Below are 144,179 nucleotides of genomic sequence, written 5' to 3' on the forward strand. Positions count from 1 at the left end.
CCAACATCCTATCATTAACTGAGCAAGTCCTGCCCTGATTCAATCTACCAAAATGCATCAGCTTGCATTTGTCTAAGTTAAACTCCATCTGCCATTCGTCAGCCCACTGGCCCAACTGATCAAGATCCCATTGCAATCAAAGATAACTTTCTTCACTATCCACTATGCCACCAATCTTAGTATCATCTGCAAACTTACTAACCATGCCTCCAATATTCTCATCCAAATCATTAATATAAATAATAAATAACAGTGGACCCAGCACTGACCCCTGAGGCACACCGCTGGTCACAGGCCTCCAGTTTGAAAAACAACCCTCGACAACCGCCCTCTGGCTTCTGTCAAGAAGCCAATTTTGTATCCATTTAGATACCTCACTCTGGATCCTGTGAGATTTAATCTTATGCAACAACCTACCATGTGGTAGATTGTTGCATAAAATAGAAGAACCCATCACAGAAAGCATGAATGCCTGAACTTGAAAATAGAGCCATTAAGTACTAGAATAAAGGAAATTATGATGAAACTTTATTAGACACTGGTTCAGCCCCAAATGGATTACGTGTCCAATTCTGGCTAAAACCTGTAGGAAGGATGTGAAGGCTTTAAGAGAGAGTCCCAGAAAGGTTCGGCACCTTCTCTAAATGAAAATGGTTCATGGGATGAGCAACTTCAGTTATATGGGTAAATTGGAGAAGCTTGGGTTGTTCTTCTATGGGAAGAGAGGTTTGAGAGAAGATTTGATAGAGATATTCAAAATCATGAGGAATCCAGACAAATAGAGAGTAATTGTTCCCATTGGTGGAATCTTTGAGAACTAGTGGACACAAGTTTATCAACAGTGCACAGCTACTGAACAATTGTGTCTAAGAATATTTTGGAGTACGTGTGTTTTTATTAATGTGAACCAAGTTTCCTAAGCTCAAAATTTTAAAATTTGTCACTCTGGTACTATGTCTTATCAGAGCTGTCATTGATGTACTTTCTAGTTCAAAACTGCTGGGAAATCACTTAACTCCCATTGCTCTAAGAAAATAATGATCCAAATATCCAGGGCAGCCTCAAAACTGCATGAAGATATCTATTTTGGAGGCTAAGAGAAAGATTGTGTTTTGGCAGTCAATAAATATAAAAACAGCAGCTTTGGAATCTTGTTTTGCATCTCCTGATATGAAAAGTTGCAACCCTAAAACTTCCATTGTATCCAAACACTCAAATGAGGAAAAAAAATTGGGTGCAAATTTTCTTTTCCCTTTTAAAGGAGCTGAGCCTATTGGGTGAATATTCCATGAGGACTGATTGCTAATGTCAATGATGATGTACTACTGAGGCAGTCACATGTTAGGCTGTCGAGAGAGAGGTTGGAATCATTACCTGGGAACAACATGCCTACTCTGTTACCTGTAATATACACTGTTAGAAGATTATACTGTAAACTGTCTGTGCTGTTATATGCTCTGTCTGAGGCCAGAACTCTCCATTCACCTGATGAAGGGCAAACCCTGAAAGCTTGTGAGTTTACTATCAAATAAAGTGGTTGGACTTAAACCTGGTGTTGTCAGACCTCTTACCGTGTTTACCCCAGTCCAACGCCGGCATCTCCACACCATATACACTGTTAAGCAGACACCTAGACTGTGTCTATTATCTGTCTAAAACTGAGCCCACGCCTAGACTCCAAGGTAGAAGAACCCATCTCAGAAAGAAATGGAACCCGGTGCACAATGATATATGGTTGTTGGTGGTTTTATTAGTGATTCTCAAGCAGACATCATTAAAAAGAAGTGACCCTTCCACCCAGGCACATTTGCCCTGATAGGTTTATAAAATAATCTCTTTGTCAATCCACCTTCTTTCCAGATTTTCTCCTAGCCTCATAATGCCTAATTCTAAACTTAGATTGAAATCTCCCTGTTTCAAAGTAATTCCACATCATGTTGTATGTATATTTCAACATTTAATTCTATTTTACAATGTTTAATTTTCCTTTTTATGATGTTTAATTTTCCCACTAATCTTTTAATTATTTTCTCTTCTCCTTGGTATTCTCTTAATTTTCCTATCTTTATCTATTTTGCAGTATTTAATTTCCTTTTTCTTTCAGCATATTTCTGTCTCAACATTTTTTTCTCTTTTTTCATTTATCTGTGCTGCTGTGGTTTCTGTAACCCCTCATGGGACAGCTTTGAGGGTCAGTTCATTCCTTCTGAAGTACGTTGTTGCTACTGTCATTGTCAGCTAAGGCACATGCATTGATCAAGGATGTTAAGAGTTTTAGTGAAAGATTGAACTGAACGTTAGACTGACACACTGACAACTATCATCAATGCAAATTAAATGGCTGAAGTATGTCCACTACTCACACGCCCAGATCTTTCCTTCTGTGCAGGGTGTGCTTTTGATAACATTTCTCACCCCAGGCTTGCTGTCTGATTATTTAGGGTCCTAAAAGCAAGAGTTACATTGTGACAATTTGTTGGAACAGTAAGATTAGATTTTTATCTTTACTACAGAATGTGGAAAGGAAAATCAAATGGGGAAGGATTACATATACCCGATGGAACCTATTATTTTAATTAACCAAAAAAAAAATCTAGCAGTTCTACTCATGGCATGACCCTTCCGTGGGGATGTTTAATGCCCAAATAATGAAGAAATGTATCCTGTAATCTTTCTTGCTGCAGATGGGGCCTTACATATGTTCATTTGTTTGCTTTCATTCGAATCTTGAATGATACTTCCATATATGAGACACGGATGGTTGAGTTGCCGAGAAGAAGGAACTTATCCAGAGCCTGGGATATTTAGAAGTCTGGCTGGCTGCATTATGTCGCTTGTGTGGGAGGAAAACAAGTTATTGAAACAGCATTTATAAGTTTGCCTGTCTTTTTTTTACATGTAATGTGATTTTAATTCTAGAAATATATAATGAGTTAGGTATGAAACTATCAAGGAAATTTGATTTTTTTGCTGCATTTTATATGGCCAAGTGAGACTGTATAAACTGGATTGTTATTGTTCCATGTTGATAAGATCTGATGGCTATGTATGAGAATGACCCAGTTGATATAGTCTAAACCATCATTCAATTGGGAGGCTCTTCACAATATTATTATTTAAGTTTTCAATGTAGCTGCTTTTTCTCCTCATGATAAAAAAATTGTAAGGGGTTAAATGAATATTTAAGCAAATATTTTCCAGTGTATTATGAATTACTGTAAAATCTCTGGTCCCGAATCTTGGTAGCGTGTAACTACAAAATGGGGAAGAATAGAAATGGATGTTTGATTTCCCTTGGGGTTCCACTGATCTACCACTGGAATTATGGCAGGAGTGTAGTAGCAGTCCCACCGAATTTCAGGATATTTGTCGATATTGGTACACGTGAATCATTTAGTTGCTGTTATATTTGCTTAGATTAAGTAGGTCTCACTCTGATATTTTCACTTTGGTTTTAATTTTATTTATTAGTGTCACAAGTAGGCTTACATTAACGCTGCAATGAAGTTACTGTGAAAATCCCCTAGTCTCTACAGTCTGGTGCCTATTCGGGTACACTGAAAAAGAATTTAGCATGGCTAATGCACCTAACCAGCATGTCTTTTACATTGTTGGAGGAAACCAGAACATCCAGAGGAAATCCATGCAGAGACAAGGGGAATGTGCAGACTTTGCACAGACAGTGACCGAAGTTGGGAATTCAGCCCAGGTCTCTGGTGCTGTAAGGCAGCAGTGCTAACCACTGGGCCACAATTTCACCATTTTTGGACTAAAAAGAATCTGGACATCATTCAAAAATGTGTGTTCTCGTATTTTTACCAAATAAGATAAATGTTTGCTCTGAGTTACTCAACATAATATACATTCTCTGTTTTGAGAATGACGTTCACTCAAGGGATCTCTGGTTTGGCCATTGGCACAAAGGAATGGCAATTTTAATTTTAATTCCAAGATGTGCTGGGAGCACGGGAAGTGGTGGGGGGAGGGGGGAATGATGGGGTGCATGGGAAGGGGATGTGTCAATTAATTATCACATAGGAAATCAAAAAATGCAATTGTCTGTGGCTTTTTAACTCAGCCACCTTATTATACTCATGCTTTCAAGTTTCCCATTCAGTCAGTGATTGTGGGTGCTGTAGAGCAAGGAGCACACCTTCCTGCCACTGCAGCACTGTGTCTGGATGGGCTGGAGAGCTGTCAGCCAATCAGATTGACCGACAGCTCCCCCAAGGTGGGGTTTTCTTCCCAAGTGAGGACGAAAGTCCCGCTTGCTGCCAATCTTGCTGACTCTCTGGATGGTGAGGGTTGAGCCCACGCCATCCAAAAAATTATAGCCCGCAACAAAACAGGTGCAAGTAGTCTAGCGTGACACAATCTTAACTCCAGTATTTAAAGGAACTATCCAAAGTGGCAAAAGTTCATAGTTGCGAACCAAAGAAGGAAGTGACAGAAGCAAGTCCAAAAGGCTGCTCCTTTTTTAAAAAAATGCCTCCCTGGAGATGTTATCCGGGCAGTAAACAAGGAAACTCCTTCCTTCTAACGGGTGGAAGAATTTTACTGCTGACACCAGAAAGCACGGTTGGAGGCTGCAGAGAAGATCAGCAATAGAATTGTGGTGTCGCCCCACCCCCCGCTCTCCCCCGCCCCAAATTAAATGCAGAAAGTGTTTTAAAGACTTAAAAAGGTCAGAAAGAGATAAGGATGGCTGTACATGCACTTGCACCCTTCTGTGTGCATTGCCCTATTCCCTCATTCTGCCTTTGCAAACCCATTCTACCATATTACTCTTCATACTCACTTTCCATGCACTCATCCCCCACTGCCAATACATTTCCTCATATCACCATCGATCCATCCACAACAAGCAATTACTTCCATCCTTCTGCAATGTCATTGGATGAACACATGCCACTGCACAGACTCGCACATCTCTTTCTTCCCCTTGCAGGAGAAGAGAACACAGCACATGAGGAAGAAGAAGTCACCAAGGATGGATAAGGAATTACCTTTTACAGTAGACAGGTGACAAGGAGGAAGTGCTGGAGTTTAATGGAAATTTGACATCCCTGACTGTTGAACAAGGAAAAACGGAGAACGCCCAACTAGCTTGCGAAACAATTAAATAAAAACCACCCATATGTCACATGGCATTCTGTAACTTTGCTCACTTTCAACATCATCTGCTTCATAATGATAAGTTGCATAGAATCATATAATCTCTATAGCACAGAAGGAGGCCATTTGGCTCCGACAGAGCATCTTATCCAGCTCCCCACCCTATCCCTGTAACTATAATGATTATCTTCCAAGGACTTTCATTTCCCACAAGGTCTTCACATTTTCAGTAGCAGACAGTAAACATTGCTGGCAAAATTCCTCAGAGATATTGAGTCCTGAGGATGAAGACAATCCACCAGCTCAGATATTCCACTCAGAAAGGCAGCGAGTTCGGTTTGATGACTCACATTTCACAAGTAAGCAGCAGCAGATGGTAGTGAGTGGGAGAGCTGCGGAGTCCACAACGTTGCTCTATTCTGCTGGATTTTATTAAAGGGAAGAGCACTTTATTGATTTTAAAAAGCTTATTGACATTTTATTATCATGAAAAATGCCATATAAATGCAAGTTTTTTCTGTTAGTATTTGTGGCAAGGGTGGAGGGCAAGTGAAAAGAATGGTTGTTGCATTTCTGATGATGCACATGTGCTGGTGCAACCAAAATAAACGTTACAGTAATGTTGGCCCTGGCATCACAGACATCAGTGCTGGCAGCTGGGGGTGCAGTTTCCTTATCAGTCTCCTCATCTTCTTTCTCACATCCAAGGAGTATTGAAACTCTTCAGTTTGTTCATCCTGAAGGTGCAAACCTTTCTGTTGCTCAAAATTATATGGAAAAAAATCAAACCACAACCATTCTGGAAACCCTGGTTAGTTCACATTGAAGGACATCTCCAGATTTGTCCAGGAGCCTGGTGCTTTTTCAATGTGTTGATGGCCTGTCCAATCACCAATGTCCAATGGTGATATGGCTTTTAGCATGGTGCTGTTGAGGTTTCTGACGAATGTCATGAGCCAATCCCCTGTCCGTTAGCAGCTACTTCTTAAGACTGCTTGCAGATGAAAAGAGATCAGGGAACCTGGTCTTCCACTGATAAAAACATCATGTTGGCCAGAAATGTTGTGTGGACTTGCAGAAAGAGCATTTTTTGGCTGTGCAGTAGCTGCACATTGATGTGTGGAAGTCCTCGTGGTTAATGAGTATTCCTGTTTATTCTATGGGTGCCTGATTGTCACGTGCGTGTTTAATCCATGGAGCATTGCACCTTTCAGGAACAAGTCAGATTTGCAAAGCTGAGTGTCAGGTTGTTCTGGCGGGCATTATTAGTAGCATAGTTAGAACAACTGCTGGCCCTGGAACACAATCCATCCATCGCTTACCTTATGCACGTTTGTGTGACTGACTGGGAGGCCCTGCATGTGACAGCAATGACCAAATATTCCCTCCTCCTGTAAGGTCGCCAATAAAGTAGAAGGGCACATCACCCCGCTCTTTAGGTGAAACTCCCAGAGAATTAAAAAAAATACAGATTGTTGGTGAAGTCTTGACAAAATGTTTGAGAAAGTATGCATCACCTGATATATTTTAAATGTCCCCTTCTAAAACAGTGTAGTTGGTCAATATCTAGCTGCAAGTGAATTGTGAAAGCTGACCATTGCTTTAACTGGTGTTCACAATCTTCACCAATGACTTCTTTACTTCTGTTCAAATGGCTGCTCTTTGAGATCAGTTGTTCCAACACTAGCCAACAAAATGGTGTACTGCCTCTTAACTGAGGGTCAGAAGGCAATTTATCTGTCAAAATTAAGTAGGGAAGTGGTATTATCGCTAGATTATTGATCCAGAAACTCAACTCATGTTCTGGGGACCTGAGTTTCAATCCCAACATGGCAGATGGTGGAATTTGAATTCCATAAAAAATATCTGGAATTAAGAATATGTAGATGACCATAAAACCATTGTCGGAAAAACCCATCTGGTTCACTAATGTCCTTTAGGGAAGGAAATCAGTTGTCTTTACTTGGTTTGGCCTGCATGTGAATCCAGAGCCACATTAATGTGGTTGACTCTCAACAGCCCTCTGAATATGGGCAATAAATGTTGACCAGCCAGTTACATACAAGTCCCACAAATAAATAAAAAAGTTTTAACTTATCTCGGAACAGCTGAGGACTTCAAATCCTTTATCAAGATGACATCCTGTACTCAATATGGGTTAAAATGGCATTGCAACTCAAGACCCCATCCACCTCAGAGGCCTTTAGTGACTAAAGTATCTGTGGAAAACCGTCCACAAACATTTTTCTCAATATACACTATAGAGGCAAGACAGTTTAGTCTATTCAACTGAATATTCTCTCATATGCAGTAACGTCCTTGATACGATTGGCGGCGTGGGCTCGTTGGGCCGAAGGGCCTGTTTCCTATGCTGGGTTGTTCTCTTTGTTGATTGTGAGAGAGTTGCGTATAATCTGTCCTGATGAGGCTGATCAGTGTCTTAAATGCTATCATTAGTTTCTTGCTCTTTGCTATATAGATTCAGGAGTGCAAATGAAAGAAGGCAATGAACATGAACAGTGAAATTTGTGTTTGTACACAATATGATCTTAATTTGTTGTAGTAAATCATTTGTTGGTACCTTCTTTTGCTTTGTTCCTTGTCTCAGTATTTTTGTTGTTTTTGTTTTTCTTTGTTCTATATTTAGGCGTTCAGGCCATTCTTTTAGCTATTTGCATCAGATGGGAGGCAGGAGGTAGCCATTTTTCCCAGCAGCTAGACTTCATGTCCTCTTCAACATTTTCCTCCCACAGCCTCTTTACTTCTGTTTTTCTGTAGCAACCCCACTGTGGATACGGTATGTCAGTCAGAATGTTGTTTATGTGGGACAACTATTGGATCATATTCCTGTGAGTTGTGGGGTTGGGGGTGATAGTTTGTAGGGAAACTTTGAAGATTAGTTTAACAGATTCAATAGTAGACTCTCCTCCATTTTCCTAAGCACATGGACTGAAAATGAGCAAGTTCCCAGAAATAAATTTAGGTTGAAAGTCATAACTAATATATTAAACTGATTTTAAGCCAGCATTTCAACCCATATTCAGCTTCCTAGGATTCCACAAGAACAAACAGCTTTTTCTTCCAAAGAGGTTGGAGTTTCAACAAAAAAAACAACCAATAAATTCAAGTTTGAGATTGGAAACTGACATTTCTGTCACTGCTAATTGAGACAGAAAGATTACAAGTGTCCTGTGTAATGTTAAATAGATTACATTTGGTAAAATAGTGGACAAAGGAATGATGTTTGAATGTTGACTGCCCAACAGCAAGTGTAATTAAATGTTGAACTGCATATGAAAGAGGAAATGAGAAGTTAATGTTTTGATGTGACTCTATCATCATCATCAACATCTTTGTCGTGATGTTGTTGATTCACTCTATCCTCCTTGTTCTACCTAGAAATACAAACGTAATTAAATTGACATATTCCATTTTCAATGAATCCCCACTCTTTGTGCTGCTCTGGCAATAGGAATAGATGGTATAGTGAGCCATATTGTCTTGCGAATATAAGCTGAGTTGGGATTAGTGTATGTGCATGCTGTGGAAGATTTAAATTGACAAACTAACATGATACGATTGAGTTATGTTTCTAACAAAAGAAACCTGTCCCAGTAAAATTGTCTTAGAGTTTCTACAATTTGTTTTATTTTCACATATAAAGTATACGTGCCATTTGCAAGGTGAAGTATTTAATGATTTGAAGGATAAAATGATTCTAACATTTATTTAAAATGTAAGAAGTGTCAATATTTTAAAATTGTAAAGGATTTTCCTCATTTCCTCTTCATCCTCACCCCCTCCCCAGGGAAATAAATTGCCAATATTCAGCACTCAAATCATCCTTCAATAACTTAAAAAGTTGTCATTTCTGCAATGTGCATTTTGATGTACTGCTATCACTTAATTTATGAAAGGCTGGAGTCTCTTTTGAATTGAAATATCTGTTTTTTTTCCCCCTCAGATAGTTGATTACGTTTTTAAACTTTTATTTAGCTAGGTAAATCATTTGAGAACCAATTCTCATTTATAATAACAACCTGGCCAAGAGGTTAACAATACTATTCATTTAAACTCTAAAAACAATAAAATACAAATTAGCAGTAAAAAAGAACTGACAGTTTAGCAAGTACATATATCAGTCAACAGGGCCTTAACCCTTTGGCTAACGGCAGTCAAAATAAGTTAGCTTCAGCTTTAGTTGTATCTCATTCTGGTCATTGGCAGCCACAAAATGAAGTGAATTATGACCAAAGTCTGTCCCTTGAAGCAAACAATTTGATCAAATCACATGACATCAGATTATAAGAAGAGACAGTAAAATGTAATAAACTTTTCAAAATAACAAGGCCAGAATTTTACCACCGTTTATGCTAGCGGGATTTTCTCCATCCCACTGCAGTGAATGGAGATTTAGCTGGCTGCCAAATCATTTAACCTTGCTGCAGCAGGAGCATAGCATGAACAGCTGGTAAGATTTTCCCTAACAAAATTAAAATGAGAGAAAAGTTGGATCAATCATATGATAACACAGCAAAGTACTCCTGTGATTATCACCCCCCCACAACACCCATCCCCATACAACTAAGCAGGTCCAGAGTGTCCCTGACACCCAGCCTCCAGAAGAAAATAATCCTGACCGAGGAAATGAGTTTCAGAACCAGAGGCCAGGAACTAGTGGCAAGTACCCATTCCACTGAACATCCATTGCTAATGCAGCAAAATACAAAGTAAGAAGTCTCACAACACCAGGTTAAAGTCCAGCAGGTTTATTTGGTAGCACAAGTATTCAAAGCACTGCTCCTTCATTAGGTGAGTGAAAGTCATGTTCACAAACAGCATATAAAGACACAAATTCAGTTTACAAGATAATGACTGGCATGTGAGTCTTTACAGGTAATCAAGTCTTAAAGGTACAGGCAATGTGAGTGGAGAGAGGGTTAAGCACAGGTTAAAGAGATGTGCATTGTCTCCAGCTAGGACAGTTGGTGAGATTTTGCAAGCCCAGGCAAGTTTTGGAGGTTATATTAAATATAAATACAAAGCCAGCCCTCCTATTTTACATTTGATTAAGTTACTCTAGGGTGGTTTTGAACTGCCAGTATTTTGGACAAACTTTTTGTAGCTGTCAATCACTTTTTCTGGTTACTGGGTTTCCAGTGTGTACAATCTTTCGCTGGCTCGAAAGGTAAGTATTTGCCTGCTTCTGTGCAGGTGCAGCTGTGACTGTGGAACAAGTCTGTACTCTCAATGTTAAAAATACATGGTAAATGCAGCATCCTTCTGAGCTCTTGACTATTGATATATCAAATACTGGCTTTTAGTAATGGGTTTTGAAGCTTTAATTTCTGAGGCCTCACGCAGAAGGTGAGGCCTGTAGAATATGGGCATCTAGAATAGCAAGGGTTAATGTGGGCCTGAGAAGCAGCACTGCAGCATTGTGATGTAAAGAGACACATGACCTGAAACTAGAATTAGTTGTGGACTGGACAGAGACCTGTTAGAAGCAAACATGGAGTTAGCTCATAGCTTAGGCAATACTCTATATATGTACATAGTTATGTGTTTCAAATAAACATTTCAGGTTCAACCAAACAAGATGCAGAATCTCTTTGTGAGACTGACTGAACATACAGCAAGGCACTTTAAATAGCCTGGGTCTAATTTGGGTCAGAAACAGAATGAACTTTGTCTAGAAAAAAGCACACCCAGGCCTAGTTAAGGTCAGTAACTTTATGAGGCCTCTTTAAGAATATTTTAACTAATATTGTAAATGATTTCCTCTATGCAATCGTTCCTATTCAAAAATGTCACCTCATATACATGCTGTACTTGGCTAATCATCAAATGCACAGGTCAACATCTATATGAATGCTAATAACTCAGCTCCTACTCTCCACACCTCTTTTAACATTTTAATACACACTATACTCTTAAATTGCTTGCCCACATCTATTTTGAATGCAATTAGACTTATGCAAATGCCTCAAACAGGGGCTCATGCCATCAGTGAATCCGATGCATTTTAATCACGGCCTGATGAATATCAGGTTGGGCAGCACAATTTAGCTGAATACATATATCCATTCGGAAGATGATTATTTCACTGTACTCTGGAACAAATGCAGAATTCTATTAGGCAGACAAATGCAGACAAACCTCCCCAGTAATCACTTGTTGTTACTCCCTAGGATACAAGATGCATTACTTGAAAAAGAGGGGAAAATGGCAAATGCCCATGACCAGCATGAGGGTAAAAAACTCCCCAGCCTAAACATTGGATAAAAAATTCAAGCACATTATCCAAGGTGTGTGAAATTCAGCAAAATAGTCAACATATGCCAAAAATCACAATCATTTTAAGTAAAAACACCAAGTGGTATGGTAGTGAGACAAAACAGATGCCAAATCGGAACGATACCACAACCAGAAACACTAAATAATATTTCAAAGAAAATATGGTCTATATTGCAACATAAACAAAGCACCCCTCACCAGAATTCTGAAAATGTGCGTCAATCTCAAGATAAGATTGCCATAATTAAGTCTGGGCAGATAAGCAAACTACCGATATATTTCACTGGCTTGTAAATATATTCCTTTGTCTAATGATTCATTTGGACGCATTTTTTTTGCTTCCATGGAGATAATTTACTCTCTAAGGACCTACAGTTAGAAAAAAGGGAGGCCATTGTGAATTGGTATATATGTACCTTTACGGGTACATACCTTAAACCGTTGTTGATCACTACCATCTTGAGAGATGCAATCTAATTGTCCATGAATCTATTTGTCTACATCAACAGATGGTAGCCATCAGATATGTATACTTAACCTCCTAGTTAGCAACCTTATCTTTAAATAAAGAACTCAGTTTATTGTTTCTCTAATCCTCATTGTGTAATTGGTATGTTTACATTGAATAAAGAACATAACAGGCTCCAGCTGGAAAGCCGTCATGCCTTTCCACTGGTGAAAACAACTATCAGAAGGACAAAGAAACCCTCCAAGTTAAATAGAAAACTTTCTTTTGTAGGGCCAAGAGGAACATGAGTGCACCTCTGGGTCCCACAGAAAAAGTCCTGGCCTGTTCTATTCTTATCCTTGCTTCACTTCCCCAGAGATCCTCCTGAAACAACCTGATGACTAACCTATTTGGTGTTGTGCCTTTTTTAAAAAGTGGAACATGGGTTTTGCTGGCGGGGCCAACATTTATTGCCTGAAGGTATTTAAAAGTCAACCACAGTGCTGTGGATCTGGATCACTTGTAGGTCAGACCAGGTAAGGTGACAGATTTCCTTCCCTAAAGGACATTAGTGAATCAGATGGGTTTTTATGACAAACAACAATGGTTTCATGGTGACCATTACACTTTTAATTTCAGATATTTTATTGAATTCAGATTTTACCATCTGCCATGGTGGGATTCGAACCTGAGTTCCCAGAGCATTACCCTGGGTTATGGGATTACTAATCAAGTGACAAAACCACCATGTCATTGCCTCCCCAAGCTTGCCAGCCACCTCCAGCCCTAGCAGTTCTGCTCTGCTCATGGACCAGGTGCCATTGTTCTTCCATTTTTCGGCATGCAACTAACTGGTAGCATGCAGATGAGATCCCCACTCACCCAAACAATTACCTGGGTAAAGATCACTCCCCTGTAGGTTTGCCCACTCAGTCAGGTAGTTGGGAGTGTAAGAAGAATCTCCCAAACAGTGCCACTAGCAACCCAGTAAAAACAGAGAATTTGCATTTCCCAGTCCATGCTTTGACCCTTTCTTTGCCAACCTATGAGTAAAGTTTCAGATCCAAGTCATTTTTTTATATTAATGGGACAGTGTATTTGTATCTGCCCTGATGCTGGAACAAGTCTAGATTAAATGAAATAAAACCTCAATATTTCAATGTATTGTTAGTTATGTTTGCTCAGACTAGATCTGATTATTTACTCTGATAAGCTGTTGGTATCTACTACTTATACAGAATAGTAATCTTGTTCTGAACCCATTGCAACAACATTGATTTTTTTTCTATGTTCATTACCTTCCTCTCCTAAATCCTGTGTCTGGCCTGTATACATACTCACCAGCCCAAATGCCAAGTAATTAAATATCCCATGATTCTACATATGCTTAACAAGAGTTGACAAATCTAATGCACAGCCACCGCCGCTCCCCGCCCCCGCTCCTAATCCCCACCTCTCACTGAGATGAGTTTTTAAAAAATGCTTTTTTCTTCATTTTTTGGATATGGATATCATGGAAAAGCCCATTACTGTTCGCTCTTGAGAAGATGGATGATAAGCCACCTACACAAACCATGTGGTGAAGGTATTCCCACCATATTGTTTGGTTGGAAATTCCAGGATTCTGACCCAGTGGCCGTGAAGGACATTGATATTGAACATAAGAACATAAGAAATAGGAGCAGGAGTAGGCCATCTAGCCCTTCGAGCCTGCCCCGCCATTCAATAAGATCATGGCTGATCTGAAGTGGATCAGTTCCACTTTCCCGCTTTCTCCCCATAACCCTTAATCCCCTTGCGTAACAAAAACCTATCTACCCGTGTCTTAAATATATTTAGCGAGGTAGCCTCCACCACTTCAACGGGCAGAGAATTCCAGAGATTCACCACCCTTTCAGTGAAGAAGTTCCTCCTCAACTCCGTTCTAAACTGCTCCCCCCTTATCTTGAGGCTGTGCCCTCTAGTCCTGTTGTCCTTTCTGAGCGGGAAGAATCTCTCTACCTCTACCCTATCCATCCCCTTCATTATCTTATACGTCTCTATGAGATCCCCCCTCATCCTTCTAAACTCCAACGAGTACAGACCCAGTCTATTCAACCTCTCTTCATAGTTCAACCCCCTCATCTCCGGTATCAGCCTAGTGAACCTCCTCTGCACTCCCTCCAAGGCCAAAATATCCTTGCGCAAGTGCGGCAACCAAAACTGCACACAGTACTCCAGCTGCAGCCTCACCAGTGCCCTGTACAGTTGCAGCAAGACCTCCCTGCTTTTATATTCTATCCCTCTTGCTATAAAGGCCAGCATCCCATTCGCCTTCTTGATCACCTGCTGCACCGCAGACTGGGTTTTTGCGACTCATGCACAAGGACTCCCAGGTCCCTCTGCACCGTAGCAAGCTGCAGCTTTTCGCCCTTTAAATAGTAATCCCTCCTACTATTATTCCTGCCAAAGTGGATAACCTCACACTTGCTAACATTGTACTCCATCTGCCAGGTCCTCGCCCACTCGCTCAGCCTATCTAGATCCCTTTGCAGACTTTCCACACCCTCCGCACAATTTGCTTTTCCACTCATCTTTGTGTCATCAGCAAAGTTCGACACCTTACACTCAGCTCCCTCCTCCAGATCATCTATATAAATGGTAACTAGCTGAGGCCCCAGCACTGATCCCTGCGGCACTCCACTAGTCACCAACCACCAATCAGAATAGCACCCATTGATACCAACTCTCTGCCTCCTATTTGACAATCAATCCTCTATCCACACTAACACCTTACCCCCAACTCCATGCCCCCTAACCTTCTGCAGCAACCTTTTGTGCGGCACCTTATCAAACGCCTTTTGAAAGTCAAGAAACACCACATCCACCGGTTCCCCTCTGCCTACCGCACTAGTCACATCCTCATAGAATTCCAATAAATTTGTCAAACACGACTTCCCCTTAACAAATCCGTGCTGCGTCTGCTCTATCAAACAATTCTTCTCTAGGTGCCTCGCTATTTTTTCTTTGATGACGGATTCAAGCATTTTTCCAACAACCGATGTTAAACTAACTGGCCTATAATTCCCTGCCTTTTGCCTGCTACCTTTTTTAAACAACGGCGTAACATTAGCCGTTTTCCAATCTTCCGGCACTTCCCCGGAATCCAGCGAAGTTTGGTAAATAATCACTAAGGCATCTACTATCACCACTGCCATTTCCTTCAGAACCCTGGGATGCATTCCATCCGGTCCTGGGGACTTGTCCACCATCAGTCCCGCTAATCAATCAAGCACTACCCCTCTAGTGACAGTAATCGCATTCAGGCCCTCAACTCCAACCATCCTTCTATCTTTAATACCCAGCAAACTATTCGCGTCCTCCTCCATGAAGTCCGAGGCAAAAAACTTATTTAAGGCCTCAGCCATTTCCTCATCCCCCATCACTAAATCCCCACTCTCTTCCTCTAAGGGTCCAACATTCACTCTAGCCAGCCTCCTCCTCTTTATATTTTTATAAAAACTCTTACTGTCCTTTTTTATATTTAGTGCTTCAAGTTAGGATGGTGTGTGACTTGTTGGGAAATATGGAGGCATAGTTATGTATTTACATTGAGTCTTAGTAGCTACAGTAAGCTTTGACATTTGCATATCATCACCAGAAGTGATGTCACAAGTCATGAGTGCAGGAAACTGCTGAGCGAAGAAGCAGCTTGTAGGGTGTGTTTTTACAGCCTTGCTTGTCCTGGGCAAGGCGGTAAAATTTTGACGCAGTGAACCTTGTAAACAAAGCTGTGTTAGATTTTAATCCTCTGTGCTTCCTTGTGTCAATATCACAACACATAATACAAAAAATGGTGATGAAGACTTCAACCAGCACTTGCTTACCACCTGGAAGGAGAAAAAAATTACCAGAAAAGTTGGGTAAAGATGATTTAGAATAAAAGCTCTTGTTTGTGCTCCAGACATCACAGGTGAAGTGGATGTGAATACCAATCCTCTGCAGAGCAATTACAAAGCTGGGGATGTTTCAAAAAAGTGGTTGAACTTTGTTGCCTTGGTTAAACAAGAAAAGCAAGATAGCTGAAAGCATGTTGCAAAGTGTGCATACAGGGACCCTCTATTAGGAGGAAAATGGCAGGAGTTTTTAGCTCTATGGGACCCTTCGATGAAAATGTGGAGCGATGGGGCTCCTATGCTGAGTGTTTTGACTTTTTCATGCAGGCAAACAAAATATCAGATGATTAGGCATTCCCAAGTTCCTGATTGTGATGGGGAAAAAATGATCAAACTCCTTAGGCGTTTAGTGCAACCAGGGAAGTCAGGCACTAAAGCATATGAACAAAACAGAGATTCTGTAGGCATGCTATTCACCGAAGCCTTTGGTAATTACAGAGCACTTCAGATTCCACATACACATCAAGAAAAGAGAAAATTAATTGGGCAATTCATGGCTGTATTAAAAAAATTTGCAGAGTGCAATGAGTTTGGTGATGTGCTAAATGATACAATTCAGGACAGACTGGTCTGTGCTCTGAAAAGTGAGGCAATGGCTGCTAACCGAAGAAACCTTATTCTGAAAAAGGCCATAGGCGTTGCTGTTTTCATGGAGCTGTCTGCAAAAGCTCAGCAATGGAGTTTGAATATTCAAATAAACAAAATGTTGGCTGAATCAGCACCTAAATGTTTTGAACCTTGTACATGTCACCGGTATGAAGCCAGGGTATTCAGCTGAAGAATGCTGGTTCAAGAATATAATATGCAGAAGCTTTAAATGTAAGGTCACGTAGAGTGTACCAGCTAGAAGAAGAAGGAGGAAGCTATGAGCAAAAAAAAAGAAGAAAGACCATCTCAAAGCAGCATGCAAACAAACAGAACTAAAGAAGCAAGAGAAATGAGGCGACTCACAATCTGAGGAAGAATTGTCACCAAATGCATTAGCTATTACTAATGCTAAGAATGGATACTGGATTGCTGGATGGACAGCCAGTAAGGATGGAAGTTCACACTAGGGCAGCAGTGTCACTGGTATCAGAAACAGTAAATAAGTAAAAACTCAGATATATTCCCTTGAAAGCTCAAAAATAAGGTGAAGACATACGCAGATGAAGTGGTTCCGCTGAACGGCCACATTGAAGGAGCTTTGCAAATTAATTGGCAAATGGCAGATTTGTCTCTATATATAGCAATGGGAATTATCTAGCAATGAAGGGTTGCACATTGTTAGAAAAGATTCAATTGGACTGGGCTGAAGTCAACCCGATGACTAATGGAGAATCAGGCCTCACAAAAACTCTAAAGAAACACACAGTTCTGTTTGATGGAGAACTAGAGAGTATGAAAGACATCACAGTTAAATTGAAGATTAAACAAGAAAGCCAAGCAAAATTCTTAGAAGCCAGGATGGTACCCTATGCTATCAGGCTGAAAGTGGAGGCTGACTTGGAATGACTCATAAAGAAGGGGTCTTGGAACCTATCAGTATTAGTGAATGGGCTACACCAATAGTACCAGTTTTCAAAAAGGATGGATCAATATGGACCTGTATAGACTTCAAAAAGTCACCCTTAATCCAGTGCTGTGTGCAGAACAACATACATTGATGATCTGACAGGAGCCTGATATTTTAGCAAAATTGATCTGAACCAGGCATACTTACAGGTAAATATAGACACAGGAATTTCTGACAATTATGACACATGAAGGCTTGCTTTGTTACTGAAATTAACTGGATGGTATCACAACATCTCCAGTATTGTTTCAAAGAGCAATGGATCAGATCCTGAATGGAGTAAGTGGAGTCTAGAGTTATCTGGATGACATCCAAGTCACTGGAAGAGATGAAGAAGAACATCTTTGGAATTTAGATGCCATTCTTCATAAATTGGAAGACAATGGACTGAGAGTTCCAAGGACAAGTGTGAGTTCTTCCAATCTTCTGTTGACTATTTGGGATATGCGATTGTCAGACTTTTTACTATGCGATTGATGCCGTAGGCCTTTGCAAATCTCCTTTAAAAGTCATGGTTATCACAGAGTGGCTGCACCTCAGAGTATTAACAAATTGCAATTCTTCCTAAGATTGTTGAACTACAATGGAAGATTTGTTTAAATTTGGCAATCATATAAACACATGAATGATGTAGAGGAGATATGCAGACCAGCTGTTGGCTGGAAGAACTGATCCACCTGAAATGGAACCTGATGAAAATTTGGATTCAACTGTCAAAGTCCTAACCTGAACCTTTCTGAAACTCTGACGCCATCAAACACTGCCAAGGAAGACAATACCTCCATTGTAACTTTGCGAAAATAGCATCTTGTCATCTGGCACCAAGTTCAAATGCTTTGAATGGCAATAAGTTCCATGAAGTACAAAGTAAACTTGCCACAGAAAGTTTAATCAGGTCTAAAAATCACTCTAAAAGCATATTGAGTGTTAACTATTAGAAATGTGGAATATCGTTTTTTCTTGTTTTAATTGTTTTTTATAAACTAAAGTGTATAAAATTTAACCTTAACTTTTTCTCTCTGCCTCTTTATTTTCTCTTAATCCTATTTTGCTGTCTCTTTCTAATTCTGTGCCTGATTTTGCATTCAATTTAAATTTTAACTGAAATTTTGTTGTTCAGACCATTTTGTTTTGATTATCACATGCATTAGTGTATAGTGAAAAGTATTGTTTCTTGCATGCTATACATAGCATACTGTATTTAGCATGCTAATTTCATTATCAGATTGAAAAAGGAGATGTGTCATTGCTTGCCCTGTCTATTCAGCTCCAAGATTTTGCTGTGTCAGTTCCAATTTATATTTCAAGCAAGTTGCATGACAAAACATAATAGAAATTAAACAGGCAGAGGCAAGTCTAACCATCAGCAGACATCATTCATTGGACTCTAACAATTCTTGGACTATTATTGTAACAGATTTCCCAATTTGTTTTTGCAGGATATATCAACAGATTGATGATGCTACTTACACGGATGCTTGTCACATTACTGTCAAATTAACATACTCCTGTGTGTCTTATTAATAATGTGGAGCATTTTCTGTTGCTTTTCAGGGTCACGATTGTGTGAATGTAAGTTGAAAAGAAAATCAAACATTGCTTGAGGAAAGTAAACTAACTTTTTGCAGAGAAATTATGAAAAAAAGTGCAATGCACAGTCTTCTCAGAAGAGTGAAAAAAAGAGCTTATTCACCAGTTGGAAGTGTGCATATATTAAGTTCACAGAGTGGAAACATATTTAAGGTAAGTACATGAAATGTAGTATTTTTATCTACGTGAAATGAGATAATTCATTTTTGCTAAAGCATAAATATATTTAATATGATCAGATTTTTAACATCTCAGGCGGTGAGAAATGTTAACTATTCAAGTGGAAATACATTCTTTTGAAATTGAATTTTATCTCCTAGCTAGTTGATGATGGTGATATAACACAGATTGAAAAGTTAATAGAGGAAGACCTTGACTGCCTCAGCAGGATGGATGAACATAAATCAACCCCGCTGCACCATGCTGCTGGAGCAGGTCACCTTGTCATTTTGACATTGATCATCGAGTATGCCAACTTTGAAGGTAAATATTAATTAGATTTTGAAATGTAAGAATATGTCATTGTTTACATGTGATTACAATATTAAGCACACTAGTATGTAAGGGGATATCTTAGTGTTCCAACCTGTCACTTATTGTCTTAACTTCCTCAGAGTCAAGCACTGAAAGACTGCTGGACTCATTGACTTTTAATGTTTTCTGCCAGCAATCTGACTATAGACAGACTAGGGCCTAACTGAAATGAAAAAGTCACAGCCAATGATATTAATATGAAATCATGCAATTTTTATCTAATTTTAGCAGGAGTTAGGTGTCCAATTTTCAAATGAGACACAGCTTTAAATCAGCCTGGCTTCACTTCATTCTCTTCCTTAGGGTGCACTAACCATTAGAACACCCCACGTACTGATCTTACTCCATCTTAAAATCAATACCAACAGTCCAGTGAGTCAGCTAGATAGGAGAGCATTTGAGAGAAGAATAAGATAGCAGACTTGGTTGTAAGACACTACTGAGTGATCAGGAAGTTAGCTTATTCCTAACAGATGCAAGTATTACCAACAAAGTAGATGCTGTGGATGTCACCTTGCAGAAGTGTCACCATATATTTTCAGTTAATGATTTTACATTACTCTTATTGCTGAGAGAACATCCATTTGTCTCCATTCAATAAGATCATACAACTATTGTCATGTATTAGCTCCCTATATTCATATATAAAAAGTCCCACTTTTCTGCGATGGGAGTTCCTGAACTAAATTTATGCTGTGATTTCACTATGGTGCAGGATGTGGAGGCAGGGCCAAAGTTTACCTCAGCTGGAATGTGGGTCATTATGAACACAAACCAGTTGTCCAGCTAAATGGGCTAATCAACTGTCCTAAGTGGTTAGTGCATCCAAAGGGAGAGAATGGAGTGAGGCCAGGCTGATATAATATTGCATCTTATTTGAATATTGGACACAACTCCCACTGAAATTAGGTGAAAATTACATCATTGTAATTCATATGCATATTCAAATATATCATATCCAAATGATTTTGTATGTAATATCATTGGCTGTAATTTTTTCATTTCAGTTAGGCCCTAGTCTGTCTACAGATTGCTGGCAGACTAGAAAACCGGTGAAAAGTCTATGACATTGGGCAGGAAAGGCAGTAAATTCAGCCCAATAAGCAAACTTGCCTAGTAATGTCCATTTATCTAACAAATGAGCTTTAATTACCAATAAATGGTATTTGAATTTCACTGAACTGCAACACTTAAAAGGGCACAAATCTTGCATAACTTAATTTAAGTTTTAATTGTATTTTATAGGTTCTTTTGACTGTTAACAGTTTGGTATTGTTGTTCCATTAGTGAACCTCTCTCATGATGCCAAGTGCCATATTAATCATTTGCAATCATTTCCACAATCAAGTTTCCTATTTTCTTCTCACCAGCTATTTTCTCAGTGAGTACTTTTCACTTTGGGTGAAGGTGTAAAACAACAACAATGCTTCAGACATCCATAATAATTCCTGACTTTTATTTCCAAAATTATCTTCTGACAGTCCTCTGTTTTCCACTTGTAGGATATATGAAATAGTAAAATGTCAATAGAAAAAGGTCAACATTAAATGTGAATAACTGGCTTGTTGACTTTCTTGCCTCTAAAATAAAATACAATTACAATTAAAACTTAAATTAAGTTATCCAAAACTTGAGCCTTTTTGAGTGCTGCAGTTCAGTGAAATTCAAATACCATTTATTGGCAATTAAAGTTCATTTGTTAGATAAGTGGACGTTACTAGGCAAGTTTGCTTATTGGGCTGAATTTACTCCCTTTCCTCCTCAATATCATTGATTTTTCACCAGCATTCTAGTCTAGTTCTGGTCTGCATTCAAAATGCTGAAAAGGAGCAAATAGTTTAGGTAAAGTGAGAAGAAGTTTGTTTCTGTAAACATTGTTTTAAAATCAGTAATCCTAAAATTGTGCTGCATTTCACAGCTGGAGAAACAAATTAATAGATATAAGAACATAAGAACATAAGAAATAGGAGCAGGAGTAGGCCATCTAGCCCTTCGAGCCTGCCCCGCCATTCAATAAGATCATGGCTGATCTGTTGTGGCTCAGTTCCACTTTCCCGCCCTCTCCCCATAACCCTTAATCCCCTCTCTTATCAAGAACCCATCAACCCGCTTCTTAAAAATATTTAGCGAGGCAGCCTCCACCACTTCAACGGGCAGAGAATTCCAGAGATTCACCACCCTTTGAGTGAAGAAGTTCCTCCTCAACTCCGTTCTAAACCGCCTCCCCTTTATCTTGAGGCTGTGCCCCCTAGTCCTACTGTCTTTTTTGAGCGGGAAGAGTCTCTCCACCTCTATCCTATCCATCCCATTCATCATCTTATACGTCTCAATGAGATCTCCCCTCATTCTTCTAAACTCTAACGAGTACAAGCCTAGTTTATTCAGCCTCTCCTCATAGCTCAATCCCCTCAACTCCGGTATCAGCCTAGTAAACCTCCTCTGCACTCCCTCCAGGGCCAAAATATCCTTGCGCAGGTGCGGCGCCCAAAACTGCACACAGTACTCCAGCTGCGGCCTCACCAATGCCCTATACAGCTGCAGCAAGACCTCCCTACTTTTATATTCAATCCCCCTCGCTATGAAGGCCAGCATCCCATTCGCCTTCCTGACCACCTGCTGCACCTGCAAGCTGGGTTTTTGCGACTCATGCACAAGGACCCCGAGGTCCCTCTGCACCGTCGCCTGCTGCAGTTTTTCGCCACGTAAGTAATAGTCCTTCCTACCATTCTTCCTACCAAAGTGGACCACCTCACACTTGCCAACATTAAATTCCATTTGCCATTTCCTGGCCCATTCGCCCAGCCTATCTAGATCCTTCTGCAGACTCTCCACACCCTCCGCACAATTTGCCTCATGGGTGTTGTCTAAATACCTAATTAGTATTTTCAACACGATTTTAAGAAATGCATTTTCTTTGCTCTGCAATTAATGAACTACAACAAATAGTGTGAAATATGAAATTTACTGTGTGTCAGACTTGGGGTTAAATGAAGGGCAGAGTCCAAAGTATTTTTATAACTGTGAAAGAAAGTATTTTTTATCAGAGTGACTGCACGATGGATTGTCAAGCATTTTTAAAATGATTCCAGTTAGGTAAATTGAAAATTATTACTACTGGAGGTGCAAAGTAGCTGTATATGCTACACTGATGAAATTATATTCTCAGGAATTGCATGGTTCAAAACTGCTGTTCACACTATTTGTTGTAGTTCATTAATTGCAGAGCAAAGAAAATGCATTTCTTAAAATCGTGTTGAAAATACTAATTAGGTATTTAGACAACACCCATGAGTGACCCTCAGCATTTCTGTCTATTCAAGAGAAACACATGATTGGCTATATGGTTTGAGAGGCACCACTCCGCAACAAGCACGGAACAGTTGAAGAGATAGATCCCAAGTCTCTCTTAGCCAGAATGGGAATTGAACCCATACTGTTGTTGGCATTCTGAATCACACACTAGCCATCCAACCAGTCCCTACTGGAATACTAGTACTAATCTAATGGAAAATCTTGCCCTTTATATGCATGTATAGTTTGTGACCATTACCCCACTGTTATTTCATTCTGGTGCAATGGTTTTTATGTGAAGAGTGGATGCTGCAAATGCGTCTCAGTGAGTGACTTGGGAAAACCCAACGTGCATTAATGGCTTCATATCATCTGAGGGAGAATTTCATAATCTGTTGCTTAAAGAGTTGTATGTTTTTGCTTCCTTTTCTAGTTTTAAATGTGATTGATTGCAATGGTAACACACCTTTACACTGGGCTGCAGAGAAAAATCAAACATGTTGTGTCCAAACTCTACTTGATAAAGGGGCGAACCCCAATATTCTGAATAATGCACTGATGTCACCGCTTCACCTGGCTGTGTTTTTAAATCACAATACAGTGGTGAAGGTAAGAACGTTAATTTTTAATATTATACAACAATAATTGTTATGCAATATTGTCATTTAATCTATTCAGTCTCCTTAGTGTTGCAAGTGGCTACCCTTAACCTCTAACTCTCCTAGTCCATAACTTCTCGGCTGAGAAACAGGCAGGGATGATCAGTCCTCAGCCATCTTCCTGTGCCAGTGTTACTGTTCACCGTGGAGGAACATGAGCGGCACTTGTTGTGACTCATACACTATTTCCTTTTCTATCCATTTTGATAGCTGAAAGGTCAAGGTGAAAGTGTTGAGAACTTTCACCACTCCTAAGGCAGTGTTCAAACCCATCTTCCCTTTGCTCAGCTGTTTTGTTTCCTGTATTTCCAGTCTAGAACTGCATGCAGTACTCTTAACCATTGTCTGAGACAAACATATCAACGAATGGAAGTTTTATCAAGGTTTGAGATTCTTTCCCCCTGTGTGGATGAAAGTGAGGACTGTGGGGAGACTGAGAAAACTGACCATGCCACTATGATTCAGGGAGCCATTCAACTGTGGGGAGAAGATTCAAATGCAATCGTAGTTGGGGATAATATAGTCAGAGAATAGAAACTGTTCTCTGTTGCCAAGATCAAGAGTCTCAAGGCTGGGTTGTCTGCCTGATGCCAGGGTTTGGGAGAACTGTTCTGGACTGGAGAAGAATTTGCAGTGGGAGGGGGAGGATCCTGTGACCATGATCCAGTAGGTACCATTGGCACAGGTAGAATGAGGAAGGAGATTCTGTTGTAGGCAGTTTGAGGAGTTAGGTACTAAATTAAAGAGCAGAACTTCAAAGGCTATAATCTCTAGGTTACTACCTGAGCTGTATGTAAATTGGCAAAGGATACATAAAATTAGAGAGATGGTTCTCCTATGGCATGGGAGAAGTAGGTTTTGGTTTGTGGGGCACTGGCATCAATACTGAGGAAGGTAGTGGCTGTACTGTTGAGATGGCCTACGTCTGAACCATGCTGGGATCAGTATTATTGCAGATTGTATAACGAGGGAAGCAGAGATGCCATTGAACTAAATAGTCAGAGTGACGGTTCAGTTGCATGGAAAATTAGGAAGTCAAAGATAAAGAAGTCAGGAGGGCAGATTAGTGATGAGCGTAAGTGTCAACAGAAAGCAAAAGATAGTGACAAATCATGTGAAAGTCATATTGCACCAAGAATGCATACAAGTAGAGGGAGATTGGATGATAAAATGAACTTAAATGTTTTGTATCTGAACTCACGAAGCATGTGGAATAAAATTAATGAGTTAACAGTGCAAATTGAGACAAATAGGTATGCATTAGTGGAAATTACTGAGACATAGTTGCAGAGAAATCAGGCTTGGGAATTGAATATTCAAACATCCTTAGTATTTTGCAATGATAGGCAGGAAGTAAAAGGAGGTGGTGTAGCTTTGTTAGTTAAGGAAGAGATTGGTGCTGTAGTGAGAAATGATATAGCCACCGGAGTCCATGACAAAGAATGAGTCTGGGACAAGAAATAGCAAGGGAAGGATGTACTTAGTGGGAGTAATTTATAGGTCTCCAAACAATATTTTTGCAGTGGGTCACAGTATAAGCCAAGAAATACTGAGGCCATGTAAGAAAGGTATGGCAATAATCATGGGTGATTTTAACATGCATGTTGACTGGGGAGTAATCAATTTGGCAAGGGTAGCCTTGAGGGAGTGTTCATTGAATGTATTAGAGATTGTTTTTTTTTGGAGTCATATGTTATGGAATCAACCAGGGAGTAGGCTATTCTAGATTTGGTATTATGTGATGAAGTAGGGTTAATAAATGATATCATAGTTAAGGATTGTCTAGGGAAGGGTGATCATAGCATGCTAGAATTTCAAATTCAGTTTGAGAGTCAGAAACTGGAGTCTCACACTAGCATTCTGGATTTAAACAAAGGAAATTACATTGGTACAAGGAGAGGTTTGGCTCTAGTGGACTGGTCAGGAAGACTAAAAGGTAGGACAGTTGATTAATTAGAAATTTATTGAGATATTCAAGTCCTCCCAATTAATATATATTCCAGAGAGGAGGAAAGTTTACAAGGGCGGGTGTGGGGAAAGACCTCCATGGCTAAGAAAGGACGTTAAGGATAAGATGGAGACAAAAACTAAAGTATACAGTATTGCAAAGACCAGTGGCACACTGGAAGATTGGGAAGGTTTAAAGATCAACAAAGGGTTACTTAAAGTAATAAATTTGCAAGTGTAAATTATGAAAGAAAACTAGCACAAAATTTTAAAATGGACAGCAAAGCTTCTGTAAGTAAACAGGAAAAGAGTAGCTAAAGTGAATGTTGGTCCCTTGGAAGATGAGGCTGGGGAGTTAATAGTGAAGAATGCTGTACACTAAATCAATATTTTGCCTGAGTTTTCACAGTGAAGAACACAAGTTCCATCCCAAAAGTAACAAAAATTACACAGGTTATAGAGAGGGAGGAACTTGGAACTATCATCACTAGGGAAAAAGTACTGAGCAAACTATTAGTATTGAAAGCAGCAAGTCCCCATGACCTGATCGCCTACATCCTAGGGTCTTAAAGTGGTATTGGAGATCGTAGATCCATTAGTTACAATATTCCAAAATGTCCTGGATGCGGGAATGGTTCTGGTGGATTGGGGAAATCCTAATAGAAGGCCCTTATTCAAAAAAGAAGGGAGGCCAAAATGTAGGGAACTATAGGTCAATTAGTTGAACATCTGTTGTTGGGAAATTGTTTGAATCCATTATAAAAGAAGTAATGACAGGACATTTGGAAAGTCATAATGCAATCCATCAGAGTCAGCTGGTTTAATGAAGGGTAAGGGCTGTTGCCCCATAATGGGAGTGAATTTGAGGAGGATACTTTTTCGAACCATGTCAAAGGTTGCAGAATAAAAAGAGAACTGGACGGACAACGGTAAGAGTCGCAGACTTTGAAGTCTGTTTCATTGCTCTGGCGTAGGTGAAAACTTCATTGGAGAGGTTCAAACATGAAGTTGTGAGAAAGATGAAGGTATAGTGAAAGATGACAGTGCATTGAACAACTTTGAGAGGAAAGAGGCATATTGCAAACGTGAAGGGGGTTAGACTTACAACAATTCAAAAGAAATCAAATAAATGTAGTATGGAGTCGGGTGGTAGCTTGCAATGCTAGAGATCCTAAAGACGGATTTTTTTACTGGGGGGTGACGACGGCAGATTTGTTAGTAGTTTAATTGAAAGAAGGTCAAGAGGGCAGGAGGTGGGTATCATGGAGGAGATAGCTAAGCGAAGGCATGAATGGGGAGTGTTAGGAGTGGGGGCTGGGGCAGGAGAGAACGGGGGAAGTCTTGGCTTGGTGTGAAAGGGGAAAGATGGGGGTGACTTAAGGGAACAAGGTACAGAACAGCCAAAACAGTTAATTTGATGACCTCAATCTTAGAGACAACAGGTTCCTGCATCTGTTGTTGGAAATAATGGTGGAGGGGGCAGGTCAGAGGGATTTACGGGGACATTTGGAATTATCCAGGATGATCTGAAATGTCACATCTTAGACAGAGGAGAGTGCTTAATGTAATCCAGACAAATCAGATAATGCATGACTGAAGCAGCTGCATCTCATATGTTTATATACACACCCTTTGATCTTAAGGGAATAAAGTTGGGATCAAGTACTGAGGTACTTGAATGATGATGCAGATTGCAGAAGTATTCTGGTGAAAGGTACAGAATTGGGAGTTGGAAAATGCTGTTCTAAGTGACCGGAGCAAAAGTTTTTCTGTATTGGATGGAGAAATACGTGGGATTGGAAGGATGTGAATGGATACAAGGAAATGATCAGTGATGGTCTTGTCTTTGATTACAACTCCCCTAAGTGTGCGCACACAACCACACAAAAAACTTATTTCAGGATGTAATTTAGGCCAGAAATTAAGTCAACAATATAGCAAGTATGATCATTAGACTTTGATAGTATTGCAAATGAAAAGGGGGTTAGACTTACAACAATTCGAAAGAAATCAAATAAATGTAGTATGGAAAATGCATCTTATTTTTAAGTACATCATAATTTCAAACTTGAATGCCATCACGTTGTTGGCCAAACCGTGGGAGGCTGGGTTTGGTTTCATGTTTTTAGCCATGTAATGGGTCTAGTGCTATTAGAACATATTCAAAAATCAGACAAATTGCTACACATCCAGACACAGTCCATTATAATTCAGAGTTATCCCCTTAAACATTCAGATAGGACACTTAGAAATATCCTGTTGTTCTCACTATATTGCATCATTCTACTCCAGTGGGAAAGCTTGCATTTCCCAATGCAGACTAAAGTTACCTTATTTCACATTTCAATCAAGTGAAACTCCAGTCACGTAATCTCCATTTCTTAGAATACTTTGCAATATAATGATCTAGTGCCTTGATCTAAAGTGACTTATTTTTATCTTAGTGATATTTCTTCATAGAGTTCTATCCTTTGGGACAGGGTTATTCGGTTAGAATGCTTTATTTCCCCTTCTGTAAGCATAATTAGACATTTAATGGGATGCTTCAAGCTACAGAGAAACATTCTATTATGTGTGGCACAATTGTACATGAATTTCAGTTTAGATTCTGTCTGTTCATTTTTCTCTATTTGCTGTCCTGATGAATAGAAAGATGAAGGTATTCCTAACAACAAATGATTACTGCAGTTAGTATAGTTACAATTATTTTGGTCCATTCTAATGGAAACTTTTGCGTCATAGGACTGGAATTCTCCAACCTTGCCCTCTGTTGGGATTATCCATTCCTGTTGCAGCAAATAGAAATTTGGCTGAGTGCCAAATTCTCCGTTCCCATTGATAGCCATAGTAGGGCATTCAAGGCTGGAGAATTCTAGCCTAGACCTTGACATTCTGTGATAGTTTATAATGTGTGATAAGAAATTCATTTGATAACAGGTTGTCAATTCACTATCACCTGTTTGTACTATCATACAAAGATTTGAAGGCAGCACGATGGCACATTGGTTAGCATTGCTGCCTCACAGCGCCAGGGGCCCAGGTTCGATTCCCGGCTTGGGTCACTGTCTGTGTGGAGTTTGCACTTCCTCCTCGTGTCTGTGTGGGTTTCTTCCAGGTGTTCCGGTTTCCTCGCACAGTCCAAAGATGTACGTGTTAGGTGGATTAGCCATGCTAAATTGCCCCCTTAGTATTAAGGCGACTAGCTAGGGTAAATGCATGGGGTTATAGGGATAGGGCCTAGGTGGGATTGTGGTTGGTGCATACTTGATGGGCTGATTGGCCTCTTTCTGCACTGTTGGATTCTATGATTAGATCTCCCCCAAGTGTTTTGGTGTATAATATTTTAATTGCCTTTTGCAATATTATTAATTTGCCTAGGTACTAGCCTCACACAAGACTACGGAGCTGAATCTGGAAGGTGATCTTAAAAACACACCATTAATGTTGGCATGTTCCAGAGATAATGCTGAAGGATTGTCTATAATGGTATGCTTTTTATTTCTTATGAGCACTACATTTGTCGTATTCTTTTTATACATAAACATGAATTTATAAACAAAAGAAAATAATTTATTAGTTTGACATTCTGTGGTCATCTGGATCAAAAGAAAATTCAACTTTGGAAGTTTGAATCTAGCGCAGACCAATTGATTAAAAATGCCTTTAATTCGGCACAAAATTTGTAATCTCCATTACCTACCAGAACATAAGTAGTGAAAATTGATAAATGCTGATTTTATAAATAAATTTTATAAATGGACATAAATTCCTATGTCCATGTTCACAAAGGAAATGGCCTATTTAAATGTTCACACACTGATGACCACTTTCCATTAGTGGTGGTGTTGCAGCAGCTCAATTTTCCAGCTGTTCCTTCTTTTAGAGAAATTTCCCAGCTTTGCTCCCTTTGCTGATGGTCTAACTAACCCAACTTGCCATTTAACTATGAATAATAATATGAAATCAAAGCATAATTCAAAAATGAAGACATAATACATGACTTATAAATGGAGGCTGTGTTATCCTTGTGCACCCATTCCAATTGTCTCCCATCTCTAAAACTACTTCATTTGAAAACTACACTTGGTCTTGAATTCCTAAGTCAGTGATTTTCAAGGGCTTTTGCTCTTACAGTATTTCATTGCTCAATGATCAGAGACAGGAGATCACAATCAGACAATAGTCATAATTCTTTTGCAACTGTCCTGACCTGAGTTATTTGAAACATTAACCAGCCTTGAATGATAACTCCTCGGAGACAAAGGCTATGTTCTGCAGCCTTGGCTAATGATACCTCAATGCAGATGCAACATCCATCAAGGTGTACACGATTATTGATAACTTGGAGGAGTGCTTCAGAAACCATGACAGATAAGGTTATCTTATAATAGAGCCCCAGCAAAGTCTACAGAAGTGTTGTTGTCTACTACTGAAACAGCCAGGTACAGTATCACATCAGACACTATTTTTCTTTTCTTCCATGGGCAGTCTAATCTAATCCCTCCCTAGTGCTCAATACTAATATACTTTATGCTTCCTCCTTGTCAAAGAGACATTGGTCTAGTTAATTAAGCACTCAGTTCTCAGATGGACTACCAATATGTGTGCACATTGTCCGTGTCCTAGACTTCTGGGTTTCCTGGATCACTAGAAACCTCACCAGATAAAGCTGAAGTTTTCCTCTGGAACCTGCAAAGAAAGTCAGAACATTTGTAGCCCTGTGATATTCACCTTTGCAGCTATCTCCCCCCTCATACTTAATCTGCCAATCCTGAACTACTGCCACTTTCTGCCTGAAATGTGTGAGTCTGACGAATGGCATTTAAAAGACCCAACAGGCAAAATTTGCCTGACCACTTTTGAAGATTTCTTTTTGTTACCACCAGTTTCCTGTCAGGAGTTAAAATTGATCCCTTAATAGAACATTAGGAGTTGGGGAGTTAGCTAACTCAGATGGCTGGTTTGTGATAGAGTGACACCAACAGCATGGGTTCAATTCCTATACTAGCTGAGGACATTCATGATGGCCCCACCTTCTCAGCTGTGCCCCTCACCCCAAGGGGTAGTGATCCTCAGGTTAAATCACCACCAGTCAGTACCCCACTCCAAGGGGAGAGCAGTCTGTGGTAATCTGGGACTATGATGAATTTGTCTTTTACAGCACAGAATCAAGCGATGTGACCATGAAGCTGGGTCCTGTTGATTTTCTCTCCATGAACCATCTAGTGTCTATCCCTCTCATGTTGATATCCTATACACTTGCTCCATCTCAAGTGATTTCCATCTGCAGGAATAGCAGTACATGGTCAAAATCCAGAAAGCACGAATCGCACCAACAAGTTTCCGAGATCCGGGCCTCTCGCCGGCAGAATGGTATGAAACATGTCATGGGACCACAGAATGCTCACTTTAATACATTAGCATATCATCAGCGAGGACTTTTCCCTCACCGGATATTCAGCAGATGCCAGTGTGATGTTACACTGGTGCCATTTACATAATAATGGTCTACATAAACGTGAACCTGGTGCCTTCACCTCCAAAAAGGATTTTGAAAGTGAGCACTTAGCCAGCCAGCATCCTCTGCAATGTATGCTGCTGAGGAGCAATGGAGAGGACTCGGGGACATAGATAAGTTCGACTCAGGGACAGGAGTGAGGTTCCCAGAATGACCATTTCATGGAGATAGATCAGCCAGGATGGGGGGGAGGGATAAAATGATGTCACTTGCTGGCCTTATCTTCTCTTCATGTCATGGCACTCCTTGCTTTAAAAGAGGTTTTGAAAGTAGGTAGCTTCCTGTGTTCTCCGTCCTGGGTTCCTGTTCATACTGCAGATGAGGGTGTGCCCTTCCTTGGTCGGGATGGCAAGAGAGTGGGCAAGCTTAAAAACAACAGGCTCAGTACTGGGTACAACTGAGTTACCCGGGTGGATCCCATGACAGGCTGGGCTGTAAGGACAGAGTGGAGGTTTCAGAAATGGGCTGCATCCCTCTCATGCAGCCTGAAGGTCTCACACTCTGGGAAGGCTGAGCGCGGTGTGATTGTAACTGACACTCAAGCAACAGTGTGAAGACAAAGGGGAGAATCTGCCTGGAAGGCCAAAACCAATTGTCAGAAGTACTTACGTGCAATGGTACATCTCAATGGGTCACAGAAGGCTGCTCAACTCTGAACCTCTTGTGACCTGGGAGACACCGGGTGCCCTCTGGGAATGAGCTGGACATGCTAATTACTGGTTTCATGATTCAGCTGCACTCATCTGCCACAAGAGGCAGACACTTGGCTGAACAGCCACCCTAGCCTTCCCTTACTATGGTTATGCCAATAAGTGGTGTGCAAACAAACAGCACAGTCATTTCAAAGGTATGTCTCAAGCATTGAACTGACATTCCCAGAAAGACTGCTACATCACACAGATACACCAATGTGAACCCTTAAGCAAAACATAATGGTGATGTCTACCTGAATGCACCCCAATCGAAGTCATGACAGTGTTCATTGGTGAGGTGGTGGTGTTTCCATGCTGTCCTCGTCCTTTTGATGGTAGAGGTTGTGGGTTTGCTGCCAAAGGGTCTTGGTGAGTTGCTACAGTGCATCTAGTAGATGGTACAAGAGTGAACATTGCAAGAGCTGGATGGGGTAGCAGTCAAGTGGGCTGCTTTGCCCTGGATGGTGTTAAGCTTCTTGAGCATTGTTGGGGCTGGACGCATCCAGCAAGGTGGAGCGTATTCCTTCAGACTCACGACTTGTGCCTTGTAGATCGTGGATAGGCTTTGGGGAGTTACACGCTGCAGAATTCCTTGTCTCTGATCTGCTCTGTAGTCACAATATTTATATGGCTGGTCCAAATCAGTTACTGGTCAATAGTAGAGGCTTCAGCAATGGTAATGCAATTGAATGTGAAAGAGATGATTGGAACATTATGCAATCATCAGTGAACATCCCCATTCTGACCTCATTTATGTTCGAAGGAAAGTTATTGATGAAGCAGCTGAAGATGGATGGGACAATATGCTACCCCAAGAAACTCCTGCAGTGATGTCCTGGAACTGAGATGATTGACCTCCAATCACCACAACCATCTTTCTTTGTGCCCAGTATTGTTCTGGCCAGTGGAGAGCTTTCTCCCTGGTTTCCATTGACTTCAGTTTTACCCAGGCTCCTTGATGCCACACTCTGTCAAATCCGACCTTGATGTCAAGGACAGTCACTTTCACTTCACACCTTGAGTTCAGCTCTTTTGTCGAGGTTAAGGTAAGAATATCAAGGAACTAAGGTGGATAAATGGAGTTGAAATACAGTTCAGCCAGGGTAAAACTGAATAGTGGCTGTATGGCCTAGTCCTGTTCCTGTGCTCCTGTAAGTAAATTTATTTATTAGTGTCACAGTAGGCTTACATTAATACTGCAGTGAAGTTATTGTGAAAATCCCCTAGTTGCCACACTCCAGCGCCTGTTTGGGTATACTGAAGGAGAATTTAGCATGGCTGAAGCACCTAACTAGCACTGTTGGGACTGTGGGAGAAACTGGAGTACCAGGAGCAAACCCATGCAGAAGCAGGGAGAACGAGCAAACTCTGCACAGACAGTGACCCAAGCTGGGAATCGGACTCAGGTCCTTGGCGCTGTGAGGCAGCAGTGCTAATCACTGCCACTGTGCCATGTACCAATTAGGTTATTCTGCATGACACATAATGGATTTATCAAATATGAATACTTTAACAGAAAATGATAGTCAGAAGCTTTTTACCAGGTTGGAAGAGTCAATTGCTCAGGGATATAGGTTTAAAGTGCGAGGGGTAAGGTTTAAAGGAGGTGTATGAGGTAGTTTTTTTTACGCAGAGGGTGGTGGGTGCCTGGAACTTGCTGCCAGGGGAGGTAGTGGAAGAAGATACTATAGTGGCTTTTAAGTGGTGTCTTGACAAATACATGAATAGGATGGAAATGGAGGGATATGGTCCCTGGAAGGATCAGGGTTTTTGTTAAGTTGGGCCGCATGGTCAGCGCAGACTTGGAGGGCTGAAGGGCCTGTTCCTATGCTGTCATTTTCTTTGTTCTTTGATGACATTATTTTGCTGATGACCAGTTGTCAATAAATTGTGGATTTCATATTTAAAAACATAGATTATAATTAAATTGGTGGTAAATGGATTGTTCTGAGTAATTTAAAATTCAATGCCTTTTGACACTTTATGATGTTTGCCTAATAACTGTTTTTGTAGTTATAGCAATTAAGAGTTAACTTACAATGTCTGTTTTTCTTGACTTGTCTAAAGTTATTCTTTGATTATTTCTTTCCAGCTGGAGCATGGAGCATTATTGTGCAAACAAAATAGCCTGGGCCGTTTCCTTATTCATGAAGCTGCTTTTTCAGGTGCAGAGAAGACATTGGAACTTATACTCCGGAAAGGTTGGCATAAATTAAAATGTTGTTGACTGAAGAGAAGTCTGTCTTTATTCACTTTCTGTGAGCAGTGAATCACACTTTGTCTTTCAAGGTGAGGAACTGGGCCACTCTCGTGAAAACCATGTAAATTTTCTTGATGAAGGACTCCATACCCCTCTTCACCTGGCTTTACTTGGTGGGAAACATGAGACAATTAAAATTTGCATTGACAATGGAGCAAAAATTGATTTACCTGAGGTACGTGCTTAGAGTGGTAACAAGGTGAAAGAAAAAAAGAAAGAAAATGATTGTTAGAAAATCTGAAATTAAAACAGAAAATTCTGCAAATGAACAACCGATCAACTGAAATAAAAACTGATTTATTAAAAATCGGTCAGTTATAAAGTGAGCGTTTAAGAAGTAAGTGCTGCTTAGCTGTTATGTTTTATTATGCGTATGGCTTAAGCATGATGCAATGCTGAATTCTATTTTTAGAAAGTTTAAAGCGCAGGTATTAACATTCGAAAGGGTAAAGAAACACAAGACAAGTTTGGGATTAGTGGTTATGTTACCCCAAGCTAAGATAAGGGTAAGAAAAGACTCAGAGAGGTGTAAATATTCTAACAGAATTGACGTCCAGTGAGAGATTAGAAATTTCCTCATAGCCGCTGTCTCTTCTCTGCAGTAACGTTGTCAGAAATGTGTCTACAGTCCCATTTTCACAAGTATTTAGAATTTATGTTGTACTTCTGGCAATGTTATACTAGCTGAGTGAAAACAGCGCTGAGAAAATTCCAGGCCGACCTGATGCATGTTGATATAATAAAGATGCAGGAAAGACATATTTGTTTTCTATTTGGAGCTCAGAAAAACAATGGAGGAAATTTCGGAGAAAAGGCGACCTTCAACATAATAGAGAGAGAGCTCCTGGTTCATAGCTAAGTTTCCTTGTTTGAGTTTGGTCTTGCATCATTCCAACACTACAAGTGTGCCAAAGACACATTTATGGAGGAAATTCATCTTTTAAAGGAACATCCAGTATTAATTCCAAGAATAATTTCTCAGTTTAAAGTTTTTAAACTTTACAGCTTACTAGCATCAGAATCACTGTGAGTGAATGGTCAGAATTTTAATGGTTCACTCCACCCATCGATGGGCAGAGTGAGCACCAAGCAATTAGATGCGATTTCTCAGTTCTCGCTATCTTACTGGAACTGGATTTCTGGCACGGTCACCCTCTCACTCATTTCCGGTGAGAGGCTGAATAAATTATTTAAATTTATTTTAATGGCCAATTGTCCAATCTCACTTGCTTTTGCGGTCTCGCTGGAAGACGTCCTCTCTAGCGAGGAAAACACCTGCTCCCTGTGAACAAGAACAGTTGTGTTGGCCTCACTGGTAGAACTGAGGGCTGCTGGGAAGGCTGAAGGCAAGAGGGTTGCCCCTTGGGCAGTGCCAGACTGGCACCTTGGCAATGCCCACTGGGCAGTGTCTGAAGGGACAAGGTCAATGGGGGGGGGCGGTGTTGCTGCTGTTTTGCATTGCGATTGTGGGAATGGAAGGGGACAAATCAGTCTGGATGGTAAGGGAGGGGGAGGCACTGGGGCTACATTTTCAGGTAGCATGGGGCTCAAAGTTGGTTGTGGGCCCTTACGATTGCGCTGGGGTGGGAAATGGTTCAGGCTGGCTGCAACAGCAGAGGCCTGCCAGTTCTCTCTCTCTCTCTCTCTGTCAGGCCTGTGCTGTTGGAATTGTGCATGTGTAGATATAGAGTTCTTGTATGTGCAATAGCTCCCTCTGCTGCTCGGTGACAAGTTAAGCCCCGCTCACTGCCCATACTAGCTAGAAATGGTCTAGCCCAATTTTTTAACATCCAAGTCCATAAGATTGGGAGTAAAAATTTGCCTGAAAAATAGATCTAGGGCAGCATGGTGGCACAATAGTTAGCCCTGCGCCTCTCAGTGCTAGGGATCCAGGTTCGATTCCTGGCTTGGGTCACTGCCTGTGTGGAGTTTGCACATTCTCCCCATATCTGTGTGGGTTTCCCCCAGGTGCTCCAGTTTCCTCCTACAGTCCAAAGATGTGTGGGTTAGGTGGATTGACCATGCTAAATTGCTCCTTAATGTCAGGGGGACTAGCATGAGGTTTTGGAGATAAGGCCTGGGTGGGATTGTAGTCAGTGCAAAATTGATGGGCCAAATGGCCTCCTTCTGCAGTGTAGGGATCGCTCCCATTTTCATGTGAGCCACTTAGAATTCTTCTCATAAAATGCCCCCCAATATATTTGTTTGTTTACTTTTTTTTGTTTACTTTACAGAAGGATAAGTCCACTGCCCTTCACTTTGCCTGCATGCAAGGGGCAGTTGAGGCAGTCAAACTCATGCTGTCTAAATACGAGGGAGAAAATGATATACTTCACCTTCTGGATGGCATTAAACAAACACCATTACACAAGTAACGTTTATTTAAAAGTTTTCAGGGAAAATAATTTAAAGTCTATTGTTGGTTGTAATATTTAATATATTATGTGTGATTTTTAAATACAGGGCTGCAACATATGACTACTCAGAACTGGTGGAATATTTAATTGATCAGGTATTTGCACACAACTGTTATAAATCGTCGTAGATGTTAACTTTGACTTGCTCTATGCCAGATGGAGAATAAAATAAATGTGATATTAAAAATATTTGTTTAGGATAGAAAGCTCCCCCAGTGTCTGAACACAGATAGCCAATGAATCACTTTGCTATAATGACAGAGAAGGACCAATGATAAATCTCTGATTTTTATCACTGTTGTACAGATGTTTTTGACCTCTGTTTCCCTCAATATGAATGCAAATGAAAATAGAATTAGACTTAACTTCATACACTCCTTCAATCTTCTTACTATCTCATTGATTTAACAACAGAACTTAGCACATAAACAGTATTTTTGAAGTTTGATCCTGTCTTTTGGCTGAGATGTTAAACAAAGGATCTGTCTGTCCTCTTAGTGAGTCTTTAAAAGACCTCAAGCAATAGTTTCAAAGCAGGACAGAAATCATTAACCCTCAATCAACAAAATAAAAACAGATTATCTGGTTGTTATCACATTGCTGTTTGTGGGAGCTTGTTGTGTGAAAATTGATCCACTTTTCTTACATTATAAAAGTGACTGCACATGAAAAATATTTCCTCCTATGCTTCCTTCCTATCTCCCTTCCTACCTTCCCTTTCTTCCATTTCTTTCCTTCCCCTCAAGTCTTCTCCCATTTCCTTTTCAAGGCCTACGACCACTTTATACTGCATGGTTTGCAGTGAGAGAAAGCATTCCATAATATGACAGAAAACTAGAATGTATATGTAAATTGATTAATTTGCAAGGCATTAGACCATTAAACTTAATTTGTTTCTGAGTAATCTTCAGGTTTTTTGTAACAGGGAACAGACATGAATATGATTGATGGTGAATCCCACACTCCTCTTCTGTGGGCTTCTTCACATGGAGCATGGAAAACTGTGGAAATTCTGGTGACGAGAGGTTAGGAGGCACCTTTACTGTTCTTGTGTAGATATGAGAGGAAATTTGTACACTTGTGCTGATCCACTGTTGCTTTATGATAATGTTTCCATGCTGTGATTGAAGTCCCAATTATAACACAACATTGACTTTTATTGTGATATTTTCTCAATGTTTAATTCTTAGGGGGTGGGTGCCATTGACAAGGTTAGTATTTATTGTTCACCTCTAGCTGGCTTATTTTTGAATTGCTGCATTTTATTAATTGAAAGAGTTCTCACAATGCTGCTTAGCTGTCATTTGATACAATTAAGCAACTTGCTAAGTCACATCAGAGTGGTTAAGAATTAACCACATTAATGAGGTTAGAGCAGGAAAGAATGGCTGGTTTCCTTCACTAAAAAGCATTAGTGAAGGAATTGGGTTTTAAATGACAATCTAAAAATCTTTCATTGTCACTTTTCGATTTTTAATTTCCAGATTTTGGAGACATAATTCAAATTCACATACTTGAACTCATATTTTCTGTGATTATTACATTTCTTGATTACTAGTCCAGTAACATCAATACACTGGTGCAACAAAAGTTAAGGAAGAATAATTCGCTCTTCTATTATTGCAGTGGTTTGGAAGAAATAGACTTTTGGCCAATAATGTTATGGAGAATGATTTGCTCTGTCTAGCGTTTCTACATTCTTATCTGATTGATAGCTAAGGAAAGTGTAATAGGGCAAACCCAGGCAGTGTGGGCTGCAGAAGGAGAGGAATGAATGGAAAGGGTTAAACAGATAACCTGACTGTAGTATTCACATCCATGGTGGACAGACACAACAAACTACCACATCCCAGGCAGCACTAACACAGTTGCGCCCCAGGTGAGATCTTTCCGAGACTGCAGCAACAGTAAAAGAATCAACATCACTTAATGAGGCTCTACAATGTCTAGAAGGGCCATTGTGCCTCTGGACATTCAAGTATCAGGAAAATGGGGACAATTAACAGACCATTGAAATCGGCTTGACAAAAGACAACGCTTTGATATTATAAATAGATAGACAGGATATGTCCAGAAAATGATTAAAATTAACTGATCCACTTCAGATCAGCCATGATCTTATTGAATGGCGGGGCAGGCTCGAAGGGCTAGATGGCCTACACCTGCTCCTATTTCTTATGTTCTTATATTCTTATGTTAAAGCACACAGAACAATGGATCCACATAATGTGACCAAAATATAACTGTAATTCATTAAAAGTGACAATATGATGACCTAATGTAAATGTAATGCTAAAAATATGTAAGTACCTTTGGAGGACTACAGTTGCTCGGAAGCAGGCTGAAGTTATAGCTCCAAGTTCTGCTCTCCCTCATGCATGCTGAATAAAAACCATTTTTGTTGAAGTTCGATACTGTCTCAAAAGACTCAGTTCATTTATTCCCTCCAATACCACTGTGCTACAGACCTTCACTTGAAGCTTTGGTAACATTTTAATAACAGCAGGTACACTAATCTTGCACCCGCATATGTGGAGGTACATGCCAAAGGTGCACGCATGGATCAAAAGATTATTGCAAAATGGTAAGGCCTTGGCTTAAACTTTGCATTGTGTGACCAAACTAAACCTAAGCAGAGAATCCCAAGGATTGATTGAGATCAGTCCTCCAAACCCTTCATCACATATGGACATGAGTTGTTGGCAATAGTCATGTTTCCAATGGAGAATTTCTCTTCCCCCTGGCTCTACTGGATTTTTTTTTTAAACTTACTTGAAATTGATGACTACAAGGATGTCTAATGTGTCCTGAACAAGATAGCCCCACTATTTGAGCCTGTGCTACACCTAAGAAACAAGATCCAAGGCATGCGGATCTCCACTTTCCTATTTCCGATTCATACTGTTGTCCAGCATGCCTTCTCAAGAAATGAATGAATGTACCATATAATTCTATGTGCAGCAATGGCCCTCTGGTAGCTCACCCAAATGGATGTTCTTCATGCACATGTCTGAGGGCTTATCAATTGTGGGACCATCACAATTGAGCCTACTTCATCCTTAACTGGCATCAACTTACTTAGACTTACAGCACCTACCGCAGCATAAATGTCAAAGCTGTCTGTATGCCTTGGTTGTCACATTGGCTGGAATTTTACCATCCTGCCCACCACAGGAATCGGAGTGGGCAAGCAGTGACCACGAAAAGTTCTGTTAACCTCAGGTGGGATTTTATGGTTTCAGGATAAGTGAGGCTGTAAAATCCCACCCTTTATTTCTGTAGTTATCTTCATATGAAATCAAATTGCTGTTTACAAATTCAATAGAAGAAGCAGCTAAGCAGGAAGAAAAGAAAGCTTGAATATATGCTAACATTTATTATCAGCAGTCTGTATCAGATAATTTTCATAATAACATGGCAGCAGTCGTTGTTCACAGAAATAAGCTCATTTCACTTGACTCAGCTCTTTGCAACTCAAAGTAAATAATTCAACATCATTTCCAGTCCTAGCAAACAATGTTCTTTTTTTTATTTCTATGTTTATTAAGGCCTAATTTTAACATAATAGTGAAACGTAATTTTAATATCTTTTCATTATTATTATATTCTATTCAAAGCTATGATTAAACTGTTCAATCATTAAATATTAGGCTAGCATTTAATCAACCTGCCAGTGTTTTTTTTCCCCCCAGTCAATGTGGAGGACCACTTAAATTGCCATTTACTTCAATGGAACCGTGATATACTGCTGAGGGGGAGGGGCAGCAGGTTAAGGCTTCACAATTGTTTCATATTCACAGTATTTGAAAGATATCAGGTAGCATGAACCAGAGAGTAGATAGAATTTTATGTCCTGGACCTTATTAATATTCGGTCAAACTGTATTCCATGTGGAACAGAAGGAGAGCAGCTAGCAGCCTGTTGACCTTTAGCCACATCAGACAGCATACAGGCAGGTGCGGGAAAGCAGATTCCAGAATGGTCTTACAGGGTGGAAGAAGGTGCAGCCTGTGGCAGGGAAGTCCTCGGTTTTCTTTGTGGACACACTGGAATACTGCTGCTCCTCCTAATCCCACAAGAAAAATTAATGTACAATCTACCATAAAAGACTTATCCAGATATCCCTGGCAGGAAGGGCACAGTGATTTCCTCCTTCAGATCAGTGTTAAACTAGCACTACTGACCCAATGATGACCTGGATCTACATAGGTCAATAAGATCCCCGCTGTCTTTAGCTAGATGGAATTGCTGTGAATCCATTGCCTTGAGTCAAAATCATGGTAAGTGGTGTCATGCGGATGGCTCCAGAGCAGACAGATAATGTGGGGCTTTTTAATTGCTGACCCACCCAGCAGGCTAATTTAAAATTACCCTAATATCATATGAGCCTTGGAAATGCTAAGAAGGTAGAATCAATTGAGGGAACCACCAATAAATTTAAGTTAAGTTTAATTTTTTTTTGAACTTAGACCACAGTACAACTTTTAAAATAAATGACATTTCAAGATTCACTTCTTTTTCGAGGGTGTAAGAGTTGCAAAAATGAATCTTGTTCCAGTGTGGGCAGATAGATATTGGGGCATAAAGGAGATACATCAATAAGGTTACACTAGATTCCACCAGAAGAGGCAGTTGGCAGATGGGACTATCATCAACATGCAGTGGATGTATGAAAGTGATATGCCAATGATCGCAAAGTCTGTAAAATTCTGCATTTACATCATAATTGACCAGCCTTAAAGAAAGAAAGTATTAGATATCTGTGTGACTTAACAAAGAAGGAAGTGGCTGAATTCATAGGTTTGGAATCATAAACTTTGTCTGAAATTTAAGCTTTGACTGGTGTGACCTTCTCATTTCATGCAGAAAAACTTATTGGTAGCTGCCACCAAAATGGATGTAATTTTTATAAGTTTATCATTAAGTTGAGGTAGGAGGAGCAGGAGTCCTCTGCAGACCTCAAAAAAAAACACACACACCCATGAGTTGTTTGTGGCTTATGCCGTACCCTTCTGTTCTCCCTCGTATCGCCCCACTCCTGCCATTCCCATGCAAGGGGAGCATTTGTTGTCCATCCCTAATTGCCCAAGAGAAGCTGCTCCAATGGTCAGGTGTAGCTTCCACATGTGCCAGGTCGGTATCTGCAGTTTGCCTGTAACATGTTAATGATTGAGCTTCGAGCCTCCAGCTTTTGGTACACACTCCCAGCAGACCAAATGTATTTTCAAACAGAACATAGTCAAAGACTCTTTGCAAGTCTAGGTGTAGCACATCATAAGGCTTATTGCTGTCACTTTCTCTTAAGAGTGAAGACATATCAGCTTCCCTTAGCAAACTAATAAAATATTTCTTTTTATGATTGTCTTAGGAGCTGATATTAACATAAAGAATTCTGCGGAATGCAACTTCCTTCATCTAACTGTCCTGCAACCCAAAGGGTTAACAAACCTCAGTGAAAACATTCTTCAGGTACATCCTTATTTAGGTTTCTACTTGACAGTTTTTCAGACACCTTCTTAATTTTTCGTGATTAACAAGCAATCAATGCCAGACTTAGCATAAAGGTTGCTTAGTAGCCGATCTATTCAGATTTTTAAAAATAATATTTTTTTCAGTTTAGGCACTATTAATCACAACTGAATATCAAAACCTGAAAAGATGCTGTAATGCTATGAATTTGCAGAGTTAAAAGCTATAATAACAATTCTGCAGCATTTTTTAAAGGAATACTCAGTCTTAATCTGTTTATCCTTTTTTATGTGTTTATTATTTAACATTTATGTGTATATTTTTGCAGTCTGAAAAAATACAGGAGCTGCTCAATGACAGAGACATTAATGGATGTACTCCATTGCACTATGTGTGTAGGCAGGGACTAACAGATTCTGTGGAGAAAATGTTGACATTAAAAGCATCTCCATACTTGAAAACAGTGGACAAGAAATCATCACTGCATTTTGCAGCAGGGTAAGGAATTTTTCAACTCCAATTCATCTCAGGATTTAATTTACTCAAATGAAAGGTCAAAATAAATTAAAACCATTAGAAACAACTACTCTGTATGTGACTGTATGAAGGAAACTGGGTGTTTAGTTTACGAAAGTGGTATATCATTCAAAATAGTAAATTATTTGATAGCTATTAATTAGGTGAAACATTACAATATTATGTTGAACTGATTCAAAAAATGTACTGTTTAAATATAACACTAAGGTAAGCTGATGTTTTGTAATATGCCGTATTTTTTGAATGATACTTAAGCTGATCAGCATAGATTGTGGCATATATTTTGCATGTGCAATACTTTAGTTATGACTGACATATAAAAAACATTTGCCGTGATTTTGCATCTGTATATGTTGTGAGCGAAAACGGCAACATGGGTGCAAAATTTCATGAGATTCAGAAAATAGGAATGGAATCTTTTTCAGATTTCCCCCCCACCCCACCAATAACATAATGGAGTTCCCATTCAGGAAGATAAGGAACCTTATTTCAATCTATTTAAATACAATTAATGGGCTCCCCTATCTTACCATCCTCCCAGATTAGAAATTTCCTGATGCCAATATGATGTCACATCAGAGAGGTTTACAACTGTTTTTTTAAAGATGGAAACCAGTCAAAAGTAACTCACCAAGGATGCAGTGGTACGTACAGCCCTTTGCGGGGGGAGGGCAGGGTTTGAGTTGAGGGTCATGACTGAGTAGTACTGTGGCACTGCCTCTTGGCACTGTTACATGCATTGCCTCCTTAGAGCCAGGGTAGTGCTTTGTGGAGCCCAATGGGGAGCTCCAGGGAGGCGGAGGTTTGCTTACAGTTGGGAGAATTCCTTTTATGAGTTTGTGGGGGCCTGTCGTTGACTTTGGGGGATGGTCTCCATATGCATGTGGGGGGTTTCCTGTGTTGCTTTCAGAGATTGGAGTGCCTCAATCTCTGGATTCCCAGCTTTTTCTGACCCTGACCCAACAGCACGACAGTGTGGGTCACACCTCCAGATTTTTTTTGCACAAATTGCTGGGTTCTCTGCAAAGGAAACCTGGCTATGCAGCTTGCGAGCTGCAAGTCATTTTTCTCGCCTCAGCCAGCACTCTGTTTGCAGAAAATGGAAAATTCCACCAATTTTTTGCATCTGACACCATGGCTCATAGATAACAGGCACAGAATGCACCAGAACTGATAGAAAAAGCTGTCGACTGTAATGAACTTCACAGCAATAAACTCTAACCTAGAGATCCAGAGTCTTTGCTCTAGATTTTTTGAAATCCCGCTCCTGGGTGAGAACCAGAGGAAAACATTGTGGCCACTTCCCATGTTGCCTGTGTATTGACTGCAAAATTACATGGGCAACATAAAATTCATTTTATTCATTAATGATCTTCATTGGCCCTTTTTTATGTTGGTAGGCATGCTTCTGACTGTTAAGTGCCTGCTGATATGCGCAATTGTATTGGGACACACTCCCAACATCATTTCGCACGATTCCAAGTGAATTCAAGTAGGGTGCATGCCCACTTTAATCTCAAAATTCTGGCCCATGTTTCCTATGCTTTAGATACTAATTAATTTCATGTAAAACCCTTTGGAAAATTCTAAGGATACAAGAGGAGTTGTCTAAATGCAAGTCTTTTCTTCATCCATCTATTTTAATAATCTTACATATGCGTTCAATTTTAATCGACAAAACCTTACTTCTTGTTGTCAATCTTTTATCCAAGATCTTTGTCAAATCTTTTTCAAGTAATTCTTATGTCTGTATTTATAATCAAATAGGCTGATATAAAACCATCAATCTCTAATTGTACAATATGACCACTGGATGGCACTATTTTTAAACAAGTATCATTGAACAATACAGAAAGAGGTACTTTGGCCCATTGTGCTTGTGTTATCTCTTTGGTTAATTGTACTGCCCCTTCCTTTCCCATTGACTTTTAAATATTACTCTTACGAGGATGAGATTAAATTTTTAAATTTCAGGTCAGCTAGTCCTTTAAATTCATTCAGTCAGAAACTGAATTTGAAAGAAACCCGTTACTAAATCTGATCCCAGATTCTACGTTTCAATACGTGGCTTTCATATCCAGCAAAGAAAACAAGAAAAAATCCACTTTGCGTACCTCGTGACCATGCAAGTTTGGAAACGGCAAACCCCATGGTGCTTTTCTATGAGTAAGAAGTCTCACAACACCAGGTTAAAGTCCAACAGGTTTATTTGGTAGCAGACACCACTAGCTTTTGAGGCTTTTCCCCTTCGTCAGGTGAGTGGGGAGTTCTGACGAAGGGGAAAAGCCTCGAAAGCTAGTGGTGTCTGCTACCAAATAAACCTGTTGGACTTTAACCTGGTGTTGTGAGACTTCTCACTGTGTTTATCCCAGTCCAACGCTGGCATCTCTACATGATGGCTTTTCTAAGAGTCTTGGAAACATAGAAACTGGGAACAGGACTAGGCCATTTGGCCCTTTTTGAGCCTGCTCCACCATTCAGTGTGATCATGGCTGATCCTTTATCTTAACAGCACAGTCCTGCTCTCTCTCTCCATCCCTTCACACTCTAGAGTCTAAAAATTCATCGGGGCAATTCTCCCAAGTGTCGAATTTGTGTAAAATCTTGAGTAAATCCCATTGGTTTTTCTGCGGGACTTTCAAATGAATCTCCCACACTTTGTGCACTAGCAGAGTGCACTAGCATGACTCTTGATAGAAATCAGTGGGCAGAGTCTTTTCCTGCTGGAGAAGCTGACAACATAGCACTCCATTGTGCATTGATGTTGGTGCATGCACAATAGCCCCAAACTGCCAGCCTCCTGATTTGCTGACCAACAGAGCAACCACCCCCCTGCCTTGTTGCTCCTCCAAAACGCGCCCCCCTCCCCCCCCCCCCCCCCCACCCCGACGTGATCGCTGGCCTCCCGGGCATGTCCAGGACAGCCTCAACCACACATCCCCACCTCCTCACCAGCAGCCCCAAACCCCCCCAGTCCCAACCGTGATCCATCAGCCCCCCTCCCCACCTTGATGCCTAGTCCCAATCGCTGGCCTCCCTCCCTCTGTCACTGATCCCTTTGCAGAGTGGCAGCAGGATCCCAACCCCACCAATCGCACCCCCTGCCCCCAACACAGACTCCATCCTATTGAGCCCTGCTCCTTGGCAGTGCCCAATGCCTAGTAGGCAGTACCAAGGTGCCCCCTGGTCATTACCACTTTGCCACTTGGGCAGTGCCCAGGGGCCAGGCTGACAATGCCCGGGAGCACTACTCTTACACCTGACCCATTGGGGGAGGGGCTCGTTGGCCCCCATTCATTTCAAAGGGGTTAGGCCATCAGCGCTCTGTCAGTGAGGAGCTATTGTAAACCCTCCTGGCGGGGCAGCGAAGCTAGCAGGTCTGGATCTAGCCGTCTCTGGCCTGCTAATTATATGTAAATATTGAAATGGAAATTTGAATAAATTATACAGCTCTGTGCTGATTTCTGGCACAGCTGATGGCACCAGAAATCCAACGGTTGGGACTCGCAGAGGCCGTGGTACCCAGTGGGGAGCCCATTAAACAGCCTCTGCTTGAAAATCGCCTCTTTTTATATTCCTTTCTTAAAGACATTCAGTGACATGGGCCTCCATATTCTTTTGTGGCAGAAAATTCTACAGGTTCACTACCTTCCGAGTGAAGAAACTTTTGCTCATCTCAGTCCTAAACGGCCCACCCTGTATCCTGAGTCTGTGGCCTCTTATTCTAGAACCCATGGACAATGGAAACAACGTCTTTGCATCCAATCTATCCAACCCTGTCAGTATTGTACAAGTTTCAATGAGATCCCCTCTCGTTCTTCTAAATTCCACTGAATACAGGCCTAATTGGCCCAATATTTCCTCATGCAACAATCCTGCCATCCCAGGAATCAGTCCGATTAGTTCTGACATTGAATGAATTTTTACATCACCACTGTGCACCCTTCTTCTTCTTCTTCAGGCAGATGTGCACCACTGCCATTTTGAAAAGTCTGCCAAAATCCAGTTAAGTGCAGGAAGATCCTTTGCTCAGCAGTAATCAGCAGTGCCATCTTGAGAGCCTCTATCTCTTAAAGCTGTACCCACCGCTTTTTAAAATCATTGAATATAGGATGGCAGAAGGGTGTGAATATGGCAATTTAAAGTCTGAGCTCATCCAAGACAAAAAGACAATTCACTCTCTGACCTTCTTGTCAAGGATAAGATGACCTTATCCTTGACAAGGTTATCCAGCTAACTACACTGTCAGAGCTACATGAACAACATAGGACAATTCTGAGGAGAGAGAACACTTCATTATGGCAGAAATCAAATCTTAGTCCAACATATCATGTCACCAAAATACAGCAACCTCCCAACTCCAGGAAAGCAATCCCTGAACTGCCCAGCAGTTGCAACGCAATAAGAAACATCTTATCAGGAAAATCAGTGTCCTGCGAGCACTTCCACTGTGACTTAGAGGGACACTTTATTCATAGCCCCAGCATCTCTCAGATATTCGGGAGATAATCCACAAGTTGAGACCTGTTGTATATTGGCGAGTGGCATTAGGAAGCAGAGAAGAAACAACAAAGCTTTATTAATAGAGTGTGTTCTCTTACACGACTGCTTCTTCTTTGCCTGTTCCCTGTGCTCAGGTTTTATAACATCACTTCCGGTGAATATGTGAATACATTAATACAGCAGAGCTCAGTAAGCCAATAAGAATTAACACAAATATATAGGGGACAATCTTACCAAAAAAATTCTAGGTACTGAACAAGCGTGGAAAAGTTGTAAAGTTTAAAGTTTATTTATTAGTCACAAGTAATTGCGATGAAGTTACTGTGAAAATCCTCTCTTCACCATACTCTGGGTGCCTGTTTGGTTACACTGAAGAAGAATTTAGTATGGCCAATCCACCTAACCAGCATGTCTTTTGGACTTTGGGAGGAACCTGGAGGAAACCCACACAGACACAGGGAGGACGTGCAGGCTCCGCACAGGCAGTGACCCAAACCGGGAATCGAACACAGGTCCCTGGCACTGTGAGGCAGCAGTGCTAACCTCTGTGCCACTATGCTGCCCAAGAGAAAGTTTCAGACCCTTTTTTCAGTGAGAGAAAAAAAAGTCACATCTTCTGAAACTTTGAAAAGTGGCAAAGTGTGATTTCTTGCCATAAGGGTGAGTGGACAAAGTCTATTCAGAGTGGGAAGATGGCTGATGACTGCTGAAAGGCACTATTGCACATCTGTCCTGCTCTCTCAGTACACTGTGTCCCTACCCTACCATCCTGAGACCTCTTACACATGTCTTGTCCTCTGGCTCTGGCACTTAGGCTCAGGCACATTTGTGCATAGTTTCTCTTCTGTTCATTGTAGTGCTGTTGCTGCAGGGACTGGACAGATGCCAGTCAATATGACTGACTGGCAGCTCTCAGGTAGGACTTCCTCCCAAGTGAGTTGTAGAAGCCCTAACTGCAGCAGTTCAATAGTCATTAGAGCATAAGCTGGATACGGGACTGTAGGAGATGGCAGGGATGTGTTCCCAGCTGATTCTTTGGATGGCAGAAAACAAGTCCTTGGCATAATTACTTACTATATTTGCATGCCAACATTTTGAGATTCATATACAAGGATATCCAGATCTCTCTGTACAGAAGCATTCTGCAGTTCTTTTCTTCTTGAATAGTATTCTGCTTTTCCATTCTTCCCATTAATTTTTCATCTTATATTTTCCCACATTATGTTCCATTCTGCCATTTTTTAGTCCACACACTTAAACTATCTATACCCCTCTGCAGACTCTTTTTGTCCTCCTTGCAACTTGGTTTTCCACCTATCTTTGTATCATCAACAAATTTAGCTGCAAGACTCCCTCCCTTCAGCCAAGTCATTTATGTATATTCTAAATACTTGAAGCCCCAGCACTGACCCCTATAGCAATCCACTGGATACCTCAAGGAATTCGCCAAGGCTCCTTCAGCAGCACCTCCCAAATTCATGACTGCTACCATCAAGAAGGACGAGAGCAACAGAAACGTGGGAGAACCATTACCTGGAATTTCCTCTCTAAGTCACTCACCATCCTGACTTGGAAATATATCTCTATTCTTTCACTGTTGCTGGCTCAAAACCTGGAGCTTCTTCCCCAAAACCAATGTGTACCTAAACCACATGGACTGCAATGGTTCAAGAAGGCAACCACCACTACCTTTCCAAGCGAAATTAAGAATGGGCAATAAATGCTGGCATAGCCAGTGCAGACTGCATCACATAAATGAATAAAAGTACATAGGATTGGACAAGTTCATGAAGGTTTAAACACAACTATGAGAATTTTAAATTTAATGAGCTAGAAGTGGGAACTAATTTATTCTTTATCACAGATACGGCCGACTCAATACATGCAAGCTGCTGCTGCAGAACATAAATGAGACAAAATTGCTGAATGAAGGAGATGAAAAAGGAATGACACCACTACATCTAGCGGCACAGAACGGGCACACCAAGGTGGTTCAACTGCTTCTCAGAAAAGGAGCTCTCTTGTTGCGGTATGTGCACCAAGAATAATTTTTCATGAATTATTGTTCGCTGGTCGTTCACTGTTATTTATTTGTTTGTAGCTTAGGCACTGAACGGCCTACCATTTATTTACTTTTTCTTTACTGAACTCGGTAAGAAACATCTGCTGAGGAATAGTTTGCTTTCTATTGTCAGGAAGAAAGTAATGTAAAGTAATGGTCTTGTGTTCTAATAAAATGGTTTGATATCCCACATGATGGGCAGGAGACAGTTGGTGTGTGGGGCTTAAAAGGCAAATTTGTGGATCCCACCCTCTTGTGAACCCTTCACTATTTTTACAATGCAAGGTATTGGCCTGTCCAAGTGACCCACCATGGAGACAAAAGCCACTAGCTAAAATATTTGCCACAGCTCCGACAATTCAATTGGTCAAGGATTAATTTGAGTGTCTCTTTCAGCTTGGTGGGCCAAGAGGTGCAGGAGTATCTCCCCCAGTACCTAAGGAAGCCACTAGCCTCCCCAAATCCAAACTTTACCCTCCAGACCCCCTATCACAGGTCTTCTCAACTCCTGATCACGAATTGGAACTTCCTGATTAGGGTTGAGCTTCCTGCTTCCCAATTTCTGACTGGAACACCCCACATCCTCAGCCAATTGCCCAACTCTCCCCCAGTAATCCATTGACTATGGTCTCCTGCCATTGGCATTGCTTCCTATCCTTTGGCCTGGCTGTCTACTTCCTGCTCACCAGCTAGTAAAATAGAGCCACAAGATTTATTAATGGTGCCATGCCTTTTAAAAATTGCAGGAATTCAGCATCCTCAGCCTCACCTGCATCCTCCCTGTAAATATTAAGGGCAATGTGTTTTATAGATATAAATTCAGCCAATGGATTTTCCAAAACTAGTTTTTCATTTTAATCTTCGAAGGGATTACAAGTGTTGGACAAGTTTACATTATGCTGCCTTTGGAGGATATACTCAGACAATGGAAGTATTATTACAAACTGATGCAACACTGCTCAATCGCGTGGATGAGAATGGGGTAGGTGAATACATTTCATTTCAAAAGACAGGAAAGATTACTTGGACAGTGCCTGGGCTCTGTAAAACCAATTGTTTTTTCCTTATTGAATTCCTTGTTTGCATATCCAAGCTTGCATTGACCTGAATCATCCTATTAGATTCTGATATTTTCCTTTGGCACACTTAGGCCGCGATTTTACCAACAATTTGCATCTATTTTCGGGCGCAAAATCACAGTAAATTCAAGCGTTGGGCTTTTTAACATGATCTGCAGCCAAATCCGAGCAAATCGCAACCTTACTGACACCCGATTTGGGCATGGATCCTGTCCGCGCCCGAATCAGGTGGCCCGATGATTTAATGAACCGTGCGCCCAACTCTACCACCAAGTTACCCACGTTACCACCTTCTGGTCTGGTCTGCTCATCATTGTCTGGTGGTGTGTGGGGGGGCAGGCCTGATCGCTCACTGACAGGGAGGGGGTGGGGGGTGGCGGTAAGATCTCTGGTGAGGGGGGCAGGGGTGTCCACTGCCACTCTGAGTGATCGGTGGGGATTGGGCATGTGGCCATTCCGGGAGGAGGGATTCATTCTTCCGGTGAGGAGGAGGGATCGCCTGCAGAGTGGTAGCAGACACCCCTGCCCCCCCACCAGAGATCCATCCATCCCCCCCACCCCACCATCAGTGAGTGATCAGGCATCCCCACCTCCACCAACAGACAGCGATCAGCCCTCTCACTCCCTCCCCAGAGATACATCTGACCCGCCTCCTCCTTATTCACCCCATCCAGAGGATGCTCTGACCCCCCCCTTCCCCACCGAGGATGATCTGAGTCAGAGAGCCGCTCTCTCTGCTTTTTTCTCCCGACCCGTGCGTGCTTTTTCGGATTTTTTCGAACTGTGCACGCGCAGTTCAGAGCTCCGATTATCTGATATTGCAGTCTTCATTTCTCGTTCATGTCCCTCAGAGGACATAAAAGAAACAACAAGATGGTATTGTCTATTCAGGGAGATAAGAAGCCAGGATTAGTACTGGTGATATTGGCCCTATTAGCCATGGATGCAAATCCCCTAATGGCCACTAAACCTCACGAGCAGCCAAAAAATGAATTTGCACTGGTGAACCCTTGCCAGTGATGTGATGATTTCTATACATTATAATATATTAACATATTATTAAAGGGATTGACACAATAGCATCTTCTCTGCCCCCTCCAGCAGCGTGACATCATGCTGGCATGAATCACTACTAGTTTTCAAAAGTGTGAAAACCACGCTGGGAGCACAGAGGTGTGTGTAAGCTCCAGGGTTGATGGACTAGGTTTACAGAATTAGAAGAATGATAAAGAAGATAAACTGATTTGTGTGTATTTTTGCCAGACACATTGCGTAATTTAACCAAAGCTATTGCTTTCATCTAAATGAAATATTTAGATTATATTCAAATATACTGCATGTTGAGACATACAACAGGTGAATGCTGACACATGGATATAAGTGGAGAGTGTGGTTAAAATCTCTATCAACATTCCTACTGATTCTGCCGAGTGATCATTTTAACCATGGCGGGATTCCCTGGGTCCATTAGCTCCGATTCTGAATCACAATGGCCCAGTGAATTGAGAGTTGGTGAAAAAGCAGGTTTTGCGTGGGACCCTCCCAGACTGCACTGCCAGCCCTGAATGGGTTCCTGCCTATCTTCAAAACCACAAATTTAAATATAATCAACAGGCTTGCAGTCTGAGTCAAATAGCTCCGGCTATTTACGCACCTCCCCAGTGGGATCCGCAGGGGACAGGCTTTCAGACAGGTCTTCACAAACAAGAACCTGGTATGTTGGACCCCAAGAGTTGAGGAAGCAGTACCAACCCATCAGTAGTGACAGGCATCCTCTCCCCACTACTCGCTCACAGGCCCTTCTCCCTCAGACACCCCACACAGCTCCCCTTCTCCCTCAGACGCCTCACTCAGCTCCCCTTCCCCCTCAGAGCTCCCACTCAGCCTCCCTTCTCCCTCAGCCCCTCCTCAATTCCCCTTCCCCCTCTGAACCCCACTCAGCTGTCCTTCCCCCTTAGAACCAGTCCCCCCTTCCCTCTCAGACTGCACACTCTCAGCCCCCTTCCCCCTGAGACCTCCCATTCAACCTCTTCCCACTCAGCCCTCCTGCCCCCTCAGATCCCTCACTCAGCTCTGTTTCCTCCTCAGACGCCCCACTCAGCCTCCCTTCAGGCCACATGCCTTGGTGGTGCCAATAGTGCACTGCCTGCTGATACCCTGACACTCACATCCTGGGCTCGCACTTTGGGCTTCAAGGGGACTCAGGAAGGTAGGTCCAGTGGTCATTCGGCCCTTTGTTGCTGCCAGGCTGGCAACAAGGGGTTGATCTCACTACTCTCTGCCGGGATAAAGTGTTATGGCTGGACTGCCCCTTCTAGTGCTGGCAGACCTGAAGATCACTCCTCATATGATGATTTCAGGCAGCCCTGTGATCTATATCTACATTCCTACTGATAGGTGTGAAAATTCTGATGCGGCCAGGACACTTTAATCTCTATGACCCCCCCCCCCCCCAACCCGATAACTTGGCAGGATTTTAAATTACTACGGCATTTCCTTTCTCCTCTATAGAAGCTGCATGTGAGGGCAGACACATTTGAAGCCCTCTGACAGAGGAGATGTCAATGTCTCTTAGGGTGGGGTGGGGTTGCTGGTGGGATGTTTCCAGTCTGCACAGCTGTGCACTCAGCCCCAGGGCTTGCACAGCTTTGGTTTGAAGTTGCTGAGGTTTCCTAGCAAGCTGAAATCATTAAAACCCTCTTTATTGCACTTTATTGATCTGTAACAAGTTCAACATACAGTGCCTCGTAAAAGAAATCAATTCATTTCTACAGAGGTCCTGTCGCAAACCAAAGTTTAAAGTTTATTTCTTAGTGTCACAAGTAGGCTTACTTTAACAGTGCAATGAAGTTACTGTGAAAATACCCTAGTCACCACATTCCAGCGCCTGTTCGGGTACAATGAGGGAAAATTTAACATGGTCAATGCATGTAACCAGGACTGTGGGAGGAAATTGGAGCACCCGGAGGAAACCCATGCAGACACATAAGAACATAAGAACATAAGAAATAGGAGCAGGAGTAGGCCATCTAGCCCTTCAAGCCTGCCCCGCCATTCAATAAGATCATGGCTGATCTGTCACGGCTCAGTTCCACTTTCCCGCCCTCTCCCCATAACCCTTAATCCCCTCTCTTATCAAAAACCCCTCAACCCGCGTCTTAAAAATATTTAGTGAGGCAGCCTCCACCACTTCAACGGGCAGAGAATTCCAGAGATTCACCACCCTTTGAGTGAAGAAGTTCCTCCTCAACTCCGTTCTAAACCGCCCCCCTTTATCTTGAGGCTGTGCCCCCTAGTCCTACTGTCTTTTTTGAGCGGGAAGAGTGTCTCCATCTCTATCCTATCCATCCCATTCATCATCTTATACGTCTCAATGAGATCTCCCCTCATTCTTCCAAACTCTAACGAGTACAAGCCTAGTTTATTCAGCCTCTCCTCATAGCTCAACCCCCTCAACTCCGGTATCAGCCTAGTAAACCTCCTCTGCACTCCCTCCAAGGCCAAAATATCTTTGCGCAGGTGCGGTGCCCAAAACTGCACACAGTACTCCAGCTGCGGCCTCACCAATGCCCTATACAGCTGCAGCAAGGCCTCCCTACTTTTATATTCAATCCCCCTCGCTATGAAGACCAGCATCCCATTCGCCTTCCTGACCACCTGCTGCACCTGCAAGCTGGGTTTTTGCGACTCATGCACAAGGACCCCGAGGTCCCTCTGCACCGTCGCCTGCTGCAGTTTTTCGCCCTGTAAGTAATAATCCTTCCTACCATTATTCTTGAGAGCATGCAAACTGCACACACAGTGACCCAAGCCAGGAATCAAGCCCAGATCCCTGGCATTGTGAGGCAGCAGTGCTAACCTCTGGGCCACCCATTTATGTTTTGTTGTGAGAGGGAGGCCTGTCTCCGAGCACAGAGATCAGATCACCATTTAAAAATGGCAGGCTGGTTTTGGAACAGTGGGGCTGGCTGGTAAGCTATCTACAATGAATAAATTAACATAACTAAATTAGGATTCTCCCACCTGTTAGATGCTGCTGACACCATGGGAAACTCCCCAAGTTTCCCATGGCGTGGGCACTGAGCCCTAATTCGGGAGAATTGTAGCACATCTAGTCAATTCCCTCTGCCAGTCTGATTTTTGATGCAAAGAGATGTCAGTTTCAATCCCAGCAGGAATTCTTGGTGCTAAAAAATACATTGTGTGCTGCTGAGTCAACACACTCTGCTGTCACACGTGGAATTAACTAGATTTGATTTGCAATAAAATGGCAGAATCCAATTATTTTAGGTTTGACCATCAGCAACTATTATTGAGATCCTGGGAAGAAAACAACATGAGGCTTTCAAATTATGCCACACCAAGTAAAAGCCTTGGGTATTTTATGAATCCAAACTAGTTATTCTTTTGGTAATAAAATGTATGTTTGTGTTTTTCTCATATTTGGAGAACTGGCTGTTTGAAGTTTCTTTTGTAATTTATTCCAAAGAACACTGCCCTCCATCTGGCTGCAAGAGAAGGACACAGTGAAGCTGTGCGTCTACTCCTAGCTCGTGGAGCTGATCTAACACTGAATAAAAATGAAGCTTCCTTTTTCCATGAAGCAATTCGCAATAAAAGAAAGGAAGCTACTTCAGCTATTATTCAAAGTGACAGGTATGAATAGTATGTTGCAACTATCACTGTACAAGGCAGGTAGGGAATTAGGCTTGTTAAGGGTCTCGTTAACCAGGGGTAGAATTTGGGATCTGTATACCGTTCAAATGCCCGCTTCCTGCCCCAAATCAGATGTTCAGGCTTTGTGACATTACATTTTTGTTAGATAGCTGAAATGCAAATACAAATTTCTTTATGTATTGCAATATGTAATAAACTGCGCTGCAGACTTGTACAGTTATAGGGAATATCTGTGGTTGTCCACATAAAAGACTTGCAATTTATTTAATATTTAAGATAAACCTTTAGCTCCAGAAAGCATAGTGGGAATACTTTCACTGCAGTGGATCAGCAAATATACCCACCTCACCTCTCAAGGAAAATTAGGGATGGGCAATAAATGCTGGCTTTGCAAACAATATATGCATGGTGCAAATGAACTTTTGAAAATGTTCTGCCGTATTGAATCACAGCATAATATATATCTGCATGAAGCAATCACTTATCAGAACTGAATAATTGTAAAAGTGGAGCTTACGTTTCTAGGGCTGGATTTTATTGGGGTGCTGGGAGCTATGACGATAGGTCAGAAAGTCTATGACAACCCTACCTCTACTGTTTTGAGGTCTCTGATCACCTGGCAGTTAATCATTTGCTCTAGGGGATTCCTGTTGTTTTGAAAGTGTGCAGGGATTCTTCACATTTTTGGCCTCAGGAACTCTTTTCCTAACATAGAAGATGCTACAGACCAAAAAAGAAGCAAGATAATCCTTGAAAAATTAATTTTAACTAACCAGATTTTCAGACAGATTTGCAGCAAGATGCACTAACCATTCTAAGATATAATCTTCTGCTTATTATGGCTTGACAAAAGAAGCTTTTTCAGAGAGTTTAACTACAACACCTGGCTGGGGCTCACAAAATCCAACACTAGAGTGGATGTTAAAGAACAGCACTTGCCCTTAACATTAAAGGTGTTAGGTTGGGCAACAAATGGGATAATTGTTCATGGTACCATAATGCAAACCTGTAGATAACACCTGTCTCTTTTCAATGAAACTGATAAGGTTCATTCTATTTAGGTAGGAAGGCCACCATCGAGTAAAATCTCAAGGGCTAAGTTGCATGGAAGGAGTTCACTCACTGAGCCAGTGCAATCACCTTATTCTTTCTTATTTACTTGGAAATGAAGAACAAGCTTGTTGACATCAGGGGAGTGACAAGCACTCTTTAATTTTGTTCACTTCTGGGGTTTATCATCCATGGCACAAATCTGAGTTGAGAAGCTTGTTCCATCTATAAAGGTGCCATTTCAAACATTGTGCATAAAAGATTGTAATAATCGAGTCGAAATAGCAGAAAAGATAAAGCCAATAGATCTTAATATTCAGTTTTCTATGTTATGGTGTTTCTCAGTGGGATGAAAAAGGCAAAGGAGCATGATTAGCTCTATTCAACTAAGAAACACCCAGCCAATATTTCTTCTTTTATTTATAGCAGCACCATGAAATGTTAGACAAAGACATTGTTTTCTGAGTAATAGCATGCATGAAGTCTTTGCCAAGATCACACAGCACCTGCAGGTTAATTGAATTTGAAGGTTTTCTCTTCATGAAGACAATGGAGTTGGCCTGAAGAACATGAATATCACATTGACCGTCTCCTTTGCCGTGCACCCTGGAGACTGCTCTTTTTTCCCTTTCTGGTCAAACATCTTTGAAGACACTTTGTTTAGAATGTTTTAAATAGCAATCATTCTCATTACTGAGATAGTGAAATAAGGAATCTTTACTTAGACAAAATAACCAAAGCACTGCCTCAGGAACCCAGTTGCTTGGTTGTTGATAATTCTTGTATGAATATGAAGCTGATCTTTGACTGTTAATGCAGAGGTCCAGCAATTGTTCAGTTTCCTAAGAGTGCCGGGTGCAGGCAGTCATCGGAGCCCTTCTCTTTCCTTGCTGTTGTTTTATTTTTGCCTCCCTCACTATGTTGAAGGTCCTTCTCTAAAGTGGCTCATGTCTTAGCTCCTCTGCAAAGTTATGCAACACACTGAAATTATATAGTGCAGACTCTGGAATATGAAACATACACAGAAAATTGCTAGAAAAACTCAGCAGGTGTGACAGCATCTGTGGAGAGAGAAAATAGAATGAATGTATCAAGCCAATATGACTCTTAGAAAGAAAGGTCATACGAACTCAAAACATTAACAATGTTTTCTCTCATTAATGTTGCCAGGCTTGCTGAGTTTTTCTTGCATTTTTCTGTTTTAGCCACATGCACTGCCAATTGGCTTCAGATTTGTTGCAGGAGACACAGCTCTCAGTCCCACAACCTATACTATTTGAGAATAAGATAGAAATACATAGGGGTACCATCTTTCTCATCATCCTGATGGACACATGTCACCACTCTTTCGAAACCACCCTATCATTTCATATCTAAAGCCCTGCTAGAAGCACTGGAAAAACTGCAGTAGTTCAAGGAGAAAGTTCACCACCACCTTCAAAGTGATTTGGTATGGGAAACAAATGCAGTTTTGTTTATATCACCAACATTCCACATAGAAGCTTTAAAATTTTCTTATACAAAATTCAGAAGTGCGTGATTGGCAAACAGATTTGTTAACTGTAAAGTATAAAAATCATCAAGCAATATTTCAAATATTGCACAACTTAATCACATTTGTCAATAAATAAATAAACAAACAACTATTTCAGAATCTGAGGAATTACAAATGGTGCTGAACATTGTGCAATCATCAGTGAACTCAGAACTTCTGACCTCATGTTGGAATGAAGGTCATGGATAAAACAGATGGTTAGGCCTAGGACACTACCCTGAGGAAGTCCTGCAGTGATATTCAGAGATTGAGATGATTGAACCCTAACATCTCCAATCATATTTCTTTTGTGCTAGGTTTGGCTCCAATCAGTGGAGAGTTTTGCCCCGATTCCTATTCACTCCAGTTTTACTTGAGCTTTTTGATGTGGCACTCCATTGAATGCTGCCTTTATGTCAAGAACAATTGCTCTTACCTCATTTCATGAGGTGAGCTGTTTTGTCCACATTTGTATCAAAGCTGTAATCAGGTCAGGAGCTGAATGGCCATGTCAGAACCTGAGCATCAACGAGCAGATTATTGAAGAGTAAGTGCCACTTGAAAGCACTGACAATGACACCTATCATCACTTTACTGATGACTGAAAGAGTAGAAAAAATGTTACTTAGTTTCCAACCTTCACATTTGGCTAGCCATTCTCTGCTGATGTGTTCTATTCTAAAAAGCCAAATAATGAAGGATAGAACTGGACCTAAATCTTTACATTGTTCATAAGTTTTTATTTCCAGGGACATGCATTACAAATATGCACCTCCCAGTAACACAGAAAACAAATCCAACACCCACAGTTTTAGTTTGCTCCTATGTATAAAAGAAAATAAATGAATCCTCAGTGTTTGCCCTTACCTGAATACAATTCAATATTCAATGAATATACAGTTAAACCAGCTTCAGCATACACAGAGCTACTTTCCTTTCTCTGTTCATGATGGTTATGGTCATGTCCTACTTTTATTTCAAGTTTAGTAATTGCTGTGAGACTTCTTCCCTTTGTACTTGAATCCTTTCTCTGATCCTGTGCCAGCAATCTCTGCAAGAAAAGCAAAGCTATTTAGTGTGCACTCAATTGAAAGATTTTGAAAATGTATGAAGCAGTTTTTCAGAGTGTGCACGAAGAGGGGAATATACTACAGGCAGGATTTTGCCCTTGTGGGTCTAGATCCTGAGGCTGGGGTCAAATGGAGGTCACATACCTGTACTGTGGAAAACAGTTGCCTGGCAGTGATTTTTTTTTGTGAATTAGCCAATGGGTGGGCTCCCTGCCCATTTGAGGATGGCAGCAGAATTTGAAACTAGAGTACCGAGGGGAGATCCTTCAGCTTGGAAGAAGCAGCAGCCCACTACTTCAATTAATGCGTTTTCATTGAGGCACTCTCTCCCCAACTTTTTAAAGTAAAAATAAGGGCCTGGCCTGTTGTTGTTCATCCATCGTCATCGATGAGGACCTTAATACCATTAGTCATTTTGAGGCTGTTTGCGGTGTTTCCGAAGATGACTGATCAGGCCAATTCAGGCACGGAATGTCCTGGCACATATTGGACAGATTTGTGTAGACACTGTAGTTGTTGCGCTGGTGGCTCTGGACTAGCGCAGCTCACGCTTAAGTTGTGCTTCAGCAATACACCTTGCTTTGTAAGCTTGACAGCCTTTGTGGGTGAGGCAGTGCCAGGTAGGGCAGTTTTGTGCCAGTGTTTCCCAGGTGGTCGTGTCTATGTCAAGTGACTTCAGGGAGGCCTTCAAAGTGTGTCTTTGAAACGTCCCTTCTGCCCTCCATGTGAACGTCTTCCAGCAGAGAGTTCCCCAAAAAGGAGTTGCTTGGGTATGCGCTCCTCTGACATACAGATGACATGACCTGCCCACGGGTGTGCGCTCTTATCAGCATTATGTAGACTGATGGTAGACTTGCTCTAGAGAGAGCTTCAGTGCCTGGTACTTTGTCTTGCCATCTCATGCGTAATATTCTGCGAAGACAAGTCATGTGGAAATGATTGAGTTGTCTTGCATGCCTTTGATACACAGTCCACGTTTCACAGGCATACAGGAGCGTAGTGAGTACCGTGGCACAGTAGACCTTCAGTTTTGTTGCTGGGCTGATTCCTCGATGTTCCCATACAGTGGGGCAAAGTCTACCAAAAGCAGAACTTGCCTTTGCTATTCTGCAGTTAACTTCTGTATCAATAGTCACTGCTTGGGAGAGGGTGCTGCCAAAATAAGTGAACTGGTCTACTGCCTGTAGTTTCTGCCCTTTGATTGTGATTATGGGTCCTGTGTACGGTGCATGAGGAGCAGGCTGATGCATGACTTCAGTCTTTTTAATGTTTGGTGAGTCCAAAGTTGTCACAAGCCGTGGAAAATTTGTCCATACTGATTTGCATCCCTGGCTCTGAGCCAGTATGTAGGGCGCAGTCATTTACAAAGAGGAAGTCTCTCAGAACAGTCTCCTTCACTTTGGTAATAGATTGAAGTCTCCTCAGGCCTGGCCTATAGTCCAGTCAGCCTTTCACAATAGACTTTGAATTATTAGCTGTAAGTCATTTGCAGGCAAATAGCCCTGTCAACACCAATCCTGCCACCAGAAAAATAGAATGAGGGCAGGCAGCAGCATGCTGGTCAGCGGCATTTATTTTCACTCTCTCCCATCTCTATGCTTGCCCCAAGTGGGGTTGAAAATCCTGCAAGTGTGGTCAAGAAGGACGAGTAGTTTTGAAAGAAGTAGATTTTAATTATGTGGAATGAGGTGCAGTAATGTATTCCATTGTGACTGGGAGAGAATGCTGGGAGAAGAGGGAAGAATAATTGATAGCACCGAGGCTAAAATAAGATGCCATAAGAGTGTGTAGTGGACCCTCACGAGTTAAAGTATTTCCCTCCAGGTGAGTGAAGCCAAACCATCCACTCATAAACAAACTGAAACATGCCACATAAAACACCGAACATTCTGTCAGGGACTTAACTATTAATGTTTTAATCCCTTGCATTTAGACTAGTTGAGGCTACGGTAGCCTTCCTTCATAGTTCTTCCATGCAATGTCCAGTCCTGGAATTGATTGAACACCTCCCAGAAGCTTTCAAAGTAAGTTCATTTCGGTAATGATTTTAAGAATGTTCATTGTTAATGGGTTAGGTTGTTTGTACTGATTTTAACAAAGGAATTCAGCTGCTTTTGGCTTTTCCAAGTGGAGTATGATTTTCTTCATTAAGTACTGAATTGTTTTAAATAATTAATAAAAACATGCAAAAAATTTCCACATGTATCTAAATGCTCAATTCTTCCATGCCTTATAACATTTACAAGACTTGGGAGATGGGATCTTAGCTGTTATGCTAAGATTATGCAGAGCAGTGACCTTGGTCAACGGCCATAAGAGATTATGCAGGGTCAATGGTGTCTTCAACATATGAATGGATTGAGTATCACAGAATCACATAAGTGTCATGACACAGAAGGAAGCTGTTTCAGCCGTTGTGTCTACACCAGCTCTCTGAATGAACAACTCACCTTGTTGCATTCTTCCACATTCTCCGCTTAACCCTGTATATTCATTCTTTTCAAGTAAGTCTAATTCCCTTTTGAATATTTCAGTTGAATTTACCCACCTCACACTCTTAAGCAGAGCATTACAGAGCCTAAACACTCACTGCCTGAAACAGCTCTTCATCATATCACTATTGTTTCTTTTACGAGTTACCTTAAATCTACGCGTGCTCATTCTCAAACCTTTCATGAGTGGGAACAGTTTCTCTCGATCTACTCTGGCCAGACCGCTGATGATTTTGAATATCCCTCAGCCTTCTTTTGTTCAGGGAAACAGCCCTAATTTCTATAGTCCATCTTCATAACTGAAATTCCTCACTCCTAGAATCGTTCTCCTGAATCTTTTCTGCACTCCCTCCAATGACTTCACGTCCTTCCGAAAGCACTTCCCTTAGACTTGAATGCAGTACTTCAGCTGAGGCCAATCTAGTGCCTTATACAAGTTCCACATAACTTCCTTGCTCTTGCACTCTGTGTTCTGTGTTCCCGTTCATTTAAAACTGTTGTGTAGAAAATGTGTTCACAAATATTTTAAATTGTTACATTTGGGTTATTTCACACAGATTATTTTGGGAAGGTGATTTTGGGATCCATCACTGGCATATTTGATACATATTTTGGTTTTGTGCTACATAATGGAGTTTTAAATATTTGAAACAGCTGAAGATAAATGTAAACTATTAAATTTACATTTATGGTTGGTTCTGTGACACAATTATCTCCATCTGAGATATATAATATTCAAATCATTCTTTTCTCTCTTGCTCAACTTCAGTCTTGTCTCAGGTTCCTATTTTTTTTATGCTGCCCTATCCAATAATTCCCTTCCCCCAATATCACACTTGTAGAATCTTTTCTTTTCATTACTTTCATGTCTCAACTAATTACCATGATCATCCTGACAGGTTTAGTTACTCAGCGTGTGATCATTGTATGTTGATGTCTTGCAATTTTTACAGCTATCTGTAGGAGATTTTTGCATTTATTTTCAGGAACTTTTGGACAGATGTATGACAGAATCATCAGAAGATAGGAAAAGTATTGACTTCTCAGTAAGTGTCCATCTTACCTGAATCTGTGGTTAGTTATACAATGATGAGGAGGACTGAACTGGCTTCCATTTATTCAACTTCCTCAGTTGATTGCAATGAATGATTTTTAAAAAAATGTTTTCCCAAAAAATGCTTTTTCCAATCCAAATGTATTTACTTGTTAAAAAGCAGCCAGCCAAACCACGGTTTCTTGAGTCAAAGAAATGAGAAGCGCGATCTTACCTGATATTCATGCTCCCACTGCAGCAAGCTCGGAGAATTTGGTGACCAGCCAAATCTCTGTTCACTGCAGTGGGATGGGAAAATCCTGCTGACATGAGTGGTGATAACATCCTGGCCAAAATGTTTATTAGTTACTAAAGTCACACACACACACAGTCTCACTCACACACACACACACTCACACACACACTTCAAATACAAATTAAAAGAATATATGATTAAGTCCTTTGCTGGGCCTTGAGACATAGATTTTTGAACGTTACAGCTCATCCTCTTCAAAATCCAGGAGTTGGATTGCAGGTAAATGCACCTTGCTGGAGGCAGTGTTGGCTTCAGAGAGAGGGAGATTCCTTACTGCTCTCTTCAGCATTATTTTCCAAGTTACTTTTACTTCCCTTTCTATTTATGGGTTGGCAAACCCAATTATTAAAACCCCACCTGTATATTTCCGAAAGGAATTAGATTAGCTGTCTTTACAGCCGTTGCTGTAGAATAAGTAATCACATTTTTGATCTTTCATCTCAAACATTTGGCACGTTTCAAGATAATAGAAGCAAACAGGAAATGGGATTATTTTATCTTCCACAGGGCATGTTGTATGTCTGTTGGGTATCTGGCTGGTTAGCACTTTCCATTATTTTAATGAAATTGCAATTGACTAAAGTCCAATACATTATATTTTTACATTCATTTCAAGAGTCCATTCTTAATGTTGACATTGACACCCTCAAATGTGGAATTCCAGGAACAATATGTCAGCAGTACAATCCATATAGTAACTTCCCAGAAAAGGTCAACTTACAATTTCTGACATCAGGTGACTCATGTTAGCCATGTTTGGTCTTGAAATTTAAAAAAAATCAGGTCCTTTTGAAAGTAATTCAGTATGTCCTTGGTTAGCTGGTGAAATATTAAATAGATCTCACTTAGTCACAATTTCCTATCTTCAGAACAAACATTTTACTTCATATCATTTTATTATACAGATTGAGTACAATTTCAGTTTTTTACAATGTCCACTTAAATACAAGAAACAGCAGAAAAAGGACGAAAATGTTCAATACACACCACTAACAACTTTAAATGTAAGTATGTCTTTTTGTACCTGAAAGTTACTTGTAGTAATAGGGCAATCCAGCAGCAATTGTTTAGTTGGATTTCATTATTGCTTGCTAAGGCACCTTACAATTGTAATTTTGTGGAATTAATGGGGAGATATAATAGGTTAAGACTTAATTGAATTCCCATAGACAAAAAGTTCTTTTTCATGGCTGTGGACCTGTTTACAAACTGGTAACTAGTCTTGTCCAAAAACGACTTGTAATGATCAGTTGCAAGTGTTTGACTCTATAGGTCCTAACTACTGTGTAGATCCTGGAGGCTTGTCAGTAGCACTGATATTCCAGCTTGTCATTGGGTACTCACCTCAAGGCAGTTGATTTGTCTCCTCATCACATTGGAAACATGGAATTTGACTGAAAAAAATCCCAGCTAGCTGCTTTAATTCCTGCTCATCAAGGCTCTTAACGAGCCTAATGGCTTGCCTACCTCCTGGGACCCTCAAGACGTGACATAGTGAATGTGCTAAGGAACATAAGAACTAGGAGTAGACAATTCAACCCCTTGAGCCTGCTTCGCCATTTAATACCATCATGGCTGATCTTGTCTCGGCCTCAACACCATTCTCCTGCCCATTCTCCAAAACCTTTCAACCCATTACTAATTAGAAATCTGTCTATCTCCTTAAAATTACTCAATGACCCGGTATCCACAGCATTCTGAGGTAGTGAATGCAACAGATTCGCTACCATTTGAGAGAACTAATTTCTCCTCATCTCTGTTTTAAATCTACTACACATAATCTTAAAACTATGACTTCATGTTCTAGATTGCTCCACAATAGGAAACATCCTCTTTATGTCTACCGAATCCTCTTTAGCATTTTATATATCTCAATTGATCTCCCCTTAGTCTTCTAAACTCTAATGAGTATTGGCCTAAAGTGCTCAACCTCTCTTCATAAGACAAATTCTTGAATCAATCTGGTGAACCACCTCTGAACTTCCTCCAATACAATTGCATCCTTTCTCAAGTAAGGGGACCAAAACTGTGCACCATGTGCTAGGTTTGGTCTCACTAATGTACAGCTGCAACAACACTCCCCTACTTTTATACATATTCCTTTAGCAATAAGTGCCAAAATTCAATTTGCTTTCCTTATTAACTTCTGTACCTCCATATTAGTCTTCTGTGATTCATGCTTGAGGACGCTCAGATCCCTCTGCACTGAAGCACTCTGAAGTTTCTCTCCATTTAGATTTTAATTTGTCTTCATATTTTTCTGATGAAAATGGATAACCTCACACTTGCCCACATTAAACTCCATCTCATGAGTCATAGAGGTTTGCAGCATGGAAACAGGCCCTTCGTCCCAACTTGTCAATGCCACTTTTTTTAAAAAATCACCAAGCTCGTCCCAGTTGCCCTCATGGTTGGCCCATATTCCTCTATACCCATCTTACTCATGGAACTGTCTAAATGCGTTTTAAAAGGCAAAATTGAATCTGCCTTAATTACTACTTCTGGCAGTGTGGTCCAGATACTCTGCCATCTGTGTGGAAAAAATTGGCTCTCTGGACCCTTTTGTATCTCTTCCCCCTCAGCTTAAACCTATGCCTTCTAGTTTTAGACTCCCCTACCTTCAGGAAAAGCTGTTGACTGTCTACCTTATCTAGGCCCCTCATTATTTTATAGACCTCTACAAGATAAGAACATAGGCACTAGGAGCAAGAGTAGGCCAAATGGCCCCTTGAGTCTGCTCCGCCATTCAATAAGATCATGGCTGATCTTTTTGTGGACTCAGCTCCACTTACCCATCCGCTCACCATAACCCTTAATTCCTTTACTGTTCAAAAATTAATCTATCCTTTCCTTAAAAACATGTAATGAGGTTGCTTCAACTGCTTCACTTCTACAGATTCACAACCCTTTGGGCGAAGAAGTTCCTCCTCAACTCAGTCCTAAATCTTCTTCCCCTTACTTTGAGGCTACGCCCCCTAGTTCTAGTTTCACCTGCCAGTAGAAACAACTTTTCTGCTTCTATCTTATCTATTCCCTTCATAATCTTATGTTACTATAAGATCTCTCATTCTTCTGAATTCCAATGAGTATAGCCCCAGTCTAATCAGTCTCCCCTCATAAGCTAACCCTCTCAACTCAGGAATCATCCTAGTGAATCTCCTCTGCACTCCCTCCAGTGCCAGCATGTTCTTTCTCAAGTAAGGAAACTAAAACTGTACACAGTACTTACTCCAAGTGTGGCTTCACCAGCACCTTTATACAGCTGCAACATAATCTCGCTGTATTTAAACTCCACACTTTTGGCAATGAAGAACAAAATTCCATTTGCCTTCTTAATTACCTGCTGCACCTACAAACCAACTCCTTAAGATTCCTGCACAAGAATACCCAGGTCCCTCTGCACAGCAGCACGCTGCAATTGTTTTACCATTTAAATAATAGTCCATTTTGCTGTTATTCTTACCAAAATGGATGACCTCACCTAAGATGGAAGATCATCCCTAAGCCTCCCTCAGTCTCTCCATAACTCAAACCATCAAGTCCCAGTACCATCCTAGTAAATCCTTTCTGCACTCTTTCTAATTTAATAATATCCAAAACTGTACACGGTATTCCAAATGTGGCCTTACCAATGTCTTGTACAACTTCAACAAGACGTCTCAACTCCTATACTCAATGCTCTGACCAATGAAAACAAACATGCTGAATGCCTTCTTCACCATTCTGTCCACCTGTGACTCCACTTTCAAGGAGCTATGAACCCATACCAAGATCCCTTTATGTAACTCTCCCCAATGCCTTACCATTAACTGAATAAGTCCTGCCCTAATCTGATTGACCAAACTGCATCATCTTGCATTTATCTAAATTAAACTCCATCTGCCATTCACTAGCCCACTGGTCCAATTGATTCAGATCTTGTTGTAATCATAGATAACCTTCTTCACTGTCCATTATGCCACCAATCTTGGTGTCATAAGAACTAGGAGCAGCCGTATACTATCTGGCTCCTCAAATCTGCTCCACCATTCAATAAGATCATGACTGATCTTTTCATGGACTCAGCTCCACTAACTGGCACATTCACCATAACCCTTAATCCCTTTACTGTTCAAAAATTTATCTATCTTTTCCTTAAAAACATTCAATGAGGTGTCCTCAACTGCTTCACTGGACAGTTGAGGCTACCTGCAAACTTACTAACCATGCCATGCATCCTAAATTCCCATTCAAATCATTAATATAACTGACAAATCACAATGGACCCAGCATCGATCCTTGAGGCACACCGCTAGTCACAGGCCTTCAGTTTGAAAACCAACCCTCTGGTTGTAGATGTCTTCTGTCATTAAGCCAATTTTGCATCCAAATTGCTATCTCACTCTGGATCTTTTAAGATTCTGCCATATCTGCCAGATTTTGGCCCACTCATCTAACCTATCCATTTGTAAATTGCTTATTTCTTTATCACAACATGCTATCCCACCTATTTTAGAATAACTGCAAAGTTGACTATAGTACCTTTATCCCTGTATGCAAGTTATTAATATTGATTATAACTAGTTGGGACCCAAGGACCACATCTATGGCATCCCCGTAGTTACAACTTGCCAACCAGAAAAATACACATTTATCCTGACTCTGCACTTTCTGTTGGTTAGCCAAATCTCTATCAAAGCTAATAAATTACCCCTAACCCCATGTGGTCTTATCTTGTGTATTACCCTTTTGTGTGGCACCTTATCAAAGGCCTTTTAGAAGTCCAAGTATACTATATCTACAGGATCTCCATTATCCACTTGGCTTGTTACATTTTAGAAGAACTCTGGTAAATTAGTCAAATATGATTTACCCTTCATAAAACCATGCTATCTCTGATGGGTTGCGTTTTGACTTTCCAAATGTCCTGTTATTACTTCCTTATTAATCGAACCTAACAATTTCCTAACAACAGATGTTAAACCAACTGGTTTATTGTTCCCTACTTTCTGCTTGCCTCCCTTTTTGGATATGGATGCTATATTAGCATTTTTCCAATCTACTGAAACCTTTGCTGCATCCTGGGAAATTTTGGAATATTATAACCAATGGATTCACCATTTCCACTACCACTTCCTTTAAGACCCTAGAATGTAGGCCATCAGGCCTTAAGGACTTGCCTGCCTTCAACCCTAATAGTTTGCTCAGCACTTTTTTGCTATTGATGACGATGATTGTTCTACATTCCTTCCTTTGCATTACATGTTACTAATGGGATGGTACTAGTGTCCTCCACTGTGATAACTGAGGCAAAATAGTATCTCCACTATTTCTGTGTTCCCCATCATTAACTCCCCAGTCTCATCCTCCAACATTCACTTTAGCTACTCTTTTCCTCTTATGGAAGCTTTTGCTGTCCATTTTAGAATTTTGCACTAGTTTCCTTTCACAATTTACCTTTGCTCTTTTTATTACATTTTCAGTAGCCCTTTGTTGATCTTTAAAAGTTTCCCAATCTTCCAATACGCCACTGGCCTTTGCAATATGTTACACCTTAATTTTTGTCTCTATGTTGTCTTTAACATTTTTGCTTAGCCATGGATTTCTTTTCCTCTCTTGCAGTCGTTTTTCCTCTCTGCAGTATATTTTAATTGGAATGACTTGAATATCTCCTTAAACACTGCTCATCAACTGTTATACCTTTTAGTTTTCTTGTGCAGTCCCCTAAGACCAAATCTGCCCTCATGCCAATGTAATTAGTTTTGCTTAACTCCAGAATGCTAGTGTGGGACTCCAATTTCACACCCTCAAACTGAATTAGAAATTTTAGCATTATTTTTGTAAATTAATCAATCCTTGAAAAGCCTGCTCACTGGTTGGTTCCAAAACACATTGCTCCTAGAAATAATCCCTAATAAATTCAATGAACTCTCCATCAAGGCTATCCTTGCCAATTTGATTAATCCAGCCTATGTGCATATTGAAATCACCCATGGTTATCGCATTCCCTTTTTACAAGCCCCCAATATTTTCTGATTAATAATGTGTCCACTGCAAAACTACTGCTTGTGGACCTATAGATCACTCCCACCAGGGATTTCTTTCCCTTGCTATTTCTTATTTTGGTGCAAACTCAATCCATTTCTTAATCTCCAGTGTTTATGTGATTTCTCATAACAGCCCTGGTCCCTTTCTTGACAAACAAAACTACGTCACCTCCTTTTCCTTCCTATCTATCCTTCCAAAATAATGTTGCCCCCTTTTATATTCAATTCCCAAATTTTGTTTCCCTGCAACCATGTAGCAATAATTGTCACCAAATCATACCCATTTTTCCCTACTTGTGCTGTTAACTCATCAATTTTATTCAAGAGCTTCGTGCATTCAGTTATAAAGCCTTAAGGTTTGGGATGATTTCTTTGTGTAATATATTGGGGAGAGGGGGTGGTGCAGATACAGATGCAATTTTCCCCCCCAAAAAATAAGTGCCCATCAGACGAGGAGACAGGACTTTTTCTCACCTTTTTTTTTGGCCGAGCTAAGGAGAATGAATCTCCAGAACTCTGTGCATCTGATTCCCTGCAGTGGGGTTGGAGACTATTACCACCTGGGAGGCTGAAGCAGCGTAATGAGTGGGCCACTGCACATGCAATGATCTATCAGTGGAGATATCGGTGCATGCGCACTGGCCTCCTGATCGCCGGCCACCTAACTGCTGCCAGCCCAATTTTCTTTTTCTTCCCTTGTCTGCGCCCAATTGCTCTCCTTCCTCCCAACTCCACCGATCCCTAATGCAGCATGTGCGACTAGGCCCTGTCCCCTTGGCATTGCTCAGTGCCAAGTGGGCAGTGCCAGGGAGTCAGGCTGGCACTGCCCAAGGGGCACACTCCTCCTACTCCCGAGCACCCCGGAGGACCTAGAACATTGAACCCTACAGTGCAGAAAGAAGCCCTTAGGCCCATCGAGTCTGCACCAAACACAATCCCACCCAGGCCCTACCCCCATATCCCTATATATTATACCCCCTAATCCCTCTAACTTATGCATCCCTGGACACTAAGGGGCAATTTCTTAGCATGGCCAATCAACCTAACCTGCACATCTTTGGACTGTGGGAGGAAACTGGAATACCCAGAGGGAGCCCACGCAGACACAAGGAGAATCTGCAGGCTCCACACAGACAGTGATCCGAGCCGGGAATCGAACCCAGGACTCTGGAGCTGTGAAGCAGCAGTGTTAACTACTGTGCAGCCCTCAATGGCTTCTGACCCTACCAGTGGGATGATCATGCCTGGTCCTTATTGATGGGACCAGCTTTAATCCCCGCTAGTGGAAACATCTCCTGATGGGGTGAGAAACATTAGCGAGCCGGGAGAATACTGTACCACATCAATTTCCATATTGTCAAATGTCTATTTTTGTATTGTAATCAGCCTTGCACTGATTTCTAGCCTGGAACTGATTTACATCAAAAGAAATGGCCATGATTGGTCTCCTAGAGTTGCAAATCCTGCTCTGAGCCCTCTGGTGATATTTCCCTTGAGCAGAACGGGAGAATCACCCCATGATATTCACTTGTTCTGATCCTTTCTTTTATCTTCTGATAACAATCGGCCTCATCGCCAACCTGCACTCCTAGGTTCTCCTTTAACTTTGACTTTTTAATTTTCCATGCAGTTGAACCCTCACCCCTACATTATTTAGTTAAAACTCCTATTTAAAGCGAATACATCAACAGGCCTTGCAATTTGCAGTCCAGCTCCACCTCCATTTCTGATGTTGGGGGGCCTAAAAATTCAGTCACTGATGTTGAAACCAAACTTCTCTACAGCATTGCTACATTGCTTCACCTGGAACAGATCATACCAGAATGTGACAGCTGCTACAGTGAGCCAACGATCCTCTCAGGTAAAGCTGGAGACTGTACCAAACCTCCACTTACCTAGATGTTTCAATGGTGCAAAAAAGTCCAATTTTTCTTTCACCATGTCATCATTGAAAATCAGTTCTAAATGTAACTGTTACATATATAATTGTGCAGAGTTCAAGCACAGCATGTCAGTTTTATCTTATAAATCATCTAAGTAAATCCTTTACATCTTTCATGGCAAAGATGAATCATAGAGGATAATTCCAAAGGTTCATCTAATCATTTAAACAGTCATTTGGTAACTGTTGTTTATTTATTTTTAATTTTAAATTTGATTGTATCAAGGTGTTTCTGTTTTATTTTTAGGCAATGATGCGCTTCAATCGAGCAGAACTTTTGAACCATCCAGTTTGTACGCAGTTTCTTAAAATGAAATGGTACGTAGGGAGTTGGATTATGAATATATTATCAAGATGTCTTGATATAATTCTTTAACATATATGGAAGGGAGATTCTCAACTGAAGTGTAAAGCTATTATTAATGCAAAATTCTGAACTTGTATACATTATTCATACATTATGGCATGTTAGCCTTTAATTGCAAAAATTAGACAGGGCTCTGGCATAACTGATAAACCGAACCTTTACAGCTGGGTCATAGTGAGAACAGTAACAAAGGGGTGGTGGGGTGGAGCAGGGGGAATTCTTCCAGAAGAATTCTAAGTTTTGAATTTGCATAAAAACTAGAGTAAATCCCAATGTTTTCTTCAGTGGGAGTTTAAAAAAGAATCTCCCACACTTTGTGCCTCAGCATAAATCCCATTGAAAATCAGTAAGCAGGGCCTATTCCTGCTAGAAAGGCTGGCAGCATAGCTCTGAGTGGGCAACTGTGCATGTGGCAGTCTGTCAGCGGCTGGATCCCCGCAAGTGGAGAGCTACTGTGTAAATCCCGCAAGAGTGAATCACTCCTGGTGGGGCAGAGATGCTAGTGGGCTCAGATTTCTGTCCTGGGCTTGCTAATGGCATGGAGATGGTATGTAAATTCACAGAGAAGCTTAGGAACTGAAGTCTTGAAAGAAACCAGTGGTGAGTAGATTTTCTCAGACTACACAATATGTTAAATGATGTGCACAGAGTAAACCCAAAATATTACTTTAATACTTTCAAAAAGATTAGGAGCTGATGAAACAAGTCCATTTAAACATGATATGAGAACAGGTCTCTTCATGTAAGGAAAATTCATGTTTAAAATAAATTCACATCCAGGATATACAAAAATCATTGGAGATATTCATGACAAAGCTAATGCTAAAATGATCGAATGGGATACAGAAGGAACAAAATACCCCAAAGGATTTAAAAAATAATGACATAATTCTCATCACTGTTGTAATGTAGGAAATGCTGCAGCCTAACTGCACATATTAAAGTTCCATGAAAAGAAATCGAGCAAATCACATAATACTGATTGTTGTAGGTTAAATGTTGCCCAGAATACTGGGTAAGCACCCTTATTCTTTTTATATCCAGCTGAGAGGGCAAGTAGAGCCTTGGTTTAAGTTGAGATCCAAAAGACAATGGATGGGATTTTCTGGCTCTGCTCACTCCAGAATGAAAAATCCCACTTGAGGTCAATGGATCTTTGCATGGTCTGCCCCCTGCCTGCTATGATTCCCAAGGCGGAGAGGAAGAGAAGATTCCACTGAAGATTTTTCTCAGTGCGGAACTCCCTCAGTGGTGAAGTGTCAGCCTGGATCACACAAATACAAGCCCCTGAAGTGGGTCTTAAACCAATGATCTTCACCACTGAAAAGTGCTACCACTGAACCACAAGTGACTGATTTACAATAGTCCTACTACAGTGGTGTGCCTAAAGTTGTGCACAGTATTTTAATTTTGTCCAGTTTTATGTTCACTTCCATGCTTTTATATTCAATACTGATAGAAAGAACTTATTAATCCATTTGCCCAATTTATATTTTTTTCTACTCTAATTCTCTTCTTAAATATATCTTCATTTCTGGACTCCTGGAATTTTCCTTTATTCTTCATTCTTAATTCCTTTATTCAATCAAGGATTTCATTATTGGAACAATTTTCCACGCACTATTTTTTCCATACACTATTTTTTCCAAAGTGTACTACTATGCACTCATTTTACTTAAACTTGCATTTGTCACATATGCTACCAATTTCCTGGACTGCCTTATACCCTGCAATTTCCTGCAATTTTGCTCAGTTTACTATGCCAGTTCGGTATCATCGGCGAATGTTGGCATTACATTTTCTATGCTTATGCCCAAATCACTCATGTAAAGCAAAGTTATCTTAATCAGTTCATCAGTTAAACTACTCATTATATCTAGTCTGCGAAATAGTGCTTTAGTGCTACTCAATTTCTGAACATGCCCTGGTGACAGAATTCTCTGATATGCATTGGTAGTGGACAAGATTTGTCACTGTAAGCATGTACTCAGAAAATTATATTGTTGTCCTCTTCTTTCCATCCTTTACCTATCACATTGTCTATAAACTGTCATTTTATCTTTAATAATGCAGGAAATATAACAGTTTCTAACAAGGTGCCCACTTAACATATATGCTTGATACTTGCTTTGAGCAATACATTATTATTAAATCAGTTAAAGCTGGCATGTCTTTATAAATTAACATGCTAAATATTTAATATGCGCAAATGCTTAACAAGAACATAATGGATCAGATCTTGTTGGACATGTATCCCCCCCATTAATTTTTATTTTCTGTACCTTTCACTCAAACCAGTCTTACACAATAACTTGCGGGCAAGACGAGTTGATTACAGTGGCAAGGGCACTGTGGAATCTGGGACCTTACTGAATCAACAGTGTAACTCATACAAACATATAAAGAGCAGCATGAGTAGGCCACTTGGCCCCTGGAGCTTACACCACCATTCAATAAGAGTAATTATAGAACACATAAGAACAACAACAAAAAATAATGTATCAATGCAATTCAACAGTTGAGAAAAAGACTTACAAAAATGAGGGCTGATTCTTACCAAAACAATGGCAGCTCTGAACATTACCTGGATAAACCCCCTCTCCCCCAGCAGCCCACCATGAAGGTCAAGTGCTACCCTGATCAGAGCTGGTCCCTTCTCCTCCTTCCCCTCACAATCTGAACCATCACCCACTCCCCTTCCTCCACACAACCATTGATGACACCCTCAGTGCCCCAGACCCTCTGTCCACTCCAAGCCACTGCCATTTATAAATCCCCCCTGAGGTTCATGCCTGTGTGAACCTATTGTATACCTCACTGACATCAATATATGGTGGGATGTCAATATCTGGCAGGGGGGCGGGGGTGGGGGGTAGGTTTATATTTAAATATGTTAAAATCAGTGCAAAGCAGGTTCACACTGGCTATGGGGATGAACTTGCTGATGCCGCTGGTGAACTGTAACTTGCGGATCTTGAACTCCTGCTGGCATTCACATGGATGGTGAACCCCAGGCTCAAGGTTGCCCCTTAAGAAAGAAGGCTATTTCGATTTGAGTAAAGTCACATCAGGTAGAGACAGGAAAATAAAAAGAGGAAAAGTGAGGTTGGATTTAGTGAGAAAGAAAAAAACAGCCAGAAAGGAAAAGCAATAAAAAGCTATAAACATTTAAAATTTGATATTTCTGCAATCTCCAAGAGCAACTTACCATCTGAAGGAAACAATTCCCACAGTTTAAATTCTTTAATTCCTGGGCCAGAGAAATTGTTTGCCATTGCATTAACAATCATCACATTGTTAAAATGGTATTTGGAGTTGATGGGTGGAATTTTGAGATTTTTTTCTAAATGTTGAGCTAGCATGAAAACAAAGTTCCTGATGTGCTTTCGGGTGAGTTTTCACATGAATCTTATGCACTCGGTCTTTGAAAAAGTGGGCTAGCCAATCCCTAGCTACCAGAGGATGTAGGTGGGGCTTAATTGGCCAGATAGCCAGCAGCTCAGATGGGGGCCACAAACTTCGCATGCACAGATAAAGCACAAAAACAGCAGCTCTCCTCACAGAACACCCCCAGGCCAGATACAGCCTCCATCTCTCCTCCCACCGACATTGGGACCACCCCCTCCAACATTACTGACACCCTTACCCCATCCCACCCCACCAAGCCCCCTTACACATGGCCCTCTCATCACCCCCTTTTTGGTCCTGATGACTGACTGACTGACTGACATGACTCTCTCTCTCTCCCTTGCCCCCGCTCATCACAGAACCTGCCCCCCCCCCCCCCCTCCATCAGCACACGCCTTTAAGTACTGACTTGGCTTCCCCTCCATGAATCACCATAGAATCCCTACAGTGCAGAAAGAAGCCTGCACTGACAACAATACCACCTAGGTCTAATCCCCATAACCCCACATATCTACCCTCCTAATCCCCCTGACACTAAGGGGCAATTTATCATGGACAATCAACCTAACTTGCACATCTTTGGACTGTGGGAGAAAACCGGAGCACCCGGAGGAAACCCATGCAGACGCGGGGAGAATGTGCAAACTGCACACAGATTGTGACCCAACTCGAACTTGGTTCCTTGGCACTGAGGCAGCAGTGCTAACCACTGTGCCACCATGCCACCCAGTAACAAGGTTACATGGTAATATGTCAAACTATATTAAACTCACTAGAATGCTCTAACAGGTGCATGACTCGTCCTAACAAGGGAAAACTCTGTTTAAAAACTCCAAGGATGGGACAGACAGGCAGGCAATGCTGGAAGAAATGGCCACCAGGAAGACAGCTCCCTGTTTTTCAGATGCTGATCTGGCTAGGTTGCTGGAGGTGGTGGAGGCAAGGCAGGACAGGACACCCTCTTTCCCGCTCCCCCTCCCCCAAGCCCTATGCACTGTTCCACTATTGAATGGGTGGCAATGTGGGCCTCATTATTTGGGTCTCCGCCTCATGGTCAGGCTTCCGCACAGGCTTCATCAGCCAAGTCTGAATGGGTACCCCATGTCCCCCATGAGCCATCACTGCACCCTGGACTCCTCAAAGACCATGATGTGGAGATGCTGGCGTTGGACTGGGGTAGACACAGTAGGATGTCTCACAACACCAGGTTAAAGTTCAACCAGTTTATTTGATAGTAAACCCACAAGCTTTTGGGGTTTGCCCCTTTGTCACGTGAGCGGAGAGTTCTGTCTCAAACAGGCACACAGTTTACAGATTACTGATTGGAATGCGAGTCTTTACAGCTAACTTGCTATTCGAGTCTTAAAGATGCAGACAATGTGAGTGGAGATAGTATTAGGCATAGGTTAAAGAGATGTGTATTGTCTCCAGACAGGATAGTAAGTGAGATTGTCTGTAGGGGATGGCTTCACGAGCCCTCCGTATACATAGGATCTGCTCAGATGAGGAGGATCACGACAGACACCTCCAGATGCTGAAAGATGCCCTCAAGAACAGGATATGGCGCTCAACTCATTGATCGACAGTTCCAACGCGCCACAGCAAAAAACCGCGCTGACCTCCTCGAAGACAAACACGGGACACAGCGGACAGAGTACCCTTCGTCATCCAGTACTTTCCCAGAACAGAGAAGCTACGACATCTTCTCCGGAATCTTCAACATATTATTGATGAAGATGAACATCTCGCCAGGGCCATCCCCACACCCCCACTTCTTGCCTTCAAACAACCACACAACCTCAAACAGACCATTGTTCGCAGCAAACTACCCAGCCTTCAGGAGAACAGTGACCACAACACCACACAATCCTGCCACAGCAACCTCTGCAAAACATGCCAGATCATCGACATGGATGACATCATCTCACGTGAGAACACCATCCACCAGGTACACGGCACATACTCTTGCAACTTGGCCAACGTTGTCTACCTAATACGCTGCAGGAAAGGATGTCCTGAAGCATGGTTCATTGGGGAAACCATGCCGACACTACGACAGCGGATGAATGAACATCGCTCGACAATCACCAGGCAAGACTGTTCCTTCCTGTTGGCGATCATGGGCCGGTCATGGGCATACAGCCTCTGATCTTTGGGTAAGCGTTCTCCAAGGTGGCCTTCATGACACACAGTGCAGAGTCGCTGAGTGGAGACTGATAGCCGAGTTTCACACATATGAGGACGGCCTCAACCTGGATCTTGGGTTCATGTTGCACTATCTGTAACCCCCATGATTTGCCTGAACTTGTAAAATCTCACTTACTGTCCTGTCTGGAGACAATACACATCTGTTTAACCTATGCCTAATGCTCTTTTCACTCACATTGTCGGCATCTTTAAGACTTGAACAGCAGGTCAGCTGTAAAGACTCGCATTCTAATCAGTATTCTGTAAACTGTGTGTGCATCTTATATGCTCTGTTTGAGACCAGAACTCTCCACTCAAGTGACGAAGGGGCAAACCCCGAAAGCTTGTGGGTTTACTATCAAATAAACTGGTTGGACTTTAACTTAGTGTTGTGAGACTTCTTACTCCTCAAAGACCTTCAGACATCGGAAAATCTCCATATAATACTGCCATGCACATTGCTGGGGTGTTTGGCGTACACGTACATGCAGCAATCAAAAGAACAGCAAGATCAGTAGGTTGCTTTGCAAAAGCCATCTTGTCAATCTGAAGGGTGGGTAGGGGGTGGAATTTGGGGAACGGAAGAGACAGATGGAGAAGTTAAAGAACTCTGCTCACCCCCAGCCCAGCAATATACACGCCTCATATGCCCCTCCCTCCCACAGAACCACAGCAACACACACACGTTAAATCCTTCCCCATAGACCCTCAGCAACACACATTTCTCATACCCTCCCCACAGATGCCCAGCAACACACATTCCCCATATCTCCCAACTCTCCCCCACAGACCCAGAATGTCAACACAGCCCTTCCCATTTCTCCAACCACCCCCTGCCTCTGCTGACAAACACACCCCCAGAATCCATGCAGTAGAGGCCACAGACAGCGCTGCTTGACAAATCCTGTGGCTGCAGCACTGCCACTTCAGAGAGTTTGCAGCCCATCCCCCACCAGCAACAGTGCTTGCTGCTACCCCACTCGGACCCAGAGTCAGCACTCAGACTCGAGATCAGTGCTAAGACCTGAGTCTGTCTTGAGAGGCTGAAGTCAGACGCCCTGAAAAACAATACCCTGCCTACCCAACTCAAAATGCAACATGGTTGCCTGAAACACCCATTTCCCCCCCACAACCAAACAGCACAGAGCAGTTTGAATGTTGAGAGTTATCTCCTCACTCACACTCACTGCTCTAGTGTCTGAATGCAACTTTTATACATGAGGTGTTTTCTGACCAATCCAACTGCAGTGAATGAGGTGGTCCAGGCAGGTGAGCTGAGACGATTGGGAGTGAAACTTGCTAATGACATTGTGATGAATGCAAAAAAATGCAAACTGACATTTCTCCTATTTTGGGTCAGGTCCCAATCGTGCCGATTTTGTTTTTCCCTGGTAAAATGGGAATGGACGTGAAAACAGGCACCATTCATGCTAGTCACATCTTGCCTGATTTTGATTTTTTTTTCCTGCCGCAAAGCAGGTGCATTGAGGTCAGAAAATTCCACCCAGAGATTTACAGCATGGAAACAGGCCCTTCAGCCCAATTGGTCCATGCCGCCCTGTTTTTACCATTAAGTTATTCCGAATTGCCCATGTTTGACCCATTACCCTCTACATCAGTCTTACTCAGGTAACTGTCTAAATGCATTTTAAAAGTCAAAATTGTACACGCCTCCACTACTGCCTCTGACAGCTCGTTCCAGCCACTCACACCCTTTGAACCTTTTCGTATCTGTCCCCTAATTTTACTCTATCTTTGGGAAAAGATGTTGACTATCTATCAATGCCCCTTATTATTTTATAGACCTCTATATGATCACCCCTAAGCCACCATACTTAACTGTATTCATTGCCAGATTTAACTTTCTGTGAAAGTTTAATGGACAATTAATATGCAAATAATGGAGAGGCTAAGGATTGAGTGCAGTTTGTGCAAAAGCAAATGGTAGAGTGATAATAAGAATATTTTGGAGATTCACAAAACATTGGATAGCCTTCTATCTTCTGAACTTGCTGGCTGTTTAACACATTAGTAACAAGAAAGATACCTTGCTAACAGATTGTTATTTTTCCAATAATTTCTGGTATTTCATGTTACTCTGCTGATAGCGCCAGTATCATTAAAACTGATCTTTTCACAGTTTTGATTTCCTTTTGATGACCATTATTGTCTGGTTGCAAAGCGATTTACAAATATAATAGTAGTGCAATTTTTCATGAATGTACATAAATGTTATCCAGTAAATCTTCATTTAAGTGTAGGCATAGAAAAGTGAAAGGACAGTTTTTTTTTGTTTTTTGTAGTTAGTTTTGTTATTTACAAAAGACTCATGAATTTGACTTTTTTTTAATAGGCAGGCATATGGACTTAGAGCACATATCGTTAATATGGCTCTCTATTCGGTTTTACTTCTACCATTAACATTCCTCATTATTGTTTCACGAGGACATGCTTTTGATGATGAAGCACCGACTTCCGTCAATTTTACTCAAACAGTGATAGAACCTTGGAAGAAATATCAGGTGTGTTCATGGGAAAGCCTTTCTTTCTATCTTTCAAGATAGGAATTGTTAATGTATTATCTCATTTTTGCCCTGGTCCTGATGAGCCAGGTATCTTACACAATTAATAAAAATCTACGTATTTTGTTCAGCGTATTCTGTATTTTCTTCACTGCATCTTTGATTCAACAGCCCCTCCAAGTTTAGTATTATCTTCAAATTTACATTGACATCCAGGTTATTTATGTGAATTAGAATGAACATGATCCCAGCTTGAAGCATCCAACTTAATTCTTCCTCCCACTTAATATTTTTCTAATAAGTAGATGTTGTAGCAGGTTATTATCTTATGAGTAAATCTCAAATTTATTACCAATGACCAATTCCATTATTTTACGTGGCATGAAATTGAGACCAATGGGTTTGTAGTAGCCTGAGACTATTTTGTCACTATTTCTGATTGTGAGCACCAAGTCTGCCTATTCCAAAGTGCAGATTACCTCTTCTCTTTTCATTGACTTTTTTAAAATGGTCATCAATTCCTTACTAACGTCCTTTTCTTTCAGCATATTGTAATAACTATCATTTGAATGTGTAATCAGCACTTCATTTAAGAAAAATATTATCCGATTTTCTATCTTCCGTTTCTGAAAACAGCTTTGATTAGTACAAGCAGAAGACCACTGAGATCAGATTTTGCCCCCTCCCATCTATCATGTAAAGGAAAACTGGATGGCTAACAGTATTAGATCAGCTTCTAATCAGTATTAGAAGCTGATCTAATACTGTTAGCATTTTGTTCACGTGAATGCTTCACACTGGAATGAGTTTGCATTGGAACTGCCTGCTGATATCTTGGCCAAGTTACCATTCGTATGATTGAGCCTAAACAGAGAGTAGGCATCAGAGCTATGGATGATTCTACCATTATCTGACCTCTGACATATTTTCCAGAAAGAATCATTGGATAGCAGATAGGAAAGGAATCTTGGATGATTTCTCCCCGTCTAGTCAATTAAAGCATTGACACACTGGGATCACATAAATTGGAATCTCATATTTCCTACATCAATCAGATTTAGTTCCAGGTTAAGAAATGTATTTTACTAGTATAAGAGCAATATCAGTTCCACCTTCTAAAGTCACCACATATTGTGTAGCGTTTTAATGATTAAGGCCATCTATGACAGAGTATATTGGTGTCACTCTGAAAACCATATAGGACAAACCATGTGAAAGAAATAATTGAGCCTCATTATTTCATTTTAGTAATGTTCTCTGTGCCTTTCATGGACTGGTGAGTTGGCTTATTTGTTCAAATCAAGTTTGCAGTGCGATGAGATGCATTTGGCAATCATCTATGCCATGGAGGTTCTCTTGAGTACACCTCCAGAGGTTGCTGCCTCTGCCTCCATCACTGGACCCTGCTTCACACATGGTTCCTCAGTGAGAGGACTGAAAGAGGCTGAGGATAATGAGGTTGCACCATAATGGGGGCATCCTTGCTCTCCTCCTTGACGTTCTTAGCCCTTGTTGGGTGTGGTGGATGCTTGGCAGAAGACACCAATTGGGTTGGAACTAGCACCCTCTCCAAAGATTTCTACACTAACAACACTGACTCCTCTGTGTGACCCAGCTTCTCGCCGACTCCTTGGATGTCAGCACCTGCTTCCTACACTGATGAATAAGCAGCATCACTTGATGTGACATGCTCAGATATTACCATTGGACATGCCCTGGAGGCTAACATTGGGATCTGCACATGGCGAGTCACCAAGAAAATGTAGGCTGCAGTCAGACCAGAAGAAACAAATGGTTCAGTTGCCAACCACTGGAGGATGAGGTCACAGATGTTCTGTTTTAGTGGATTTAGATGATGATTTTGATGGGGTAATATTGAAGTAAACACTGATGAGGATAACACTGAGACAATTGATGCATTGGGTGTCCTGCAAGACTGTCTTCTTCACTGCCAAGGAGAATCGAGGAGTCTGGATCCAGAGAGAGTAGAGCTTTCCCTCTCCACAGCCTCTCTTCTCTGCCCCTGTTGTGTTGTAGATTCAGAGGCACTGCTGCCCAAAGCTTGATGTAGCATTTAGTTGAACAAGTCTCCAAATCCTGTGAGGATGCAGCAACACTCTCTCCCAAATCCAGCAACTTACTACAACACCTCCAAAAACATTCCACAGCATATCCAGAGACTTTGCAATAGCAGAAGTTACTGTGAATCACCTGATCTGCAAGTTGGGTGACTGGCTCTTTTAATAAATTTAATGCTGATGTCTGCATGTCCTTTGCTGAGTGACAAGTGAATACATTGAGTGGGTCTGTGTGGTCCAAGTCTGCAAATCGTGCATCAACCCAGCCAGTACAGCTTTTCAACAACCTGATCTTCCAATTGGAAAATTTCTGGTGCAAGTATGACGTGCTGCACAAAAAGCAGACAGAGATAAGTGTGTCTTGCCTGGAGAACCTCTGCCTTTTCTTGCACCCTCTATCTCTTAAAAAGCAGGGTAAGGTGCACGGACTGAGTAGAATTTTCTGTTCTGGAGACGAAGTGTGGTGGCAGGTGGGATAATCAGTGTGACTCCTGCTGGGTAGCAGGGTGGGTACCCTGCCAGATTATCTGCTTTTCAACTCATTATTTATGCATCAACAAACATCTCATTGATCCTGATGACAGGATCCTGATGACTGGGAATTACCCACCCTGTCTCGACGTCATCGGTTTGAAGGTCTGGGTGCCAATTAATTCATACTCTGCAAACAGGACCTGATGAGACAAGTGATAGCCCTCTGAAGAAACAAGCCCACCACCCGCAAGTTCAGTGACAGTTTTCTATTGCAGAGATGGCAGCAAGGGATCCATTAACATCACCATCCCACCTTGGGAAGTCAGCACATGTGGGCCATTGATATGCAGGAAGAGGATGAATGATCACATCCCCTCTGCCAGGGCAAGTCAACCTTCTCCTCACTCCTACCTCTCATCTCATAAGGCCACCAAGTATTCAAAGGATTACAGTCCACAGGGATCTCACTCACTACCAGTAGAAAAGATCACTGATTGTCTCACAGCCATCTGAAAGCCATCTTTAACATTCCAACAGTATGTTCAATTGAGGACTGTTTGCAAAATGGACCTCTCCTCTGAAGCAATCTATGGCCACCAACTGCATGCCTTTCATGGGTGCTGTTTATCACTGAGTCAATCCTGAATATTTGATTTGATTTATTATTGTCACATATTTTCACATATTGTGAAAAGTATTGTTTCTTGTGTGCTAAAATGACAAAACATACCATTCATTGAGAAACAAACGAGTGCAAAATGTAGTGTTCGTAGCTAGGGTGTAGAGAAAGATCAACTTAATACACGGTAAGTCTATTCAAAAGTCTGACAGTAGAGGGAAGAAGCTGTTCTTGAGTCGGTTGGTATGTGACATCAGACTTCTGTATCTTTTTCCCAAAGGAAGAAGGTGGAAGAGAGAATGTCCGGGATGCATTGGGGTCCTTAATTATGCTGGCTGCTTTGCTGAGGCAGTGGGAAATGTAGACTGAGTCAATAGATGAGAGGCTGGTTTGCTTGATGAATTGGGCTATATTTACAACGTTTTGTAGTTCCTTGCAGTCTTGGGCAGATCAGGAGCCATACTAAACTGTGATAGAATCAGAAGAATGCTTTCAATCGTGCATCTGTAAAAGTTGGTGAGAGTCATAGCTGACATGCCAAATTTCCTTAGTTTTCTGAGAAAGTAGAGGTGTTGGTGGGCTTTCTTAACTATAGTGTTGGCATGGGGGGAACCAGGGCAGGTTGTTGGTGATCTGGACAGGTAAAAACTTGAAGCTAAAACTAAAAATTTGAATACATTGAGCCTTCAAAGATTTGTGAGTGACTTAAGATATAAGAGTCATGAAAATCCCTAGATTATGTTGCTTAGACCTGCAGAATTTTTTTTGGATCCCAGATCGGGGAAGGTGATGTTCTAGTGGTATTATTGCTAGACTATTAATCAAGAAACTCAACTAATGTTCTGGGTGACCCAGGTTTGAATCCCAGCATGGCAGATGGTGGAATTTGAATTTAATATATTTAAAAAATCTGGAATTAAGAATCTACTGATGACCATGAAACCATTGTCAATTGTTGGAAAAACCCATCTGGTTCATTCATGTCCTTTTAGGGAAGGAAATCTGCTCTCCTTACCTGATCTAGCCTACATGTGACTTCAGAGCCCCAACAATGTGGTTGACTCTCAACTGCCCTCTGAAATGGCCTAGTGAACCAATCGAGGGTGACTAGGGATGGGCAATAAATGCTAGCCAGTCAGCGATGCCCATGTCCCACAAATGAATGAGAAAAAGTAAAGCTGCATGTTGAGAGAGTGGAAACCTTTTCTATTGATAAATCTTGCTGACCAGTGGCAGGGAGTTCTTAAGACAACATTTGTACAACCAATAGTACTCTGCACCTGTGGGAGGGAACCTGTAGGTTGCTGCAAATTTCACTGCTCCTCCAGTCTGGTTGACTTCATGCATGGAACACTAGAGGTAATTGTGCGTTATTGAAAAGGACATCAGCGACCACCCTTGAACGTTTATGAGTGGAACCCTGGAATGAGCTACTTGCAAAGATGTTGAGTGAGGTGGTCACCTTTATAGCCAGATAGCAATGAATGGCACCCCTGTAGGATCAGATCCATGCAGGAAATGTAGCAAGTATGAGTTACCACATCCCTTTTAATGAGCAAAGCATCTGTGCCACTGTTTCTTGCTCATCTCCAAGCAGAGAGGCATCTTCGGTACACCCTAGGTCACATCAAATATTCTGTGGGATTGGTGTCTCTTCCTCAGCCTCTGGGTTTTCATGTGGACCCGGTGTCCCATGTTCTTCCGGGTGATCCTTTCCTTTACCCTGCAAGACTGTGAGGGGCCCTTCTCTTCCTTAGTTGTATCAGAGCCACTAAGTAATTGATGTTTGCTGCAGCCTACATTCTGCACTCCTCTTTGTATTTCTGGAGAAAGAGATGAGGGACATGATTGGACCTTATCCTGCAATTATCACCAAGCTAGAGAGTCATTGTGAAGCCCCGTGCTGCCCACATTCCATCCTCGAGTCCTTCCTTTGTAGCTGAAGAACATTCTGAAAGATCACAAGTAGCTGGGGCTACACTCACACTCACCCCACCTGCCGCCCCCCCCCCCCCCCCCCCCCCCACCAACTCCCACACCACTCCAGGCATGATAGCATGTTTACAAAGAGGTCTGAATCTGGATGAGTATAGTCATGTGCTTTCAACCACCATCAGGCTCCTTCCTTCTGAATCGACTAAAGCTCAGCCTTACGCTAATTTAGTGACTGCAAGTATTGAAATCTGTAATTCCTGAACATCCTAGCTGCAATGTGTAGAGTAGTCTCAGTCATGTTGCACATGTAGTGCAGCTGTAAGTCCTTATTAATTTGATCATTCTGATCTTCCACGTTCCTTTGTGTGGAACTTCGGGGCATTCTCAGGCTGATTAAGACTGTCTAGTTCAGAATTTTAAATATATGCTCTTCTATGTGCCTTGGTCCTAATGTTAATCAGAATCTCTCGCAGCAGGCAAAAACCCAACAGAAACAGGTTCCAACCCAAATTTCTCCACTCTTATCCTAAATGTGGCAGAATTTCTAAACTTTCTTTAAAAAAATACATGAATACTATTCATATATGTGTCAGCTGGGATGAACATGGTATGGAAGAGTCACCTAACTTCAACTTCTGATTCCTTCCGCAGGAATCAATTTTGTATCAACTATGCACAACTGCTGTATTTGTCATGAGCATTCTTGGCATATGCAAGGAGGTTTATCAACTTTTGCAACAGGTAAGATGTGCACAAAGGAAATTTGGAGTGCATGTCTTTTCTACCTATCTGTTTCTTAGTAACGAATTTTAATGAATTAGTTGACTCTTATGGTTCAGACCAAGCTGTTGAAAATGAAAATGTATCTTGTTTCAATTGTCTTCATTAAATAAAAGTATCTCCTGTATTTTGGCTCACCATACCACTACAGGATCGTTTAATGTGACCAGATCTTATCAGCAGAAATAAGCAAGCATTGAGGTTAATTTCAGAATATTTCTGTTCCTAGAGAAAATTCTCAGAAACCAGTGGGAAATTCCTGTTTTTCTTTCTTTAATGTTCTACTTTATTTTTACATGGGCTGTGGGCATCACTGGCAAGGCTAGCATCTCTAATTGTCCTTGTTCATAGGGTAGGTAAGAGTCATCCACATCACTAATGGTCTGGAGTGATGTGTAGGCCAGATCAGGATAGAGTGGCAGATTCCCTTCTCTGAAGGACATTCATAAACTAGATTAGGTTATGATGACATCAACTTGGAATAAGACAAGACGAGCCAGGACACTAGGCCCATGGAGTTCACCCACTTGGCAGGCATGCCGCGTCTGTAGCCATGTGACTTTGTGTTCTGCCTGGCGATTTGAGGTTCATGAGCTCCCTCAATGCCCAAATTATCTGTGACCACACAATATGCATAATACAGGTATGTGCCCATTTCCTGATGAGCACCCATAACAGTTACATCTTGGGCAACTCTCAGATCCCAGCTGTTTTTTAGTGCCTGGAGTGAAGACTCCCAGGGGACATGGAGCACTCCCTCAGGAGGTGGCTGATGACACCAGTGCAGAGGCCACTAACACCTGCTGACACTTGCTATAATGAGGCTCATGCATCAATGCACGTGCTTGTCAAGCAGGTGATTGGACTGCTGAAGATGCAAATCTGCTGCCTGGACCAGTCAAGGAGAACCCTCTGGTACAGCCCAAAGAGGGCATTCATAAAACAGAGGGTTTACGGATTGGGGCAATATGGTAGCACAGTGGTTAGAGAGCGGTGTGGTAGCACAGTGGTTAGCGCTGCTGCTTCACAGCTCCAGGGACCTGGGTTTGATTCCTGGCTTGGGTCATTGTCTGTGTGGAGTTTGCACATTCTCCTCGTGGCTGCGTGGATTTCCTCCAGGTGCTCCGGTTTCCTCCCACAGTCCAAAGATCTGTGGGTTAGGTTGATTGGCCATGCTAAATATCCTGAGATGTATAGGTTTGGAGGGATTAGTGGGTAAAATATGTAGGAATATGGAGTTAGGACCTGGGTGGGATTGTGGTTGGTGCAGATTCGATGGGCCAAATGGCCTTTTTCTGTACTGTAGGGTTTCTATGATTCAGAAGGTGTCCTAAATCATTCTGGTCTGCTGTGCTCTCCACAACTTGGCGCAACAATGGGGAGACCCGGAGGAGATGGGGGAGTTCTATCTCCTTGAATGAGGAGGAGGTCAAGGAGGGTGATGAGGATCAACACATGGAGAAGGAGGCAGACCCTTAAGTAATGGCCAGAGTTTGTTTGGGCCAAAGAGCTAGGAATGCCCCTGTGGCATCTCGATTTGGGGATGACTAGCACTAACTAGGGAGTGAAGAGCTCTTCCGGCATACGGTCCAACCAAATCACTAATGTGGAGCCTCTGCCCATAAAGGTTGCCACCATCAAGAGTACCTTCCAGAGTGCTAATGGCCAAAACTGTACAGGAGATTGATGATGACTTGCTTTAGATTAGAGTGATACTTCCCTTATGCTCAGCGATTATGTCTGACTCCTGTCTAGCAGACAGCTGAATGTGTCTTGCCAATAAATGGGTATGGCATGGGGTCCAGAGAAACTGCATGAATTATCTCAGCTACTATTAATGCCTAATGGGGTTGGGGGCCAGGGATCCTGGTGTTTTTCTACAACTTATATTCAATGTGGGCAGCCTCTCAACACTTCATCAACTCTTGGCCTCCTCATCACTGGAGTAGAGTGGCAGACATGAGAAAACCTGAGTATTGATGCTGGTGGTGGGGTGAGCTTGGTGGGGACATCTGTGGGAACATGGGTATAGGACATCCTGCCTCTGGTCCACAGTATCTGCTGGCTTCCTGGCAGCCATCCTCCCAAGTGGATCTGAATAAAAGAGCTGGGGTGGCATTTAAGTCATTTTCCATTGATGAGGGAGGGCATGAGTCATAAGCATGGGGGAGCTGCAGGGAGAGATATAGTGATGCCATTCTCACACTCCAAAGGGATGAAGCGCCAATTTGTACATGGGGGTTTGTGAAGCCTGATGCCATGAAATGACAGGATGGAGAATCTGTAGGTGCACACAGTTATGTTTAAAAGAAGAGCTATATTACAATGGTGACCTTTGTCTACTGGTGCCTAGATCCACCCATGCCCACTGGGTGCCTCACATCCCTTACACTACTCACCCTACCACTATGTCCAGGTATATCCCCACGATTCACAGCTGAGCTTGAGGTGACCTGCTGCTTTCCATACCCTGTTACCTGAGGTAACCTTGGTAGTTGTCCCTTTGGGGGCTAGGACCCTGAGGGTCTGGTCCTACTTTCCAGCTACACAGGTATTGCAGTGTTGCCCTTTTGGTGTGTGGGGCTGGAAGTGTGCCACACATAGGGGGGAGAGTGTCAGATGTGCTGGACTGGCCTAGGTTCTTCTCTGAGGTGCTGGTAACTATCCTCTCCCCTTCAGATGCCAAGGGGCTCCTGTGCGCCTCCATGAGACAGAGGACAGTATGAAATCCTGAAGCTCTGCCATCCTCTAGCACGGCACTCATGGATTCCTACTGGTGCCTGAACCATGCAATTGAAGCCCCGCATGATGGCGGTCATGCCCTCAGTCATGGAGGTCATGCGCTGAACCATAGAGTTGACATCCTCTGCCATGGAATGCAGGTCCTGACCAAGGTTTCCACTGCAGATGGGGAGAGAGAGTACACAGGAGTCCTGCCAGTTCAGATGGTGAAGTCTGGCATGTCAGAGTCTTGAGTGGGAGCAAGGTGTGAGGAGCACATTAGCTACTGGGTTGAAGTTGGTGAGTTGTGGGGGAGGAGTTGGCAGAGGGGGGACACATGATAGGTGTTGGGGACCCATGAGCTGGCTGGGTGACAGATCACCATAGAGGTGTAAAGGGGTGCAGCAGCAGACATGAGCAGGCAGACTTTACCCTGGCTGCATGAAGAAAGTCATTCATTTTCTTGCAATAGTGTTGCCCCATCCTCTTCTGTAGTGAGCTGGCACTTACTAATTCTGTTACTGCCCCCCTGGTGTGGCTGGTGACCTCGGTGGGGATGCCTGTGGGAACGTGAGCATTGGACATCCTGCCTCTGGTTCATACTATCCAGGAGCTTGATTAGGGTTCCCTTAGAAAATCTTGGTGCTGGCTTCCCGGTAGCCATCCTCCTGAGTGGATTTGGAAAAAGAGCTGGGGCGGCATTTAAATGGGGCACCTTACTGATTGCAGAGCTGAAGCTGTCCAAAGTGAGTGAATCAGTGGCAGGCCACCACAGGTGTGGCATGGTTTACACGAATAGAAAAAATCTTCGAGGCACAATATTCTGTGAAATTTCCCACCACTGGCACCAACAAGATTCACATCTGTTTTCAAAGTGTCAATTCATGTGAGAAAAAATATGGTAAGATTTTGCCCAACTTGTATGCTCTCCCTCCACCTGGAAGCCATGTAGTCTCCTGGGAGTAATGAAAAACAGTTTAAAAACCAGGCCAATTAAAGGAAGAAATCTGAGAAGTTTCTATCCAACCTCTTGGGTGATTGGAACTAGATCAGAGACTACTCTGGTTGTGATTAGTTTTACACGGGAGGTGATCTCATCCCAACCAAAAATGGGTCCAGACCTTGCCTGAAGGAATTCAGAGCCTATTATATGAACAAACTGTAAACTTTTGCCATAGGCCAATTATTCTCGAAATTAAGGACCATCATCTAAGCTCACCTAGTCGCCTCTGTAACTGAGATTATGACCCTTGAACTTCCTTACTGTACTTAATTGAAGCAAACTGTCAAAGCAAGCATAATCTAACCTTTCATCTTATAAAAAATATTCCTAAATGTTGTGCTGTCTGGAGGTGTAGAGTCACATGGCCAGGATTTTTAGGATGGGAGGGTTTACAGAGCTTTACTAGAAATTACCATTAAGGGCAATTAGGGATGGTCAATAAATGTTAGCCTTGCCATTGATTATATACAAATAAAAATATGAGGTATGTTGGTAAGGACAAAGTGAAGCAGATTATTCCTCCATTCTGGTTTCTGATCAGCCCAGTGTGGCACATCTACCCTTCAGGCCTTGACCAGTTTAATCAGAGATGCGACTAACAAGTCAATCTTGGTGTAACTTCTTATAGTTCCATCCTCTCATGAACTATGATTGATATTTATTACTGTACAGTTGCTATTTATACTGATGTGTTGTTACTTTTAAAGACAGTAAATGGGGGGTTAATTTTACAGTCATTAAAATGTAAATTAAATGTTAATTTAAATTGAACCATTAATTTTATTTTAATTGGTGAGACTTTGCTAAACCTACAAAGAGAATGCAAATCTAGTCACGGAAGACAATGCAATAATGATCCTAAACAGTTTGTAAAGATACATTTTCACAGACTCCTAATGAGGAATTATCCAAAACAGATCACTAATACCTGAAAGAAGCCAAAGTATTTGTAACAGCAGCTAGATTAACAAAAAGAGTGTATTTGAAGAGCAGTACCATAGAAGGTATACAATCTTATGTTGATCAATCCCTACAGTAATTCATGAACGAATAAAATAATATTGTAACTGTTCCTCTGATTGCGTTAATTGCCACTATGCTAATCTATTTTTTCTATCTGAATAAACAGAGATGGCAATACCTGTTTGATGCAAGCAATCAGCTAGACTGGCTTATATATGTGGCATCCATTCTCTTTGTAATTCCCTGGATTTTCCATGTCAGAATTTCAATACAATGGGAATGTGGTACCTTTTGTGCATATGCCACATGGTTGAACTTTCTATTATACCTCCAAAGGTACAGTAATTAAACAATTTAACAATATTTTAATTTACTAATATTAGTATTAGTCCTTAGCAGGATGTAACAGTGGAAACTATAATCTACTTTTAACGAAGTACTTGTGTGTTAAATCTTTGAGACATCCTGTTGTGCTATAAGGAGTGCTAGTCTTTAACTGATCAGTGCTGATATAGACAGCATGCGTTTTGAACACATAGGTATGCAGCTCTTCAACATATGAGGAACTATGGGGTTGAATTCATTCTGCCCATTTCATGAGTATAAAATGGGCATGACAATGATAAAGTCAACAGTGGGAAGACTATATCCATATGTCACTGCTAAAGCAGTAGCCCTTGCCTGAGAGGAAGACAGATCTTATTTAGTCTGGAAATGAGGATCCTGTCTTGTTCTTCCTTTTGAGGTGAAGATGATCAAGCTTATTAGTTGGGGTGTTTGGAAAGATTCTAGGGGGTAGATTGGTTTTAGCAATCACCTATCTGTGCGGGTTCTGCTGCAAACAGAACAAGATACTGCAGGTGATTGAGCTTTGGATAAATTACTGGCTTGGGGTTTTCTCACAGCCTTTAATTATATATCTGTCTTTTATTTGATTGCGTTAGGCAAAGCGATCCCTGGTGATCTTCTCTCAGGGCTCGAAGTCAGTATCAAAACTCCTAAGTGATACTTGCAAAGTGTACATGTAGTGCTTCATTTGACTACATGACAGTGCACCCAGACTCATTGTCTGTAGAAGATTCATTTTAGTAGATGAGTGTCAGGCATTCTGGCCACATGACCAGCCCAATTCAGTTGCGACTGTCTCAACAAGGTGTAAATGCTTGGCAAGCCAGCTCAGGTAAGCATCTCTGTATTTGATATTTTATCCTGTCTTCTGATGTTTAGAACCTTCCAAAGGTAGCTCATGTGAAAGTGTTTGACCTTCTTGGCATGACTTTGATAGAGTCTCATATGTGTAGAGCAGAGTAGGCGGGATTATTGTTTAATTGTCTTTCAGCTTGCTAGGTAGGCATCCTCCCCTTCACTCCCAGACAGATGTTCGAAGCCTGCCAAAAACGAAACTTTCTTTGGCAGTTCTTGCATGTGTCTCAACCTCAATATAAACAACTTGAGGAAGTGTGCTGCCAAGATAGGTGAACTTAGTTTTACATCTATAATGGATTAGAACAGCTGTCTGTACAATACCTGTACTCCTGGCCTTCTTGGGGTGGCCCTCACCAGAGAAATCACATCAGATTTTCAGCATGGACTTGCTGCTGTAGAACGCAGAGGGAGGAATGGTTAACTATGCTGGAAATTGCTCCTCCTGGCCGTTGGATCAATGTAAATCTGTGCCTTGAGAATGATTGCTCCACTGAGGTTATGTCTGCCGGGAACATTGCACTGTGTGTTCAATGGTCAATCAGGGCAAAAGTCAAGATACATGTGGCTGAATTATACAGGGTCCTACCCCTTGGTTCAAAGGTCAAGCTTGAGGAAGAACAACCATCCCCCAGTCAAGGCAAGCTTGAGGTGGGATTTCCACTCCTCAAGGACAGACAGTCTCACCTCATTAAGCTGCCAGACACTGAGGCTGGCAGCTTCCTCATGTAATGATAGAGCTAGAGGCAGCAGGAGTGGTGGTTACTGTTGGTACTGCATGCAGGTGTGAGGACACAAGTGACCATGGATCAGAACTTGGTGTTTGCAGTCAGCAAAGATGAGTCAGTGGATTGGGAGTTGTGGGGGGGGGGAAGTTTGAGGGCCATGGGGAAGGACAAGATGGGGGAATTACACAATGGGTGTAGAAGGCCAATTAAGAAGGGATGTCGCACCTGCATCCCAGTAATAGAAGGAAGCAGAGACACAGCAAAGGCAGACTTTAAGAACATAATATAAGAACTGTTCTGACATTTAGTAAGATAATTGGCTGATCCTCAACATCACCTCCAATTTCCTGCCGTATTTGAGACCCCTCGATGCTCTTTAGAGTCCAAAAATCTGTCAAAATCTATATTGAGTATATTCAGGAGTAGAGTATCCACAGCCGTCTGCAATAGAATTCAAAGATTCACAAACTTTGAGGGAAGAAATTTCTACTAATCTAAATCCTAATGGCACCTTCAAAATAAGATTACTCCTAGTTCGAATCTTCCCAAAACCTCTCAACATCTGTTCTCTATGGCCTTTTTCATCTAACCTCCAGTGAGTGTGAGCCCTGTGTACTAAATCATTACTCATAAAATAATGCTCTCATCTCTGGAATCAATCTAGTGAACTTTTCTTGCACCCAACAAAACTGTATAGAATAGTTAAGATGTGGTCTCACCAAAGCCTTGAACAATTCCAGAAAGACTTCCTTATTCTTCTACTCCAATCACCTTGCAAACACCAGAATACCATTCGTCTTCTTAATTTCTTTCTCTGACATTTAAAAATTATTTCACGGGATGTGGGCAGCACTGATTAGGCCAGCATTTTTATATTCCATTCCTAATTGCCCTTGAGAAGGTAGTAGTGAGCTGCCTTCTTGAACCGCTGCAGCCCCTGGAGTGTAGGTACAGTGATGTGAGTGAAGGATTCCAGGATTTTGATCCTGTGACAGTGAAGGAATGATGATATATTTCTAAGTCAAGATGGTATGTGGCTTTGAGGGAAACTTGCAGGCGATGGCCTTCCATCTGCTGCCCTTGTTTTCCAAGGTAGTAGAAGTGGCAGGTTTGGAAGGTGCTATTGAAGGACCCTTGGTGAGTTGCTGCTGCAGTGTATCTTGTAGATGGTACACATTGTTGCTACAGTTGGTAGTGTCAATATAAACAACTTGAAGTGTGCTGCCAAGATAGGTGGACTTAGTTTTACATCTGTAATGGATTAGAACAGCTGCCTGCACAACACCTGTATTGTGAAATACCTGATTGTGGATAAGCTGCCATGTCAAGCATGCTGCTTTGTCCTAGATGATGCCAAGCCTTTTGAGTGTTGGAGCTGCACTTATCCAGGCAAGTAATTAATATAAATGAAGAAGTGACTTATGCTTTGTAGATAACAGGCTCTGGGAGTCAGGGGGTGAGTTAGTCTCCTCAGAATTCCTAGCCTTTGACTTTTCATATTAACATTCTATGTTTCTTATATATGGACACTCATATCCCTTGGAACTTGCTACCTTCGAACCCTCTTGGACATTCTAGACCGAGGCAATTTTTGAAAATCATAACCAGTACAACCATTATCTCTATAGCTACCTCTTTTAGAGTCCTAGGATGTAGTCAGGTGGATTTGTTGGCTTTTAGACCCAGCGAATTCTCCACTACATTTTTTCTTTATTGATAGTAATTACTTTCAACTCCTTATTCTCATAAAGGACGCTTGGTTCCCCATTATGTCTGGTGTGCTACTTGCATCTTCTACTTTGCAAAGCCCGGTACAAAGAAGGGACTTTAACTTTTAAAAAATGGCAGGTTTGCATTGGATGTGATGGGGGCGATGTTAAAGTTTTCTGACCCAAACCTGCCCATTTCCAATTAATTGGAACTTGAAACATGATAATGAGGCTGTAAGCCCTTCGGCGAAGTGCAATCCTTGAAGAAGATGAGGCTGTGGAATGACATAACTTATTGGAGGAAGAGGAGGGAGAAGCTGCAGAATATAGAAGTGCCCCTGTTTCACAGCAAGGTGTCTGTGTTGATGCGCACACAGCTGATCTGTATACAAAAAGACACACTGCTCTGCAGGCTTGACGTTTTTCTTTAAAATCATGAATTCCCTCTCATTTGATAACTACCAACCCCAATCTCTTTTTAGTTCAAAGCTTTACATACAGCCCTAGTTATGTGATTCACCAGGACTTTGTTCCAGCCAGGTTCAAGTGGTGCCTTCCCAATGGAAAAGCTCCTTCTTTTCCCAGTAGTTGTTCCAGTCTGTCCATGAGAAATCTAATATGCCAGGCTGCAAAGCCAAGGCTAACTTTGACATTTCTGTGATTTTTTTTACTCAGTGCTGGAATTCAAGGTGAAATGAGATCCAGTAGCTCAGTAGCAGAATGCTGTTTCCTTTTTGAATACAACAGACAATGATTCTGGAGTACGGTGTGATTTAGAAATGAACTAACAAAGTTAAAAGTGATGAGAACTTTCGTTTTGTTTTATGGTTGACTTTGTGTCTATCTTCCAGATTCGATATTTGTGGAATCTACGTTGTAATGTTTGGGGAGATTCTGAATACCTTATTTCATATTATGATCCTGTTTTTCTTCCTTATCCTGGCTTTTGGATTGACCTTCTACATTCTTTTATACGAGCAAGTAAGTGTGGCCACTGTCAGGCATTCGTAGTCAAGTATGAAGGGAATATAAAAACAGAATGAGTGGCAGTGGGCTTTGAGCTACAGATAAGTAAATGCAATTGCAGCAATTGGGTATGTTGACAACAAGTAAGCTCCCCTCCTCCCCCATGCCCTCCACCCCCTATTATATTATTCAGTGCAGAAAGCATTGGTGCAGTTTGAGAAATTGTTAAAAGTATTTTGTTAGACATGATCTGCCACTTTGCATGTGATTTTACATTCTTCATCATCAGTTACAGCTCTTTTTATATTTTCCATACTGCAAACGAATACCATCAATCTGCAGAGAAAATGTAATACAAGTACACTTAATTTCTTATTTTTACTTTCCACATAGTACAAGTAACTACATTAATGACACATTAATGGTAGCTTTGGTGCAATGAGAAGCAGCATCTTCTGTACAGTTTTACAGCTGAGAATGTTAAGTTCAGCAGGTCTTATTTCATGCATTTTTTTTTTATAGAGTCTTTTGGGTTATAATTGGGTGGAATATTTTATTTTATGAAGTGTGCTGTGGCAGATGGGTTTTGCAGCACATTTCCTGCTGCTTGGAATGGTGGGAAATCGTGCTCGATTCAGCACTTGGAAGCTCATTAATTATGCACAGGTAAATATCTTTCCGAATCACCTAGCAGGTCAGGAGCCAATCTATCCACCGTGTTGTTAGCAGGTTGGTGTTGAAGGTACAGGCACCATATTTAAGTGTGACTCGGGCACGCACATCATACTTTCTCCAGCTGAACTGTCTTCAGGAGACCCACAGAGATGGCTCAAAATCAGAGGAAGAGGTCTGCCAGCCACAACAAGAAGGTAGCACTCTGCTTCTGCCACAACACCCTCAAAGTCTTGATTTCAGGAGTACGGTAGCATAGGAATGAGTGTATCCGAGGGATGGCTCCAGAAAGCACAACAACTATGCCTCTCCAGCATGGGAGGACATTGCACAGGTCAACATGGCTGGCCACTGCACCCAAAACGCCATCCAGTGCAGGAAGAGAATGAATGATCCTATCCACTTCATTTAACGTAAGTCATTCATCAACTCTCCTATGTCAAATTTTCATTGTGGCATCTTGTACTCAAAGGAATCTCACACAACCTTTAGCGGGAGACCGCTGTCACCACTGACTCTCATGGAAATTTACACAACTGCACCATCTCATTGACATGCTGCTGACACTCCATCCTCAGCCCCCTGTGTAAGGGCACAGAGAACATGGACAGACTGGCTTTCATCGCTTCTCATCATGTTCCTTTCTTCTGCCTTCATGCAGGGCAAGCTGGCTCCCAACAGGTGGGAAAGATCTAAAATTGGGAGGGGGGAAAGAATTCTCCTCACCCTGTTTGAGGAGAATGCCACCAAAATGCCTCAGGATAGGGATTGCGCCTGTAGAGACGGGGAGATCGACCTCTCTGTGCAGCATAGTACAGATCACACCTCCATCAGTTCACATTCCTGATATTCAGTGAGTGACATGAATCTTGTATTCTGCCTGCTCATGACCTAAAACTCTCCTCTTTCTATTATAGGCATCAGCAGATCTGGGGAGACAAGGATGGCCAACAGTAACCCCAGGCCACCTCAAATAAGGAAGCTACTGAGGAAGAACTGTCATTGCATTCACCAGCACTCTTTACCAGAGCAAAGGCATGCACCTTGAAGGAGCGTAGCTGTAGATTTAGCTCAGGATCACCTACTGAAGAACACCTCACTGATACACACACACACACACACACACACACACACACACACACACACACACACACACACACACACACACACCCATCCCCCACAGCAGTCAGAGACAGGAACATTCCAGGTCTCTGGCATCTACAGGGCTGTTGGAGACCAGCTATCCACTGAATCAGAGTCAGATAATGCATCCTTATGAGCAGCCACAAATACAATGCTGAAGATGCAATGACAAGCTCCAGAACAGGAGGCAGAAATACGCCAGTCACTCAGCAGAGTAGAGCAAATGATGGAGGAGTCTGTCTGTGTTCCATGTGATGTCATGGCTCTGATATGTTAGTGCCTCAAGGTGACCATGGGAAGATGGATGGCCACCAAGGAGACCTTGGTCCAGCAGGCTTTGCTGGATTTGCACATCGCCGTGGATACCACAACAACACAAACTGGGGGCACCATCAGTGCCTAGGCAAGATAGGGACAAGGTACCTTGACCTCTCTCATCAAGGAGTCAGGGAGGGGCCCTTGGGGAGGATCTGTGACAGCCAAACACCCCTGTGGCCCTCCACTCAAGACACTCCATGTGTGTCCAGCTGCTGTGATCCCATTCCAGGGTAAGGAGCGTGCATCTGCCACTGAGCAAGAGACACTCATCAAGTTGATGTTCTCCAGGCCTTGGGTCACCAGAGAATGGTCACCATGGTCATCACAGGCATCAGGACGTAGCAGTCAGCATGCTATTCCACCCCCCCATCTTTGTTGTGGATGGTGGGCTGTACCCAGGTGTTGGGGTAGGGTTAGGAAAATGAAGAAATATTGAATTCACTTTAGGGGCACAGTTGCACAACCACCATGAAAATATAGGACTTTTATTAATATGTATGTATGGTTTGATGAATTGGAGACATTGTGATTATGTTCATATGGATCCTTTTACTTTCAGGTTTACCCACCCACTTTGTGAGATTCACATTCATGTGATATCAATCTCACTGAAGATTATTTCTGTAACCTTGTGTGATGTCAAGGAGATGTGTTAAGATCTTCATTGGGAAAGTATGTTTAATGTACTTTTTTCATGACACACCATTGTGTGAGGGCAGCTCAGCAGCTCTGCGGGATTAGCAGCAGTTGTGCCCCCTCGGTGGTAATGCCAAAGGACATGGACAGGAGAATGATATCCCCAACTCCTCATCTCACCAGTGTTGTACTTTCTCATTAATGTGATAACGACTGTTCTCGTTATTGTGTCGACTTGCATTTCCCAGAGCGTGAGCATAGACAGGTTGCATTGCTGACCTTCTTGAAGATCATGGCCTGGTCAGTCATGTGGCTGGAAGGCTCAAGTATGAATACTAAACTTGCTGTCAATGTGAGTGATTGGACATCCCTTTCAAAGCAATGGAATGGCGTTAAGGGACAGGGGAAATGTATCCCTCCACCATTGCTTTCACTTCACTCCTCCTGTGCCACAACCACATCTTTCCACGTCATTCTTTCTCGACCCTTCATCTCATGGATGCCTGCCTACTTCAGGTTCCTGGTGCTCCTGCTCTTTATCCTTTGAGCTTTCATCCTCCTTTATTTTTCCCTCTGGCAAGGAATCACCCATTTCCAGTGCCAGTTTGTTATGGATGCAACACATAACGATGATGTGGAATACTCTATCTGGAGAGCACTGGAGTGCTCCACCTGAGCTGTCTAAACATTAGAAGCACATCTTCAGAATGTCAATGGTCTGCTCAATTAGGGATCTTTTGGAGCTGTGAGTTATGTTGTACCTCTCCTCCAAAGCACTCTGAGACCAGTGCAAGAGCTGCATTTCGGAGGGGATTCTTTACCAGCAACCAGCGATCCCTGTAGACGCTCGGGCCATTTGAATCTCTGAGGCACTTGGGAGTGATTCAGGATGTAAGAGTCATGACAATTGCAGGGGACCTCATACAAATATGCAGTATGTACTTCTGATGATCACACACCAGTTGGGCATTGAAAGAATGAAAGCCTTTACGGTTGCTAAACATTAGGGCTACTGCATCCATGTGTCTTTACGAGCTCCATGGCAATCTATTGCATCCGGCACTCTTGGGAAGACTGAAATGGCTCATTAAATCCTGCAGCCTTGCGATCTTCTTTGAGATCAGACATCATGTGGAGATGTGCCTTGCTGCAAAGTGCATTTGTGACTTCCATGATGCACTGATGTGCGGCAGTAGACTGTGAGATACCATACCAGGTCCATTGTAGATCCTGGAATAATACACAAGCAAAGAAATTGAGTGCAGTGGTGACCTTCAAAGGTCCTGGCAGGAGATGGCCTCAAACTCCAAGGGACATTAGGCACTTCCAAAGAATGTGGCAGAGCTGGGGACATGTGATATTGCCTGTCACTGCTGAAAATAGGAGAGTTTTATTTCAATAAACCTATGACCTAGCAAGTCACCCCTATAGCCTGGGTCTATTGGGCTCCCCCTGGCAAGGGATCACCCATTTGCAGGATGTGATGGATGCAACACATAACAATGATGTGAAATACTCTATCTGGAGTGTATTGCAGTGCTCCACAGAGCAGTTCAAACATCAGAAGTACATCTTCAGAATGCCAATTGTCTACTCAATTAGGGATCTTGTAAAGCTGTGAACTATGTTGTATCTCTCATCCAAAGCACTCTGAGACCAATGCAAGAGCCACAATTTCAATGGGCAGGGCCTCCAACTGAAGCTGTGTTCAGCCCTTCTCCATTATATTAAAACCCTCAAAAAGCTAGCATTGAGCTCTGGATCCATTATTGTTTTGTCCTTCTCTCTGAAATAGATTGAATAGGTTAATACATATGTTTGAAAATAGTAACGCTCGCAATCTTGAACCAAAAATGACTGTAATGGTCTATAATGACTTCTGCCCAACCTTGTCTTTGATACTGCCTTGTATCTGAGGCTTAAACAGACATGTGGAGATGACCAATGTGTCGTCCCTGAGACTTAGCATCTGAATCCCACAGAGGTTGGAAAAGATTTGAATGACACATGGTCTGACCTAGCTCAATGCTCCAACCTCAGGTCTGGCATTTGGTTAATAGTAAGTTGCTTATCATGAATGTCTGGATGCTATTTAGCCCATTATGAATGCCAGTTCTAGAAATCACGTGCAAATCTGTCATTGATGGAATGTCATATATGCAGCACTTGTGTCAACTTAGCGGTTTGCATGCAATCCCAAATTTCACATTCATGTGTATTGAACTGCAGTGACAGCCGGGTTCATAATGAATGACAGACCAGGCTTAAAAGGCCAAATGATGTACTCCTGATTCTATTTTCCATGTTTCTATGACTGATGTTAGCCCAATGACTCCTACGTTTTCTATTACAGCATGGCAAATGGCATGGGTTACAATGAGTTTGCTTCTTCAAGGACTTTCTCTTTTCTCTTAGCTCCAACTCAATTTTAATCTTGTGGCACCAACAAATTAGGGTGCCCGTGAAAGGTCCCCTTAGCCCAGCCACACAGTCCTTCCACGCTGCCTCAGACCCCTCACATGCAGATTTGCTTCTGCTTTTGATTTGAAACTATGACATTAGATATGGAGTGCAAGATTGTGGTTCTGTGCTGTTACTTCAAGATGAGCTTCAATGTTCCTTCTCTCACTGTCTGCATCCCAGAAATGTGTCTGGATTCTCATGATTTGAAAATTATTCTCTAGCCTCCCCAGTCACACTGGATCCCATTGTTATTGTCGTCAACATTCCCACCCATCCCAATCCCTTTACTGCATTTCCTATTAGACCTCTACCTTCCATATCTAGACGCTGCGTGCATGGAAACTTAGAGAAGACCCTACCCCTCCCCCACCCCACCAAGAAATTTTTACATATCCTCACTTTTTTTTATGTTTTCCCAAATACAGGCAGCAGATGCCTCCTATGATCATTACCAAACTATTTGCAAACTTGTATAGAACCATACAAACCAAAGAATATGGATTGTGAAAATACCCTGCATACCAGGCATCCTGTCAATTGTCCTCCCTTTTGTAGGAGTTCAATGTGTGTGCCACACATAGTCCTGCAGCATGACCCATTGCACTCCAGGACTGTCTATTCTCATTCCTACTGTGAGTCCAAGAAGTGACTCTACTCTCTGACAGTGACCTGCTGGCCCCAGACTAAGGACTTTGACTCTCAATGAGTTCACAATTGCCCTCATGACTGAACAGTAACTATACTGTCTCCCTTCCCACCACAGCACCCCCTCGTGAATCTCAGTGTGATCCATCCCTTATGTGCCACACCAACACACACTCCACCCCTCTCCCTTCCTATTCCAGGATCTGTGTGCAACCCCTCCGATTCATACATGTGGAATCCCATCCACCCTCTTGTTTGTCAGCATCATAGTTTCACTTGTTGGACTACAGCTTCCCATTCCTCAGTTTTCCCACTGCTGACCATCAATCACCCTCCTCCTCCTGCCCCTCTGCCTTCCATCATTCCCCCTCCCGGCAATCCCTTTCATTGCCACCCTACCCCTTCACCCTCCCCCATGTCCATTATCTTTCCCTCTCCCCCTCCAACCCCACAGTCAATATGCTGATCTCTCTCAACGTTGAGGCCTACTTCTGTACAATACTGGACTACTGAGGTATTTAACATGAACAGACCAACCATACATCCCCAGCAATGTGGTATGGCAGCAAGACCTGTGCAGCACTGTGGCAGGTAGCTATGAAGCTGCAAGTTAAGTGAGGTCTGACCGCTGCATGCCATCCTTTTTCAAATTTGATTCAGATAGGCATGATTTCCCGCTGACAAGATTGGAAGGTGCCACATGATTCTGGCAAATAGCAGATTTAATGAGCATTCATGAGATGGTAATTAATGCAAATAGTGTTCATGCCACTAGTCAGCGGGATACACAACCTACCATTAACCTGCCATCAGGGAAATTGCAAGCTGTTTTCACACTGGCAGGATTCGATTTTTGTTTTTGGCTTCTGCTGGATTCTCCGATCCTATCCCTTATGTATGCATTCAAAGTACTCGATTTTCTGCTATTTTCACTTATTTTTCTACAGCATTAAATATTTGTATTTGATAGCATTTAACATTTAAGCACCTAATTGTCAGATTTTTATGTTATTGAAATAAATACCACAGAACAATAGAATTTTTAAATTAAACTAACATAGGTGAGGTTAGGAACAGCTGGATTATTTGCTTTAGGGGAGATGAGAAATTTCTGTTTGATCTTTGCTCAATGTTCTTATTGCTGATGAAACTAAAGTTTATGCTTTCGTGATGGTAGCATGGTGATGATGTCAGTGAATGAGTAACCCAGAAGTCAAAGCTAATGTCTTGGGGATATGAGCTCAAATCCCACTATGGCAACTGGTGGAAATTCAATTCAATTAATAAAGCTGGAAAGGAAAGCTAGTTTCATTAATGGTGACTATGTAGTTATCATTGATGTTTTGTGTCTGTCTTAGGCAGAGAAGAAATATATAATGTTCTCTGTAATGTCAGAAACTGCCCCAACGCATTTCAAATAGATAGCTTTCTGAGCCAAGATTATTTGCTTTCTAAAATTGATTGACAAGATATTGTATTGTTCCATTTTCTCCTCTCAGATGGCATATGAAACTCCTATTCTTTCCTTAATGAAGACACTTGCAATGATGACGGGGGATATTAACTACAATGAGAACTTTCTTACTCCATATAGCACAAACAAGATGCGGTACCCTGTTCTGACCTTTGGAATGCTAATTATGTTTTTGCTGGTTATACCGATCCTCCTCATGAATTTACTGGTAAGTTTGTGTATAACTTTGCTGACAAAATACCTTGTGCGTGTCAAAAGTGATTTGAATGAAGTACTTTGAGCTGCTGCTCAGATATGGGAGAGCACATAACATAAATTTATTTTAAATTCACTATCAACTGTGTTCTGTATAGAAATAAAAGTTAAAATTATTCCCAGTATAACCAAGATATCAATACATTGGTGCCTCTAATTTTCACCCTGCTTTCCCTATTTAACCTATATTAATTTATTACTTTTTAATTGTGCTTTCGTAAAAATAAATGCCAGTCCATTAGTAAAGATTATTCAGTACCCTGAGAACTTTAACAACAGTCATTATTGCTTCTAATTTTGCAATAATTCATCTCATACCTCTCTTTTGGGAACTGTGGGCTGGAATTCACCTCCCCCACCTCGCTCCCCAAACTCACGATGGGATTAGAGTGGGGGCAAGGGGGTGCCGGAAATGATGGCCCCAAAATCAGGTGTTATATCTTTGGCACCATTTAAGGTGTCTATCCGTCTGTCCCTGCACCGCTGCAGTTTTACAAGTGTTAGGGGTGGCATCTGATAGCACGCTTACCCTTGTGCCAATTGAAGCCCTTAAGTTGTCAGTTAATATCCAGTCGGGCATCCTCCAGTTGCCAGTAGGATTTTGGGACGGCATGGTAGCACAGTGGTTAGCACTGCTGTTTCACAGCTCCAGGGTCCTGGGTTCGATTCCTGGCTTGGGTCACTGTCTGTGTGGAGTTTGCCCATTCTCTTCGTGTCTGCGTGGGGTTCCTCTGGGTACTCCAGTTTCCTCCCACAGTCCTAAGATGTGCGGGTTAGGTTCATTGGTCAGGCTAAGAAATTGCCCCTTAGTGTCCAGGGATGCGTAGGTTAGAGAGATTAGTGGGTATAATGTGTAGGGATATGGGGGTAGGGCCTGGGTGGGATTGTATTTGGTGCAGACTCGATGGGCCAAAGGGCTCTTTCTGCACTGTAGGGGTTCTATGATTTTTCTATGATTTTACCCACAGCAGGAAAGATCCATGCCTGATCACCATGCCCAGTAAACCCTGGTGAATCTTGGTGCCAGCCTGATGGGGGTGCCTTGTTGATAGGTACCACATGCCCACTAGAGGTATTCCCAACGGGCATGAACCCCTCCTGCGTTCCCTCTCTTTACTTTCCAATCATGCACCTGACCACCCTCTTACCCAAGACCTGGGACTTAACTTGCACTCTAGCACCAAACTGAAGCACATTCCTCTGCAGTCTCTACAGTGGACCCTACTCACAATAGCTTTGCTGGGAGAAGAGAATTACCATTTCCCTGATTGGTCAGAAGCACTCTGAGGTGGTACTTTCTCTTGTTTGAGGAATGAACATCCTTACTCAAGTCAAATAATGGCCCTTCAGCCACTCCAGAGTAAGATAGAAATTGAGTTTAAGGGATTGGAAGGTGGCAAATATTACACCTCTATTCGATAAAAAAGGAAAATAATAGTATAGGAACATAGCTTGACAAGAAAAGACCAAAGTGCATTTAGTTCATAAGAACATAAGAACATAAGAAATAGGAGCAGGAGTAGGCCATCTAGCCCTTCGAGCCTGCCCCGCCATTCAACAAGATCATGGCTGATCTGTCGTGGCTCAGTTCCACTTTCCCGCCCTCTCCCCATAACCCTTAATCCCCTCTCTTATCAAGAACCCATCAACCCGCTTCTTAAAAATATTTATCGAGGCAGCCTCCACCACTTCAACGGGCAGAGAATTCCAGAGATTCACCACCCTTTGAGTGAAGAAGTTCCTCCTCAACTCCGTTCTAAACCGCCTCCCCTTTATCTTGAGGCTGTGCCCCCTAGTCCTACTGTCTTTTTTGAGCGGGAAGAGTCTCTCCACCTCTATCCTATCCATCCCATTCATCATCTTATACGTCTCAATGAGATCTCCCCTCATTCTTCTAAACTCTAACGAGTACAAGCCTAGTTTATTCAGCCTCTCCTCATAGCTCAATCCCCTCAACTCCGGTATCAGCCTAGTAAACCTCCTCTGCACTCCCTCCAGGGCCAAAATATCCTTGCGCAGGTGCGGCGCATCTTCGGCCTGTCTGGTGATGCAATGATGATGAAGTGAAGGCTATTCAGAACACTCCCTATCAATTAGTCTATTATCACACTCTGACATGTCAGCAAAATGATATGTCAATTAATCTTACCTCAGTTTTCAATAAACTTCAAAACAAATATTTTACAAATACAGATTTATGGAAGAAGCTTCAGCCACTGTATATGAAAATCTTGGCTGCTTGCATTCCAATTCACAATAAGCGCTTCCCACTTTGTAAGACTCAGTTTTCAGAGGGAAGCTTTGTAAAATCACATCTCTCAAGTGCATGTTCTGGATTAAATCAGTGATTACTTAAGGTTTCATTTAATCAAAGGAAATCAGCATGGTTAGGGAAAAGGTTGATCCTGTTTGACTAATTGATTATTTTTCAAGATATTCAAGAGAGTGGGTGGCACAGTGGTTAGCACTGCTGCTTCACAGCGCCAGGGACCCAGGTTCTACTCCAGCCTTGGATGACCCATCAATGTGGAGCTTGCATGTTAGCCCCATTTCTGTGTGGGTTTTCTCTGGGTGCTCCAGTTTCCTACTCCATCCCAGAGATGTGTGGGTTAGGTTGATTGGTTGATGCTATATTGTCTCTTAATGTTAGGGGATTAATGGGGTAAATACGTGGAGTTACAGGGATAGAGTCTAGGTGGGATTGCTGTCATTGCAGGCTTGAAGGGCTGCAGAACTCCTTCTGCACTGCAGGTGTTCTGTGATTCTATATTTGGATACAGGAATAAATATTTATATATGAAGTTAAGATGATGTGTGATAGGTGCTATATATAAAATACATAGAAAAATTGTGACACCCATTTTTTGTTGGTACCAGCTTTTTTAGGCATGTGGAGCATGAGTCAAGATTGCTGGAGGTGATACAGACAGAACATAAACGTCATGCTGCCTGCTTGTTTAAATAATTGGAGTGTGTTGCTGAATGGTTGCATGCTCAGCAGTGAGCCCAGGTCGAGTTATAGCTATCCTCCACTTCTTAAATACAGTCTCCATTTCTTGAATGGGGAATGACTCCGGTTGCAGCAGCTGGTGGAACCATCTTCCAAAGTGGAGGAGGGATAAGAGAACCAAAGAGCAGTAGGTCATAGATAGGATTCCTGCTTTTTTGATGTTACTCTGGAGGCCTTAGCCCAGCTGGTGGAAAAGAAGAGAGAAGCCATGTTTCTCTGGGGAAGCAGGAGGCCTTTCAAGTATAAACTGCAGCAGGAATGGATGCAGGCAGCCATGGAGGTCAATCTAAGGAGTATTGCCCTGAGGAACTGGCTGCAAGATGGGAAAAAGTTCAACAATCTCAAATGTGCAAGGTCAGATGGATGAAGAGGGTGGGGAGGAGATAATTAGGTGAGGTCAGGTAATAGAGGGTTACTTGGGGGGGGGGGGTCAGCTGAGGATAGTCAAGGAGGGGCATAGTCGGGTGGTCAGGGGTACACTCAAAGTTGTAGAGGATAGTTGGGGCTGTGAATGGGGATGGAGGGGTTAGTGGGGGATGGGGGTGATCAGTGGATCGAAAAGATCGGGGAAGAGGGTTGGGAAGGTAGTCAGTGTTCATCCAGCAGTAAGGATACTTAAATTGCAAGCAATAAAAGAAGTAACTTCACAAAGTAAATCAATGAAAAAGTTTTAATTAAGAAACATCATTACATTACCACTTGGGCCAGCCCTGGGCCACAAATGCTCCCCACAATTCCCATCTGCTTTCTATTTATCATTGGTTACATTATAATGGTCAGGGATTATAGTTGGGTGGTCCATTTTTCAGGGTCAGAGAAGGGGGTCAGTAGAATAGTGATCCAGGATTCAGAAGTGGTTTAAATCCTTCTAAACTTTTGTGGAGAACTACTCTGCTAAGAGGGTTGGAACTAGGAACTATCCAACATCTTTGACTTTAATGAATAGGGAGGAAAGAGAGGGATACACCCTGAATAAGGGCAATAGGTTTTCTGGTTTTGTTAGGGCATTATTATCAGCACAGGCTTGGAGGGCTGAAGACCCTGTTCCTGTGCTGTACTTTTTGTTCTTAAATTGAAGTTTTGGAAGATTCCAGATATAAGATGGTTGTCTATTGGAAATGTAAACTTCCTAGGCAATTTCCAGACAGTCCTTGGCTGGGGACATCTACAGGGTGCTCAAACATCTTCCGGGGCACCTGCAGGGTACGACTTTCTGAAGACCCAAAGACCTGGGGTCCTTGTAATATGCAGCAAGCCATCAGGAATTCAGAGGCACTCTCTGGAACATATTGTAGGGTTTCCATGGTACATCAAAGGTTGTTGTGAATCATAGTTTAATGAGCCACCTTTTGGAATACGAGGTAAAAGGTTCTCCTCATGCCTCCCCCCATGTTAAGGTATGCCCCTACCAATGTCCATGCCGCTCATACCCTCCCATGTCAAGATATGCTTCCCAAATAGAGGACTTCCACAGTACCTTCATCGCAGTGTGAATGTAAACCTACTTGTGACTAATACATAAACTTTTCAATAACCCATATGGCTTTCCATACCCCCTGTACTAAGTTACAGCACTTCTATGCCCATTCGTTTGCTATGTGCTGTATAGAAGCAATTAACTGTATAGTGACACAAGGATGTATCAAAGGCTTAAAAGATCTACTGTAACATTACACTTTGTTTAAAAAAACTCTTAATTGCAGCTTGGTAAAAGTGCCAACCTTCCAAACCCATTAAAGTATCAATAGCTGAAGCTGCAAGCACTTTATCTTGTGTAAATAAACATTGATGCTGTCAATTTCAATCAGAGAGCTAGCTGTTAATCAAGCAATGTTTGTCCAGGGGTTTTAGTACTCTAATGGATGTCTGAGCTTTCAGCCATGAATGCATAAGAAGGCTTGACTCCGAGCCCAAGAATCCATTATGTTGCTGGAAGATTTTAACCACAAAATTTGGATGCATGGGCCCATTAATTTCAACATCAGTTTATCTCCCAAATGGTATCCACAGTATGTGCACATGGTTGTGGTAGATGACGTTTTGACGAGTGGGTCCAAAAGGAGCTTCAACTGGAAATATGCTGAATAAGCAGATCATAATATCAATTAACATATAACTTTGATAGCAATATGAGCTCAACGCCCTAGTTAACACAAATCTTGCCAGATTGAATATACATTCAGCAGCAAGAAGAACACCTACAACAACACTAGTTATAGGAAACACCAGCTAATTTCAGTTTAGTTGCTGATCGATACTAGTTCTCACTTGAAGCAGTCGTCATCACTTCAGTGAAAAACTATAGCAGCCATGAGATGAGGACATGGTTGGGGATCTCCTCCTCTGTCTATGTTTTCTCATGTCTTACCACACTGAAAAGACACAAGTGCTGATAATCCCTTAAGACTACTGAACTGTTTTGTGAGAAGGATGGAGTTGCAAACACTTAATATTTTCATTGGAAATGTGTGACATCACCCTTTGACATCATATAAGTGTACAGATATTATTTTCAGTGAGGTTGACATCACATGAATGTAAATCTCAGAAAGGAAGACCATCATTGGTAGGATGGCTATGCCTTGACATAAAAGGATTCATATATACATAATCAAAATACTTTCAGTTCACCAAAACATTCACGCAAACATAAAATGTTTTAGCTATGTTTTCACAGTGGTTGCATACCCATAACCCAATATTTCTTAATTTTCCTAACCTTACACTATGCCGGGGTGCAGCCCCGACATCAGCAACATATGTGGAGGCAGTCTACTAAGTGCTATGCCTTGATATTTTTGAGTTTGACAGATCCTTTGGTAGCCTGAGGTCTGGAAGGCACTAAGCTGATAGGGGTCTCCTGCTCAAGGGCAGAAACACCCTCCTTGCCCTGAGCAACTGGAGTGGATGGGGTCACAGAAGGGAACTCGCAATGCCTACACAGCCTTGGAGTGTGTTGAGAGGAGCCACCAAGATATCCAACATAATGCTTAGATAGGTGCCTAAGGGCTTATTCAAAGAACAAAGAACATCACAGCACAGGAAACAGGCCTTCGGCCCAACAAGCCCGTGCCACCATTTTAACATTGTGAGTGCCCTCTTCTACCTATGACCTTTGTCTACTCCTATTGGATTCCACAATAAAGGAATTATAACCAGATTGAGGGACACCTAATTTAGGGACAATTTGTTAACACCAATTCCTTACTTCAGGATCAGAATGGGCATCTGGACAGAAGTCAAGAGGCTTCATCACCCTCTTACCTTCACATTGATGATGCCCACCAATGCATGTGGCCATAGAGTCCAGGGTTGAGCGCAAACCCAACAAAATCTGCTAGACCAAGCTTTTCTTGATGGTCGTCAACCTTCCCACTACCATGTTCTCCAGTAGGTGAGCCCAGCCTAATTTGGAATTATGCTCCACTGAGATGTGTGTGTCCCTGCATTGGTGGAAAATTGTGGTGAGCACAGTGACCATTTTCCTCAACTTCTTCATCTCACCTGGCCTGGGAGATAAGATTTATGTTGGCCTGGTTGTGGGCCTTGATCTGCAGGTGCCTAAAGGAAAAAGAAGAGTGTTAGTTCATGAACATATGGATTACAAGGTTGCATGTCACTCAGTTATTGTCAGGATGTGATGAACTGATGGAGGTGTAATCTATACCAGGTTGCTGAGACAATCCAATTTTCCCTGCCCTCACCAGCAACTTAGAGGCATCACAGAATCTCACAGTGCAGAAGATGCCCTTCAGCCCATCAATCTGCACTGACACACGAGAGACACTTCACCTACTTACCTAGTCCCATTTAACAGCACTTAGCCCATAGCTTGTATGCTATGATGTGTCGTGTGCTCATCCAAGCACTTTTTACAGGATGTGAGGCAACTCGCCTCATCAACTCACCTCTATCACTCTCCCAGGCAGCACATTCCAGACTGTCACCAACTTCTGGGTAAAAAGATTTTTCCTCGCATTCCCCTTAAACCACCTCCCTGCTCAGATTGAACTTATGTCCCCTCGTGACTAATCCTTCAACTAAGGGAAACAGCTTATCTACTCTGTACGTGCCCCTCATAATGTTGTGCATTTTGATCAGGTCCCATCTCATCTTCTCTGCTCCAACGAAACCAAATCAAGCTTTTCCAAACTCTATTTGTTACTTAGATGTTGCCTGGGACGGAACATTTTGGTGAATCTCCTATACACCTGCTCCAGTGCAATCACATGCTTCCGATAATGTGGCGACCAGAACTGCACACAATGCTCCAAATGTGACCTCACCAAAATTCTATACAGCTCCAACATGACCTCTCTGCTTTTGTAATCTATGCTTCAATTGATAAAGGCATGTATCCCATTTGTCTTTTCACCATTCCACTAACGTGCCCTTGGGAGAAAGTGATTTTCACTGGAGGGGCATGGGTGCAAGCTACCGTCAGGTCAGTCCATCTGGAAGAAAGCTCAGAGACAATCATATAGGCTGCTGGCTGCAAAGATGGGCTGTTTAATAGGCCTGCCTTGGTATATGGGTTTTTGTCCCAGATATAATAAAAGCAGAAAGGTTCCCCCGGCCTCACTCTTTATATCCACTCACACACTCCCCATGCCACTTCATGCCCCCACTCAATCCCAGATAAAAGTAAATTAATGCAGATGCTGGCATCACAAAACCAAAAGAGAAAATGCTGAAAAATCTCAGCAGGTCTGGCAGCTTTAGGGAGAGAAAAGAGCTGACGTTTCAAGTCCAGATGATCCTTTCAGATTCCAGCATCTGGAACTTTGACAAAAGGTCACCTGGACTCAAAACATCAGTTTTTTTTCTCTCCTTACAGATGCTGCCAGACCTGTTGGGATTTTCCAGTATTTTCTTTCTTGACCCCCACAGGTCATGCCCCCATCTCCATCCCAAGCAATGCCTTGGGCTTTTCGTGCCTGCCATGCCACGCTTTTTTTGTGAAGTAAAGTTTCTTCATGTGTTTATAGATCATAGAATACATCATAGAACCCTACAGTGCAGAAAGAGGCCCTTCAGCCCATCGAGTCTGCACTGAACACAATCCCAGTCAGGCCCTACCCCCATATCCCTACATTAATCCCCTACACTAATCCCTCTAACCTATGCATCCCTAAGGGGCAATTTCTTAGCATGGCCAATCAACCTAACCTGCACATCTTTGGTGGGTGTTTTTATTATAATCAACAATTTATGAGTAGTAATCCAGTGATGTTTTATTTTATTGAGTTTTATTAAAATAGCAGATATTATCACTCTTGGGCGTTGTTAAAAGATATAAAAAAGACCACAGGGTGGGCCTGTAGAACTTAAATGGGGGACAGTTTATTCCATATCTTTACAGCTTCATTGTCAATCCCAGACTGAGCCTCACCTGACCTGCACTTCTAAAGGGGCAGCATACATCCAACCACACACTTAACAGTTTTCTCACAAAATGTAAGCATTTTCTCTGAGAGTGTCTAGTCCATTACCTGTGGGTAATTTGATTTAAATAACTGATGTTACTTTAAAAAAACTATGCAAAATCATTTATTGGTGTATTGGTATACAGTAATCAGTTCTTAGTAAATCATTCTGTTTTTTAGTGTTTCAAAGGTGTCTATTAATATCTTTGCACCCAAAATGCAACTTAATTTGAAGAAGCTTCACAAGTGTCAACAACTGGGCCTAATTAGCAAAAGCTTTGTATGATGATTAACTCAATCTGGGGAAGATATATCCAGTATAAAGATGAGGCTAAATTCGAGTGTGTGTTTTTTTTTGAAAGCAAAAAAGTTCATAGTTTGCTCTGAATAAAACCTGCACATGAAATTCCTTAATCTTTTGCATTGGCTTAGCTGATTTAGGGTGAATTACATTGGAAAAAACCAGAACAGCCTAGCTGAAATTCTACCCTGAAATTCCATTTACAAAGGAATTGGATGAATAATTGCAAATTAAGAATATGAGCATTTTTTTTCTCATTCATGGGATGAGGGTGTTGCTGGCTGGGCCAGCATTTATTGCCCATCCTTAACTGCCCTTGAACTGAATAGTTTGCTTGGCGATTTCAGAGGGCATTTAAAAGTCATCCATATTGCTGTGGGTCTGGTGTCATTCAGATGGCATATTTCCTTCCCTAAAGGACATTAGTGAACCAGGCGGGTGCTTTTATTACAATCAACAATGCTTCATGGTCATCATTAAATTTTAATTCCACATTTTTTTTAAATGCAAATTTCACCATCTACTGTGGTGGGATTCAAACCCTATCCCATATAGAATTATCCTGGGTCACTGAATTACTAGTCCAGTGACAATACCATTGCACCACCACTTCCCCAAATGACACAAAAACAGGAAAAAGGGAGCAGAGTAAATACCTCCAGTTAATACTAAAACAGCCACCTTCCATGGTGCCAATCTGCAAACCTATCTTTTTGGTTTCTCTCACTGTGCACCAAAAACAAAGAAATTATGAAGCATGTAATTTGAACTTATAATCTTAAAGCTTATTTATTAGTCACAAGTAAGGTTTACATTAACACTGCAATGAAGTTACTGTGAAATTCCTTTAATTGCCACAGTCTGGCACCTGTCAGGTCAATGGACCTGACCAGCACATCTTTCAGAACATGGGAGGAAACCGGAGCCCCTGGAGGAAACCCACACAAACACACGGAGAATGTGCAAACTACACACAGTCAGTGATCCAAGCTGGGAATTGAACCCTAGTCCCTGGGCCGTGAAGCAGCAATGCTAACCACTGTGCAACTGTGCTGCCCCAATCTTATAAGTGAGACTGCTACTGAGAAAGTTGATGCACAGCTTATGTTTGAAAGTCAAGTATTGATGAGGATCTGCACAATTTCTGATTATCTTTTATTTTGAAATTAGATTGGTTTAGCAGTGGGAGACATAGCTGAAGTCCAAAGAACTGCATCCTTAAAAAGGATTGCAATGCAGGTTAGTCTTCATGACTCAGTGAAGTTTATTCAATCTTTCTGAAGAATGTAGCAGTAACATACAAACATTTCTACTGCAAATCAATTCTATTTTTATAGATTTCTCTTCACACCAGTTTGGAAAAGAAACTTCCCTATTGGTTTCTTAATCGAGTTGACCATGAGAAAATAACAGTATATCCTAACAAGCCATGTGGCACTGTCATTCAGGTATGTGAAAGACTGCAACAAGTTCATTAATCTTTCATGGGACAGATGAAAGAATTGAGAAATATAGCATGGAAGTGGGTAAACGTTCTTAATTTTGTTCCTAAGGATGCAAATATTCTAAATGCTGCAGCCAGTGACACTGGAATAAATTTTTGTCTGCATTGGAAATAATCTGGCAAAGCTGATTCTTCACTCATACGGAACTTGCCAATTTTCATTCAGTTAAATTGACTTCTTTGAAGCAAATAGAAAAGAAAACCAGGCGGGGTGTATACAAGCTGCCAATTCAGACTTATTCATGTTACACCCCATCTAAAACCAATAGCACCCACCCTTGATCCCATTCTCCACCTTGAAGTTTAAGAAGGAATGACCATTCCATTTAACGCCTAATCAATTCAGAAATGCATTACAAAAATGTAACACTTTTCCCTATTTGACATAAAATAAAGATACTGCTTTTGTCACAATATAAAACTTAGACAACAAAAATCCAGTAATCCATTTGTTTAGTTTATTAATTGAATATTTGTTGGTTTTGTAGACATTCCAAGAAAGAAGCATGTGAATCTTTCAGAATTATCAACAATAATAATTTATATTGTAACTTTAACATAATGAAGGCAGTTCATAGAAATGTAATTAGACATTAAGCCATACAAGGTGATATTGGTCAGATAAAAAAAACTTGGTCAAAGAAATTGCTTTTAAGAACATCATAAAGCAAAAAAGAGAAGATGAAGAGGCAAATAAATTAAAGAGAGAATTCCAGAAATTAGCGCCTAGGCAACTGAAGGCATGGCAATCAATGATAGAGCCATTAAAATCTCAAAGGTTCAAAGGTGAGAGTTAGATGAGTGCAAATACCTTGGAGGATTGTGTGACTGGAGAAGATTACAGTGATAATTACATAGAAGAATTTGAAAATATGGTTGAGAAACTTGACCAGGAGCCTCATTTAGGTCAGTGGGCAGACATGTGATAGAGAATGAAACTTGATGCAAGTAAGGGCACGAGCAACAGAGCTTTGAATGACCCAAAATTTATGGAGGACAAAATCTGAGAGACCAGTGTATTAGAATTGTCAAGTCTAAAATTAAGAAAAGCATTAATGAGGGTTTCAGCTGCAGATAAACTGAGGTGGTGGCAAATAGTATTGAGGCAGAAACAGGCATTCTTAATGATGCTGTTGATGTGGTCAGAAGCTCATTTTGAGGACAACTAAAGCACCGAGTCTATGCATAGCCTGGTTTAGACCCTAGCAAGTGCCATGAAAAGGGATACAGTCAATAGCTAGGGACTGGAGTTTGGATCAATTTCCCGATATTTAATTCAAGTGAATTTCTGCTCATCCAGTACTGGATGTCAGAAAAGCATCAATAATTTATCAACAGTAGAGGAATTGAGTGAGGCAATGGGGAGATGGAGGTTGGTTGTGTCAGTGAAAATTAATGCTGAAAATTAATGCTGTATTTTCCGATGATGTTGATCAGTGCATTAATGCATCTGTGCCATGCTTTTCACTCACAATAAATAATTCACTGGATTTTTTTTAGTATGCTAGTTTCTATGACGTACAGAACAAGATAAATCAATGGATGGTGATTCATTTTAGTAGGAAGAATATGGAGAAACAGTATAAAATAAAGGGACAAACTCAAAAGGAGGTGTGGGAACAGAGGGATCTCGGTGCACATGTACGTTAGTCATTGAAGGTGGCAGAGCATCTTGAGAAAGCAGTTAATAAAGCATATGGTATCTTAGGTTTTATTAATAGCAGCATTGAGCACAAGAGTAAGGAGGCCATGTTGAACTTGTAAAACACTAGTTTGCCCTCATCTGGAGTACTATGTCCAGTTCTGGGTGCCATACTTGAGAAAGGATGGCTGGTATTTTACCACCTCACTCTGGTGAGGCTCGTAAAATCCCGTCCAAGGCCAACGGAGAATTCCATTCTGTGAGTCGCTTGGGGTGGGCATACCAGCAAAACATTGGCCGATGTGAAGGCATTGCAGAGAGCATAGAGGAGATTCACAAGAATGATTCGAGGGATAAAGAACTGTAGTTAAGAGGATAGATTGGAGAAGTTGTGGTTGTTTTCCTTGGTGAAAAGAGGATTGAGAAGACACTTGTTAGAGACAAGTTCCCTTGGAGTACGAACAGGGTAAATAGTGAGCAGATGGAGCATCAAGAACTAGAGGGCATAGATTCAAAATAATTGGTAAAATGAGTAAAAGTGATGTGAGGAAATTATTTTTTCAGAGAGTGGATGGAGTCTGGAATGAACTTCCTGAGATGGTGGTGGTGACGGCAGGTTTAATCGAAGGAATTGGATTGCTATTGTGCAAGGTTACGAGGATAAGGTAGGGATGTAGGTAGACTATTCTTAGAGAGCTAGTGCAGACTCGATAAGGTGAATGACCTCCATCTGAACTATAAAAATTCTGTGATTCTACTGTCAATTCTTAAAATTGCACAGCTGAAATCTGAAAAATTCTTAAGAAAAATTTAATGTTGTATAAAGTTAAAAGATTTGTATTTCTTTGTTTCTTCAAACTGGCTGTTCTTTCCATGCAAATATTTCTGGGCATGCAATACAGAGACGACAGGAAACTACATAGAGTGGGTACATACACTGATATTTCTTTCAAATGTTCTGTTATTACATGATGTACTGTAACATTAATTCATCTTAATGTCAATTTGAGTCCCAGAACAGAATTCTATTGTCTCCTTCTAAACCATTTTATTTAAGTGAGAATGAGAGAAATGACAAATTGAACTTTGCAATTTGATTTGATTTATTATTGTCAGATGTATTAGTATTCAGTGAAAAGCATTGTTTCTTGTGGGCTATACAGACAAAGCATACAGTTCATAGAGTACATAGAGGAGAAGGAAGGAGAGGATGCAGAATTAGTGTTGCAGTCATAGTCAGAAGGTAAAGAGAGATCAACTTAATATAAGGCAGTTCCACTCAAAAGTCTGATGGTAGCAGGGAAGAAGCTGTTCTTGAGTTGGTTGGTACATGACCTCTGACCTTTGTATCTGGAAAAGAGTATGTCCTGGGTGCATGGGATCCTTGATTATGCTGGCTATTTTTCCAAGGCATTGGGAAGTGTAGACGGAGTCAGTGGATGGGAGGCTGGTTTGCATGATGGACTGGGCTAAGTTCGCAGCACTTTGTAGTTTCTTGTGGTCTTGGTCAGAGCAGGAGCCATACCAAGCTGACAAGCCAAGCGATATTCCACTGTTTATACATCGTAGGAATGATGACATCAAAGCAAATAGGGGTAAATATTACCTTTGGGTGACTGGTGGAAGACACCAGACAGCTGACTGAAAAAACAAGTGGAAGGCCTGGTACATTACTACATCTCTGGGCATCACACAACAGTCAGCCTCTTAAAACTCAAAGCTCAATCAGGCTAGCAGGATGATAGATCTGGAGTGGTAGTTGAGAGCTAGGCTTTGTAAGTACAGTAATAATCACTGTATGGCTGCCAGATGGTTGGGGCTGCTTGGAGACCAGTGACAAATTCAGATTCAAAGTGTAAATACTGATGGAGGAATTGCCGTCCACCACTGAGATCCATCTGGGAACATTAAGGAGGTGATCCTACCAAAAGGTTTTAGGTCCCAAATGAGTGTAAACATGGGATAGTTTCAGATGCGTTTTTTTTGGCAAGGCCACAAGTCTGATCATATGCTACTCTGTTCAAAATGTAATGCTAAATCTGTTTCCCACCAGTTGGGGGAGGGGCAGGAACTAAACTCACCTGAAAGCTGGCAGCTGACAATAGAGATTGAAATTGCATATGCACAAATCTCGCTGTTCTGTGCAACAAAACAGAGACATCTGTCAGTCACCTCCACCTACCTAACCAGTGTCCTCACACCATCGCTGACCTCCCCAGCTGATTATCTAGCCTCCCCCACCCACCTGCTGGCCTGGCCAATTGCCCATCTCCCTCCACCCTGTCCTGGTCTATCATCAGGTGCAGTGTGTACAGCTTCCACCTCTTTCCCCCGTCCAATCTGCACTACAGAGTGCACAACTCCCCCACCCCGATCCCAATCTGGTTGACTGCCAGTTGTAGAGTGTGCAGCTTCTCCACCCCTCCATCCCAGTTGAAAAATGTACATTTTTCCACTGCTCACCTCCCTTTTTTAGACCCTGTCCTCCTCAGGCCCCACCATCTTGGTATTACCCTCCTCCCCCCATCTTCGAACTCTCGGGGGGCCTCAACGACCTTTGGTCCTACCAGTGAGGCCATCATGACAGGGCTTCGTACATGATCCTCATCAATAAGGACCTTCAGCAACAAGATTGCTAAGGCAAGTGAGCCCGGACGATTGTGTCTAATAGTCCAGTGCTCAATATTTAAATTCTATTCAAAAGAAATTTAAATATTATAATCCATCTCGCACCTGGATTTCACTGGATATCTAGGCCTGGTAAGATCCCAATAGGCAAGAAATCCAGTGAAAACCCAATTTTTTTTGCCTCCCTTGTGATCTTACTGGCTCACTCCACCCGTCAACTGGTGGGACGAGAAGATAAGATTGCCCCCGTCTGAATTACAAACATTAGTGCTTCTGATAGACATTGAATTTGGCTGAATTAACACACAAATTCATCATCATTTTGTGAAGAATTAGTACAAAATAATTAGCCTGTGAAACACTTATTGCATTTTAATGTAGCACATTGTACATTTAAATGCTTTAGATATATCTGACAGAAATGATGAAATGCTTTTTGGCTGAAACCCAGTATTAATGAACAGATTAGGAACACTAACATCAATGGGTTAGACTTCCTTGCATCTGTCCATGTTTGAACAGATGCTTAAAGATTTAAAAATTCCAGGGTTCTTGTCCTCATTCCCACCTGGGATAAGGCTGTGGGTAGTGAGGTTGCACTCAGCAATCTTCCCCTTGCCTATTCCATTTCAGTGGTGAACATTTTAAACCCCCCACTATTTCTATGGAGTGGTGTCCATTTTGTTAGGAGACACATGATTCCCACCTCAAGAAAGAAAATCTGGCCCAATGTCTTTGATCCCTGCCATAAACTCCTTAGCCGAGCCATTCATTCTATCTCATTCTCGAGCTACTTGTTTGAAATAAACCAGACTATTTACAATCTCAGCAATACGTTAATTTACATCCTTGTGCTCAAATTCTTCCATGGCCTCACCCGCTCCTTACCACTGTAACCCTGGCCAGCCCACAAACCTGTTGAGAACTGTTGGAGTAGGTTAGAGGAATTTTAAATAAACAGGGATTTAAGTCACTAATAAAATACTAGCAGTAAGTGAAATGACCTCAGATCACACTCTCAGTCTAACAGAGGAACTGTCTACATGAACACAAGTAAGAAATATAAATAAGTATTAGATATGAACAAGTAGTTCTGGTTGAAACATGTATTTTGGTATTTTAAATGTATTAACTGTATTTTATAAAATATAATTGTGCACTTTAGCCAAGGGCAGACTGCTGCAAAAGATAATGGAATGAAGCCTTAACAGACAGGACCACATTCTTTAGAAACATGAAACCTCAGAATATGCACGTTCTTATGAGTGAAAATTGCTAGCAGTAAGATTCTCAGGGCTACTTATGAATAGGATTTTTCACACTATTCAGATAAGACAGCCCTCTTCTCAAAGTGAGAATGTACTTCTGTCTGCTTCGGCCATCGATGTAAGCAAGAGTTGGCGGGAACCTTAACTTTGACTTTTGTAGTTAAGCATTAGGGGTTATGAGACAACAAAGGAAGAAGCATCAGCGATAGGAGGAGGAAGCATTGGATTCTGCAGACTAATGAAATCCCATGATGTCAGAGAATAGAATGCAATTGGTTAAAGTATGTGACAAGTGTTATTAATGATTAATTTATATTGAAGATGATTTGATCATATCAAATTGTCCTACCTTTCATTAGTTATGAAAAATACATAATTGATCAATCTGTGCATTGTAACCTCAGTTATATTGGAAAGCTCAGAGCCATCTCTTTTAGAGAGGCATTGGACTAACCAATGTTATCTCTTCCTTTGATCGTTGGTTAATAAAGATGCATCTTTAACTGGGACACTAGCTTTCATGCATCTTTGATGTTTTGGTGATACCTAACCTCCAGAGAACCCCACAACAAAAACTCTATGTCCTTCAAATTTGGCTTGTTGTGCAACCTAATTTATTTTGGTTCATTAGCTATGGCCACAACATCTATACTTTGGAATTTCCATTCTAAACCTCTCCCCCACTTCTTTTTCAAAAATACCCTACTCTCTACATCAAGTTTTTGATCACCAGGCCTACTTTGTGTTAAATTGTGTCCAGTAATGTTCATGTGAAGTACTTTGGAAGGTTTTTCTGTGTGGAAGGTATATAAATTGAAGTTTTTGTATATATTTTTCCTGTTAGAGTAAGACCAGAGAGTAAAATGGAACAGAATATTCTGGAATGGCAATTCAGGTCATATAACAGTTCCAATCCTTGAGCCTGCATTCATGCCTATCCTCCTCCTATTACTGTGTACCAGTAAAGAATTTTACACACTTCCCACATGCAATTCCCACACTTGCTTAACAATTATGCACAAAGTCATCCTCCATTAGCATGAAACTTCAGGTTCTATGCACAATTTTTGTCCACTTATTTATTACAATCAAGTTTCATTGAATTTATTTGTCCCATCTAATATGCACAATTCCGCTCAAATAACATGACTGGATTTAAAAATCTGTTGTACTGCTCAACTGGATGGAAGATTTTGGAGCTTGCAAGCCAAGTGGGAGTGCAACTTGAGTTATAGCTTGAAGGTCTAACTGTTATTACAAAGTGCAATGGGAACATATTGGTTAAAGCTACTTCTCTTTGCAGACTTTGTTGAGGAGTTTTTCAGGACCGCAACTCTCTGACACATCCATTGAGTTGAAGAATAATGGAACTGATCACAAAAGATTTGAAGTACAACTGGAGAAACAGAAGCACAGGTCCATAATCATCAATTATAAATTCAGACGATGTTTCATTGAAATCATACTTTGCTATGCTGATTCATTTCACCTTGCTAAATTTGCAGGTTGAAGGACATTTCAGCAACAATGCGGAAGCAACATGAGCTCCTTATGCTCATCAGCCAAAAAATGGGAATTCATTTTGAGACCGGAGAGCAAGACCATGAAGAATGTGAATAAGAGAGACAAAAATCAAAAGGCAACAGGAGGAAGGCGGGTGGAGAGATTGGGATCTGGTGTTCAAACTGATGTGTTTAATCAGACAGAATACATTCATAGTTCAGACACTCTTCACGCTGAATCTCAGCATAAATGGATGCTTTTTATCGGATGGTTTTTAAATAATACTACAATCATTTGATGAGCAAAGCAAAAGTGCAGTGTTTCTGTCTAAATTTCAATTTAAATTGACTTGCTTAGTATCCATATAACAGGGTAAAAATGAAAGAAAATTCCTTTAACATATAATAGTGCAAAAATGTTGCTATATTCAACATCAAATGTGTGCATGTTAGGCTGTGCTTACTTTAACTGTTGTCATGTTGGCCAGTGTTTTACAAATCTGCATTAAGCATTGTGTGTTTGGATTCTGGCATTATATCTTTCAAAGTAAACACAATTATTCAGAAATAACAATTAAGATAGTATAGAATTACTTGACAATATGCTAAACTTATTATTGGGGCTAATGTCCAAATAGTATAAATTCTATCTGTGCTACAATACACATGTACTTTATTTGAACTGTAATTTGCCCTTTCATTACAGGTTCGTACTGATTTTCATTCTGCCGTAACTGAGGGTCTCGGAGAAATATAAGGAGCAGAAAGAGGGGGTGAATTTCCTTGGGGGTTCTTCTTGTTGGCTGTAGGTTTGCTGCACGAGGCTTTGGAATCCTGAAAAAACAATGTAAACTGATATATTATTCTGAATATCAGCACTGATTGAGCAAAATTCTGGAACTGCAGCATATTATTAATTTATTAAACCAAAGGAAAGTTTGAGGGAATCAGATAGTATAAAGGATCTATCAATCACATCTTGATGAGGCCAACATAAGATATGTTGTTAAAACATAGAGGGTGGGATTTTATGGCCTTGCTCGTACCATAACCATAGAATTCCGTCCAAGATCAACGTAAGTTTCCATTATCCATCCCTCACTCGCTCCAATTCCCAGGGCAGGCGGGGTAACAACATTCTGACCATAGTTATCTTTAAATGAGGAAATAGATGCAATTAAAGATTGTTCAACTAAATTTATGTGTTTTGTGGAGTTGTTTTAATGTGACTTATCTTGTCCCATCTGTTACACAAAATAACGCTCACACTATTCTACCATAAATTTTGTAATGTTGTCTAGCTTAGGAACATAGAAGCAGATGGCCATGTAGCCTATACAGTAATTCAATTCAATGGTTGATCTGTATAGTATCTAAACTCCATTTACCTGCCTTTTGATCCACATCCTTTGATACCTTACACAACCAATACCAACCCATTTCAGGCTTGTAACACTTTAATTGATTCAGAATCCATAGATTGGGAGAGCAACTTCCTGATTTCATTTGTAAATAACCTCGTTCTTGAGATTGTGTCTTCTTCTGGATTCCCATACCAAAGGCAATATTTTATTTTGCATGAATTCCTTAATCATTTTAAATATTTTGATTAGATTACTCCTTGACCTTCTGAACATTATGTAATGTAAATCATGTTTATGCAACCTATTAACATAATTTAGCTTTTTAAACCTTGGTGTATCTGGATTCTTTTCTCTTTGAGGCTAATTTAACATTCCCGAGATTTGGTGTCCAAAATTGAATGTAATATTTCAGATTGGATCTGATCAAGGCTCTGTACAACTGAAGCGAAACTTAGTTACTTTTTATTCCAGGCCCATCGCGATAAAGGCCAACATTTCATTCACATTTTTAATTATATTTGTGTTGCCATGACTTTGTGATTTGTGCACATGGACACCTGAATCCCCTGCCCTTCCATTGTTCCTAGATTCTCACCATTAAGAAGATATTTCAATTCCTTTTCACAAAAGGAAGGGAGGGAGGAACTCGGGGAAAACTACAATCACCAGAGAAATGGTACTGAATAAAATGTTGGAGCTGTGGGCTGACAAGTGCCCAGGTCCTGATGGACTTCATCCAAGGGTCTTAAAATAAATGCCAGGTGAAATTGTTGACGTATTGGTTTTTAATAAAACCGTAAGAAATAGGAACAGGAGTAGGCCGCTCAGTCCATCGCGCCTGCTCTGCCTCTCAGTGGTATCATGTCCGCTTCTGTGCTCTTTCCCCATAACTGATTCCCTTCCTGATCAAAAACCTATCTCAACCTTAAATATACACAAGGACTCTGCCCACACAACTCCCTGTGGGAAGGAGTTCCAAAGACTCTGAGAGGAGAAATTCCTCCTCATTTCAGTCTTAAATTGGCACCTCATTATTCTGAGACTATGCCCTCTGGTCCTAGATTCTTCTTGAGGGAAAACATCCTCTCAACATTTACCCTGTCAAGCCCCTAAAGTATTCTATATGTTTCAATGAGATTCTCTTCTCTTTCAATGATCAGAGCTCTTCCCTCCTCCCCTTTTGTAGTCATAGGGGCTCTTCCCTCTCCCCATTCCACCACCACCACCACATAAAGGGAACCTGCCCCCACCTGCAGAACAGACTAGGATTCCCCTCCAGTGCCAGAGCCCCATTGGCACTACATCCTTCACATGCCCCCTTGACAGCTCACCTGGCAGTGCCCATTTGACAGAGCCCCCTGCCAGAGGGCAGTATCCAGTATCCCCAAACCCTAGGGCTTCCAGGCACCTCCACATCCCCGGCGTAGTCATCGCAACTGGTTTTCACATTTGAAAACTAGCAGTGAGTCACAGCAGCGTGACATCCTGCCACCACAGGGGGAACTTGCATTGTATTACACTATGGCATAAAGTCTTTTAATTATGTTAAAATTTTATGTAAAATCATGGAAATCAAGTTCATGCCCTTGTTGGGCATGATCCTAATTACATCACTGCCAGAGGGCAGGGAAGGTCTCAAACCAAGATCTCGCTGGCGCAAATCGCATTTTGGCTGTCTTCAGATTTGGTGGCCATAATGGGATTTGCATCTATGATGAATGTGACTGCTAGATTGTGGCCTTTGAGTTGTTTTCATTACCAGACTGGCGCCATATAAGTTTGTTGTTTTAATTTTTATTTGTACCTGTCACCTTGTTGATCAAAGCAAGAATAAAAAGAAAATAAATTGAAATTAATCAAATATAGTTGGAAGTTTAAATTCACTTTATAAAATATGCTTGGGCGTTGAAACAAATCTCATGTGGAACCCCTTTTTTTTCCTAACAATAATTCTGATTTTGAGTTGTACTGCCTTTGTGTTTTATTTGGTTTTCCCACTTTGGTTTCTGTGCCTTTTGATTTCCTGGACCTTTCCAATGATAGGATCTTCCTTCCAGTCCTGCTGAAGGTGACCCGCCACCCTGCCACCCCGCCACCACCCACCCCACCCCACCCCACCCAAACAGGTTCCCTGGTGGCAGGATGAGCGGGCCATGCAAACACAGTAGAAATTGGCACCAGAAGATCCCAATGGTGAATCACCTCCACCACTTGGGGGGGGGGGTGTCTTTCGAGTAATCACCTCCACCACTGGAAAACACACTAAATTTGAAAGAGAAGTCATGATATTGAGAAACCGCAGATCCACCCAAATCCTATGTTGATTCTGGAATGTGTCACTGGCAAACTGTCGAAAAGAGTTTACAATCATGGTCAACTACATTCACCTCCATTCTGACCTCACACAGAGTGAATATCCCCCAAAAGCAATGCTCCAGTATAAATGTCACATTCATTCTTGCAGAACTGCAGAACCAACACAAAACACAGGAGGCGATTGGATACTAAGACAATTTATAGACCACATTCTCAGTTTATGAGAGACAATATATGGCTCAGAATGTTGGTGTCCTGGCAGTTCAAAAGTTAAAGCCTTTCCCATTTTCACTGAAACCCATTTTCTCCTTTAAATACCCGCTGCTGTTGGGACCTTAGTCAAGTACCACAGAATATTTGTCATAATATTTTCCTTTAGTTACAAAGTTCATGAGATTAAGCAAAAAATGTTTTAAAAAATGGATTGTGAGGATATTGCTGCAACAGCTGGCAGTGATATCAGAGGAATACAGCCAAGAATATAACATATAGTGTAATCTTGTGGAGACTTCACTGTTTAACATTATTACATTATTCCAATTCAGCTAACTTGTAATGAATTAAACTTGTAATGGATTAAATGTTTATCACAGTGGCCAAATATTACTCTGTTATTATCACAGTGCCTATTTCTGACAGCCTCTTAAAACAGGTGTTACACCTTTGCTTGTGTTGAAACGAAGCATAATGTCTTTGTTCGAATCTTTCGTGAAAACAGACAGTGCTGAGCATTTCAGACACCAGCCTGTTCAGCTCAGGTTTTGTGGATGCAACCAAACAAGCAGCCAGCCAACAAAAGATCAATTAAATAATAACCTTCTTCAGGAGCCAAGAGGAGCTGCGTTGCTCCTTCTGGCTCTATGGGCACCTGAAAACAACTGCCTGCTCTAATCACCCTTAACGTGTTCTCCTCGCCCCACCGGGTCTTATCTGAAGCAACTGCTGATGACGTAAACATCCTAAATTGGATGGATGGAAATGAGTGGGTTGCTTCTGAGAACAAAAAGCACAAGTAGCTCATTTCAATTATTATGAACAGACCCAAGACTGAACTCACAACTACATTGCCTTTCATTTGGACACCAAATAATTTTTAGATACAAGCTCTCATTAAATAGCTTGTTTCAATTATTGTGAACAGACCCAAGACTGAACTCACAACTACACTGCCTTTGCAGGCTCGAAGGGCTAGATGGCCTACTCCTGCTCCTATTTCTTACGTTTCTTATGTTCTTATTTGGACACCAAGTAAGTTTTAGATTCAAGCTCTCATTAAATGGTGGTTTTGGTTCATGTGAACACATTGCAATTTTCTGCATCATGTATATGAAAGAGGTTTGTTGGGACTATTTTGGGTGACACTGCTTCTATCACCTTGGAATAGAGAAGCTGCAATGGAAGTCCCTTAATTAAGATGCAAGGATCTATAAATTAATAGAAGTTCTGCTGTTACCTGTCCTTTTCTCTAAAATGAACGACTGTATATATGAGTAAAGAAGAACATTTGTGGACATCAAAAAGCAATGCATGAGGAAGCTACCCTGCATAAGGGAGGCAGTACTGGAGTTCCATGACATTCAAAGCAGTGACTTGTAAACTTCTAAAGCAATGGCACTGTTTGTTGCTGGATCGTTCTGGCTTTGAAATGTTTTGTCTTTGCCTCCACCTTCTGACTGTCATGGGGATTACAGTCACAGTCCCAATGTGCATTTATCTGGTTTAAAACATGTGACTGGAAATAGCATAACAGCTCTGGCCATCCAGATTGTTGGATTTGACAAAATCTGGTATGTCATTCATTGCACACATATGAAGCATCATGAACTGCAGCGACTTCCAGTCCATTTATGTGCAGCTCCTCTGTGTCTATTGCATAGGATAAGGTACATAAATGCCAACTAGGTGGTAGAGCTCTCAATTCCATCCCACTCCTCAAGTTGTTGCGGATTAGTTTTAAACTGACATTGCACAATTTTGGTGTCTTGTTGGATTCAGCTTATAAACCCTAAAATATTCAGATACAAAACCATCTATTTCCATATCTACATTGTCCACCTTGATCCTTATTTTACAAAATCAGAGATTTGTTAAGGTGCAGAAGGAGACTATTTGGCCTATCATGTCTGCACAGTTTCCACTGCTATTAGAAACCCTTATTTATGTTCTGTTGATGTTCAGTCCCACTCTCTATCAATCCTTACATTGCACTATTTATTGGCCAGAAATTGGCAATCACTTTGTGCTTTGGCCCTAACCAAACAGACTGATTTCGCAATATTTCAGCAGGATGCATGCATGTGTTATTAACAGGGACATCGCCACATTGATGGAGGAAACATGCTTGGGAACGCCCAAAATGGGGAATAAGCAGGTTAATTAGGTTTCTATTCCACTGACAGGAATCCAATTTTTAATCACCTCAATATGTCATTGCCCATGTGCTGACTATCCGGCAGCCTCAGCATTGCTATTTAAAAAGATCAGACATGACATATAGATACCATGTATAGTAGGGTCGTGGTTATGTTATGTGACCAATAGGCTAGAGAATGTGAGTTCAAATCCCATTGTAGCAGTTTGAATTCATTTCTTCAAATATGGAAATAAAGTGCCGTTGACAACAAAACTGACCAGTGAGCTTGTACAAGCCAGTGGGAGAGAGACTGCAGCCTTAGTGAGATTCAACCAGAGTGAGGGCATCAGGAGTTTGGAGCTGATTGGAAATTTGGTGCTGAGGGGAAAGAGGTGCTCATTTTTGGAAGGAGCGGAGAGGCGGATCTGTGAGGGAGACTTGAGGGCAAGTGAGAGGTAGAAAAAAATTGAGCTATGCCATCACAGCCAGCGGGAGGTAAGTCATTGGCTGGTGATTGTTAAGTAGTTTTTCCTTTTTCCCTTTTTTGGTCTTGGCATTGTAGTTGGAGACTCATGGCAGGAGATTCCAGGCCCATGTCATGCTCCTCTTGTGCAATGTGGGAATTCAGGGATTCTTCCGCTGTTTCTAGCTCTTTCAAGTGCAAGAAGTGTGTCCAACTGCAGCTCCTGTTAGACCGCTTCGCGGCACTGAACCTTCAGATGGATTCACTTTGGAGCTTTCATGTTGTTGAGGAAGACATGGATAGCACGTTCAGTGAGTTGGTCATACACAGGTAAAAATTACTGAGGGAGACAGGGTGACCACCAGAGAGAGGAAGAGTAGGAAGACAACAGAGGGGTCCCTTTTAGTCATCTCTCTCAAAACAGATATACCGTTTTGGATATTGTTGGGGGAGATGACTCACCAGAGGAAGGTGGCAGCAGCCTGGTTCATGGCACCATGGCTGGCTCTGCTGTGCAGAAGGGCAGAAAAAAGAGTGGCAGTGATAGGAGACTCAATTGTAAAGGGAATAGATAGGTGTTTCTGCGGACAAAAATGAGACACCAGGATGGTATGTTGCCTCCCTGATGCAAGGGTCAAAGATGTCTCAGAGCAGCTGCAGGACATTCGGGAGGGAGAGGATGAAGAGCAGCTGTTGTGGTGCATATAGACATCAACGACATAGGTAAAAAATGGGATGAGATCCTACAAGCCGAATTTAGGGAGCTAGGAGTTAATTAAACTAAAAAGTAGGACTTCAAAGGTAATAATTTCAGGATTGCTATCAGTGCCACATGCTAGTCAGAGTAGGAATGTCAGGCTGGCTAAGATGAATACATGGTGTGACAGATGGTACAAGAGGGAGGGATACAATTTCCTGAGACATTGGAGCCAGTTCTGGGGGAAGTGAAACCAGTAAAAATTGGATGGTCTTCGCCTGGGCAGGACTGGAAGAAATGCCCTAGGGGGAGCACTTGCTAGTGCTGTTGGAGAGGGTTTAAATGAATGTGGCAGGGGTATGGGAACTGATGCAAGAAGTCAGAGGGAAGTAAAGTGGAGACAGAAACAAAAGGCAGTAAGGGGAAAGGTAGAAGGCAGAGAAACCAAGGACAAAAATCAAAAAGGGCCAGTAGAAGGAGGGAACCGTGGAGGATTTGGGATATTGGGGCTCTGCCCCAAAATAAGAAGGAAGCACATGATATCATAGGCAGCTGGGATCAAATGGATCCCTTGAAGAGTATAGAGCTGTCAGAGTGAAGTTAAGTGAGAAGTCAGGAGACCAAAAAGGGGACATGAGATTACTTTGGTAGATAAGGCAAAGGGGAATCCAAATAGCCTCAGGTGGTCAAGAAGGCGAATGGGATGCTGGCCTTCATAGCGAGGGGGATTGAATATAAAAGTAGGGAGGTCTTGCTGCGGCTGTATAGGGCATTGGTGAGGCCGCAGCTGGAGTACTGTGTGCAGTTTTGGGCGCCGTACTTACGCAAGGATATTTTGGCCTTGAAGGGAGTGCAGAGGAGGTTTACTAGGCTGATGCTGGAGTTGAGGGGGTTGAGCTATGAGGAGAGGCTGAATAAATTAGGCTTGTACTCGTTACAGTTTAGAAGAATGAGGGGAGATCTCATTGAGACGTATAAGATGATGAATGGGATGGATAGGATAGAGGTGGAGAGACTCTTCCCGCTCAGAAAGGACAGTAGGACTAGGGGGCACAGCTTCAAGATAAAGGGGGGGTGGTTTAGAACGGAGTTGAGGAGGAACTTCTTCACTCAAAGGGTGGTGAATCTCTGGAATTCTCTGCCCATTGAAGTGGTGGAGGCTACCCCGCTAAATATTTTTAAGACGCGGGTTGATGGGTTTTTGATAAGCGAGGGGATTAAGGGTTATGGGGAGAGGGCGGGAATGTGGAACTGAGCCACGACAGATCAGCCATGATCTTATTGAATGGCGGGGCAGGCTCGAAGGGCTAGATGGCCTACTCCTGCTCCTATTTCTTATGTTCTTATGTTCTTAAATACATAAGGACAAGCGGGAGAGTAGGGCCTCTTAAGGATCAACAGGTCATCTATGTGCGGATCCACAAGATGTGGGTGAGATCCTAAATGAATATTTCCCATCGATAGCTACTGTTGAGAAAGGTATGGGTGTTAGGGAACTTGTGGAAATAAATAGTGGTGTCTTGAGGAGTGTACATATTACAGAGAAGGAGGTGCTGGGAGTCTTAAAGTGCATCAAGGTGGATAAATCCCTGGGACCTGATGAAACGTATCCCAGAATGGTTTGGGAGGCTATGGAGGAAATTGTGAGTCCCCAAACAGAGATATTTGAATTATCGACAGCCAGAGCATGGTGCATGAAGATTGAGGATAACAAATATTGTGCCTTTGTTTAAGAAGGGCTGCAGGGAAAAACCTGGGTACTACAGACCAGCGAGCCTAACATCTCTAGTGGGTAAGTTGTTAGGAGGTATTCAGAGAGACAGGGTTTACAGGCATTTGGAGAGGCAAAGACTGATTAGGGACAGTCTGCATGACTTTGTGAGTGGAAGATCATGTCTCACAAATTTGATTGAATTTTTGAAGGGGTAATCAAGAAGGTAGATGAGAGCAGTGCAGTTGAAGTTGTCTACATAGACTTTAGCAAGCCCTTTGACAAAGTACCATATGGTAGCTTGTCGTATAAGGTTAAATCTCACAGGATCCAGGGTGAGGTAGCCAATTGGATACAGAATTGGCTTGATTATAGAAGACAAAGGATGGATGTAGAGGGTTGTTTTTCAAACTGGAGGCCTCTGACCAGCAATGTGTCTCAGGGATCAGTGCTGAGTCTGCTGTTAATTGTTATTTATATTAACGTTTTGGATAAGAATTTAGGAGGCATGTTTAATAAATTTGCGGATGACACCAAGAATGGTGGCATTGTGCACAGTAAAGAAGGTTATCTAGGATTGCAGTGGGATCTTAATCAATTGCGCCAGTGGAAAGGTGAATGGCAGATGGAGTTAAATTTAGATAAATACGAGGTGATGCATTTTGGTAGATTGAATCGAGGCAGAACTTACTCAGTTAATGGTAAGGCGTTGGGGAGAGTTTTGGAACAAAAAGATATAAGAGTACAGGTTCACAGCTACTTGAAAGTAGAATCACATGTGGACGGGGTCGTGAGAAAGGCATTCAGCATGCTTGATTTAATTGGTTAGAACACTGAATACAAAAGTTGCGACCTCTCGTTGAAGTTGCATGAGACATGATTAAAGCCATACTTGGAACATTGTGTACAGTTCTTTTATAGAAAGGATATTATTAAACGAGAAAGAGTGCAGAAAAGATTTACTAGGATGTTACCAGGACTTGATGGCCTGAGTTCTAAGGATAGGCTGGATAGACTGGGACTTTTTTCTCTGGAGCATAGGAGACATAGGAGTGATGTTGTAGAGGTCTATAAAATAATGAGGGCATCGATAAGGTGGATAGTCAATAACTAGAGGGCATAAGTTTAAGGTTAGAGGTGAGAGATACAAAAGGGTCCAAAGAGGCAATTTTTTCACACACAGGGTGGTGAGTGTCTGGATCAAGCTTCCAGAGACAGTAGTAGAGGCAAGTACAATTTTCTTAAAGTGTTTAGACAATTACATGGATAAGATAAGTACAGAGGGATATGGGTCAAAATACGGGCAATTGGGACTAGCTCAGTGGTAAAAACTGGGTGGCATGGACAAGTTGGGCTGAAGGGCCTATTTCCATGCTGTAAACCTCTATAACTCTCTCACTAAGATTATTTGAGAGAAGGAAATCAATTCTTATTCAACCTGGCCTATATTTGACTCAAGTCCCACCATAACATAGTTTACATTTAACTTCCCTCTGATTTGGTCAATCAAGACACTCAGTTGTATCAAACTATTACATCTATTCAAAAAAAAACATGTTCTACTTGGGTTAATGAGAGATGCTCAATAAGTAGAAGAAGAAAATGCTGGAAATATTCAGCAGGTCAGGCATGATCTGTGGAGATAGAAACAGGTTGGGATTTTTCAGTTCAAACAGCAGCATACTAAATGAAGGGTAGCTTGGGGTGATAGAAGGACTAAAAAATCCCCCTTACTCATGACCCCTTTAACTTCATCCTCTGTGACTACAGAAGGAGCAGCTGCTCCACAGCAGCACAACCAAAAGTAAGCAGGAACCCTCCGGGTTTCCACTGATATGTGGGAATGTGCAGTCCTGATGCCATGACAGGTCACCATTCCCAATAGAGACTGGTGTGAACCTGTTTTGCATGGGATGGAGATGGAGCTCCAATCAGAACTGTCCCCTCTGTCCAAATACCCACACTGCCAGCAGCATATTATGCCAGTCCAGAACACATCCAGACCATGGTAGTGTGGACACATTGTAGGCACTCACTGGAATACCTGGAGCAGCTTGCAAGGGGTGGAAGACCAAGCGACCAAGGATCCGGGAACCGCACTTGCAGCCACGAATGTTGGACAAAAGAAGGGGTTGGGGGCATTGACTGCACAGGCTTAATGACCATGAATCGCAATAAAACCACATCAGGTCTCATTAACGTGCAAATATAGTCTATTTACAGAAGTGTAAGAACACTAACAATTACAACACACTCTTGCAACCTTCCTAATCTTTCATTTCCTATCTCCTCATCTACATGGTCCCTCAGTATCCGCAGCAGGAGTACAGGCAGCTGCTGACCAGTTTTCTCTGTTGTCTTGGCTGACATTGGTGGGTGTCCTCGAGAGACCTAAGGCCTGGAGGGCCCCTGTTTGGTGGTGGATGGCCACTTGACTCGATGAGGTCAGTGACAAAACGATGCTGTGATGTTTGCAGGTGAGGTTGTGGTAAAGATAGATGCAAGAAGAGGTGTCAGAGAGTTGCTGTTAATCTCAGCAAGGTGAAAGTCTGTTTGACAATAGCACCATTTTTGAGAGAATTTTATTCACACTGAGGAAGAGGCACTGTCATTTGATCTGACACGCACAGCCACCAGTTCTGATATTGGTACCGCATGTATCTTAAAGGAAGTGGAGAGTTGATGTCAATGTGAGTGTGTTGCAACCAATCCAAAGTTGAAGGATGATTTTGTTATCACCTCACCAAGGCGAGGTTGCAGATAAAGTCTGTTACAGGGGACTCGAATGAGAACCCTGATGGAGTAACATACAGGAGAACACTGATGAGCATGTACACTGAGATGCAGTGATTGACCTGCCAGGCAGCGTCCTGTCACTAGTGAATGGATGAGTCCAAGTCCAAGTTGGAAGAGGGCATTGCATAGAGCTTTCCCTCTCTACTCCATCTCGTGTTGTGCTAAAGAGCCCAAGACACTACTACAGCACCCGTAAGTGATATAACAGACAACCAGATCCCCTTCACTCCCTGTGTTAATGCAGCAACACTGTCAAACCCAGCAACTCACCACAACATCTCGAAAAACACTTCATTGTGTGCTTGGTTGGCTGATTTTGGGCAAATTGTGCCGACAAAAACAGCACAACCAAGGGGAAGCTCCATGTTGTAATGATAAGAGTTAAAATGTGACCATTCAGATTTCCAACAGTAAACAGAGACTAAAACAATCATAGAGCCAGGCACTGGATCTTTTCCAAACACACTTCTGTGGAAGCCACTTATTTAATGCCTTCATTTAAAAAAACAATTTAACCTTTTTGTGTGCTTTTATTGAACAAACTATTCAGAAAGAATTCTAAATCATAAAATTTAGAAGCTCCTTATCTTGCATTTGAAAATGTTTTATTAACACAGCTGTGCTTGAGAAGCATTACCAGATGGCTATATTGCTAACACCCTGTCTGTTTTTCTAAGTCATCAGAACTTACAGCCTCAGTGACAGGGATTACATCTTAGCGCACTACCAAAGACACTCAGTTGGTTTGGATGGTTCCCATTACTTTCTAGATCCCCATAATTTTGTTGAACTCACAACTTTTATTATGATAATCCCTGGTAATTAATTCTGTATTATGAGTGAATTCCTTACTCCAAGAATTGTTTCCACACTAATAAGTTCACCTTTCTCTGACCTTTTGTTCTGCAGACCCTTCTGAATTTTCAGCGAAACTTCTATCGCGTCACAGAAGTACGTTTTAAAAAAAACTTACCTCTTTTTGCCTAGTCGAGGGTTGTCATAAATCCTGATGATTAACGGATTCTCTGCTTTCAAAGGCTTGATGAATGATGCAAGGCTGAAAATGTATTTCAGTTGTATAAACACACTCAGAGTGATATTTATACTAAGGAAGCCTACAGTGCCTTCCTTAGAGATACATATATTACAATGTATCTGTGTCCTCGGAAGAATGTTTATGAATACAAACCATAAACACAGGTGCATCGATGGTTTTTGTGATCGAATGAAGTATATGCTCCATTCAGCTTCATAGAATTGAACATATTTAAAAGAAATAGTTTGTTGGATAAGCTGAATTTTCCAAAAGAAAATCTTATCTTTTTTCGGGCGTTCTCTTTGATTTTAAGCACTTGAATGTAATGCTATTCATAATAATTTGACAGCTCAAACATCAAGCCTGGAGGAGTGCCTCAACTAAAGAACAAGTGGGCTCATCTAGCTGGAATTCTGATCCAGGTATCCTGGACTGTTTCATTGGCTTTCGATGGATTCATTGTGTATTTATTAATATTGTAATTATTGTCAGGAGGTGGTAGCATGGCGGAAATGTCACTGGATTAGTAATCCAGACGCCCATAGGCAATGGAGAGAGAGGGTGGGGAGGAGGGTTTAGTGGAGGTGGTGGGGGATTGTGACAGGGAGGGCGAATACAAAACTGGTTTGCGGGAACTATTTCGGTGAGCGGCCAGTCTATGGAATGGGGGAATGGTACAGACAGGTAACTTTGGTATTTCCTAAGTTCTCTGCCTGAAGGTAGGTCCTTGACAATTAATCAACAAATCACTGCAATTGCTGTGACTTTTTACTATGGGTAGGGGGATGGGGCAAACTCTGAACTTACATTAGCTAGAATGGAGATTAAAATCCATATTGTTAATGTTAATCTAATCCAACTGTTAGCTGTCTAGCCAAACAAGAAAACCACAACTCCTCCAATCAACAGTTCCATTATTTTTATGTCATGTGGCTACAAGGAGAGTATAAGGTGAACCCCATGGACCTTGACATTTTTCTGTCAAGTGCTTACCCAGTTGCAAATGCAGGGGGGGCTCACCATGTAGTGGGCGTGACAAACAAACCTGTACAGGGTTTCTTACAGGCACCTGGGATAGGGGTAAGGGGACGGGGGGCAGGCACCTGGTGTTGTGCTAAGGGGAGAAGAATCCATTGAGATCCCCAGTACTGAGAGCTTTAAGGGCTTTGGCAATGGTTTGACCACTTTATCAAGGTGAAATTTGGGCCCCTAATTTCCAAGCTCTGTGGTATTTAAACTGCAAGCTATGCCAAGATATGTTGGGAAACCTCACCTGGAAGTCCCCAGCCAAGGATTGCACAGAAAGTGCAAATTTCTATTGAACAAATGTCCTGCAATTGGAACCATCCAAAAATGTGATATAAATTGCAAACTTTGAATGGTTCCAACTGTCCAACATTTATAGTTACCCACCATAAAAAAGATTAAAGCTACTTCTAAGTTCTTGCTAACTATAGAACTGACCCATCCCCAACTTCCCACAAGACTTTCCAAACTCCCCCAGACCTCCCCAAAGGACACCCCTGACCGCAGTCCAAAGCCCCCCCCACTGATCATCCAAAACCCCCTCCAAATGAGCACCTGTGCCCCCCCACACTACTGACTTCCCAAACTCCACTCCCCCAACCAATTGACCCACCCATCACATGACCTTGCCCATCGACCTGCTGACTCCCTGATCATCTGGCCCTGCCTGACCAATTCCCTGCCATTGACCATGTGCAACCTCAACCATCTGAAACTACCGGACCCCCAAAATCAGCTGATATCCCTGATCACCTGAGCCCTTCACCACCCGACCCACCAGATTATCTAACCTCCTTAACCACCCAATCACCCTCTGACCAACTGATCTCCCCTAAACACCCAATCACCCTCCGACCAACTGACCTCTCCAGACCATCCAATTACCCTCCAACTATCTGACCTCCCCTAAACACTCAACCCCTCCTGAACCACCTTCCTGACCCCTCTCCCAATTCTGGGGACCAATTCCACCCTGACCAACTGACCCCCTGATGATCTGACCCCCCTCCAAACCCCCCAAAACTGAACCCAATGAACTGTCCCACTGACCACAGAAGCCCCTACCTCCATGATTAACCAGTCCACTTGACTGACCATTCTCCACTATCATCCCAACCCACATATGACCCCCCCCGATCAATATCACTCTTGACCAACCCAGCAACCACTGACCTTCCCCACACTGACCATCAGTAAATCCATCCCCAACTAACTGACCCCACCGATTGACCAACCCCTCCCCAACCACCCGCCCTATACTTGACCTTACAAGACCCCCAACCCACTGACCTGCGCCCCCCCGAAACCAACAACTCCACTGACCACCTGAACTCCTCCAACCCCACCCCCCAATAGCTCCTCAATCCCACCCATTTACCTTACAAACTTACCTTTCCCTTGCTTCTGAAAGTGACTGAATCTCTAAACTTAAACTGTTAGGACAGAGAGCGCCATAAGAAATGGGGTGTGCCTTCCTTACCTCTGACTCTCCCCCTCTAAACTGAAGGCCTTGGGAAGCTGCAGCATTGCACAGTTCTCAACAGCCTGAGTTGGAAGGTGAGGTAAAAAGGGAAGGCTAGATTTCTAGGTAGGAAACTTGGAGCAGAATGGCAATCTGATTTTTCTGACAGTCCACTTTGATGTCATCATTCACTCCTGTTATTACTTCTGGCTTCAGTAGATTTTTAGCTTTGGTGCAGTTGTTTGACTGGACCACTTACCATACCTTCATTAGCTGTGTTTCTCTACTCTGAGTTTGCCTTAAACACAGCTGTGCTGGATCTAATCAACTCTTTGATAATGATATTGGCAATTTTTGTCCCTGTCTCAGCTTTTCCATTTGACTGGGAATAATATGGAGCTGATGTATGGTGTTAAATTTCCCAATTATTCATGAATTGTCTGAATTCCTCACTGGTGAATTGAGGGTCATTGTTGCTCATCATGATGTCTTGAATGCCATGATGACTGAATTGTGCTTTCAGTACTCTAATATTTCACTGGTAGTTGTTGACCCACCAGCTGATTTAATTCGCAATAGTCGAAATGACTATGATGAGGTAGTCAGTTTAATTCTCTGTTGGCCTCAGGTGGGATTTTACATGTCTCGCACCAAGCAAGGATGTAAAATCCGCCCATGGTGTGTCTGGGATATTTTGAATCACAAGCAGCTCTACGACTTGATTAATTTAATCTTCATTACAAGTACTGCATTGGTCTTAATCCCACTGCTCATATTTGGCCATGTAATGTGACTCATTTACATTTGCATTCATATTCAGGTACCCATTCACTACAAATGAAATGAACCTTCCTGAATTTCCTGGGAGTTTGGGAGCCCTCAGATCCCCACTGCTGTCTCCATGGCAATATCTTGGCAAATCAGATGCGACTTGCCAATCAGCATTCCTTTCTCCTGCAGTGTCAATTGTGATTGTTTGAAACTCGGCATTCTTGCATTTGTCCTGGTGAGTGCAGGACAAAAAACTTCAGCAATATTCAAACTCTGTACTGCCAAGCAACTGTTGGAATGACTAAAATATCATATCACTTCATTATTAATATCATAATTTAATAAGACCAAGGCGGCACAGTAGCACAGTGGTTAGCACTGCTGCTTCACAGCTCCAGGGACCTGGGTTCGATTCCCAGCTTGGGTCACTGTCTGTGTGGAGTTTGCACATTCTCCTCGTGTCTGCATGGGTTTCCTCTGGGTGCTCCGGTTTCCTCCCATAGTCCAAAGATGTGCAGGTTAGGTTGATTGGCCATGCTAAAATTGCCCCTTAGTGTCCAGGGGATGTGTAGGTTAGAGGGATTAGTGGGTAGGGCCTGGCTGGGATTGTGGTCGGTGCAGACTCAATGGGCTGAAGGGCCTGTTACTGTACTGTAGGGTTCTATGATTCTATGGTTCTATAACCCATTGCTGAGCAGAATTATGTGTAAAACCAGAAGCATAGCTCCCTGTCCAACCTTCCAATTCCCGGCCAAGTTACACTGGAAAATTGAATCATGAAGTAACATTCCATCCTGACTGATGAACCTGATGATGAATTTTCCTGCTGACTGCAGCACAAAAGCTTTTGGCTCTCCTTTCAGCAATGTTCAAGTTCACTACTACCAAGTGCCTTTAATGTAACAAAATATCATGAAGAACTTTACAGGAATATTGCAAAGCAAAATAAAGTCACTGAACCACATAACCACACTGAAGCAATATTAGGATGGCACAATGATTGGCGCTGCTGTCTCACAGCTCCTGGGACCTGGGTCCAGTTCCAGACTTGTATGACTGTGTGGAGTTTGCAAGATCTCCCATGTCTGTGTGGGTTTCCTCCGGGTGCTCCGGTTTCCTTCCCCAGTCCAAAGAGTGCAGGTTAGGTGGATTGGCCATGCTAAATTGCCCCTAAGTGTTGCAGGATGTGTGGGTTGGGAGATCCACTCTAAGTGGGGTGACTAAGTGGGGTTATGGGAATAGGGCCTGGGTAAGATGCTTTGTTGAAGAGTCTGTGCAAATCCAATGGGCCAAATGGCCTCTTTTTTCATTGTAAGGATTCAATGAGGTCAGATGGCTAACGGCTTGGTGAAAGAAGCAGATTTTAGAGCAGATCTTAAAAGAGAAAAGCGAGGTATAGAGGTGGACAGGGTAAGAGAGGGAATCCCAGAGCTTAGAATTTAGGCAGCTGAAGGCATGGCATGACTGGTAAAACAATTAAAGTCATGAATATTCAAAGGATCAAAATTAGAGAGTTGTGGGGCTGGACTAGATTAGAGTCATAGGGAGTGGGGAGGGTATGGAGAGATTTGAAAACAATGATGAGAATTTTAAAGTCATGACATTGCCTGAGTGGGAATCATTGGAGACTGGAAAAAAGGAGTGTTAGTGGAATGGGATTTGATGTGAGTTTGGACAGAGGCAGCAGAATTTTGGTTGACCTCAATTTCCAGAGGATGGAATCTAGGAGTACCAACCAGGAGTTAATTGGAATTATCAAGTCTAGAGGTATTGACGGCATGAATGAGGGTTTCAACAGCAGATGAGCTGAGGCTGGGGCAAAGTCAGGCAATGTTATGATGGTGGAAATAGCAATTGCATAGGTATGTGGTTGGAAACTCATCTGGGAATCGATTAAAACATCAAGGTTGGGAACAAGATTGGTTTAGTCTCTGATAGTTGCCAGGGAGAGGGATGGATTTGATAGTTAGGAAATGGAATTTGGAGCAGGGCCTGAAGACAATGGCTCCAATCTTGCCAAGATCTTTCCAATCTTGCCCTTGAATCAGAGGGCGGCAGGGAGAGGAATTCTGGGAGACGTCAGTGCTGTCACCATGACTGGACAGCAGATCTTAGCAGAACACCCTCTGTGATTAATGTGAGGACGAGTATCAAATCAGAGGACAGCATAGAGTCATTGCTGAGAAGAATTCTGGGAGACATGTTGGCCAGAAATGGGACAGAATTTCTGCATCCAGATCCGGCCAATCATTTTTATAAGTCTCTGGATTCATTCCCACACCAGGAAAATCTGGTCTCTAATCTATTTTCTCCAGAAATTGCACTCTTCACCATTGAATTATTAAGAGAATAAATAGCTCATTAGCCTTTGCTCGTTTAGACAGTATTTTTTCATTACTGCTATTAAAATCAGATGTTATACATTTGAACATTTCATGCAAATTTGTTAGTTGAGCTTGGCAATGAAGCCATTTTGCAGAAGATAAGAATATTAATTCTGTACTTTTACATTTCTTTAATCGGATTATTATTTAGCTATCTTCTGACAGCTAGAGGTCTTTACATTTTCTTCCTGAATTTTCATATGCCGCAGTATAATGCCATATGAATGAAAATTGCATGAAAAGAGTAGGCCTGAGAATAAGATTAGTGTAATAAACATGCTAAGCAATGGATGTGGTATGTGGCATTTTGAATCTCTATAGTTCACTGAGAAGTACGTTTCAATTTGTGAGAATTTTTTCAAATGTTACTGTCAGAATCTCAAAGGGAAGTTTATTATTTCAGTTCAGGGCGGATGTTCTGCTTCTTGCAATCATACACTTGTTTTGTTATAGCTGGCTGATATGAATGCGATTTTACAATTTACATATGACTGTCACTGACAGAATTAAATGCAATGTTAATCTAATTATTTTGGTAGAGTCCTATTCTATTGATTCTGTGCGATTGCAAACCACATGAACATATAGAAAATTACTGTACCAGTTGACATTTTGATTGATAAAGGCAGTGATAAGCTTTTAAGGCAATTTTACAGCAGCCAGAAATAAAATCCTCAGCGGGATCACAAATTATTATTCAGTTTTGCTATGTCTGACTAAGATGCTAGGAATGTGACAAATGTAAGTAAATTCTATGTTTTGGGAGATACATAACCACTTCATTGAGCCCTTACTCTGATTGCAACATGCCAGCAAAAAATATTTCAAGCTTTTCAGAAACATCCTTCAATTGTTATGGAATTATGGGTTTTTAACACACAACTTCCAAATTTCTCACTAAAATGCATCAAATCCAGGGTATCATTATTCCATTACTCAATCATAAAGCCATCTCGTTCTCACAGCTGAGAATGGACTACAAATGCTTTTTGATCATTTTTGTTTTATAGCTATCAAGCCACTGGCAACCTTCACAAGACAGCTGTGAACCTCTTGGATATGTGATTTAGCCAATAATAACCCGTGAACTGGAGATTTACAGATAAAGATCTAAATCTGGCAGGCAGAACCATCAACTACAGCAACAGCTGGGGAACTCACACAGAGACATATCAACATTTACAACAAAACCAACTGAGCAGCTAATAACAAAATGGACACCAGCAAACAGTCCAGCTTTCAACAAGAGTGAGAAAACCTCCGTGCTGAATCTCCATTCAACAGAAGAATAAGTTTGGTATTCTACTGTGAGATTCTACATGATAAATGCTCAGGCCAAGACACTTTTCGGAAATGCTTCTCTTTTGCTGGTATTACTTCGTCAAAAACATGGCAGTAGCTCCAAAGGAGTTTGTCAATGCAACTTGAAGTCTCCTCCTAAAGAGGAGACTTCAAATAAGTCTTCACATCCCCATTGAGGCCTCCTGCCAGCTCCAAACCTTCACCAAATCTGGAGAGGAGTAATTAACTTTCCTGCTCATCTTCAAAATAGGCTGTGCAATCTTTTACATTCACCTGGGGAGTGGACTGGGCCTCAATTTAACAACTCGTCCAAAAGCCGGCACTTCCAACTGACACAAATCACAATGAATCAGGCAACGAGACTTGGTAGTCAGGAGGTGCTCTGACTTTCCCAAAATATGCCTCTAGGATTTAATCTAGAAACAGCATAGTTTTAGCACTGGAGAATGCTTTGCAGCCCAACTTCTTCGTGCTGGCTCTATTCAAGAGCAACTCACCTCATCTTCTTAGGCAGTCCCTTAGGACTGAGGGTTTGAGGGCTGTGGTTCCTAAGATGACTAGGATGTCCAATGCTGGATCCATACACTCTGCCACAGGTGGGGCAGGTAGCATTTGTTGAGGCTGTTGGGTGGAGTGCTCAGATATTGGTCCTCTCCTTCCGTTGTTTGCATTTGATTTCCACCTGGGCCTGTAGGAGACATTTGGAATCGTTGGCATTTTGCAGGTACTTCTTCTCCAGTTTGGACAATCTTGAGCAAGAGATTACAACATACCGACGGGGTTGTTGCATTTTTTCAGCAAAGCTTTGAGGATGTCCCTGAAACATTTCCTTTGCCCCATGGTAACTGCTTGCTGTGACAAAGTGAACTTGTTTTGGGAGTCTTGTGACAGGAATGCAGGTGAATGATCTGCCCAGTGTAACTGATTAACTGTAACCAATGCTTCAATGCAGAGGATGTTGTCCTGAGAGAGGGATGCTGATATTGAAGTGCCTATCCTGTCATTGAATTTGGAGGAAAACAGAAAATGTTGGAAACTCTCAGCAGGTCTGACAGTATCTGTGGAGAGAGAAAAGAACCATCAATTTGAGTCTGGATGACACTTTGTCAGAGTAAAAGAAAATAGAAATTAGGATGATGTCTATACTGCTAGGGTGAGGCAGGGGAGTGAGATTGACAAAGATGTCATGGACAAAAAGACAAAGGGACTGTGACACTTTGCTCTGCAATTTACAAAATCTGATCTCATAATGGGCTGCTTTCAGCACATTTCTTAGCCATGATCACTACCATTTACGTTCTCTTTGTCCTTTTGTCTATGACATCTTTGTCAATGTCCCCACACCCGCCTCCTCATCCTAACACTATAAATATCATCCTATTTTCTATTGTCTTCAGCTCCAACGAAGGGTAATTCAGACTCATACAGTGGTTAACACTGTTGCCTCATAGTGTCAGGGACCCAGGTTCAATTCCAGCTTGGGTCACTGTCTGTGTGGAGTCTGCACTTTCTCCCTGTGTCTGAATGGGTTTCCTCTGGATGCTCCAGTTTCTTCCCACAGTCCAAAAGACGTGATGGTTAGGTGCATTGGCCATGCTAAATTCTCCCTCAGTGTATCCAAACAAGTGCTGGAGTGTGGCGACAAGGGGATTTTCACAGGAACTTCAATGCAGTGTTAATGTAAGGCTACTTGTGACACTAATAAATAAAGTGAAGAGTGGAAACGTTGATTCTATTCTCTCTCCACACACACTGTCGGACCTCCTGAGATTTTGTAGCATGTTCTGTTTTTTTTTCAGATTTCAGCATCGACTACTTTATTTTTACATTAAATATAGAACATAGAACATTACAGCACAGTACAGGCCCTTTGGCCCTCGATGTTGCACCGACCTATGAAACCAATCTAAAGGCCATTTAACCTACACTATTCCAATATCATCCATATGTTTATCCAATGACCATTTAAATGCCCTTAATATAGAGGATTTTGCTGAGGTATCATTGGTGATATTTCTCCAGGATTTAAGGTGCCTGCTCTATGTTGTCTATATCTTTGACGTTGGGAGCGCTGCAATCCTACAGACCATGAGCTTGGTGCTATGTCTAAAGTCTTTGTCACCAAATATTCTTTTCCTCAGATGGCTGAAACTGCCGTGGCATTCTGGAGGAACTGTTGAGTCTCATTGTCAATGTTTGTCCCTGCTGAGAAGAAGCTCTCAAGGTTTGAGAAATGATCAACGTCCAATGATTTGCTGCAGATCATAGAATCTGCATAGAATCATAGAATCCCTACAGTGCAGAAGGAGGCCATTCGAGTCCTCACTTACCACAATTGTACCCAGGCTCTATCCCTGTAATCCCCCATATTTACTCCACTAATCCCTCTAACCTACACATCTCAGGACACTAAGGGGAAATTTAGCATGGCCAATGCACCTAACCCACATCTTTGGATTGTTGAAGGAAACCTATGCAGACACTGGGAGAATGTGCAAACTCCTCACAGACAGTGCCCCAAACCGGGAATCAAATCCAGGTCTTTGGAGCCGTGAGGCAGCAGTGCTAACTACTGTGCCACCATACCAATATTGATGGTTGGGAGATATGTTGCGCAGAGGGAGGAGGTGATAGATGACGCCGACCTTCCAGATGTTTAGGCTAAAGTCCATTCTTTCATATGTCTCTATGAATGTGTTATTGTTAGTCTGGAGCATGGGACCTGAAAGTCCTTGCGTACGTGCACAATCAGCAACTGCACCTCATAGACAGAGACTGAGTCGATCTTGGCTTTGGAATGGAGGTGTCATAGGTTAAGTAATTTTCACTTCATTCTGTAGGGTAGCTCCATTCCAACTGGAAGCTTCATGGAAATGGGGAGGAGGTGGGAGTGTGTCTGCGAGGATAATGGAAAAGTGTGTTAGTGCGACAACACAGCCTTGTTGACCCCAGTTTACACTTGTATTGAGTTTGTGGAAGTTCCATTGCTAAGGATTGTGTCTGGCGTGTCATAATGCATGTTATTGTTTCAATTCCAGTCTACCATGATGCTGAAAAGGCTTTTTGACAGTTAGGAACAAACAAGCCAGAAGCACAGTCGGAATCCCTGCTGAAATACTAAAATACAATGGAGAAATCTCTGGAAGGAGAAGAATATGTCAGGGGATCTCTAGGAAGCCCTAATTATGAGTATCTTCAAAACAGAAGCCAAGCCTGACTGCATTAACTACAGAGGGATTTCTCTGCTGTCCACCACAAAGAAGGTCATTGCAGAAGTCATTCTCAATGATCTCCCCCACTATGGCTGAAGAGCTCACTGGAGTCACAATTCAGATTCCCTCCACATTGTGGACATGATCTTCACAGCAAGACAAGTCCAAGAAAAATGCAGAGAGCAGCAGCAAACGCTATTCATGACCTGCTTTCACCTCACAGTGACCTTCAAATCTATTAACCAGGAGGAGCTGTTGAGTGTCTTTCTCAAATTTGACTGCCTGCAGAAACTTGTTACCATCTTTCGCCTGCTACATGATGACATGCAAGCAACTCACCCAGTGCTCTTTTTGCTCATAATGCGCCAATGTTTCTTGTCAGATGATTCTCTTTTGAAGGATTATTGAAGCTGCCTTCACCATACTCTGAGGCACTGCATTCCTGATCCTAAACATGCGTTGAGTAAAAGCATTTTTCCTTGTGATGCTGTTGATTCCTGTGCCAACCGCCTTAAATTGTTGAGCTCTGGGTCTTGATTCTTCTTCCGATGGGCTCAGATTTTCTCTATTTACATTGCCAGGCTCTTCATGACATTGAATACCTCCATTAAATTTCTTCCTAATTAGGAAGCTTTTCCAAGCTCATCTCCCCCAATCTGTCCACAGGGGCAATTCTCCCAGCCCCTACACAGCTCTAGCAGCACTCTGGACCAGGAGACATCAGTGGGAGTCATTTCTCAGGCTTCCCGCTGTGCGCCGAGGCCTCCGCGCATATTCCAGCCAGAGATTTCCAGCGTCATCAGCTCCGTGCCGGAAATCAGTGTGGAGCTGATTAAAATATGGAAATCTTCATTTCCATATCATTAGCAGCTAGAATGAAAAGCTCTATTGCAAATAAGACAGAATTCTCCACCCCCCCCCACCCCACCAGCCTGGCCTGGTACTGCCCAAGGGATATCTTGACACTGCTCATCCAGCAATGTCAAGGGTGTGAGGCCAGAAGGGGTGGGGCTATTGGGGGTCCGACTGGGGCGATCATCTGGGGGAGACCAACTGCTACTCTGCATTTGGGATTGCACAGTAAGAAGTCTCACAACACCAGGCTAATGTCTAACAGGTTTATTTGGTAGCATGAGCTTTCGGAGTGTTCCTCCTTCTTCAGGTGAGTGAAGAGTTGTGATTGCAGGCAGAGGGAGGGAGGATGGTGATTGGACGTTTATTAAATGTTTTCTCAACCTGCTTCACCACATTCAATGATTTGTAAACATAATACCACAGGTCCCTCTGTTTCTGTGCCCACTTTAGAATTACATCTTTATTTTACATTGTCTTTCTTCCGACTAAAATGAATCACTTCACATTGCATTAAATTTCATTTCCTCCTGTCCATTTTACCTATGTCTTCTTGAAGTTTCCCCAAATTTTGAAATTGTGTTCAAGTCTAGGCCATTAATATAGATCAAGAAAAACAGGGGTCCTAACACTGACCCCTTGGGAATCCACAATTTGCCTTCCTTCAGTCGAAAAAATATGTTCGGAGTTACTTTAATTCCTGTCACTCATTTGTATCCATGTTGCTGCTATCCCTTTTATTACATGACACTAAAGTCTTCAGCTAAGAATGTCAAGTGACCCTTTATCAAATATTAATAGCTGATATTGTCTTATGTATTAAGAATATAAGTATTTTCCAACATTTTAGGAATGAAAATTATTCAACTATTGTGAAATGTGCTTTTTGTATTCTTCCTGCCTTTCAATCTTTACTCTTACAGAATTTAAAATGTAGTATAAAAGTTCTAATATTTCCCTTGTATGTTTGGCATATGCAGTGCAAAATTTTATTAATGCCAGGTGGTTGATTATTTTGTTTAACGTGTGGATAGTTGATGGAGAAAAAAATCTTCACGAAGAGTGAAAGAATGCATGCTGCCCCCCTTGATTTTTTTTGTGGTTTCATCATCAAATCATGGGATATGTTTAGTGAACAAAGTTCATCAGATCATGCAGAAAATGCAGAATCTCCAATTCAATGGATGGAGAGGATGATGAGTGGGTGGATATTTATAAAACCTCTGATCTAGACTGCGATCCTTACTATGATGCATTGCCAAAATGACTCTGAATTAATTTGATGAGCTCTTTATGTCAGCTGAAAAAGGCAATGAGGTTGATGGGTTTTAACAAGTTTTGATTGTGGTTAAAGGTATCTATGTAGAATTATTTCATTTAATAAACCATGCAACATTCATTTAATATAAATTACTGGGTTTTTTTTCACATTTCAAAATGCCCATTTCCCTACCCCCTATACTGGTGGTTCACATTTTACATAGATAAGTTGACTTCTGATTTTTAGAACAATTTTTGAAGGCTTCAAAAGTCAATTTATGTGTCACAAGTAGTGGTATGTTATATACTTATATCATGCAAATTGTGAATAAAATTTTGCTTCAATCCACCATCACCCAACTTTCTGATAAATCTTAAATTAAAGTGTAGTTACAGTTAGAATTGTGATTTTGCCTTTTATGATAATCCAATCCAATTTTCATAGACTGAGACTATAGATTTCACCCTGCTACATCCATTTCTTTGGCCAAAAGTGCTTACCATTTCAGACAAAAGTTGTTATTCTGTTGTTATAATCAGGTGAGACAGGGTGATCTGACATCTCTTGATTCAACC

At 41.8% G+C, this 144,179-nt stretch overlaps 1 protein-coding gene across 1 annotated transcript; it reads left to right on the forward strand.

The window, feature by feature from the left end:
• The first annotated feature begins 18,985 nt into the window (after positions 1-18,985).
• On the forward strand, positions 18,986-118,716 carry trpa1b (transient receptor potential cation channel, subfamily A, member 1b). Its single transcript, XM_080193532.1, has 27 exons — positions 18,986-19,093; positions 19,261-19,423; positions 23,199-23,374; positions 28,750-28,857; positions 33,674-33,782; positions 33,871-34,016; positions 36,076-36,212; positions 36,305-36,353; positions 37,184-37,283; positions 41,627-41,727; positions 42,056-42,225; positions 48,632-48,796; positions 49,697-49,811; positions 54,398-54,564; positions 60,173-60,263; positions 61,718-61,777; positions 62,986-63,084; positions 70,296-70,366; positions 78,364-78,532; positions 84,290-84,379; positions 89,272-89,441; positions 93,597-93,726; positions 101,088-101,270; positions 111,225-111,293; positions 111,392-111,502; positions 118,400-118,512; positions 118,602-118,716. The coding sequence occupies exons 1-27, from the start codon at positions 18,986-18,988 to the stop codon at positions 118,714-118,716; spliced, it is 3,285 nt and encodes a 1,094-aa protein (XP_080049658.1).
• Positions 118,717-144,179: the final 25,463 nt, after the last annotated feature.

Source organism: Carcharhinus amblyrhynchos, chromosome 8 (genome assembly GCF_965287045.1).
Source record: "Carcharhinus amblyrhynchos chromosome 8, sCarAmb.v2.hapA, whole genome shotgun sequence".
Taxonomy (NCBI): domain Eukaryota; kingdom Metazoa; phylum Chordata; class Chondrichthyes; order Carcharhiniformes; family Carcharhinidae; genus Carcharhinus; species Carcharhinus amblyrhynchos.

What these genes read in the sequence shown, in the direction of transcription:
- trpa1b (XM_080193532.1), top strand. Translation starts at nt 18,986, where the DNA reads ATGAAAAAAAGTGCAATGCACAGTCTTCTCAGAAGAGTGAAAAAAAGA. An exon ending in AAAGGAGCTCTCTTGTTGCG is followed by an intron (nt 48,797 to 49,696) that starts GTATGTGCACCA and finishes TAATCTTCGAAG; the next exon opens with GGATTACAAGTGTTGGACAA. An exon ending in TCCTCCTCATGAATTTACTG is followed by an intron (nt 101,271 to 111,224) that starts GTAAGTTTGTGT and finishes TTTTGAAATTAG; the next exon opens with ATTGGTTTAGCAGTGGGAGA.